The sequence below is a fragment of the Hyposmocoma kahamanoa genome, unplaced genomic scaffold (genome assembly GCF_003589595.1).
Source record: "Hyposmocoma kahamanoa isolate Upper Pololo Valley unplaced genomic scaffold, ASM358959v1 103, whole genome shotgun sequence".
Lineage (NCBI taxonomy): Eukaryota > Metazoa > Arthropoda > Insecta > Lepidoptera > Cosmopterigidae > Hyposmocoma > Hyposmocoma kahamanoa.
The window spans coordinates 5,603,251-5,717,392 of record NW_020653344.1 but is presented as its reverse complement, the minus strand read 5'-3'; the positions used below and the strand labels follow the sequence as shown (position 1 = coordinate 5,717,392).

The window sequence follows — 114,142 nt, the reverse complement described above, 5'->3', positions numbered from 1 at the left end:
TGCCTTCAGAGTTGAGTTACTTTTTGAAAAATCCAGTGTCTGATCTTGAACAAGATCCTCTCCAAGTTTGGAATAATGTAATCGGTTCCACTTACCCGAAATTAAAAAAAATAGCGGTAAAATATTTAAGTACTATCGCGACATCAACGCCATCCGAAAGACTGTTTTCAAAAGCTGGTTCTACTCTTTATCAACAAAGAAACCGATTAAAAGGTTCTTCTTTATCAAAATTACTTTTCCTTCAGTCAATTAATAAAAAATATTGGGATATGTAATAATTTGATCTGTTGCTTAATAAATTTCGAACTTATACATTGTGTTTTATTTCTTTGTCAATTATTAATGTAAAAATTATCGATGGATCCAACATCGATGTTCGGTTTTCGATAAATATCGAACATCGATGTTGAGCTTTCGATTATGACATCGATGTCATCATCGATGTTTTTTTAATATCGATCATCCCTATCAATGACTCGTTGCCGGTGATTTTTTTTTTTAATTTATTAAGGCTTTGGCAAAGCCATCAGCCTAAACATGAAGTTTAATTATGTTTCTGTAAATATGGCCGCCACAAAGAGGATAGGCAATTTGCGGCGCGGCGGCGTGCTTGGATTGACTCGGGATTTCTTAAAACAGGCCGATACGGGTATTTTAGTTCGAGATTCGTATAATTTTGCGTTTTAATCTTCGATTAAGGCACAATAGCACTATCCTATTCCACTTTAAACTAGACTTCACAAAATAATTGAAAGTCAAAATAAAAACGACACTTTTCCCTCCAAAAGTTCCAGAGCGAATCCGGTGTAGGGTGATAATTAACGTCACGATGAAAAAATCACGATGATCCGCCGGCGCCGTCAAACAGTATCACCGTGACTCGTTCCGAAGGAACGACGTTCCAGTCACAAAGGTGTTCCTCCGTTCCAATAGCTATCCCCGTCACTCACATCACTACATACGTATTTGATACAATGCGCGATCTCCGTTCCGTGGTGACTATGCGCGCCACTCGTTTTAGTTCCCTTCAAATCGGGCCATTTAGGCAATGGGAGTGAATGAAATAGGATGACTTTCTTTGCTCACTCACACTCGTAGGTGCTTATTACTACTAGAAAAGGCGGATGAAAAAAATCTGCAGCAGTTATTACAAACCTATTTATGAACAAAGTAAAATATTTTTGTATATTTGTTTTATTATAGGAAGAACTCTTACTATAATAAAAAAAAGTATTTTATATTTGTGTATAATCTACGTTGTGTATTCTACTAGAAAAATAATTACATTACACTTTATTGCTATTTTTAACAATCCATTAGATTCGCATTAAATAAGTAACAAACAAAATTACATTAAATACAACATCAACTTTTTGAATGGAATTGAAACTTATTACAAAGGGAGTAAAACTTAAATCATTCTATAAAAAACGGCTATAAGTATTAGAAAGAAGCCGCTGGCAAAAACCGTATATCGTGATGTAATAAGTTATAGGCGTGACAAGGTCACGGAAGTAACAGTCGTGACAAAATCACGATGATTTATTACTGTGATTTTTTTGGAACCGGAACGACAGTCACGGCGATAGAAATGTAACGCTATTCCCCATGTCTAATCCGGTGGTGATTTTAACACTTGAATGTTGCCAGATATGGAGAATGTCCATCCTAATTTCCAAAATTTTTAACGGAAGAAAATAATTTTTCATTTTTAACGAAATGAACGCTATTCCACCCAAAAACAGACTAACAAAGATAGAATGGAATGTATTCTAAGCCAGCCTCATAACGAAAAAGGCCCGCCAACGTCATAATAAATCTCGATCTATAAATGGAATAATACCAAGCACAGCACAGGCTGTCATTTTTTTTATTAATATTTTTATGGCTCTGGGTATTTTTATTGAACCATAAAGATTGCTATAATAAAGTAGATTAATATTATGACTACTGTTAAGTAATTGTCTCTATGAACTTCATTTCCGGTAATGTCAGTTTTAGCTCGAATTTCCCTTCTACATCCCCCACCATCTAGCTTCTGCTACTGTACACCTGGTGGCGCACACACACAACGGAATTGTGTTTTCGCGCCCTGACTCATTGGCGATTTGTTTTCCATAGTTGTCAGTTGTGTCCATAATTATATTAAAATTCTAAACGGTTTTATCGTTCGTTAATTTGTGAAATTATGAATGGTACGAGGTAAGTCAATGTATCGGATTCGTCCGATTCTTCCTCGTCGAGCTCGGATTCTCAGCAATATAGATCAGTAGAGACCACGGCCGAAGTTTACGAAGTGCCACCCCGTCTGCCTCCGCCGGAGATAAATAAGCAACGAAAAAGAAATCGTTCGCACTCAAAGGAACGTAGTAATAAACGCCGTCGCTACCAAATGGAGGATACTTTACGCTATTTGACGGAACAAGTAAGTGGTATACAAAATTATATTGCTGCATGTAGTGGTGCATTCCAACCTACATGTCATTCAAGCGTTTATGTGCCCAATCCAAATGAAAATGTAGACTTTGCACCCGATATCAGTGCAGATGTCAGTGGTGAACTATACAACAGTGAAAATTGTGTACAAGAACCGGCGCAAGTCTCCGATCCGGGTACTTTAAAATTTTCCTTAAACACTTTTATGAAAGAACCTTCTATTAAAAAATCTTCACAGATTCATATAGATTTGTTAAATTCCATACAACATTTTAATACTGAAGATTGGAATAATGTACGGTATGCTGAAGTACAGAAACAATACTGCTCCTATCCGTGTTTTACTTATTTAGAACCAACGATGAAATTAGACCTTACGATAAAAACAATTCTCTCGCACTTATCGAGCGTGGCTTCGCTGCTATTACGCAAGCCCTCATAAAGCAGAACGAAACCGCACAAGAATCTTTTAGAGGATTAATGGATTGGGCCACTTCCGCGGGTAATGTTTCTGCCAAGTCTTTGCACGAAAAAATTAATGAATTATTTGTGAAAAGTCATTTTCAAAAAATCAGTAGTGATGTTTTGCAGTTAGCATGTGGTTATAGGGCCGAATTAGTACAACAAAGACGTGATAACATTTTGCGCTCTGTAAAAGATACCTTTTTAAAGGCGGGTTTGCGTAAAATCCCGCCAACTAGCGAGAATTTATTTCATAAACAATCATTTTCTACGGCTATTGAAAAAGCTGGTGGTGTATAGAAAACATTTTGGCCGCTCCGAGCGCCTTCACAAACTAAAGCTGTTGCGCAAGCTCAGCCCCAACAGCAGGCTCAGGTCATGCCTAGTCATGCTTTGAATTATTCAACTAAAATGCCCAGTAATTTGAATTATACTACCTATCCTGACATGGATTTGTTCAACAGGCCGCCTTTACAAGGCACTTGGAATTCTTTTAATCAAGGGCGCGACTACCCTCGCCCCATTTTTAGACCATTTAATTAGCAAGTGAGACCTCGTCAGAGGCCCGCACAAACGTTTCAAAGCCATGATATGTATTCGAGCTCAGGCAGACGTCAAGGAAAGGTATTTGCTCAGTCAAATGTTCGTAGACAGTCAAAAAGAAAATATTGACTATGTCCAATTTGGAGCGGGCCGGTTGCCAGATTTTTTAGATCATTGGCAGGCATTGCAAGCACCTCCAACGGTAATGAAAATTGTACAGAACTATCGCATACCATTTATAGCCAAGCCCCCATTAGCGGTACCAGACCTATTCAATCATTTATCGCAAACACCAGTGTCGCAAGATATGGACGAAATTATAAACCAATTAGTGAAAATGGAAGTTTTAGAACCTGCAGTCCCCAGTTCCAGTTTCGTTTCAAAAATGTTTCTAACACCGAAAAGCGATGGCTCAATGCGTCCAATATTCAATTTAAAAAGATTAAACTATTATGTATTTGTGGACAAAATCAAGCGCATAAATGTGCACAGAGTCGTAACCTTCTTGCAACCACGAGATTGGTTGGTAAAAATAGATTTGTCCAATGCTTATTTCCATCTGCCGGTTTCGAAAACGCATCGGCGCTTCTTAAGAATAATTTACAAACATCAACTTTGGCAAATGACGTGCCTACCTTTTGGCCTAGCATGTGCTCCAAAAATTTTTGCGACCTTGACAAATTGGGTAGCACAGGTTCTACGACAGAAAGGTTTTCGTATAATTGTATACCTCGACGATTATTTACTTGCATGTCAAGACCCCCACCGCCTACAATTTCAAGCTCAGGAGACCATCCGTATTTTAGACCAGCTCGGTTGGAATGTCAACTACGAAAAGTCAGCGTTAATACCACAGATGACCATACAGTACTTAGGCATTAGTTTGGAATCCCCACTCTAACCAAAATAGTTTGCCAGTACAAAAATTTCCTCTCTATTGAGCCCAAAAATGCAAACTTAGAAGAAATTCAAAGCATTGTAGGGTCACTGAACTTTGCAAGTTTTCCCGTACCCAGGGGCCGCTTGAACCACCGAGCGCTTCTAAAACATTGCCAGGAATTACTTCTACAGAACACTCAGCACCGGTATCGGATTCCGGACGCTGCTTTGAAAGAGTTGCAATGGTGGCAAGTAAATTTAGCCCAGTTCTCGCCCATTCACTACCCTCCCGTAACAGAATACCTACTAACAGATGCATCTGCAGCAGGGTGGGGAGCTCAGTTGAACAATCTGAGACTGTCGGGCCTATGGTCCGTAAACGAGGCGAATTCACATTCCAACCAAAGGGAAATGAGGGCCATTTGGTACACATTGAAAGACCATTGTCGGCACCTGGTAGGCTCATCCCTATTAATTCAGAGCGACAATCGAACGGTGGTTTCGTATTTGAGAAACGAGGGTGGTACCAAGTCACACCCCTTAATGGAAATGACTTACAAAATTTTCAATATCTTAGACCTTTACAACATCCATATGGTGGCTCAGTACATTCCTGGCCGATACAACGGAGAAGCCGATCAGTTATCCCGCTTGACCTATCCTCCCGAATGGCATCTACTTCCTCAGATAACGTCCACAATTTTCTCCAAGTGGGGTCGTCCAGTAATAGACCTGTTCGCGTCATCAATAGCCCATGTAGTCCCAGTATACAGCGCACTCGATGTGAGGGATCAAAAAGCTCACTTCCACGATGCGTTCAGCCAGGAGTGGCACTATCCTCTGGCGTGGGTGTTCCCGCCGCCTTTTCTGATTCCACGCGTCCTTCAGCACCTCAACTCGGCAACTGGAATATACTTGATAGTAGTCCCCAGGTGGACGAAAGTGTTTTGGAGGCCAGACTTAAAGAACCGTGCGCTGAGTCCTCCATTCACAATTTGGAACTTGGAACAAGTCCTAGTCGACGCAACAACGAGTCGACCTCCTCCGCTAGTTTCGGAAATTACCCTGGAAGTGTGGAGATGTGGGGGTGGACCAAAAGTCTTGTAGGTTGGTCTCAGGAACAGAAGGAATTTTTGCAAAAAAGTTGGCGTGAAACTTCAATGAGAACGTACAAACCAGCCTGGCAAAAATGGTGCGTATGGGCCACCAGTAATTTTGTAAGTGCCTCAAATCCTAATTGATTGGAGCCGATTTAGCTAGGTTTCTTATAGATCTACATCAGACACAAGGTTTGGCCTACAATACCATATTAGTTTACAAATCTGCTATTTCTATGTTTTGTGACCCAGACGCTGAATCACGTTTAAGTTCACATTTATTAGTTAGACAGGCCTTAAAGGCCATAAGTAATAATCGAAATTCTATTTGTTTTAAAATAAAAACTCCAATATGGGATACTGATGTACTTACTCATTGGTTACAAAATAATATACCGGATACGCGTAGTTTATTCGAGTGTTGTACACGCGCCGCAGTATTGTTGTTGTTATGTTCTGGACGCCGAATACATGATCTGACTTTGCTAAATGTTGGCAACGAAGATTGTATATTTTCAGACGAATCTGTAGTTTTTTGGCCAAAATTTGGTTCTAAAACCGATACAGCAAACAATAGACAATCAGGTTGGCGTATTGTTAAAAATAAAGATTCTTTAGCGCTAGACCCTCTGTTTTGGATTAGAAAAGTCATTGAATTATCTCAACCGAGACGATCTATTTGTAAACTAGATAACTTATTTTTAACAATTTGCGGCCAGCCTAAGGCAGCTTCGCGCACAAATATCCGACCGGCTGTGGCATCTAAGGACTGGGTGCAAAACTGTCCGCTGGACGATATTCTTGCGCGCGGCAATTGGCGATCAGAAAACACGTTCCTTAAATACTATTGTCGTGAAATTCGTGCTCCTCTACCATCTTCTAACACCATGTCGCATCTATTTGTATCGGTCACTAATTGAAATGTCACAATATGGTAGTAAAGTCTTTACTTACTATTGCTACAATACCTATTACCCATTTGCAATGTATAAAAATAATTGCTAATTAGATACACACAATGTTTTTGCATAAAATACAACATCTACTTATATTAATTGTTTATGGATATTTTATTTTGATTTTAATCATCGTTTATGTTTACTTCCACCTAAGGATTTATACCTACTTAGTTATATTTCACAATGTATTTATATTGTGTTACATCGATTTCAGTGATTTATGATTTTGTGAAGGCCATGTTATAAGTTTGGTTCTTTTTGAATTGCAAAGTTACAAAATAGATTTAACTAGAACTTACTTAAAGGTTTTTATTTATTAATCTCCTTACCATCTATGATAACATATTTTTGTGTACCATTTCTTACTCACGTTAGTCAGCATATATGTACCTATACAAACGCATAATAGTTACATTACACATACAATTAAATATCACATTGGCGTTACTGTACACCAGGCGATAACAGACAGATCTCAAATATTTAGGCTTCAAATAACGGTTCAAAAGCTTAATAGCAGCGTTTTACCTAACATTGAAACGCTTATTAAGCGATAACCTTATTTGAAGCCTAACATTCCAATTCTGCCTGGCGAAATAACTTTTTAACACATTTGAGCTCCAATGAGCCAGGGCGCAAAAACACAATCCCGTTGTGAGTGTGCGCCACCTGGTGTACAGTAGCAGAAGCTAGATGGTGGGGGATGTAGAAGGGAAATTCGAGCTAAAACTGACACACTACCGGAAATCAAGTTCGCTACTCTCAAATATTTAGGCTTCAAATAAGGTTATCGCTTAATAAGCGTTTTAATGTTAGGTAAAACGCTGCTAATAAGCGTTTTAATATTAGGTAAAACGCTGCTATCTATTGTATTGTTCTTAGAATAATAACGCATAGAAACCTAGTCCGCACACGCTAAGTGAGGCAAATGAAGCGCGCCCAATGGGCCTACACGAGCGGGCGGGCCTTCAGTGCTCAAGGTCAACTTGCACTGCCAACAGATCAAGAATTTTAGCTAAAAATGACGAAATGTGCTGTAAATGAGTGTAAAAATACGCCAGACAAACATAAAATAGATACTAACATCATATTCCACACTTGTGACAGTTCGTTTGATACGAAACCATCATTCTATGCGTTATTATTCTAAGGTATTATTATTCCCATCGACGTAAATCCATTTTGGATGGCGAAAAAACTCAAAAATATATCGTTGTAGCAACACAATGTATACTAATGTATGTATGTCTGATAATTTAATTATTACGATCATTGTTAAATTTTATTGATTTAGTATATTTAATCGAAATAAAATTAGTAACAAACTTGTTCTACATCATGTCGCGGTTACAAGCATAGAAACAACCACAAATTACAAAGATGGAGACTATGTTAAATTTTATTTCGACTCCGATTAACCTATTTGCAGCTTTTGGGAGTGGAAACCCTTGGTCCATCGGGTGCCGGTGGCCCTCGTCAGTACAAAATTTTATGCAAAAAGACTGTCTGGGAAACCCAAGGGCCGGCTACATCCACCTGGTCCAACGCATTAGCATAGCTATACAAAGGGGAAAGTTGCCAGCATCGAGGCACCTTGCCACGGGGAGCTAGTTTTATTCATATAATTATATAAGCAAGTAATTTTAATTATATAAGAAAAATATTAATTTAGGAATACAATGTCAATGTTCGGGTTTTCTATTCCTAGAAAAATTACATTACCTACCATCAAGAATTCGCAGTTATGTTTAAATAAAAAAGTCACGAAAGTTCCGTTATAAAATTTTCTTTATTCAGCAGAATTCATTCACGAATATACATAATATATTGCAAAAGGACGGAAATTCCAAGAACTTTATATTGAAGTTTGAGATTCAGATATCACTGTTAACATTGTTGAATAAAAACCAGTTTTGTATATAAGAAAAGGAATGCTATAGACTTAGCAACAATAAACTTTCAGTTATGTTTACATTATAAAAATAAAACTTTTTGCAATAGGTTTTAAGCCAAAAAGTAAACATTGCTATGCAAGTACATTAAAATATTCAGTAGGTCCCAACTTTACAAAATTAACAATAATAAACACTCTGATTTTATGCATTTCATACTTAAAGTAATCTATATTATACATCAAAGTAATAATTTGAAAACTAAACTTAAGACCAGAGCTTGGACGGATAGTAAAAACGAAATACCCTTATTTAAAATTGTAGAACTACAAATAAAAGTTACGTGTTAAATAGGTACAATTAAACCTGGAAAGGATTAATATATTTTTCATTTTATTATTTGCTCATAGGTGAAACATCCCAAATTTCTCTTCCACAGTCATGGAACGCTGACGGGGAGCTAGGAAGAAATATATTACTTTTTACTTCAGTGAAAAAAAGTAGTAATACATATGTTTGTCCTACAGCTAGTCACTTTACAGCTGCTTAATTGTTGACCACCACTCGTCAGCTCTGAGCATCTACTACAAGTCTGTATACAGAGGGTCTAGAGTCTTTCAGGGCCGCGATCCTTGAATTTGAAGTGTGACTAAACCTCATATATTTTTTTACAATGGGGCTGCTGTAAGGTGGGATTCAACACTATCGGTAATTCAGTTGGAGGAGCCAGAAAAAAAATTACAAGGGAAATTGTGTGCCACCTGTGAAACATTTTTTCCAAACGTTGGGCAAATAACATAATGAAAATGTACATATAAAATAAGATAATATGTATTAAAACAACTGGTAAGTCTTTATTTTGTCAATATTTTTTTAAAAGGCGAAGGATAAGGCACTATTCAGATATTTAGTATTTTTGTTTGGAAAAGGCACGATTGTACTGGAAAAGTCAGTAAATAAACGTGGACAGTGGTGTCGCTTCTATGACTAACCCAAAAAATAATATTTAAAAGAGGGTTAGGGATGGCAACATTTTTACGTGTCTGTCAAATTGGTTTCAATTTAAAAAAAGTTGCGATTATAAAATAGACACTCTGGGTCTTATTTAGAGCATGGTGGGCTCATTACAATACATAATGTGTACATACAATACTTCTTAAGAAAGTTTTATAACCTTATTGTAACTAAATTTATTTAATAATTCTTACATTGTGATAGTTTGATTGAAATATGTATAGCAAGGTCGTTATAACAACTTCTTTAAAATAAAAGTACGGGGTTCATTTCAAATTCAGGCAAATAATTTAAAGGGCTGTTTGTTCCCTACTTATATAATTAAATTGGAAACATAACATTTTCATTTAACAACATTCTTGTACAGAAACGTAAAATACATAATATAATGTAAAGTAATATAAAAATATTTCCGAGTACATAGTGTTCAAATCGATTTTGATATATAGCAAACAATTTTTCCAAAAAAATTTGCTCAGATGTGCAAAAATCCCTGTATAGGAATAAGAGTGTCCAGGGAACGAGACAGGCGAACATTTTAATCGTTTCCAGACATGCAAAACTGAACACAAAAAGCATGCAGATTAAGAAGAATCAACAATGTTTTTCTTTTTCTTCTGTTACCAGAACCAAAATTGTAATGTTACATTGTAAATTCTACCGTGTCGAAATGTGTTTTGTGTTAAATTTTGCAGGTACTGAAATGTCTTTCGATCCCTGAGAATAACAATAAAAATTGCGTTTATACAACACTTGGTGCTGATTAAAAATACTTACACATAAAGTGTCGACTAAAGATATTACTAACAAAGAACTTTGTTCAAGCCAAATATACAGAAATTGGATGTAAATCTGCAATATCAAAATTGTAAATATATTGGTTTGCACTTAAAATTTAATTTTCTACTTACACTACACAAATTGGACTCGACAACATTGAAATACAAAATAATTTACAGTTAATGAGATATGTAGATTCTTTTTAGATCATAGTCAAAATCATCTGTACATTTCTCGTGGCCGTTAAAAACAAAACAGACAACACCCGAACTCCAAAAGAATTAGGTAAATGACAAAAAACCATTGCGGTTGCATTACGCCATTTAGGCCTTGTGCAATGTGCAGTGCGTAGCCAATCCAGGGTAATTTGTAAAATACTAACGACCTCACTGGACTACATTACAAACATCCGAAACAGCAACTTTTGTTCCATGACTTTTAATAATTCATGAAATTTACTTTCATAAAAAAAATAGATTGCTCTAAAGAATGATAACTATGCATCGTCGGATACAACGCTTGCACGATTGAACTTACTACAAGATACAAATCTAAAGTGTCAGATAGTGCAACAAACACTTATAAGTTCATTTTTGGTATAATTTATTATCTTTTATAAACGGTCATGGACATAGATATGGGACAAAAGTTGTTGCGTATGATGTTAGTATGAATGATAGTTGTTAGTATTTTACAAATAACCCTTTAAAACGCGGATAGCCGCTTTTTTAAATTTTTGCATGGCATGGATTCAAGTACTTCAGTCGAAATTTTTGATATAAACACAGGATAGTAGGTTAAAAATGTGATGTGGCAACTTGTGGTTTTGCCACTAAATATGGAAGTAATTATTTGGCCAGTTTTTTAAACGGACCAGCAATAAAAGTAACTCAGTAGCAACATTAATAGTGCTATGCAGCACCAACGTTGCACAAGGTCTTAATCACCTGAAGTTCACAGTTAATTATAACCTAATGGTTAAATTATTCTCTAAACGATTTTCTCAATCAATATTTACAGGAAAATATCATTGACAAGAGATTCCTTAGTTAGTTTATAACAAATAAAATTAATCTAAGAATTAAACTTCAGTGCTGTGCGTTTGTATCCGTACCTTCTTCTGGCTACCATTTCGATTAAGGGGAGGCGAATGACCGGAGTAGCCGGGATTCTGAATACCTAAACCTCCTGGTTCTCCTTCACGAGGTCTTGGCTTCTTGAGCGAGGATCTGAGCGGTGATCTGGTGATAGTGCTGACATCTGATAAGCCTGTCAGGGTTGTAGCTGTGGTATTCATCGAAGCGACGCTGCCGTGCCCGTTCGTGCTGTATGGCTTCCCTGATGCATCTGTCATTGATATCCCTGAAAATTAAAGCAAATTTTGTGTTGCAGAGCGTGTATATCACAGGTTCCTAAACTTATTGGCTCACCGCCCACTTAGGCAAGGTAAAAAATTTCAACGCCCACCACTATAAAAAATAATTGAAAACACATATTTTTTATATTAATTTAACACAAAAATTCATAAGGAAAAAAATTATATACATATATGTGTAGTGTAGTTTATATAGATAATTCAGGCAGTAGGGACCACTTTGAAAAACTATGGTGTATTCTCACTTATTTAAGGGAGTTAGAGTCCACTAATAATTATTTAAAAATAAAATCATTCCGTTCCATGTAAATATCATGAAATACAATAAAATTAATTTAATAGAGAATATTAATTAATACAGATGAGTATGTACATTACATTCACTTTTCATTTAGTTCAAGTTTTTTATAACATTATCGAGTTCTAAAAAACTAAAACTAAAACATAATAATTAGTACTGAAGTCTTATGTCTGTTTGGGATTTTTCATCAGAGGAAATATAAGTCCTGCATGCGAATAAGTTGAAGATTCATATACAACATACAACGGATACAGCTGTGTTAATGTAGTAATAAATAATTTAATAGTTAGACTGTAATAGTCTCACTGCAAGCCACAGGCCTCCTCTTACAGTGAGAGGGCTGCAGTTTAAGAAGCTCTGTTGCGGATTGAGAAATGCACACAAATTGTCTTGCACATGTGTGAAGGTGAAAACCTTCATGGAAAAGTTCATAGTTAATTTCAAATTAAATTTTGCACATAAATTCTGAAAAGCTCAGAATCAAACGCGACCTCTGCTAGACTGGAGAGGCTACCACGACTTTTTGTTATATTGTAATAATAAAGTGAAACAATTCCATGCGACGCTAAAGTTATAGTGATGTGTGTTGGCGCTTTGGGCGTCCCACAACATAACAAGACTTGTGTGCGTGCATATGAACGCTTCCATTTAGTAAACATAGTTTAATTTAAGTACAGAAGTCCTTTTGGGTGTAATAACGCCTAACGTTGACCCATACATTGCTGCTAACGATTCAACAGAAACAAAATTGCGTGATAATAAACGTTAGTTACTACGGAGTTGCGGTATGCCATCGTATATAGTCTACGATCTGAGCCATTCAATCTATTAGGTCAATATTCTTTTGTTTCTTACCATTCGTTTACTACGTTGACAAACGCTAGAGACCGCGTAAATATTTGTATTGAAACTTGTACTTTTTTTGTGGCTCTACCACAATTTTATATGAAAAATGTTTTAATATAGGTATAAACCATGTGCCATCTGGGTAATTTTCAGGGTTACTTTTCTCGTACTTAATTTCGGTGGCAATTTCTATATTTAACTATTTTAGAATATTATTATCGAGTATTATTTAATATTTGGTTGCAGTAACCTGAAATATTATTTAATATTTCATGATAATTTACTCGAATACTTTAATATTAAAAATTGCCACTGAAATTAGGTAGAAAAAACTAACCAGAAAGTTACCCATCGCTTTTAATGTGTTTTTGACAGCAGCGTGTACAAGCTTAACAAGTTTGTAGTTTGTCCGTAACAAGTTTAATTTCTGATTTTTATGCTGTGCGTGTAGGGTATGGTTGTCCACTTAAGCTCGCGGAGGAACACTGGCTCTCATGTCACAAGTTGCTCTACTGGACAGTCAGGGATCTCGTATTGTAATAACCTTACTTTATATGTTTGTTGTAAGCTAAAATTTAAAAAAAAAATATTAATATAACTTTATATAGTGAAAAACGTACTAAAAACACATGCACACCCCGGACACTCCATACAACGGTCGAAAATTATTTACCTACTACTACTACTGCATACAGCAAGGCGCTATCTGCACACGCGCAAATGTGTGCGTGAAGTGGCAGGGTTACCCATCACTTGCTCGTACTATTTACGTTACGTGGTCAGAGCGGCAACATAGCAAAAGTTGTAACGCGAATCTGTTATCTATAATTCTATTATAGAATCCTAATAATTATACATGTTCATTACGTATTTATATCGAAGTAATATTATAAAAAGTATATTTTTATTAATTCACTAAGTAGAATAATATTTAAGATTTATTTAAAAAATATATTTAAAGCACTTTGGACACGTACCTTTAAAAAAGGTAACCAAAGAATTAGAAATTGCGTGTCCAACTTTATCATTACCTAGTTAATAATTAGGTATATTCACTACGTAATATTTATCGGCAATAAAAATTGAAAATTCGAGAACCCTTGTCTAGCTCACGAAGTTATGGCGTCTTATTATATTGATACAATAAATCTGTATTATATATTACTCTGCACTAAAGAAAACAATAACTGAATGAGTCTCAAGACATAAGTTTATTTACGTACTACGTTTCATCTTTCAAAAAACGAAAGAAATTCCTCTCTTTATCCCGTTTAGATGGTTATACACAGCACAATTCACGGCCATTATAAATAGTAACTTAAAATGATGTTATATATTAACGTACAAATTTCGTAATGAATAAATGAAAACTATATTCAAATATCAAAGCCGTCTTAGCGCGAAAACGGCTCGCCGACAGCCTTGTTCTCGTTCAGTCAATGTGACCGTCAATGTGCGGGGCGTGGTGCGGTATCTAAAGCTAGGGAGGGGCGGAGAGTGTCCGTTCTCATTACTTATTTGTTCTCTGACACATGTTAAAGAACAATGGGAAAATCATAGTTAAAACGAATTCGTTAGCGTCTTCAAATGTCTTAATTACAAGTTGTCTGGAAATAAAATCATATTTAAAAGAAACTCTAATGACTAATTAGTATGTAACCGGACTGATATCTGCAACCATCAGTTTCTTATTTTCTTAACGTTGAGCGACATCTAGCCGCCAAAAAAGTAATTTCAGTATCTACGTATGGGTACGGTCCACATTTGTAATAAGCTAATAAAAGATTAACTACTTCATTACAAAAAATAAAGTCAATAACTTCTCCAAAATGGCACATTAGAAAATGGTAAAACTCACAAAAAAGTTCCCAAAATAAGGGATAGACAGCACGTTTCACAATAAACCATTTGTGTCCGAGTTACCATTGCAATAGTCTGTGGTATGTTATTAACTCAGTTTTTTGTCATGGCTTAACTTCATGCGTTTTGACTATACTATACTATACCAGTATACAAAATAATTTCTTTTGAACTTTCGTCACGTCTCAAACCCACGACATTATTCAGCTTCTATTAACTCTGTTAAAGGCTTCTTTAGTTTATTTTGATGTAATAATACACAAAATACGTAACACATAACCTCCAAAACTTCAAAACTAGAATATCTTTATCTGGACATCTCAGAATGATAAACACTAAACAAAATTTGTTCAGGTATTTCAACTGTATATTTTCACATATTTTTCATAAACAGACGCATACAAATTATGTCAACAAAAATTTATATGGGAGTTTGCCATTGTTCCTTTATACAATTATCTAACGGAACATTTGTTTACTGTGAAATGTTTACTTCATGGGTAATTAATATGTCTATTATAAGAAAGTATTATTTAGGTATGTACATAGATGTCATATACATATTCCATTAATTAAAAGCCAAAGTTTTGGTTACGATCTGCCTAAATGAGTTCCACTCTCGTGGTGGATTAACGTTTAATGCAACCTCTATTTGTTTTCGCTGACATGGAGGACCCCTTGTAGATTGAAGTGAACCTTGGTGGTAAATATAGGCCACATTGGGAATAATTGCTTTACACTCTCGAATAGCATACAGCAGCAGTAGCGCTCCTTGTGAAAGAGTTCGTCCAGAGAAGTACTCCCACCTTACCAATATCTGCCGCCAAGCAGTAATGTTAGCATTACTGCGTTTCGGTTTTCAAGGGTAAGGGTGCTGGCGACATTACAGGCACATGGGACTTGTCAACTTATATCTCAGGATGACGAGCGCAGTGGCAGTGCCCCTCAGGATCCTTGCGATTTAAAGCTCTGAGTGGCACTGCAACTGTTATGGACAGGCGTGTAGCTTACCATCAGGTGCACGACTTGTTCGTCCTGTCACTTGATATTATAAAAACGAAAAATACTGTTCTTTGACTTTTCTCCATTTTGTTCCTAACCCACAACGATTTGAACACCTGTCTTAGGCCTTATTCAGTGTGGCGGTCGAAATCGAATGTACGTAGATGCTCGTTGCATTCACAGTGGCCGCGCGCGCAGGTCTGTCACGAGGCGGACGCGGGCGCGGGTGCGCGCCCCGCGCGGGTTAGATCTATTGGCTGGGTCCGCCCGTATCTTTCCCAGTGCTTGGTCTAGCGTCTAGCATCTGTTTGTGATTTCGGCGTGTGAATCTACCCGCTCGAGCCGCTTCGGCGCTGTGAAAGGCAAGACGCCAAAAATCGCGCCCGCACCCGCGCCTCCACTCTGAATGAGCCCTTAGAATTGCAACTACAAATGATTAGATTTTAAGATTAGTGTGTTTATTCACTAAATAATTATGATTAATTAAAGTCAACCAATGGCTTGGAACTTAAAACCGTTCAGATGTATCGGGAAAATAAATAGAAGTGATGATAATCATTAATGATAAGTTACTTTCGGACCTTGAAACATTGACATAATATGAATCACTGTCCATGTTGTTAACAGAAAAATACGTTAATATTACTGTTTTCAGCCTTAATATGAAGTACCGTACCTCGACCTTCTTTAAAGCCAGGGTTATTAATAGTGGTCCCTTGAGGTTCCCCGAGTGGATTGGTCGGGTCGCCGCCGACTCGCCGCGAATACAGTGTGTCATACACCGACATTATAAAGAGAAGGGAGTTTATCACGATGCAGGTTATCTGAAATGTAAAAAAAAACCGTAAATTACAACATGCAGACCTCAGGCAGTTTGAAGATCTCTATAACTTTTATACTTTAAGATTGGGAATACACGTCAGATTTCGTGTCCTTAAACTCGGTTTCGATTATCTCGATACCTTCTATGAACACTTAGCCTACTTTATTTTTATCGCATACTTTACTAGCTGCCTCCGTGACCGAATGGTTATCATGCCGGACTGCCACGCAGAGGCCCCAGGTTCGATTCCCGGGCAGGGAGAAATATTTGTATGGTTTATATTTATTTCTCTCGTGAGTTTGGGTGTAATTTGTGGTTGTCTATATGTATGTGCATGGCACCCACGATACAGGGTTTCCCTAGTGCGGGGCTATGTTGAGTGCGTGCGCTATTATTATTTATTTTTTGGTCATTTTCTGTTATTTTTATAAACAGCTACATTTATTTACTCATATTATGCTCCCTGAACTTTGTGAAAGAAAAAGAAACAACTAACAAAATTCTAAAAAAACTAAAAAGCAAATTTTGTGTAAAAAAAAAGCAAAATAAAAACAGAACAGGTTCAAAAATTAAAGTTAGCGTAGCGTTAATTGAAGCTATCGATCTGATCGTATTCACTCGTATACACTTCAGGTTCTTTTGCCAGACTTTTTCTGAACTTAGTCGTTTCAGAGCTATCTTGTATTGATCTAGCTGGTATTGATCGATCACATAGGAGCAGAAAGAAAAGATGGATGACGAATTATTGTTACCTAATGCATATTTGCTCGTTTTGTCGCCAAAAGAATTCGAATAGCTGTCGAATTTACTGCTTGTGCCTTAATTGCTTCCAATTTTTGGTAGGAAACGAAACTATTTTTTTTTCGGATCTAAATCGCGTTATATGTTTTTCCAAACCAACGTTTCGGGCTCTTTACAGGTCCTATAGTCATGGCTGACATGCTTTAGTTTTAGACGACCTCCGCGGTCGAGTGGTGTGCACACCAGTTTTTTGGAGTCGATTTCTGAGGTGCCGGGTTCGATTTCCAGCCGGATCAACATAGAAAAACTAGCTTTTCTATATTGTCTTGTGTCTCGGTGTTTGTGGTACCGGCGTTGTTTCCGATTTCCATAACACAAGTGATTTAGTTACTTGCTTTGGGAACAAAGCAACACACATATTATGTAATGGTGTCTAATATTTATTTAAAGTTGTTTCTGACTGAGTGGCGGCGGTAAATTGTTGCTCTTGTATAGATTCCATATTTTACGCAAATTTCGTTAATAACAATGAAGAAAGAGTTGCATGTGAAAAGAAATACATTTTGGCTTGGTCTATGATACGAAAATTTTAGTAGCAGTAGAGCTCCTTGTGAAAGAGTTCGTCCAGAGAAGTACTACCATCTGACCTACTTCTGCCACCAAGCCGTAATGAGAGCATTACTGCATTCCGTTTTTGAAGGGTAAGGGTGCTGGTGAAATTACAGGCACACGGAACTTGTCAACTTATGTCTCAGGGTGTCGGGCGCAGTGGCAGTGCCCCTCAGATCTTTATGATTTAAAGCTCTACGTGGCACTGCAACTGTTATGGCCAGGCGTGTCACTTACCAACAGGTCCACGACTTGTCCGTGCCGTCACTTGATATTATAAAAAAAAGTAAAACATACCTGAACATAAAAAGCTTCTCCCCTTTCGACCCGGAACCCTCTGTCATCGCCTTGGACAGCGAACAGGCCTGCGGCAGCTATAGACAGCAACGCTGCAAAAACACATATTTCAGTTTTGGTACAAGTAATTCAGTACTACAGTAATATCCTGGGGCGCTCTAAAGGAGCCTCGCATGACGTATCCTTCTTTTCCTTTACGTTTGGCGCAATCTGGGCAATAATGGGCCAGTACCATACGCCGACTGGGAAGTCCTTTCACAACGATGGCAAGCATTACAACCAATAGTCGGAAAAAGATGTTCCATATATATATATTCTTATATAGATATAGCTCTACAAGGAGCGACAGAGTTGTTAATACCACCAAATATTAATTAATTACTTTTTCGAATTCCGGATTTCCGGAAATGGTTTTAAAGCATCGTAAGACAAAACTACTAACTTAGGAAGTCGAAGTTGGATTTTAAAGTAATTCTAATGGTGCCACGATACCTGGCGTCTCAAGCCGATTCCGATAGGTGTGGCTTAACCCTTAGAGAACGTTTTTTACTTACTTGTACCTATCTTTCTATATGTGTCTCCAGTCAATGAAAGAAGTTGAGTGATATTTTTAATCCACAAGATTATGGTTGAGCAACAAGTAAGTACATCAAAATGGAAAGAAACACAAAACTTCTCTCTGCTCCCCGTTTCCAAAATTTACGAAAGAAGGGATTCGTATTTGCTTGTACCAAATCATTCCTAAATTCACTAAGATCGTTTAATATCATTATAATTAAGCCGAGCATATCTGGAGATCTTGCATTAACGAGACATGTACGGACCTTGTGTCGTGGTCTTGATGGGCAGTGGATTGAAACCCAATCAACCCGCCCGGGTTTTAACCAAAAGTTTTTTAAGGTTTCAGCCCATTTCTGCTAAAATCTTGGGCGGAAAGGGCGAATACGGTACTTCATATAATTCTATGTTTATTACAAATTTTGATGTAAAAAAATCTTTTTAGACGAAAAAGAGGCAACTTCACCCACCTTGCAATCCTGTGGATTCCTCACTACTAAAGATGCACATGACCATTCGATTTTTATGAGAATCAATTCAAGTGCATACGATCTACGATTTTTTGCATCTATTTATTGCAATGCGATTTTTAAGCGAATCGATTCAATAGAAAAGCAAATCGATTCGACTAGAGCAGAAAGCCATAAACATTTTGTAATAATACCGTTACATTTGAACAAAACTCGATTTACAATAAATATTTAGTTGTAAATAGTTTTTGCCCTCGACTTCAGGTGTTAATGGGTTTTAACTCGATTTAAACACGGCGTTTTGATAACCTGGTTTAAATCGGCTTAAAAACCGGGCGCTTGCTCATCTCTGGTCATCGTCAATTGACTAACCTGCTAGTAACGCCAACGTCATCTTCAGCATTACCAAGTTGGTGTATTTGAGTCCAACGCGCTCTTTGGATGAGATCATGGCGAGTTGGAGCACCGACAGTATGCAGAAGACGCCTAAAAGCGAAACGCCAATCGCACCTATTACGCCCGCGAAGTATACCGCAGCTGGGAACAAATAATAAGAATTTCAGTAAAACAATGAAAGTAAAAAGTCTGAAATTAATTTAGTAGTACCTTTATGTCATTCGCTGCTTTACAATCCAAAATAATTCCTTTTTTGACCTATTGTGCCAAATTTTATTGTGAATCGAGCTTTTTGTTGGTTAAAATAATCACGTACCAAAGTTGGATAGTCTACAATATGTCAATTTTGCGCGGTAGACACGTCTCAGTTTTTTTATACCATCTTCCTGGTGAATTAGTTGCTTTTGAGACAGGTTCTAGAAAGTGGTTTATTTTGTGATCTTTTATAAATTGCACAATTAATTTAAATAGATCTGTAGATGAGAGGCAACGATCTATAGACAAGAACATTCATAGTACCTTGATGTTTCAAACAAAACACTATGTGATAGTATTTTGTTTTAGTGTTAAATTTTGTCAAAGAATATCGGTACCGTAGAACCGTGGACAGACGCGACAGTCTATACCTATTGGGAATGAGCAAGACAGACACATAATATTGAGTGTTTACTGATGATATTTATCCTTCGTTGGGGAATTAACGTAAAGCCCTTGGCAAAGTCGCTACTAGTTGCACAATACATTTCATTTTGATTTGAGCCTTTCACTGTCTAAAAAGAAAAAACTAACTAATTTTATAGAAAAAAAAATAAAGTGGTGTTGTTGAAATAAGTACATATGTTATGAACTTTTCCTTGCGGAAAGTCAAAGATCTTGCGACTTGTACATAGATATCGTTGAGCTTAATCTTTTTTATATATTATTTAAATTTATGTGGTAACCTTAGTAACTGGAACATTCATATTAGACATACTCTGTTATTGTGCACTCTGAATACTCTGTTGCTTATTAATCTATGATTTATGTTTTGTCTTGTTTTATTTAACACGCGTCATTAATGTTTGCAAATTGAGATGGATGTGTGAAATTTTGTATACTATTTCGCGGTTATCAAAATATTTTAATGTACAAATTAATTAAAACCACAACACTACTTACCGAATCAATGTGAATAATTTAAAACTTTAAATTTATGTTCACACAATTTTATCAATTAGCGAAATGTGAACAACATACCGATGTAAATTAATTTTTAAGAGAGAACTAGTACAATAGATATCGTTGGTGAGAGGTAAAGAACCTGAAGTGCCAAATAGTAACATTTAAAAGGCACCAGGACTTAATGCTTATTACCATAGCGCGATTTTTAGAATTCAAAAGCAATGTTTGTAAAAATATCACCTAAAAAAATAAAATCAATTAATAAAAAATAATGAGGCTTTTTCACAGACTATTTGGTTTGTACTTTTTTAAATCTTTTACTTATTTATTTAGGTAATGCACAGATTCTACAGCCTCTTCACGTAGACAACTTTCAAAAATCACATGAACCTCAAACAATTACAGTAAATAATAATATTTATAATAATAATGAATAATAACGAAAGAAATGAAATAAGGCATGTGGCTTTTCACATATCCTTTCCAGATCCTTTTATCTATGACTTAGCATCGGCTGTCATGTTGCAGTAGCGCGTATTGGAAAGAAGCATAATAAACTAAATTAATGCATTACAACAAATAATTTACAATTACATAAAAATAATAACAAAAAATATGCTTGTATAACAAAGTAATGTTTCTGGGTTAATAAGGATAAAGGGAAAATCGATTCTTAGGAAGAATAAGGGTGAATTATATTTGATACTTTTAAAATCAATGCTCTTGGGACTTATCAGTCCATGTCCAATAAGTCTACAGAGAAAATACAGTTAGGAATAAAAGTGAAAGCGGCTAAATCGCACTAACACGAGCTTCTAAATCTTTGGCTAAAGTTTTTTAGGTACAATTTCACTTTTGCAAAGGACGGTCACTCGGTAACTGGACACTTGGCTGACACAAAAGCTAGACTGAACTAACGCACGCAAGCATTCATTATGTTTTAAGCTCATGAATTTTGGATATGACAACGAAAACTGCGAACTCTCCCTATTAATATGTTTATTTGAAACTAGTTTGAACAAGTTTACTAAAAATAACGGATCACACAATCACATTTGGTCTCAAAGTTTTTCCAGTGTACTTTTTTTTAATAAATAATAGACACATTCTTGGCCACAATGATAAGCCTTAAGCCTTGAATAGCCCCTACTATTCGGGAAACACGGATAGAGCCGGTAGAGTAGAGCTACAGCCGGTAGAGTATTCCATTCCTTTGCCGTACGCATCAGAAAAGAGGAAGCAAAACGTTTAGTGCAAATGAATGGTATATCAACGGCATAAGGATGGAGTGTTCAGGACCTTCTAGTCGACAGAAGGAGAAACGGTGAGGTTGGAACGAAATTGAAAAGTACTATAGTAACAAAGCAATGTAATTAACTCTGCAGGCACAACCAGGTTAAGAATCTATTTAAATAACTTGGTTTTCGAACTGGTCCTACCGGGAATAGGTCCCGGTATCTTATCATTAAGCGCCCAGTGAGGTAACCAACCGCTGTGCCAACAACGTTATCTATAAAGCTTTAAGTGTCAAATTGGCGTACAAACAATACCATAACTTTCTTTGACGTTTTAGTAGCAGACAAGGGACTTGTCAATTTAGTTTCAGATGGGCGCAGTGGTAGGGCCACTCATGTCTGCAATTTAAAGCTCTGAGTGGCACCGCAACTGTTATAGGTAGGCATGTCGCTTCTGCATGACTTGTTCATCCAGACTCTTGATGTTATAAAATAGATATAGTACCTGGCTGAGTGAAGAAAAGCTTTCATAGATACTACGGCAAAAAAAATCGTTAAAAACTAAATATCTGCCACAAGCACATAAAAACATTCGTTAGGTCCGCTAGGTTGTTTCTTGGCTTAGTTGACATAGCGTCCGGCACAGTTTGCTGAAAGTCGTTGGTTCGAATTCAGCTGGTTCGAAGGAATTTTTTCTTAGTTTTCGATCTTTGTATTAATAATTATTACAAACTAGTGGAGTAACTTCACAAAAATAATGAAATATAATGGTGGTCAAACATTCAATAAACTTCAAAATTACAAGTAGATATAGTGTTAAAAAACTTTTTCACATTCACACTTGTTTACATTTTTTATAAATAAAATATGCGCATTTGACCTTTATCTCACCTGATGGAAACGATGTTGAGGTCGACGATGGAGCATGCACACCTATATAAAGCCTATTCAGTCTCGCCTTGAAAAAGTCGACGTTTGATGATTAACGTTCATACTGTTTGTAGAACAAATTAATTTGTAGGAAAACTGAGCAATATTTCAACTTACTAAATGATTTATAAATTAATTGATTTTTATTTCAACGCCTTCACGAGTATATTCTACTTCTCCATCTGCTCCTCGATTACATGTTCTGCATGATGGCACGCAGAACATATAATCACTTCTTTATGTTTCTGGATTATTGAGAAGGTTCAATACAAATTTGTTAGCCACAAAGAACGATTCGTCGTAAGTAAAATACGCACTGTGATTATTGAAAAATACTAGTACATTTTTTCTTACAAGTCTGCAATGGCAATTAAAAAAAACATTTTTTAAAACTGCTGTATGGTCAGAGATCGTAAACATAAAAATTGTATGTAAACACGTTACTGTACCACAAAACAAATATACGATAACAAATTAATGTACAAAGTCAAGCTTATACCGTAAACAAATTTCGTCCAGCTAACTTTTTCTGCACCTACTTGTTTTGTTTGTAGTTGTATTTTATACTTATTCTTATTGTACCTTTAATAAATGCTTATTAAGATATTTTGGTTATCTATCACTATTCAATTCGTGCTTGTTAGAAGAATTCAGTATATTTTGGAAAAAATGGTTAAGTCCTAACATTTGGTAAAGTCTGGTACGATGAGCCACACCTAAAGATAATGCGTGAAAATAAAAACAAAAATATTTGTTGAAATTACACCTTACAACATTCGCATAGTGTTCAAGTTGCAATTGGTATTGTTCTGCCTATGTCTCAGTGTAGGCACCTAATTAGTAGAAGAATGTAGTGCTTTACATACAATTTGGGTCGGATTTCAAGGCTGTTAAAAGTTTCAGGTCCATTCAATTAACCTAACTGTTTGTCGTTAACTAAAGTTGCGTCATGTTGCTCCAACCGGTTAGGTGTGTTACACAATTTAAAACCAATAGTACATTATCATAACAAATAAATTCTTTTCGTTTTAAAAGAGAAGCTTATCAGGGTGCCTTCACATTAGACGCTTATAGAAGCGCGACATGGGCGCCACTGTGGAGCTGCAGTCGCGCCACTACTCATTTTCATACAATATTTAGCAGCGCAGCTGCAGCGCTACAGTCGCGCCACTTTGCCAGACTAGATATTGTATGAATATTAGTAGTGGCCTCAGGTGCACCACTGTTGCGCTTCTATAAGCGTATATTTGAAGGCGGCCCTACAATTATAGAGCGATAGTGGCCTTACGGGAGAGTGTTGAGTGTTGCCTCTCAAATGGGATGTCGATGCTTTAAATCCCTATGATACATCATATTGACTATAATTTCCAAATCAGTTACAATGTTTTTTTATTAAATATCTACCTATCTACTCAAGGAATAATTCTTTGACCCGGCTGGATTCGAACCACTGACTGTTTGCCAGACCGGGGGGCTAACCGCTCTCTGAACTGACCTACGGAACGAACCAGCACACCTTACGAATCTAAACGTTTGTTTCGCCATAGCGCCACCTGTGAGAAAAGCTTTTTCTCCAATTAGCCACTCATAGTGATGAAAGAGATTCAGTCTTTTAAGGCGTTTTATAACGACTCGACTCCATTTTACAGGACTCGACTCTAAAATTACGACTGGGGGTTCGAGTTTTTATTAATAAGACTCAGTCGTTATATTAAGACTCAAAAGACTTAAACGACTTGAAAGACTTAAACCACTCGAGTTGTTTGCAAGGGACTTATACCTATTTTAAGTCTTATTAAACCCGAAGTTTATAAATCAAAATGACGTAAGTAGTATGCAGTAAATAATCACGTTTATTTACTCACAATAAAAATCGTAAAATAAATACCTTGTGGGTAGAAATAAAATCACGCCATACGGCTCATGACTTGCGACTCCCGAGGCTACGAGGCGCCAGTCGTTTTAGTCTTTTTAATCGTTTTAGTCCTATAAGTGTTAAGCTTCCCAGGGTTAAAAGACTTCGACTCGAATTAGTCTTCAGTTTTAGTCTTATGACTCAAGACTTGAGGGTTAAAAGACTAGACTAGTCGTGCGGCGTTGAAAATTAGTCGAGGTTTTTTAAAAGGCCTTAAAAGACGTCTTGAGAAGAGTCTCTTTCATCACTAGCCATTCAGTTACCTTTACACCTACCAGCGGCTGACAAGGGATGTCGTTTTGTTAATTGCAGTATAATGAAGAACATCATGTTTTTATTACCATTCTATTTTTGCGAAAACACTCCACTACTTTGTTATTATTATCTTTAGTTTTCTCAGCTTGTTAGCTGGTTTGAACCACATTTACGGACCTAAATCAAGTAAATGCAGTATGGCGTGTATCTACGAGTATGTGGTTGGTGTGTAATAAAATCCTACTTCGTCCTCTTCCATCTGCACGAACTTTCTGACGTTGCGACATGTATTTAAAATTACAGCTTATTATTATTATTATTGATGCGATAATGAAACAAACACAAAGAAAAAATCCTTCGATCCGACTGGACTGGCTGGTCTGTTGCCTCAACGTGGCTACAGTTACATTTGTAAATATATAGTTGCAATACTCTAAGGTTGGGTCGACCACCGCTGTGATCCATTCGAGTAAAGCATAAAACAATAAAAATGAAATAAAGTATAAAAATTAAAACCTTAGTTGAAAAAATTGTATATGCCTATCTCAGGCAAAGAAATTTTAAAATTCTTATTTTAAACTAAACTGTATTGTAATTATAATGTGTAAAACTACTCATTATACTAATGCACACTGCAAAGTTTATGCCTTTTTGATGGTCATTGGCTATAAAATTTCTTATTAACACCGTTAGAAAGTCAACAAAGTAGACAGACATAGGGTGTTTGGGATAGGAAAGTCAAATACTTTAAGTCCGGATTTAGGAGACCAAAACAAAGTTTAGCCCTGGGGTTAATTGTAAAATACTAACAACATAAACAATAACTTTTGCTCCATGTCTTTTTACAAAATAAAATAAATTTTCAAGTTTTTGGTGTATCGGACCCTATTTAGAGCAAGCTCCTCCCGAAGACCTCCGGTCCGGCAGGTCTTTATGCTAGCGCTTTCCTTTGCTATTGCGTAGCGTAGTATATAAATATTTTTCTCCATGTACGATAGTAAAATCTCATGAATTATTAAAAGTCTAGAAACAAAAGTTGTTGTTTATGATGTTAGTTATATAGTCCTGGTAGGTTGTTAATATTTTACAAATAGCCCTGTATGAGGTTTAATTGTTTTGGTCTCCAATCCAACTCTGAATGGATTTACATCGTTGTCTTGAACACCGTGTATATGTCCGCAATTTTCTCTAGAACAACAGAATCGTTAAAATAAATTTTCAAATATATTGCTAGTAAGTAATCCCGATAAAGATTCTTAACCAAAGCTGTCTAGTATGTAATACACATAGTGTATTTAATACCACCCTCTGAAATACCGGAATTATTGTACTGTACTTTTGGTGTGTAACTACAATTGTGCAAGAAAATATAAGCTTATTAAAGATATTAAAGAACTGAAGGGGAAAGATCGTCACGACAATCTTCTTAGAAATATCACAAAAGGGAAGATTGAATAAAATAGAGGCAAAGGACGACCGAGACCAAGTTGTTTATTGGGAAATTAAAGTTAGAGCGCTATAGAGTTACTCGGTGAATATTCCACCGACAATAGCCTAGCTCTTAAATAAGAACAAGAGAACTAGCAATCACTTTACGGTAGTGTATTTAGAAGAAAAATTTAGTAAGATTATTTTAATTAAATTTTTATTGAATTGATATACAATTATTTTTTGTGGAATTACACCACTAGTTTGTTATAATTATTAATACAAAGATCGAACACTCAGAAAAAATACTCAGAAAAAATTCCTTTCGACCGATTCCGATCCGGCCGGATCGAATCTTTGTATTAATAATTATAACAAACTAGAAGGTTATTTTATTTTGATAGTTTGTCTTTTTTATTTTTAATCATTCTGGTATTTCAGAGGGAGGTATTAACCACTCTATGTATATTTAATAATAACGCACACACTCAACATAGCCCCGCACTAGGGAAACCCTGTGTCGCGGGTGCCATGGACACACACATAGACAACCACAAATTACACCCAAACTCACGAGAGAAATAAATGTAGGCCATACAAATATTTCTCCCGGCCCGGGAATCGAACCCGAGGACCTCTGCGTGGCAGTCCGGTATGGTAACCGTTGGGCCACGGAGGCAGTTAAAAATATTACTTCCTTGATTTAGATAAATATATATACTAGATAAATATTAGATATACTCTGGCTGTTTCGAAGTGTGGGTATTGCCAAATAAAATACCTATGTGTCCAAGACCATGACAATTTCTTCGCTTATTCGATTTGTATGTGAAAGTACTTAAATTGTCAGGCAATAGCCTCGTCTAAACTGAATCACAATTTGTTCTGATGTCATGATGCACAATGAATACTTTGAAATGACATTGCGTCACCTGACCATCAACTCTTACATTGGGGTCAGCATTAAGGACACGGTATCGAATCAAGTGTCGATACACGCGAGTAAAATCGGATACAAAATATCGTACTCATAAAAGTGTCGATATCGCAAGTATCGACAATTTCGTCCGACAGATTTTTTTTGCCACTTTAAGACAGAATAAAAGACTTGTAATCTGATTGTCAAACTTTTGAATTCAATAACGGTTATTGTGGATTAGTCTGCACAATAATTTCTTACTGGCTTGGCGGAGTATGCGATTACTACCGTAGATGTCCCTTCGCGGAGTTATTTTAACGCATATTGTAACTATGTTATTGTCGCGGCACTTTTTGAGAAAAGTTAATGCAGTTAGGGCGCGCGCACGTTTGTTCTTGAGGTCTTCGAACCGCCGGATTTTATTTGCAATGTCCAGTCCATACTGGTGTACATATCGAGTTCTTAGGTTTTCGCTATTGTTACACATAGGAAATGAAACTATTTTTCCGGATTTAAATCACGTACATTTGTTTTTTTAAACAAAGGGCCCGAAACGTCGGTTTGTTTGAAAAAACAAATATACGCGATTTAAATCCGGAAAAATAGTTTCATTTCCTATGTGTAATAATCGCGAAAACATTTTTTTCTAGTCCTTATTTAAGTATTAATTTAATCGAAATAGGATACTTGTCAAAAAGTATCGAATAAAAAGTACCGGTTTCTTACGATAGTAAGGAAAGTAATCGATACCAAAAAGTATCGATACTTTTTCATCTCCCTGGTCAGCATACCGTTCTAGCGTTATGGTCTATAATAAAATAATATATCGATTCGACGAAGAAAAGGCATAAAAGTCAATTTTATCAATAATGAGCAAATACCGGAATATATACATAGAATGTTGGCCTAAATTCAAGAAAATAATACACATAGATTGGATGATACCTCTTTCTGAAATCCCGGAATGAACGCACTGTTGCGATGCGGGAAGAATAGCGTACGACGGGTCTTTGGATCGTCCTTGTCGTAAACGGGATAAAATTGAATTTAAATCTAAAAAAAATCTAAAGTCGCATGCTTGACGAACTCTTGACCTTGTACCTATACAATCAGTTCTGCTTACGTAACTAGTGGTGGGCCAGTGCACGGACTTTATACATATATAATATATTTAGACGCAGTAGAGCACTTTGCGAAAGAGTTCGTCTAAGGAAGCACTGCCACCACATCTACCTATTTCTGCCGCCAAGCAGTAATGTGAGTGTTACTGCGTTCCGGTTTAGAAGAGTGCATGGCACTTGTCATGTCTCAGGGTGAGGGGGAACTTTGCTATTTAAAGCTCTGAGTGGTAACTACAACTGTTACGGATAAGCGTGTCGCTTACAACCAGGTGTACGATTTGTTCGTTTCGTCACTTGATATCATGTGATGTTTGATGCTGTTGAGTCAGCGGCTTCATCAGAACTTAACTCATTGTCCTTTATCCGAAAAATATTCCGATCTAATTTTGAATTTTTAGCTGACTTAAAAAAACTGCGGTTCTCAATTCGACTGTTTTTTTTTGTATGTATGTTACGCGATAACTCCTAACATGTATGAACCGATTTTTAAGATTGTTTTTATTTTTGTTGGAAAGAGGTTACCTCAGTATTGGTCCCATTTAAATCTGAAGAAAATATTCCATCTCTAAGGGTCACAAACTAGGGGATGAATCCGGTTTCACACACTTTGCGGTAACAGATTTCAATAAAAATACTAATTTAAAAAATAATTAAAAATACATATAATTCCACGAACTTTTGAGGGCTTTTTAAATAAAAAAGTTACAATTATTGTAAATAGAGTCAGTTTGTTTTTGTGACCAGTCAGTCTGGTTTTCCGTAGAATCTGGATGCACCAGCAAGTAAAATTACATTTTTTTTAAATCACGTTACATTTTACTTCAAGGCTGTATTGATATGACAACGTGATCATAGCAAATACAAAGACAACAATCACAACTGCAATGTTCCAGTGATTTAACAAAGCACTAAAACTGTGCTATTATTCAATCATACAACATGGTTGAACGTCACTGTAATACCGTGATTGTATAACCTTTTTTTATATGTTCTACCTGTATTGTGAATGAGAAGTATACATGTACCAGATATGTACAATTATCATCAACCCATTTATACGTGTCACTGCTGGGCACGGGTCTCCTTTCAGGCGAATGGTTATGTGATGCGGGTTTTAATTTTTTTTGTAATTTATAATATCAAGAGACAGGACACCCGCACCCTCACCCTTCAAAACCGGAACACAATAATGATGACATTACTGCTTGGCAGCAGAAATAGGTACGGTGGCAGTACCACCCTGGACGAACTCTTTCACAAGGAGCTCAACTGCTACTAAAAATGAATTTCCTAAGTCATAGTTTCCCAAAGTGGTCCCTACCAGTGGGCGCTGGAGAGTCCTAGGGGCGGTAGAGGCCTCGGAAGCAATTGGAAGTTGATGCTGTCCAGGGGGTGCTACGGCATTTGAAAACAAAACCTACACTACAAATATAGAATTTCTTTTCCTTTTGATTTTTTATGTTAAGTTAATATAAAATATACCGTAAAGTTGCCTGCTTATCGGTATTCTCAGAATACATATATCACGGAGAGTGTGCAATGGAATTGCACGATTTAGTTCCGCTTTCACTTTTTCATCATCGGGGAACAAGTCACAGGCTAAGGTTCCCTATGATGTGGATATTCCAAAGATTCGCAGGAAGCGTTACGCTATATGGCGAACGGCTATGAAGTGGAATTCCTTCTCTGCAGACACATTCCCTGAACGCTATAACTTGGGCCTGTTCAAGGCGAGAGTGAATAAGTATTATTTAAATATGCATGCTTCATCGTCGACCTCATCGTCACTTTTCATCAGGTGAGTTGGAGGTCAAATGCGCAGTTGTTATAATATATAAAAGGAATTGAAACTTCGTATTCTCCGGTTCTCCTACCGAGTTCTTCAACAACCGCTCTTGACTTTAGAAAATAGTACTGTACCCATTTTCCTATCTAATTATCCTGCCGTTTACTGTCCACTAAAATCAGAATTTTAAAATTGCGTATAGTAACGCTGACTGGTATACAAGCGTCTCGCTGTTTAGTTGCCATTCTGTCAAGATAGTAATCATCTAATTATGACTTGCAGCAATTTACCAAACAATTCAACAATCATACTACGGCTCTCAATGTCAACTTATTGTTTCGCACCAGTGTTTTTACGTTGTTTATCAGATGGACTGATGTGACCATTATACGGCATAATTTTATATTGAGGCCAATACAACCTACAAAAAAATACATAGTGTCTAATTTATTTAAAATGTTTTTCTTCTCATTTAGAAAGGTATTGCTCCTAAACATTCACAAATACACATAACTATTAAATGAGCTATGAAATCAGCGTAAAAGTGGTACAAAACACGGAAATGAAACAAATTTTCCTGATTTAAATCGCGTATATTTGTTTTTTCAAGGAAACCAACGTTTCGGGCCATTTACAGGTCCCATGGCCGCGGTTGACTGTGACCATGGGACCTGTTAAGGGCCCGAAACGTTGGTTTGTTTGAAAAAACAAATATACGCGATTTAAATCAGGAAAATTTGTTTCATTTCCTATGAATATTATTATTTTTAAATACCAATTTGATTATTCTTATTTGTTAATTCATACCTACTAAGATGCAATCAAAATTTGCCTACCTGTATACAGATTATAGCCCGTACAGTATAGTTTATATCTTACAGACAACATCATTTACCTCAGGGATTCTAAAATGTCCGTGTAAGATTCCAAAATACTTAAGGATACGAACGGATACAAAAAAATTTAAATACATAGATAACAAAGATTACACAGCTTACCTCAGCTGGTTTAGTCTGACATCATCACAAACACAGTTAATATAAACATTGTCATAACTTTAACCATATTAATCATGTAAAGGTTACCGAATAACATAACTAAGAGCCTTTATGTATCTATACTGAAGTGGATAAATAATTAATCATATTTAAAGTGGGTAGAACTATAGACTGTTTAAAAACAAGTTTCAACAACATTCAATTAATATACTTAATTTAAAAATGTTTGCAAAAAAAAAATCAATAAATGTTTAATTGGAATTATAAACATTATTTTTATATATAAACAATGTTTACAAAACATTTTGCAAATGATAATTTATTCACTGTAGGTATATATTTATTTTGTATCCCAACAGAACGTATTATGCGATATCTAAAGTAATATAAATTTCAATGTCTATATTAACATACATATATCTAGATAGACGCCGCAAGTACAGCAATTTGTATGAAAACCAAGCGTGCCACATTTTATATATCCACCATGACGTCACAAGAACTATTTAGTGATGGGAAACCTCCTTACGCGCTAAATCGATTGATTGAACGGAATACACGTATTCCATTCAATTAATCGATTCAAGTATTCGTTGATTACAAGTAGTCGTGAAATATTAATACAGTAGAAAAATACCAAAACAAGATAGTTATGTCCTTTATTAAAAGTTGTTTTAAAAAAACTTGATTACTTAATGATTTAAACTTTAGTTTCTAATCAACTTCAAATATTAAAATTATTGTCCTTGAAATAATATAAGCTTATTATATAACTGTCTTTTTGTAATAGAAGATCTTATCGATTGACTTAAATAATGAAAACGCACGTCAATTATATGAACTTGCAACTGCATTAATTAAATTTACTAGATGGTTTTCCGTCGGTGATCGATCAAATTTTGTGAATGGCAAGACAACTAAAAATGTTACTGCTGACAAAATATCTACAATCTTACTAAAGTAACTTAAAGTTTACTTAATGTCGGCCTCCTGTAAAGTTTTGTGATTTGATCATGATTTCTCGGATTTCTAACTCTGCTACTCTGCATATTTGGATAGCATCTTTGGTGGGATAAACTAGACCACCTTCGTCCTTGTTCTGAAGCGTAGAAGCGCCAACTAAGCGTTTTTCGATCGATTGATTGAACGGAGTACGCGTAAACACTCGTATTCCATTCAATTCATATATAGGTATATCGACAGTTATTATTATTAGAGCTCCTCGTGAAAGAGTTCGTCCAGGGAAGTACTGTCACCTTACCTATTTCTGCCGCCAAGCAGTAATGTGAGCATTATACTACGTTCCGGTTTTTAAGAGTAAGGGTGAAGTTACAGGCACACGGGCCTTGACAACTTATGTCTCAGGGTGACGGGCGCAGTGGGAGTGCCCTGCAAATCTTTGCGGTCCTAGTGGTGCTGCAACTGTTTGGACATACTTAAATTTTACGACTTTATTTAGAGGAGTCCCGCAAAGTTTAACTTCTGGCGTCTGGATAGTACTTCATGCCTGACTTAAAAACAAGTAACTCGCTCTTCTTGACGTCGTATTTGAGCCCATGAGCTTCCGCATAATTTTCACATATGTGGAGCAGTTTTGACATCGCATTAATCGATGGACTCAGCAGCACCAATCATCAGCATAACTTACATTATTTACGCATATTCCATCAATATGACAGCTAGATAGGTGCTACAGCGTTCAACAATCCACCGATTTATGTACAAATTAAAAAGCCGAGGAGAGGTCGACCCAAGCATCACTCCGCACTATTTATTAGATTGGAATCTATACTCATGCAAAAGCGAATCTGCCGTAATTTCTTTTTTGCATTTCTGGATTTTCCCGCTCAAAATACGCCTCATCATTTTTTTCAGACTTACGAGTATTTACCAATTAATTTTATAATTATTCGGTACTCCCAATTTTATTCTACGAAAAAAAATCTCTTGCACGAATATTGTAAGTATATATTTTGCATACTATCTACTCTTGCGTGTTTATGACAAACTAATTTTGTAATATTATTTGTGGGAATCTTTAAAAAATCTGAACCAGAATATTTGTGATGAACTAAAGTCAAAGGTACAAACAGAGATTTAAATCACCAACCTCACATTTGAGTCATAAACCGACCACTAGTCTACCACCGCTCTTACTAAGTTACTGGATAATATTCATACTATTTACAAGACGGAATATAAACATACCAATATTCGTTCAAGTAGGAATTATAAACAAAATCACAAGCAGGTTAACGCACTAGTACAGCTAGACAGCATTTTGTCACGTCTAGGTTTGAATCTAGGCGTACGTGATCACGAATAATATTTTCTTTAATATGTTTAAAACTATTGTTTGATAAATGTGCATGAACTTTTTCTTTACTACTTTTTAAATATATTTTTGATACAAAATACTTTTCAGTAGTTTTGAGTGAATATATTATAATTTCTAATTTGACAAAAATGCATATTACTTTTGCGATTGTTCGCGATTTCCACCGTTCTTAGAATAAGTTGCATAAAATTGAGCTGAAGTGTAAAGCTGAACGTGCTGTTAACCATACATATGCCGTAATGAACACATTTTGTTAGCTTTGTTTCATATGTGATTATTGCGGACATTGAAACTGGTTATAAGTGAGTCATATGGGAGTAGTCAATTTTTTTGCATACTCCATCGTCGTCCAGGAGGATGAGAACTCCTTAAAAAAATCCTTATCATAACTAACGCAATCGACATTTTTATCGAATTTGAGTTATTAACATATCTGGGATCACCGAAACGAGATCTACAATTTTCGCCAAAACTCACACATTCTTAATTTGAAACACTACAAAATCTTGATACTGATTGGTCGTAGTTTCAAATTTAAAAAGAAATAGCAAATTCTGGATTGTTAATATAATTTAAACTTTACCCTGTTGGCATATCGTTGAAAGTTCAATACTATCAATAACCTATTATTGCAAGTTACGACGTTTGGATATTATATTGAAATTTTAATCACCCCCGTCTAGTGGTTATTGCTGAACGATCACGATTTGTAGTTATTAATTTAGTTTTACAATAAAAAAGCGACCATATTGCAGGAGTATAAGCTTTACTTTCGTTCCTTGTAACAAAAAAAAAATATTTCAATAAACAGAAAATTGAAAATTGATTAAAATAAGACTTTCCAATAATATGAAATACCACCACGGGTAGTATTTTTGGTGCGACTATCATTTTTGCACTCCAAAACAGCACAATAACGCATTTTTGTAGGATTTTAGAGAATTTGCACGAATGAATGACACAACCATATCATTCAAAGCGAAAACGGAGGACTGAGCTCAGACAGGTTTTTCAAGACCTTTTTCAAAACCACTTCTACTGTATTTATTGTTCTGTGGGCCGGCACAACATGTATTTTTCTTCCACTCCCCCCTTCCATTCTATCAGCTGTCATTTCCATACTCACACCTTTCTTATCCATGTCTTTGACACAGTCCATCCATCTTTTCTTTGGTATTCCTTTCCTCTTATATACCTAACACTCTTCTCGTCATATAACATTCTTCCATCCGCATGACATGTCCATACCACGCTAACCTATTACTCCTCATCTTTTCCGTCTCTGGTGCCACTTCCTATGATGTACTCAATCCTTATCTTATGCTTTCTCGTCACTTCACACATCCATCTCAACATTCGCATTTCCGCTGCATGCCCAGTTTGCACAGTTCGTTCATTCTCCCTTTATAAGATCCCTTTATAGACGTAGATCTCCAACTCCTTGTTAGCGGTTTTTTAACACCTTATTTAGTTTCACTTTTACTGTTAAGCAAAATCAGCGTAATTGATATTAAAAAAAAGAATAGGTACCAATATATCGAAAGTTACCAAAATGCAAATGCGTTGTGTATGAAGGGGACGGCAGAAATTTAACTGCCTCCGTGGCCGAACGGTTGCCATGCCGGACTGCCACGCAGAGGTCCCAGGTTCGATTCCCGGGCCGGGAGAAATGTTTGTATGGCTTACATTTATTTCTCTCGTGAGTTTGGGTGTAATTTGTGGTTGTCTATGTGTGTGTCCATGGCACCCGCGACACAGGGTTTCCCTAGTGCGGGGCTATGTTGAGTGTGTGCGTTATTATTATTATTATTATAGAAATGAGTACTTATTCCTACAATAAAAACATTAAAAAAAAAAAAAAGAAATAGGTGTCGTGACTTCTCTGGATGGACTCTTTCACAAGCAATTCTACAGTAAATTAACTACAATTAGTAAATTAATGACGCAACGCCTAATTAAAAAGTAGAGCAGACATGTTCTTGGAACTGATAAAATATTATTACCTCTTTCTGTATTTTCTAAGTACATACCACCACCTTATGACCGCAAATGTAAACCATTTGGACTTCATTCCTGCCAATTTGAAAATCGCTAACCACATATATGTTACTAAGAATACGATAAAACTATACTCTTTTAGAATAATAACGTATAATACTTTTCCGTTTATGCGTCATTGAGGTACAAAGGTACCTAGACCTATACATGTAAGGAAAAACATCAAATGTGCACCGTTCATACAATCGTCCGCCTTTATAAGGGTAACGGTGCATGGTGAATCCTAAGTGTGAACACCTGTGCTAGTTATGTACGAAAACAGGAAACGTAGAGCCAATAAATTGAAGTCTTTCTGTCAGGTGTGACGTGAGATATTTAGGCTGCTACCAGAAAGTCAATAATATGTATCCGACTGCATGCAATCGAAACCGAAGACACTAATTGCGTATAATAAGACAAGTATGGTAACCCCATATAAACGTAGCACCGCGGCTTGTATGTGTGTACGCACATTGCGCGCCGTATGCAGGCGCACACATTCGCATAACAATGAAAGGCGCGTGAGACGACCAGCGTTATGCCAGAGAATAAAGAATAGAGAACGGACACTCTCCGCCCCTCCCTAGTTTTAGATACCGCACCACGCCCCGCACATTGCCGGTCACATTGACTGAACGACAACAAGGCTGCCGGCGAGCCGTTTTCGCGCGAAGACGGCTTTGATATTTGAATATAGTTTTCATTTATTTATTACAAAACTTGTACGTTAATATAAAACATCATTTTACGTTACTATTTATAATGGTCGTGAATTGTGTTGTGTATGGTTGTTTATCATCATTTTCCGAAAGATGAAACGAAGTGAGTAAAAAAACTTATGTCTGAGACTCATTCAGTTATTGTTTTCTTCTTATTGTTTTCTGTGCAGCTAGATATGACACATATCGTTTGCTATTTCTTGAACCTGAGTCTCCGACTCTGGCCGACTGTGCCATTACATGGTAGTACCGGCTCTCCCATTAAACAAATTTAAATTAATTTGAATATATAGATGCTATACACAGTACGGCAATTAGTAAAAGTTTATCGATACAGTTACTTGTTTTGGAGGTGTCGACAGTATCGATAGACTATCGGTGGTTTGATTATCAGTTTTCAACATCTCTACGTTGATAATTAAAATAATATTGATTTGGTTGCCAGTCTGGTTAATACATCGGTTTCAAAAAGTAGTTAATTTTGAAAAATCTTCTTGTTATTACAAAAATAAACATTATCAGTTGATATTGTACTTTAATAAGTAATACCAATTGCCAATTATTTTAACGTATAAAATACTACTAATATTGTAATGAAGTAAAAGTTTTGTTATATATTAGGGTAAAGTTTACAGTAAGTAAGTATAGTATATTTGCATCTGCATTAACAATTTAATCATAAACTAATGGGGAAAACATGATAATCGCCGTGACTTAAATTCTACTGGGCTAGTCAAATAATTTTATGAAATTTTACATCCCTGTCGCATTTCGATTTCTCATTATAGTTGAAGAAATTTGCACCGACTAAAGTTACCTCTTGCAACATCTTATTTTTTCTATTACAATGGATAATAATAAAATAATAAAGTAATAAAACCATTAACACTCCTTATATTTCTTAGTTAAAAACGTACATGGACTTAATTATCTTGGTCTATCGTACGAGCCACGGGTGTGTTACATTTAACACACCCGTGACTTCATTCTAATTTTGAAATCTAGCTTTCAATTATTTATTTACACATTAGGTCCTTTCTTTAACTAAAATTTATATATATATAATTATAATCTCATTAGCACTTACTGCTAAGTAAGTGCTAATGAGTAAAATTGTTAAGTAGTTGTTTGCACTATACAGATGGCACGTGCGTCACCGAGACGGCTCACTCTTTTGTCCTATTGTACACTAAAGATGAAGCGATACGACGAAACGGTGCAAATAATATACAAAACTCGCTGACGTATTCAAAAATATTTTAAACACACACAACCTTCAGCGTTCGATCCGGCAAACATAGCGTATTTGCAGGACGCGGCTCACGCCGCCGCCGTCTGACGCACCTCGAGCAGGGGTACTCATGTGGAGTTGCTAATAACTATCTGTGCATCTACATTCGTTGCGCAACTGTAAAACTGTGCACTGTGCTAAGACAAGGTGCGGGAGACGAGTTCAAGACGACCCCAGACGCGAATGCGATCCGAATCGCAAGCGAGCAAGCTAACACTTATTTCATTATACAATATTACAAAGCTGTTCTGAGAGGTTTTGAAGGACATAATATATGTGTTTAAACATAAAATAATACATGTCTATGGCGATTTACATCTTTAAGACACCTAATGAAAGTTGTTGTTACGTATTATTCGAAATATTCGAATCATCCGTTTCATAACGACTGCTAAACCCGAATATTAAATTTAACAGATTTTAATAATAAATAAATAATAAGTAACGCACACACTCAACATAGCCCCGCACTAGGGAAACCCTGTGTCGCGGGTGCTATGGACACACACATAGACAACCACAAATTACACCCAAACCCACGAGAGAAATAAATGTAAGCCATACAAACATTTCTCCCGGTCCGGGAATCGAACCTGGGACCTCTGCGTGGCAGTCCGGCATGGTAACCGTTCGGCCACGGAGGCAGTTAACAGATATTCGAATAAAGCGAATATTCGGATACCCGACTTGCAAGCCTTACCTTGGTACGTAAGTAAAGCCCGTAATTACGTAGCACGTAAATAAACTTACACTCGCCATATGCAGAAGATGGCGCACGAGCAATGAAATGTGAAATTGTGATCGCTAATTGCATATGATTGCACATCGTTTAGTGTAGTGAATTCATAATGAACTGATTCATATTAAGAAGTGTATAAGTCTTTATTAGTTTAACTGGTATTTAAGGCTTCGATCCGGACACGTGACATTAAACAAATTTTTCTAATTGTTATTGCAAAGTGGAATTCCTGAAGTACATATACATCATTTGCTCGTGGAGTGTGTTCGGAATCCAACAGGTACCTCCTTTCCAATACAAAAATGTCGAAATCGGTTTGCAAATTTTGGAATAATCGCGTAATAATATACACACAAAAAATTCATTACAGCATTGTAAAAAATTGTGTAGTTTAAATTTTCTTGTTTCTGAAGGATGTTTTAACATAACTACAGCAACATGTGATGTCGAATACATGTATCATGACAACAATGACATTGTTTTTGCACTATGCGGACGTCGCCGTTAGTCATATTGGTGGATGGGTATCGTTCGAAAATCTTACAAATACTAAGGAAAACCGCTAGGTGAATAATAACGAGGAAAGGGAATTAAAAAAAATAATTTTGAATTCAAATAATCGGGTGGGTCCCGATTATTTGAATAGAATAGGACTTATTACTACTTTCGTAAGTTCTATTATTCTATATTAAAGAGAATGATAATTAGGAGCTTAGCGCGGCCGCGTTAGGCATTTCATAGTTTGTGGTTCACAATAGAAGAAATTGTCTGAAAAATTTGCATAAAATTTGACTCTTTTGGTTTGAGACTGTAAGAAGCGAAAGTATATTGCGTAAAAAGGAATATTTTGCGAAAAGAATATTTTACGAAATAACCCGTGTCATTGTATCTTTTTTATTTATTATATATGTACTCGTATATACTTTTAATATAACTAATTTATCTGTGTAATTATTGCGTATGTAGCCTTTAAATTTTTTTTTATTGCCAATCCAGGAACCAACTTTCCTCGCAGCTATTCAAAGGCCAGTTGAAAGAAATTCGTTTATGCCATAATAAGCTCGCATTTGTACATTATCATACTAAATTGTTGTTAACAGATATCATTTGATTTTGTGGTACAATAAAGTGTGTACATATAAGAATAATTTTAAGGAAGAGAAATTATGAAAAATTTACTTTTTGCCTCAGTAGACGTTTGGTGAAGTGGTCGTTCAGCGACAGAGCCGAATCTTGTGCGAAATGAACAAATTACGTCTCTATGATACTGTAATTAGTTCTTAGATCGTACATACTCGAGTGTTATTTGAGTTTGTTTAGTTAATATTCATTCGTATAGGGCGCTCTTAAGGGTCTATGAACACGGCGTATTTTCATGCCTACAAGACGCGCAGATAACGCGATTCAAACGAGGGAGGTTCAGTGACAGCCACCAAACCTTTGCATAAATTCGCAAATTCAGTTGTGCGTTCTTTGCGCGTAATAAATACGCTGTGTGCACAGTAAGTGACACAGCGGCCTGAAATTCCCTCGTTAGAAGGTGAGTGAGTCGACTCAGTGCAAATAAAAAAAAATACGACACATCTTTCTTTTAAAATAGTCATCATCGTTAAGTCATTATATGTTGCACTGCTGGGCACGGATAGGAATTCTATGGACAGGGTTTAGGCATAGCGGTGTGAACCTGCAACGTATAGATTTCATCACGTTTTTCTTCACGATTAAAGCGGCTCCCCACGGCCTGTGATATCATGGGCCGCGCCTCGTCGAGGCTATTTGTTCGAGCGAGCTAGCGCAACAGGCCCATACATAAGAGCCCGCACCGGCACGGGCGGCACTTTTCCCGTGAAACAACAGGCCGTGGAAAACCGCCATTAACCAGACAAGTTAAGTTAAGGATGTAAGTACGTGCCGCCACAGGGATTTCAACCGTCGACCTCTACATTGAGAAGCGACCGCTCTCCCACTAGGCTACTGCCGCTTTTAAATTATTGTGTGAATGTAATTATGTATGTAAGTGGTACGTGTGATAAGTAACAAAATAAGAGTCATTGTGAAGAACGCTTTCAGATCGCACGCTTTTTTACAAACGAACAATTTATTGCTGGACAATGTGTGAACAACTATGTCGAGATAACGACATTTGAATATTTTAATTAACGCTATCAGAAACAAAGCCGTTTTTTTGTCAGATACTATTGTCTTATTTGTATTATTTAGATAGACAGGTACGTGTATATTACCTTACGTCCTATCCTCTAGCGGCACATCCTTCCACTTCCGTATAATAATGACTTAAATCTTTGTAGACTCGGGCGTTACTTTGCAGAAATCCATATTAATAAAAATAGAACTGGCAGTACAGCTCCTAGTGAAAGAATTCGGTCAGATAAGTGCTGTCACATTACCTATTTTAGCCGCCAAGCAATAATGTGAGCGTTTCTGTTTTGATGTGTAAGGACCATAGGTGTTGATCAACTTATGTCTCTGGGTGACGGACACAGTGGCAGTGCCCTTCAGATCTTTGCGGCATTTGGTATCATAAAAAAAATTCTGGACCTAATCATCGAGCATCCACAACCGTTAGGCAACAGTCGTCATCAAAAATGTACATGAAACTTTGTAGAATCACCAACTCGCATGGATCAGCATGATGGCGCAAACTGTCCCCATCGAGATGACTCGTAACCTAGCTAAGCTGTGATTAAAACTGTAGTATTCTACGCCTCGTTTACACTTTAACATTCCAACTAAATGACGCGGGAAATCTAGAGACAAATAATTAGTCAACACATTTAGCTGTCAGTCGAGAAAACTGATAGTATGCAAGTTAATGGGCTAGACTGTCGTTAAGAGAAAGTTATTTATCTTGTAATTGGGATAGCAAAAAAGACATTAAAGCATTCCTTGAAAGAACATAACTACTGTATTGATATCGAGTTCTTAGGTTTTCGCGATTGTTACACATAGGAAATGAAACCATTTTTCCGGATTTTCCGGTTTGTTTGAAAAAACAAATATACGCGATTTAAATCCGGAAAAATAGTTTCATTTCCTACTGTATTGATTTTTATAAACGAAACGTTTATAAATTTATTCTGAAGCAATGGGAAATTTTAAGTTTTCGCGATTGTTACATATACGAAATTAAACTAACTTTTGGAGTTTATTTTTCAAACTAACTAACGTTTTGGGCACTTTACAGGTCTCACTGTCACGGTAGAGATGGTCAAGTCGTCAACCAGTTATTTATTTATTTATTAAATGTGGTACAATTACAGATACACAAGCCATATTTACTTAAAATAACATTATCAGTACAACTCTTTGCGAGAGCTTATGCAAAGAAAAAAAAATACACACAGTTGATTAAAATAATATGAAATAAGGGAATTAACGGATGAATTAAAAAATAATCAAAATAATATGAAAAAATATGAAAATATTAAAAATTTCAGTAAATTTATTACAATAATTATGTCTACAATTAATGCAAACCATTATATTTTTCTAGTAGTTGTATTAAGTAGCAGTATTTTCAGGAACAGCTTTGTCGCTGGTTCGCGTCCAGCAGGATCGAAGGAATTTTTCTTTGCGTTCGGGCTTTGTGACAAACTTGTGGGGCGAAACATTGTGATTTTCAATAAACTTAATAACAATTACAAATATACGCAATTTCGATCCGAAAAAATATTTTTATTTTCAATTGGAAATCGTTTAAGGCGTGGTATTTTAACGCAAGCCTTCATTTTAGGATATTTTTAGGTGAGGTGTGGGGGACCGGACCCCGCGTCCCGCAACCACTGAGCTCAAAATTAATATGAATAAAATAAGAACAGGCGGAAAAAATTTAACACAGGTCCCACATCGACAAGCGCCCGATGGTGACTGACGGGGTAACGGGCAGCGCGAAGCGTCGTTAAACCGCTGGGCAATTTTAAAATTTTGGGATAAACAGGGCTTCAGTTGAAAACTAAAATTTAATAGGTTCGCTGTAGTACTCAAAGAGAAAATTCTTCATATAAAAATTATGTGCAAAGATAGATAATATATTCTTAAATAATTCGTTTTATTGATTTTATATGATGTACATTCTATCGTGTAACAAATTAGCAAATTGTTTAGACAATATCCTTAGGTGTATCGTATATTTTTTGTAAGACCGTTATTTAACAGTAAACACCTAAACCATTTGATCTATCAAAACAATTTTTACCGCTTCTACTCCGGTGACTCCGTCTTAAAATTTAGCCTACGTTCAAGAAGACAGAGAAAGCAGCAAGTTCTGTATTATTCGAGAATACTTCAACCATCTTTATTTATAATTACCGTATAGAAGAAAAACAGAAGTATGTGCAAAATGTATTGCAATAAAAATAAATTTACTAAGAAACATTCTTGTCAATAACACAACCAAGAGTCCTCACGATGACTACTACATGCCCTCGCAGGATTAAGCAACAACGCTAAACCTGTTTCGTGTATGCTAATCGCTATCAGATTGCAGAGTTCAAAATCTCGATTAAGATTCTCGAGTGACGTCACCTTTTCGAATAAGGCACAAAGCTCGAGAAGACACAGTCACTTGTTTTCGTTGATCGTTATTTTGGAGGTCTTCAATTTGTACTAATTATACACTATTAACTTCTAGTAACAATACGTACTCTTAAATCAGTCGATACTAGCATCAGCATTACAGTGTCTACATAGTAACTTGTTATCCGTAGCACTAAGTTAGGTACAGCTCCCATGTCTTTTCTACATAAGTTTTGATTATAGTGACCCTCCCTATTAACCTCTTAGTTATGCGGGAAGGCTACCATAACCTGTGCGCGCACAAGAGCCTTATAAGTTCAGTTTTTGGCCCCAGCTCAGCCAGTGTAAAGGGTTGTCACAGACCGTTGTCATTGACTTTATCCGGTTCTCAAGAGGTTAGAGCCTCGGGTGAGCCGTCCCGGGTGTACACCCGGTACGGTACCCTCCCTATTTTCCAGATAGGTACCGGAGCTGTAGGCACTCTCACTTCCCGTTGCGCATTGCACAACTAGCGGTTGCCACCGCTAAGCCGTCGACTCTAAAGTCCACTACCAAATTTCCTCATTGGTGGCGGAGCTGTAAGCCACGCGCACTTCCAGACGCCGAAAAACGGAGTCTCTCCAGTTCCCAATAACCTAAGCGGCTGGTGAGGTTCGGATATCTAGGTTATCCTCCACAAGCTCTCCAGGCTAAGTGCCGGAGATGCCAGTCGCAGAGTCCAGCGACAATGTCCGGTCGTATTAGGTAAGTTAGGTACCAGCCGCGAGGAGGACGACGGGGCGGTGTGGCCCGTTTCGTCGTGAGGAGAGGAGGGGAGGACGTAGCTCCTCCTAGGTGCTGGGGGGGTTCCGGTGCGCAAAGTCGATCCCGGATCCTTCCCACTAGAGCACCCAAGAAGGCCACCGTGGGGTTTTAGCCGGTAGAAGTCCGGCTTAACCTCCCGCTGCCCCTGCGGCGGAGAGGTATCCTCGGAGGATTTCCCCACGCCAAAAAACAAAAACAAAAAAAAAAAAAAGGTAAGTTAGGTACAATTACCTTTGAGAACATTTCATTCAATTTTCAGGTAATGCCCATTACGTTTGTGAAATTACTTAGTTAATATCGAGTTCTTAGGTTTGAAATGAGGTACGAAATGAAAATATTTTTTCTGATCTAAATCGCGTACCTATATTGACCCCTCCTACGTAGAGTATCGTATGTCGAAATTGCCAAGTTTACAGGGGAGGGTTTTAAAGTTCTGAATTCACTGATTCTCAGTTTTATTCGGCAAAGCTCGTTACTCACATAGATCACTCTAAGTTCGTTACTCGCATGTTCGTTCCAAAGTGTCGCTTGGCAAAATATAGGCTGTTGTGTAAGCAATTTACTCGAATTTGTCTGATAACACGTGTTATCAAATATGATGTAAAAAATCGAGCAAATCGGCACATTTAGTTAAATTTCAAAAAGCAAGATTTTCGTATAGTGACGCTATTGATTTCAACTTGTGATATAAACATTTCGTTTAACTTATTCCATGAATTCCTTTAAAGGGTCAGTGAAATGTTCTTTGGGATCTCCAGATGTTTAGATCCTATTTGGTATCAAATTGTTTCCATAAACTCATCATAATACAATGCGATGTATATCGAAAACTAAAACCGATGAAATAGTCACTACATATCAGCCGTTACAATTTTGTACACTGGCTTTGAATCAATTGTAAAAAAAATCGGTAGAGATTCGTTTTCTTTCGTCGCGACTTTTTGTTGTCGTATTTTGGATGGAGTCACCATATTCGGTATAAATATTCAAAAATCAGTAAGGATAGCAAGGTTCGAGATCATTTGTATGTGATTTACGTCATCATCCACAACGCCACATCGCGCCGGTCCATAACAGTTGCATTTGAGGGGCACTACCCCTCACTTTAAGACATAAGTTGAAAAGGGCTGTGTGCCTGTAATTTTATCAGCACCCTTAACCTTAAAACCGGAACGCAGTGCTACTAAATCTATAGAAACTTCTTCATCGCGATGTTTTCCTTCACTGTTAGCGATAAGTTTTACTACTTCATTCATTCTTTACTGTTAACAAGCCACGCCTTTTTTCTGTAATCTACTTGCTTCCTCGACATTTTTAATTACATGTCCTAGATAAACAGTTACTTTACTTTTGATGGTCAATAGGAGTTCTCTGTTTTTACCTATGCGTCTCTTGACTTTGCTACTTAACAAATGTACGCCAGTTAAAAAAATTGAAGTCATAAATGTTACCTACTACAACATAAACTCTCACAACTCTGAGAATTACACGGGAATATATCAGTGGCGAGGCGTTCATATAACTCGATTTTCATCGGCTTGCCTAAAATTTTCCACGTATTATCAAATACTACATTTTGTGCTAAATTTTGAGTATAGAATAAGTTAACCAATGAAATGAACTACACTAGTACCTGTGTGTTAATAAGTTGTGTATAAGTGCCGCCAAGGCGCCACTATTTCTTAAGGTAAGTATTTTTTATTTTGCTCCGGCTTTACTAACCACAATTTTTACGCCTCGCTACTGGAAGATATATTATTATTATCTTCTTTACTATCAAATAACATTCAGTTAATGGTAGGAATAATGTTTTAAACACTGTCCTTCAACAAATAAACACTCCTTAACATGATTACGTGACAAGCGAATAATGCGAATATTACACGTGAAATGACAAATAAGCCGTGAAAGTGCTAATGAAAAACGCCCGGCTTACGCTTGTTAGAATGTTTGTCAAGCCCAACCTGTTGATTTGATATGCAAACGTAATTAATTTCAGCTTTTTATCAATTTTGCTTACTTTTTTTGCCGACCTAGAATCACCCATACCCAGAGATGAGCAGTGGGTCAAAACCCAATCAATCCGCACGGTTTTCACCCAAAGCGGCGGGTTTTAATCCATTTCTGCCTATTACCGTGGGGGTCAGTAACGGTGAATATGGAATACGGAATAATTCCATACTTATTACAAATTGCGATGTAAAAATCTTTTTAGACTAAAAAAAGGCAACTCCGCAGAATTTCACCTTGCAATCTTATTCCACTATGTTGCAATTTTGTGGATTCTCACTACTAAGAATGTACATTAAGATTAGATTTTTATGAAAATCGATTCAAGTGCATACGACCAAACGATTTTTTGGATCGAATTACTTCAATGCGATTTTCAAGCGAACCGATGCAATAGAAAAGCAAATGTTGATCTTATAGATCAGAAAGCAATAACCATTTTGTAATAATATCATTAAATTAATTAATAACAAAACTAAAATACTTTTGCATAATTCCCTAATGCGAAGTATTTTGGAATATTGCTCAGTTGTATAGAGACCTTCAGACCAGAAGTTGGTAAATGAATATAGTGACCGATTGGATATTCACACTGACTCACCTAACAGGATTCGCTCTGTTATTATAATTTCGAATTAATTACCTAATTATTTTATTTCTCTTTTTACAGCGACTTTTTTTTTAATTCAAAAATATTTGTTACACTTGTGATTGTTTTTGTAGTAAACCAAATGTTTTATTAAGTATACTTTGTTTATTTTGATGTTAATTCAAGTTGTTTTTGCATTGTCTAGTAACTAATTGCAAGAGGTATTTACCTGTAGTTGTTTGATGCATTTAGTTTTAACTTGTTTCTAGCATAAGTTTCTATGTTTGTAACAATGTACTCAAACGTTGGTAAATCTTAATAAATAAATAATTAAATTTGAACAAAACTCAAACAAATATTTAGTTTAAATCGTTTTTACCTTCGATTTTGGGCATTTATTGGATTTTAACCCGATTTTAATCCGGTAAATACAAAGTGCCGGTTAATCTCTGCCAACACCTAATTTAGAAATGCTAATATAACATCCTGTGTGGATAGGCAGTAGGTATGGCGCAATCCTATACTGCCCTCCTTGTTTTAACTGACGTATTTGCACTTTGGAGATAGTGGCGCCTAAAGTGTCTTTTTCTTTGAAAAATCAGATTCCACTGTTTTTGCTTAACAATAAAACTGAAACTAAATAAGATATAAAAAAACCGATTAGAGGGGGTTGTAGATCTCGTTTTGCCGATTCCTTATATTTTAATAACTCAATTTCGTTAAAAATGTCGATTACGTTAGTTACGACGAGGAGGGCTGTGTAGGTTTGCGCCATACTAACTGGCTATTCACACAGGATGTTATATTATCTTTTCTAAATTAGGTATAGGTAATTCTAGATCAGTAAAAAAGCAGTTAGTATTAGTAGAGCTCATTGTGAAAGAGTTCGTCCGGGGAAGTAATGCCACCTTATCAATTTCTGCCGCCAAGCAGTAATGTCAGTATTACTGTGTTCCGGTTTTGAAGGGTAAGGGTGCTGGTGAAATTACAGGTACATGGGACTTGTCAACTTATGTCTCAGGGTGACGGACGCAGTGGCAGGGCGCCTCAGATCTTTGCGATTTAACGAGCTAGTCGTCCCGTCACTTGACATAATAAAAAAAACAAGTATTCTAACAATTCTTGTATTGTTATACTGGCATACCTATTATTCTATTTTAATAAAATTACTAAAATGAGTGACGGGAACGTGCCTAATGTCTTTTTGATCATATTATTCGTTTAGCTATTTGTTAATTTAAATCGAAATAGGTAAGTTTTGTTTATAATGCTTCAAGAGCTTAATGCATTTTCTGGTCGATAAGAAAATCATTGAGTAGAAAACATTCACGATAACCTAATTAAAATTCTAAAAAATTAGACCAATGGTAATAAAATTTTTGTTGTTAAATGATTATACTTTCAGTTACAATATACCTATATAACTCACGTTAACTGTGCACAAGACGCGTTAGGCACATCATTTAATATAGGAATTTTGAATGAATGATAGAATGAAATATTCTTCATTGCACATAAAATTAAAGTATATAATTAATTATAAATATATTATTATATAATTAATTATAGTATAGTAACTTAGGTACAACAGTAGTAAGTTAATGTACAACAGGCGGCCTTATCGCTATGTAGCAATTTCTTGAAAGAAATTGTTTGCGTCATTTATATAGTATCTGGTTTATTAAATAATAACACGTAGTTTTTAAATATTTTTATTACACATGTATGTATGTACACTACGTATTTTTATTTAATAAACTACATGCTATATAAATGACGCAAACAATTTCCTTCTTCACCTATGAAGCACAAATTAGAAAGATCTGTAAAGTTGTCAAAATTGAGATAGTACTGGTTGCCAATTCACAGTCGATATGCCAAAGGGGTGCAACCGAAGAATGTCATTATAAGCGCACTACATAATAATCATTAATAAACTCATATACGTAGAAGTAGTATAATAATTTTGGTGATGGGCACATCACCTGTGATAAGAATTTTGGTGTTGGGCACATCACATGTTATAGGAATTTTGATGTTGGGCACTTGACATGTCAGACTCATAAGACTCTTAAGTATAGGGTGCCAAAAATTTTTATAAATAAAATTACTTCGTATACTTAAATATTTTATTGAAGTTTCAATTTTTTTGTGAAATTACTCCAATAATAATAATAATAATAATAATAATAAAGCACACACCCGACAAGCCCCGCACTAGGGAAACCCTGTGACGCGGGTGCCATGGACACACACATAGACAACCACAAATTACACCCAAACTCACGAAAGATATACATGTAGGCCATACAAATATTTCTCCCGGCCCGGGAATCGAACCTGGGACCTCTGTGTGGCAGTCCGGCATGGTAACCGTTCGGCCACGGAGGCAGTTATAGTTTAAATTTTTTTGTTTTATTAAATAGTTTTGTTAATTAACAAAAAAAAGTCCTCAGGTCGTATCCGGCCGGATTCGACCTGACGTCTTCTAGCAAACCGTGCCAGCTCTGCCAATTAAGCCACGGAACGAATCAGCGGACCTCACGAATTTCTCTAGGCGTTTATTTGGCGGATCTTTATATTTGGTTTTCAACGACTTTTTAACCTTACTTTTACTTCGTATACTATTTTTATAATATACATCCAATAAAATTTACCTACATACATGTTAATAAACACAATGTTCCACTAACATTCTAAACTAGTATTATAAATTATGTTTTTGTAAAAGCGAGGTGTGGTCACAGACAGACACACGGACATAGTTTTTACTATGTTAACGATTTCCTTCCCTCTAAAGGTATGTATTAGAAAATATCAATGAATAGTTAATTGGTGTAGGAAAAAGTGATGTGAAAACAAGGTAATAGGCGGTTAAGAACGTGTATAATTTTTCTACTTTCAAAGTAGATAGTACTTTGTTGTTGTAGGTACTAATCCCAGATGCCTATTGTCCTAGATTAGGGTACAAATCACTGCCTAAAGGAATAAGAAATAAATATACTTTCTTACAAATTAATTACTTCGCAACCTTGGTTTAATAAGGTCACATCTGCAAAATTAAAACTTTTCAGGAGAGAGGTTTAAAGATTCTACGAATGAAATTAATCGGTAACTTTTGTATGCTTAAATAGAAGAGCTATAACATTTCACATATACATAATTTGTTTCACGTAAATAGTTTGTATTATTTTGATGACGTGACTTTATTAGAAAAACAGAAAAGGTTTTGCTATTCGACGTAAAGAACACGTGCTCTTAGAAGTTTAGCAATGATTCGTACATACTGTCAGCAAAGTCAACGTGTTACCACGTTAAGAATTCTTGTGTGAAGAAGTGTGTGCGTTATTATTATTAATTAATGTCATTTAAGAGCAGACACTACCTCAGCTGGAATTCAAATTTTTCCCGTACTACTACGGTTCATTTTGATTGGATCGAGCGATCGAGCTTTATTTCAGACTATATTCTTTTACTAATGAAATTACAGCCATTTGAGAAATGTATCGTATACTGTACGTGTTATAATTAGTTCAGTTTATATAAAAAAAAACATTGGCATATGTTAAGTACCTATTGAATACAGCGGTGTGTTTTTTCCATCGTAAACATGTTTAGGAATCGTGTTTTCACACCTTATAGTAATCAGTGTACATCACAAATTGACTATATATTTTTTCCAACGTGATTGATTCAACACCTTCACTGTAATGCGGAACCAACTAAAGCCATTTGAGGTTGTACAGACTCACTTAAAGGTTACTTCATATTTTTACTGAATATAGAAAAGGTTTAACAAAAAAGAACAATGAAATAAGGGACGGCACTAGATACAATCTCCGCATGCAAAGAAAACTTAGGTCTGGGAAGGCTTCAACTTTGCTGACAGTACATGTCTTCCATATAGGTAGTAACTGGGTTTTTTCATAGGTGCCAGTTTTTCTTCCTATTTTTAACATGGCATACTTTAAAGATATAGTCATTTTGCTTGAGAGGCTCGGGCTTTCATTCTCGAAGCATTTCCGCGTTTTGAATCAATGATTTTGAATAAAATCGAGACCGTGCGGTCTCGAAAATTCCAAGAGAAACGGGACTATAGAGACTATTTCACAAGTAGGTTTCCATATTTGTAAGCTAGGTATTTAGGCAGTCAAAACATGACTGTTTAATCACGTTTTAACTGAAAGTTTTTTTTTTATGTCTAGGGATAGGACGAACAAGTCGTGCGCCTGGTGGTAAGCCACACGCCTGTCCATAACAGTTGCAATGTCTCTCAGAGCTTTAAATCGCAAAGATCTTAGGAGCACTGCCATTGCGCCCATCACATTGAGACATATGTTGACGAGTCCCATGTGCCTGTAATTTCACCAGCACCCTTATCCTTCAAAAGCAGAGCACAGTAATGATCAGTTTACCGCTTGGCGGCTGAAATAGGTAAGGTACTGCCTAGTACGTCCCTGGACGAACTCTTTCACAAGGAGTTGTAATGCTACTCACTTTTTTTCATAGGCGTCTGTCATCAATTTTATTTCTGTCCTGACCTTTAATGATATCCTCATCCTGGGTGAGATACTCTAGTTCATCTTTCAACACTCTTCTGCCAACGTTCGCTCTATAAATTTCAGTCGTTAGGTACTCTATTAACGTTCAATTACACTAATGTATCACTAAAATCGATTTGGTTTTATGAGCCATTATTAGCGGGCTTCATTCGCCGAAATGACATGGACCCTAATGCGAATTACGAAGGGCATACCCATCAGTCTGCATCGTATCAAATTACAACAGGTCAATCCATTTATTCCAAAGTCTTCGCTATCCACGTATAGTTGACGAAATATTATTTGTACTGATGAATGTCATCGCTTGGAACAGCTGATATTTTATATTACACTAGTGTAATAAAACCATTAACACTTCTTTTACTTAAGGCGTACACGGATTTAATGTTCTTGGTCCATCGTACAAGTCACGGGCCCACTAAGGCTTTTTCTGAATTCTAGTTTTGAATTATTTCTTAGAATAAAATGACATTTGTAGGATTGCCAGTTTTCATAAAAATTTAAATAGTCATGTAGTTGTTATCGATAGTCTTATCGATAGATTGATCGATATCTTTTTCATTCTTATTTTGATAGCTGGCTTACTAGTATCAAATGCAAATTTTATTCATATACATTTTAACAAGAACATGCTGACTTTAAAATATGTCTCCTCTTTATATATTTAATAGACATGGTTTTAAATGCAGTGTATGTAAATATGAGTTTACAAAAATTGACAATTTAAATGAACCTACGCCCAACAGTTGGACGAATAATGGGCCGATGATCATTGAAATGAAACAAATTCGGCTATTTATTACCTGTGTAACCAACATTAAGTCGATAGTGAATAGAATATTTATCCACTGGAAACACTAGCTGCTTGTAAGCGGACAACACTTTTGCGCAATGAACTGTCATTTAACTCCATCTTCCAAAAAGACAGACTTTAAACATAAGGTCATTTATTTACCGAAATAATAATAATAATTACCGACTACCGACTATTTTCTTAATAATTCAGCAAAGCCAGTCCCGCGTGAAGATTATCAGGTTAAGACTTAAGTGCCAATGCGTACAAGTGTTTAGACTAGTTGTTTGCACTATACAGATGGCACGTGCGTTACCGACGGCTCACTCTTTTGTCATATTGTACTCGAAAGACAAAGAGATAAAACGAATCGGTGCAAATAATATACCGTCAACTATACATTTTCATGGTAAGTAGCATCGTTGTTCGAAAAAGCTCCATTTTCAGAATAACTGCTTATTATTATGATTCTTACAACGTGACCGGTTCGTACTTCGTGCAGGAAAGCTAAGCTTCTAGGTATGTATTAAAGTAATATTTATTTTATTTTCATAATATAAGGTAAAATAAAAGCTTAAATATTAGAAAGTAAAACTTGGATTAAATTATATGAATAAAATTGGGTTCCCGCGGCAAAATGCCCAAGATGCTGGCAGCGTTCCCCCTTTGTATGGCTATGCTAATGCGTTGGGCAAGGTAGCTGCCGGCCCTTGGGTTTACCAGACTGTCTATTAATTTTTTGGATAAAATTTGGACAGATGAAACGACCCCACGGATCAAGGGTTTCGACTCCAAAGGCTGTAAATAGGTAGTCGGTGCCGAGATCCTTGTACTTATTACTTTTTATTCTGCATTCTTTCCGCCAGCTCAGCTGCGGAGGCAGCCCTAGGAATGTATTTAATATATTAACTATTCATAGTTAACTGTCACAGCTGTTTCCATAAACGTTACTTCCCGAACTCAACATTTACTTCCTTCCAAGCAGGGCAAGGAAAAAATCAATACATTTATTGGAAGTTTATGGTAATGTAGTTTCCTTGGTTCTGCTTGGTGTGGTTGGTAACGAAGACGCATAAGAAATAATATTAAGAGTCACTAAGTTCTTTTTTATTTAATGGCAGGATCTTACACCACCATGAGATTCAATTATTTTTTGTGAAATTACTTCACTAGTTTGTTATAATAATTATTAATACAAAGATCGAACACTTAGAAAAGATCCTTCGATCCGGCTGGATTCGAACCAACGTCTTTTAGCAAACCGTGCCAGACGTTATGCAAACTAAGCCACGAAAGGAACCAGCGGACCTTACGAATTTTTCTATGGGCAAATTGTTCAGAGGAATTGAAATGTTGTTGCCTAGTAAATAGAATTCAATTTCGTCATTAATGTTCATGAAGGCGTGGTAACTGGGTGGTCGCCGCGCGGCGGCCGCGCGAAAACTTTCGCCTCGTGTAACTGGGCGCTTACGTAGCGGGAGTAAAGTGCTTCCTTTAATCCCTAGGGAGTAAAAAGTACCTAATTTTTAATTTACTTCGAGTGAACAAACAGCCAGTAAGTAGTACGCTCGGTTTTAGTTACGTACGTTTTCCGCATAGACGGTGACGGCATATTATTTTCCCGCGTTAGTGCGTTTGTTGTATCTGTGTATGGTTGTAAAAAAATACCGCGAAAACTTCAGAACTTTGGTTCGTAATTTTGATGTAGAGCGAAAATGATATTTTTTTCTCGCAATCGAAGTGAAAAGTAAAGTTTTCACCTCGAGACTAAAAGCTAATACCTCGCTAAAGCTCGGGTGTCTAACCACCTCGGATATATATTGGCTCATTTTAGTCCCTCGATTAAAAATATACTATAAACGCATCTTGTTATATTATTAACCTCGAAAATTAGAAAAAAAAACTGTAAAATCCGATTAGTAGTTTTAGCTCAAAAGACTCTTTTTCATACTACAGTATTTTGCTTTGACACGGTAGTACAGTATAACGACCTCGATGGCCCAGCAGTTTGCACCGTAGGTTTAATTGCCGGTAGAACTAATTTGGGAAACGTGCTGAATTACTTCTGGTCTGAAGTTAATCTAGTTTCATATCAGTATATAAGCATAAATGCTGTGATGTCAGGCGCATTATTGTTACATAGCTCGCCACCACGTTCAGGTTGACGACAACATTTCATTAAGATAATAATAACAAAAATAACGCATAAACTCATAGCCCCGCACTAGAGAAACCCTGTATCGCGGTTGCGATGGACATACACATAGACAACCACGAACAACACCCAAACTCACGAGAGAAATAAATGTAGGCCATACAAATACTTTTCCCGGCCAAATTACAGGCACGTGGGACTTGTCACATTATCGATGCCTTACTTTCTCAAGCTCGTATCTTAAAAAGAGTGATTATACAGGAGATGGCAAAACTTTGCATTTATTTTAAATTTCTTATCAAGGGTGTTAATTTGGATGCATTATTTTAAGTATAGATAAAAGCCAGTGTGTGAATATGAATGAAATATTAAGTGAAAAAAAAGTAAGACGACGTTATGTCTTAATGGCCATTGCGCCCGTCACCCTCCGTCTGATCCTTGCGGGTTTAAAGCTCTGAGTGACGCTGCAACTGTTATGGACATGCGTGTCGCTTACCACTAAGCCCACGAATTGTTCGCCCCGTTACTTGGTATTGTAGAAAAAAACTCAGCATCAATTTAAATGTGGCTTGGCTCCTTTTACCTTTCAACGGTTACATGTTGACACTCGTTACCTTAGTTCCCGTCGTTCCAGGTTCCGGAAGTTACCGACTACTGATACCCTCCTTCGTAAACGGCACGATAACACACAACTTTTTAGGAGTGACTTTATATTGCGCCGTATGTCAAATATCTTTTGAATATTTAAAAAAGTAAAGATATTAAACTAAACTAAACTCTAGTTTGACTTATAGACGCAAGTTCGAGTCCTATCAGATTCAGATATCAGAGATCGAAGGAATTTCATCATAAATAATTATAACAAACTAGTAGAGTAATTTCAATTCAAAATTAATAATATATGATATTATCATCGGAGCAAGACATCGCGATATTCAATAAACTCAATATTGCAATTAGTACAGCGACATCTCATGTCAGTCTCTGGTAACACGCCCGACTGTTCCACAAAACAGTATTTACACCCAAGTCTAATGGAAAAGTTTGTTAAACTCTGCGAAGCGTTTAGTTAAATTAAAACCGTGAAAGGTGAACGCTCTATCTATCCAAACACCATTATCGTCGACGTTAACAACGGGCTAAAGTTAGGGCGCGTCCCCTTAAATAGGTCACTGGTAACATTTAGTTAAGATTAATGTACCTGGAACATGGCAGGAAACTTTCTGGAAGCAACAAAATGTACAGCACCAAAATTGTATACGACATTCCACTTGCCTTTTTTTTATGAACTTTTGACATGAATTTAAACAAATACATAGGTACGTTTAGTTTCGTTAAGGAGTTTTCCGACTTTTAAGAACAAATAATATTTTTTTCACCTCACTAGCTCGGAAAGTCTTTCTTTCTCATTAGAAGTCGGCGCGTAAAAGCATTTTTTCCACGTTAGCGTGGAAATGGTTTTTGGAATTCGAACGTGACGATGGACTGTGGTGCACGTAACTTTTTTTTTCGATGAAAAAAAATATAATGACACGTTAAACCACGCGATTTGTCGGATATTATTTATGTAATATAAATCCGTTGGTACATTTTATTGTTATTATTGTTGACATTAAATTGACAACGATAAACAATTATTTAATTATTTTAATTCTTCGAAGAACTAACCTGATTTGTTATATATATAGTTCAACTGTTTTTCTTTCATCTGCCATTTTCCTCTCAATAGTGAGATGAAAAGTTGTGTGTTTCGCTCGGCAGAAAAAATTGTTTTGCGTTTTGTGCCTTGAAACCCTCGCTGTATTCAGGATTCAATACAAGCACTCGCGTCATGCAACTTTGTAACATTGCATAACAAATAACTATTTTATAATACCAAGTGAAGGGACAGAAACAAACCAACGTTTCGGGCCCTTTACAGGTCTCATGGTCACGGTTGACTGAGGTGGTACAGTCTTCAACCAGTTATGTCTAATATTGATGCAAACCACCCTTTTTTTTTCACTACAGTTACAATAGTTATTAATTAAATACCTTATTTTTAATTTTACAAAGAAAACATTCCAATTTACGCAACATTAAGTTTTACAAATTATTTTATTGAATGAATTTTTATTAAGTTCAATTTATTATTAATTAACAATAGAAATTAGAATAAACTAAAACATATTAATATTAAGTCTTATGTCTGTTTGGGATTTTTCGTTAGAGGAAATACTGGATCCCAAACTGATGGTACTGAGAAACCATGTTCCCTGTTGAAATTAGGATGTTTTTTAATTTCAATGGCCTCTCGCATCATCCTGGGTAGATAACGGATCTTTTGCAAGGACCTGGGGTTTGACAAACCCCAGGACCTTAAGAAGTTTGTTTGAAAAAACAAATATACGCGATTTAAATCCGGAAAAATAGTTTCATTTCATAAGTACATTTTTACTAACATTGCATTTTGTGTATACTTTACACATAAAAATATAGAACAAAATGCAATTCAAAGATTTCAGAGGTAGGTATTTGTGTGTTCTTTGAAGTTTAGATAAATATACTTTGCCTATTGCGATATCGAATTATAAGAAATGTAACGTAAAGCATATTATGTAAACAATCAGATCCACTCAGTAACTGCCAGGATGTAAATAGGGATCATACGAAAAACGAATGAAATTGTAGCGAACTAAGGCTAATTATAATACTAAATTCTGCGTTAAAATGAGTTACTAAAAAATAAACAGATTTTTTTTACAATAGCAAGTGACGGAGCGAGCAACTCGCACGCCTGGTGGTAAGCGATATGCCTGTCCATAACTACTGTAGTGCCCCGCAGTGCTTTACATCACAAAGATCTGACGGGCACTGCCACTGTGCCCGTCACCCTGAGACAAGTTGACAAATCTCATAAGTCTGGGTGAGATTAGATAACGGGATCGTGGGGAGTGGCACAGAAACTTGGAGGCCTATACCCAGCAGTGGGTGAAGTCAGGCTGTATATGATGATGATGATGAATATATGATAAAGTTAATAGAGTAGTTTTACGCCAGCAAGACTTTTTGGAATTTCAGTATTTCATTGGGTTGTTTCTGTTTTCTTATTATTTTTATAGAGTATACATTACAAAAAGCAAGAGTTTTGTCCCCATTTGGACAAGACCAATAGCTCAGTTAATAACACAGTACTTTTCATATTTTGAATAAGCACATTTATAATTTACTTGTTGGAGTTTTTATTACTACCCGATGGAAACGCCGTGATAGCCTAATCGTTTGACCTACTGCCTCGGAAGCAGAGGCCGTGGGCTCGATCGAATCCGGCCTAGCACCTCTGAGCTTTTCGGAATTTATGAGCGAACTTTGCCATGGTTAGCATTAAATTACCAATTCGGTTAAAGAAAACATCTTGATGAAACCTGCACGTCGATGATTGTTCACAAACCTCGGAAAACGTGTGAACTCCTCAACTCGCATTGGACCAGGGAGGCCTAAAACCCTCACTTGAGAAAAGACCCGTGCCCAGCAGTGGACAGTGGGAGCAATGGTTGATGAATTTGATACCTGTCGTGATTTCAATTACCTCAAACCATTTAATTCATTGAAAAATTTCTCTCATTCAATTTTTTACATACCGCATTGGTAGGTCAATGCGTACAGCTTACATAGGTGGCACAATAAATTATATATGTAATGTGAAATAAATGAAAATATTTTGTAACTTTGTAAAATAATGCATTACACAGTTATGAAATACCAGTTTCAGATTTTCAAAGAGAAACATTCTTAAAAACTAAAGATACAACGCTCATTAATCAATGTGCAGTTTTGAAGAAAACCAGACTACATTGATGTTTTTGATCGGAATTTAGACCAAGGGCGTATTAATAATGCTTTTAATAATAGATAAGTTGTTTGAAAAGCTTTCACAATGAGTGAAGCTTGAACATAACTTTAAAGAAATAATTGGGAAAGACGAATTGAGGACAAACAAAAGAAAATTGTTGCATAGGAAAAGCGATGCATTTAACTATATAGCGTTTTAACAATTTGAGACTACAACTTTAGAATATTGCTTAAAAAATAAGACGTTTTCAGAGTCGAATTCAAATAGTTTCTTTAGCGTGCACCCACCCATTTCCTTACTTAATTTTTTTTAACGGACGAAGATGGGAGCTTTAGTCGCTGTATGCTTAGATCAAAATCGTAGTATTCTGGAATACTGCGTTATTGTATAAAAGCAGCGAAATGCGAATTATATTTGCATTATACTGACGAAATATCTTAAATATAAATGAGGCAACTAAGAACACAGAGTTCCCATCGTCCCTTTATCAAAAGACTTTTAAACTACGTCTTTCATTCTGTTTTATGAATTCTAGTACTATTAATTACGAGAAAACTCCCACACGGGACAGAAAAAAAGAAATAGTATCTATCTCTTTCTTCCATATAATCAACCCATTTATACGTCCCACTTTAGCTTTAGGCCTTAGTCCGTCACGTGGGCCCTATGCCGGTTGGGTTACCCACACGTTTTCCAAAGACTGTGACCTTCGACGTGCAGGTTTCATTATAATGTCTTCCTTCACTAAAAAAACTCATGGTATATTTAACATTAAATTTTGCAGATATTCCGAGAAACTCAGAGGTTCGCTCGACCCTACGGCCACTGCTTGAGAAACCATTAGGTTAACTCGGCTTTGTCTCTCATAAGCTGTAAAATATAAAAACTTAATAACGAGATCCTTATTGGTCTCCACCCAGCAATCAGTTTTAAAAATACCAGAAGCAAGTGAAACTTTGTGTATTATACAATTACATCGCCAAAAACTGGTTCCATCACGAAAACATACAATTTTAATCATAGAAATTACATCTACTCGAGGTCAACATGGAAATACGGAGGATACTCGTGAAAACAACCAAAATATACTCACAAAGCGGCTGGAACTTTGAGACGTCTGATCCACATTTTTCCCTGTTGTAAAGAAGTTTCTTGCAAACTCTCCATGGTCCAAAGTAGCCCTGGTCGTAGTGTGGATTCTCCACTGCAGACAAAAAACACCACAAATGAAATACCATAAAGTCAAAGTCCTGTGAATTATTGCTAAATCGTGACCTGGTCTGTACGTTATGGGATTCAGAATTCTGAAGCTAAGAAGCCGTACACTTGTACCATGTTTTAATGGTGATATGAAAATAACATGCCAATCTTATAACTTTGCCGTTAACGGTAAGGACCAACGATGCGTATGAAATGCAGAAGCAAATCAATTACGGAATCAAAATAGGAAAGCATTCCTTTCAGATTCGATTTTGGTGCGTTAAATTTAAAAGTACCCAATACCAAAGCCAGCAAACCAATGATCATATTAAAAACATGCTGATAATCTAGAGGTTTCCATGTAGCATTATGTCATCTATTACCGTAGCGAGGCACATGCCTGTCAATATTTATTCTGTTATCCATTGAAGCGTATGAATTCAAGTATGACCTTCAAACGCCTACTAACGTATACGTTACGGCACGTCTTTAAGAACACGTTAGTTTCATATGACTGGTAGTTACGTCATTGTATTATCAACCAGCTACTGGAAGGCATTATTAAACACCACAGTAGGTTATACTGGATTGTCTTAGACGATTAGAAGAAACCTTCTAACACGACGTAAATAAAAAATGAATGAAAAGGCTTTTTTATATTCTTTATTTAATTTCAGGATTTTTGTTCCAGGGGTTAGGTACATAGGTATTAAAAGAACGAAGTCAACTAACGCTGATTTACCACGTCGGGGTTCGGACAGAACCCCTTGAAAGAAATTAAAGTCGTAGTGATTCAATTTTAATTAGTCAATAGTTGTTGCTGGCACTCGTTCTCGGTACTTTCCGGAATTGGGTCTTGTGATTTGAAACGTGGCCTCTCAGAGCTATAACATTTTTGTTTAAAAACCAAATCGACTTATGCGTGCTAAATGCCATAATCCATCACGGCAATGAAATTTTTTAAACTGCCCGTCCTCGAGACATGAATTTCGATACAACGCTATAAATGCGATTACAATTTATTGGTGTCAACGGTTGGTGTACTGCCAAGAAATTGCTAAAACCATTGGGTTTAACAGCTCAACGAAAACAATAAGTTAATGTGTTTGTCTTCCATTTTGCCAATGACTGTTAACCATACTTAGGTATAAGACAAACTAAGGATGAGAAATTAAATAGCGTCTGAGTCATTGTTTTAATATTATCGATAGAGCTACAGCAATTAATGCTGTTAATTATTTTATCAAAGCAATAACTAATCTCTTCGCTTGGTATTTTTCTAAAGGAAAAGTTGAAAGCGTTCTACGGTTTAACATATTGTCGAGTGTTAAGAGAACAGACACTTCATCACGACTTCCTGGCTACACGCTAATTTAATTCGTACAGTGTTGCAAATTTGTGTGTTGCTAATCGTGTTACGAGGCTTAACTCTCTCGGCGTCGTAGAGTAAATTTTCACTAAACACAATTGTAATGATGCTTTATAGACAACAGATGTCTGTAAATACTCATAGCATCATATAAATCTATCATACCACAGACTGATCCGAAACATATCCAACAAAATTCGACTCAAATACGTGGTTATCCGATAGTTTAGTTAAAGTAGTCTATTTAAAATCATATTACATCGCAATAAACCAGTCGTCCACTTCGAAATAAATACTAGGATTTGGTTCTTGTTTCCTTTATTTACATTTCATATAACGTTTCCAGTACTGATCTCTTCAAAAACAATGCCTATATTTACCACTAGAGCCCGACCAAGGGGCGCATCATTTCATAAGACGCTCAATGTCAGGAGACGCATGCTAAATAAAAAAAAATCTTGTGTATAGGTGAGTTCTAAAACTTCTAACTTCAAATCCGGTCCTGTTTAAAACGTGACTTTTCGTTCAGAAAATCCCCAAGCGATATTCATGGCTGCAAACATTGTCATCGTCGACATTAGATCGAGATATCCGACGGCCATTAAAGTAGAAATCTAAAACCTGAGCCGTGCTCTTACCACAAGTCTCTTTTGCACAAAGGTGTTTTCTTCGACTGCACTAAAGTTCATTCCGTTAATGTCGGCCGTCTTAAAGCCAATTGACACGTGACTTGTGACTCATATCACAGCATATGCAACTGAGCAATAAACCGTCTTTGCTATATGCACGTGTAAAGTTTTTAAACAAAGCCATATTTTGAATATCACGCAGCGGAGAAGCAAATGTTATGTCATACATAACATACCAGACAACGTCTTGCTATTGATTGTTTGGACTTCTAGCGGGTAAAGACTAAATCTTAAGGAGATACATCATATTATATACATAGTATTATGATTACAGGTCCTAAAATGCATTGACATCTAAATGATTGCGCCTCTGAAGAAGTCTTACTGACGGAGCAAATGTAGATGACGGGCAATTAATTTAATGAGGTACAAACTGTGGACTGTTGTGCAAGATTAAGCGTCATTTAATTCAGTTAACAATAGACAGTCCTATTAGAGCGGCAGTCATTTGCAAAGATCTGACATGTTAATAGAGTCAGCGAGTTAGCGAACGAGGTATCAAGCTCGATTTCATACTTTAACGCCAAAACTTTCTCGTGGTAAATCTCACACGACGGTAGAACTAACTCAGATCACGACTTCTACAGCACGAACTGTTCAGCTCTGCTAACAATGAAAACGTATATCGTATACGTTCATAATACTGAAAACACAATTACGTAAACATTAGAGAAGACAGTGACTAACAATATCAGGAATTGTACGCCACTCGTGACTGCGGTTGCAATTTCTATTCGAGTATAACTGTTAAATCATTAAGAGTACTGCACAGAACAATAAGTCATAAATTGTACCGATAAGTTTTATGATCTTAAGCAGCCCTGGTAAACCGATAGCCTAGATACGAGACGGCGTTAAGAACAGAGCCCAGAAGGGTTCATGGAATCGTTGCATGCACGATGCAATTTAATACTGTTATCGATTTGATTTGTTCCTTTATTCAGTCGTTGCTTTGTCTATTTGGCCTGTATTCAGCGAGCTTTGTGTAGCATAATTGAATAGATACGGCAGGTCATATCCATCCATAAAGTGACGAAATAGACTGACAAAGTGAATAAAAAAACGTGCGAAGTAAAACTAAAGTATCGCATTTCATATCGAATAGAATTTTGTTATAGGTGACACCAGACAATGGTATAATAGTACCATATACTTTATTTATTGTTTATAAATTGCATTTTGTCACAAAAATTATTTTTCGATTTTCCATAGACAATTTAAAGACAAAAATTCTGTTATTTATTTTGTTTCAAAGTGATTTCCTCCAAAAAATCTGCGTTTCGAAACCTCTCATCGAATTCGAGTTTTGCGACCATTGACCTGACACTTCTCGAAAATTTACATAATTCTAGATTACGAGTAACACTTGTCATTTATTAGTGATAATAGCATACATAAGCTTTTTGAAATTTCACATTGCTACTATACTGTACATAGTATCTCTTAATTTATATGAATTATACAAACGGAGAAAATTCTTTGTTGAAAGTGTATATATCGTCATTTACGTAGTCTTCACTGTTTAAAAAAAGGCCAGTCTGTGCAGTTTATTACCTTTCTAACCATCCTGCGTTCAGAGCAAAAAGTAAATCTACACGTGTATTGTCTGCAAAAGTCTCATAGCCGCATTCCACATACCAATCTGTGTGCGATCGTAGTGAATACCGTAATGAAATGTTATTATAGTAACAGAGGTAATTGGGCATGTCCAAAGTCATAATAATTGTTGTCAGCATTGGAATTTGGCCAACAAAAACAGTAATACATAATTAGCATTTAGGTAACTGTCCAAAACCTCCAGACTCAACACTTCATTTAGCATCAATGTCATGGACAATGAATACACTGCAGATTGATCGTAAAACAAAAACACGGAAGAAAAAAGTTCCTAGGACCTTCGTGTTCCGATCATCCGCCGAGGTCGTTGGCTGTCAGTCGAAAAAATAGCATTGTCATGGTGACCATTGATTGAACACGATACGAGTTGGCAGACCTCAACAACAGTTACAATACGGCTATTGGAATTTGTATACAAAAGTTTTATAGAGGAATTTTAGACCAATTGGCTCTAGAAGATCCAAGTGCGATAGGCATACTTCACGAGAATCTTTGCGGCTATAAATTACAACAAATAAAAAAAAAACTAAAAGCAAAAAGGTACTTTGACCTCCTTCGACGTGAACAGTTGAATAACTTTTTGCTGGTATTGATTTGGTATGAAATTAAAGAGCAGTCCATCATTTGTTTCTTTCTATTTGAATGATCCCGTTATTACAGTGCGTAGGAGTGAAATGAATAGCTATTAGAAAAACCAAAACGCGGTAATTATACGGAAGTTGTTGAAATGTCGTTACGATTGTTATTTTGTTAGATTTCGTATGTTTTATTTTTAGAACACGACGTGATATGATGCTCATCATCATTTTAATTTGTTTACTTGCGAATTGTATTAAAATAGTAGTTTTAGCTAAACAGATCGTTTGATTATAACCGGCGTAATAAAATTAAGATATATTATAATTTTAAACTGGACATGTGTTGTATTAGTAAGATCTTTAATATAATTTGGTTTTTATTTTAACAAAGTTGAATGCACCATGGCAGTAACACGTAAAAGCAGCTCCATAACAGCGGGCACTCTGGCACATCTCCCACAAGTTTTGTCACAAAGGTCTTAGGGGGCAATGACCCGATTGGCGGGCGTGCCACCTTTTAAAATGCGTTACGAGTCCAGGCACAAGTAAACATCTTTACAGCCTAAAATGTTCTGTTTTTTTTTTACAAATGTTATTCAACTAAACAACATACTTTATAGGTTTTTCGTAAAATATTTTTACAGTAAAACGTTAAAATTTCATTAGTGAATGAATTCCAGAAATCATGACTTCTAGTCAAATACCAGGAATGCTGGAAAAGCTTACTGATTATAATATAACGTAACCGTGAGCCGAAAACCGCGTTAGAAAGTTTTTTATTCTTATGAGTACGTTACAATTGTTCTCTACACATCTATACAAATAGTATATATATGAGTACCTATTGGCCTTTTACATAATGTTTGTTCTTTGTTTTATAAAACGTATTTCGAAGTAACTTGAACATCCGACGACATGCAGAATAAGTACACACTTGTGTAGGTACGTGTGTACGTGCTTCTTTGCTAAACTTTAAGTAAAAAAAAAAAAATTATCTTACACTATCTTATCGTCTAATTATTCATTTCTCATGTTTTAACTGTTTTTAATACTGTGTTTCTTTATTTTCGTCCGCGGCTGTTGTTTATGTAAATATATTTTTAACGGATTTAAAAAATGAAGGAGGTTCTCAATTTTACTGTATTTTTTTGTGTGTAGATGTTACACGATTACTTCGGCATTTGTAAACCTTTCTTTTCTTTCTCTTTTTTCTTCTTTTTTTTTCTTCTCTTTTTTCTTTTTTTTTTGTTGGAAAGAAGGTTAATCAGACTTTAATTTATGAAAAAGAATGATTAATCAATCAGTTAATAAGTCAGTATTGGTCCCATTTAAATTTGAAGAAAATATTCCACCTACAAGCGTGGCAAACTAGGGGATGAATCCGGTTCCGCCCTCTTTCCGATTTCAATAAAACTGGGCAAATTGTAATTCCACGAAGTTTTGAGGTCGATTTTTTCAATAAAAAAGTTATAATTATCATGTATAATATTTTTTATGATAAAATAAAAGCGCATTTGACCCCCTCCTCACATGATGGAAAGTGACGATGACACAACTAAGTAAACCTTGAAAAGGTTCAAGTTTTAGCGTTCAGGGAATAAGTTTGCAGGCAAGGAATTCACTCAATAGCCGTTTAAATATTTCATTTTTATGTAGGTGTAGTATTAGTATTAAGTTCGTATATGATGGTATTTATTGCAAATGCATATTATTATTTTTATGTACATCATGTCTTCAAGCAATCTTCTATCTAGCACATATACATATGGTTTTTTTTCCCAAGCGTCAATATTTTATTGTATTTAAAAGTAAATCTCCAATATTAATAAAATAAGTAAAATTAATTAATGAATTTGTTCTAGAATATTTAAAATTTGCATCGCTTCATAAAGCGTACAATTTTTCTACAACATATTTTATGATTCATAATCTCACCGCAAAAACATTTTCACCGATGCCTTAGCTAAGTAAGTGGGTAATCAACCGAGGTAATGACTGTAAGATGAGGTAGAGTGAGCATTTAAATAATTAGGTAACAAGGAACCAGGAATACAACCTCAGATTTACGAATCTGCTTCTATGGTTCTACGTTATGGAAGTCGTCATTTCCTAAGGACTGAGTTCAATTACTGTATGCCAAAGGCTGACACAATGAGTCAAGGTTGTGATTACAACATGTGACTGCATATTGTTAATCAATAGTAATAATAATAATGTTCTAGATCATAGGTTCCCAAACTTGAAAACACGTATTTTTTATATTAAACCTAACACGAAAAAATCACAAAAAATAAATACATATAATATACGTAGTATAGTTTACATAGATAATTCATGTTTTTTTTATTCTATATTTTTTTAAAGAATATTTATTATTCATTTTATATAAGGTAGTATTCCCTGGACAGTTTCAACGATCCCAATTGCTTCAGAAGTCCCGACCGCCCCCCGAGGACTCTTCGGGAACCTACGGTATGGACTACTTTGGGAAAATACGTTCTATATAAACACATCAATTACCTTGTCTCAAACTTATTTTATGAAACCAAGTGACGGGGCGAGCAAGTCGTGCCGCATTATAGTAAGCGACACGCCTGTCTGCACCACTGCACTCGTCACCCTGAGACCTACATTGACAAGTCCCATGTGCCTGTAATTTCACCACCACCCTTACCCTTCAAAACCGGAACGCACTACCTAATGCACACATTACTGCTTGGCGGCAAAAATAAGTAAAATACTTCCCTGGACAAATTCATTCACAAGGAGCTCTACTTAACTGCTACTAAACTCGGGCAGTTCCTGTACTTACTATGCGTACCAGTGCACCGGGATTCATTCCTAGGCGCTATCCAGGACACCCAGACCAGAACTTGTTTCGGTACTCTGGTACTAATAGTATAGCGAATTTCCTAGTTTGAGATTTGGTAATGGTATAGTTGAAATAGTCTGGGACAAAAAAAATTTGAAAAGTTGTATTTCTAAAACTGGTTCTAGCAGGAATGCTTCTCACCCAGCGCCCACAATGTAAACCACTGAGCCGTAGAGGTCGTCAAAACTTGGTTTAAACATAAAACGCGTGGTCAGATGTTGAACCGTATCATAATATATATATATATATACTGTATTATAAAATTGCTATTACAAATATACTCCCGGACACATAATCCGAGCCAAATGCTTAGCTTAAACAATGCTTGATTGCTCAAAAATGTTATTATCCAACTTTGAAACTGGTACCTATACTAAACGTCATTCCCGTAAAAATGCAAGGTGGGTCGAATTATGTGTCCGGGAGTGTATCTCTGAGAGTTTCCTCTCTTTGAGAAATAATTCACTTTTGGTTCTACCCCCTGTACTAATTACAGGCAAAACGAGTTTATATGGCGTGCAAGCAATAATTTTAACATTCTATTTTATACTTTTGATCTTTAAGTGATCTGGATCTTCTCAATACGAGTGTGACTTCGGCAAGGAGAGCACTTGTTTGACTCATAGTGAGGCGTACAACTGCGGTCGTGTTTTTATGTAATAAGTTAGTTAAATTGTGCATACTTATTAACTGACTTCAAGAAAAGGAGGAAGTTCTCAATTCGATTGTTTCTTTTTTTGTATGTATGTTACGCGATAACTCCAGTATTTGTGAACCGACTTTGATTATTCTTTTTTTTGCTGGAAAGAGGGTACCTCTGTATTAGTCCCTTTTAAATTTGAAGAAGATATTCCACTTCTAAAGGTGATAAACAAGGGGATGAATCTGGTTTCGCGTACTTTCCGGAAACCGATTTCAATAAAACTTGGCAAATAGATGTAATTCCACGAACTTTTGAGGTCGGTTTTCATTTTTTGTTTAAAGTTATTACACTTATATTTGTGGATCCTTATTACGTTTCTATTTGTGAGGACCTCTAATTGGATCTCAGTTGTTATTAGTAAAATTCAATTTAGTTTTAAGCTGTTGAATTTCCTTTTATGTAAATAAATAAATGAAAATAATTAAACAGATATATAGTCTAAACGTACATTTTACTCGTTATTTAATTGCATAAACCATTGATTTACAATTATATGGACGTCGGGTCCGCGCTAAAAAGTGTCCGAACTTATAGGGCGTTAAAATCGTATACAGAGCGTCAGTCACGCTCTAGTCTTCGTTTGTTCGACTGACAGCGAAGCAAGCAAAATTAGACAGTACTGCGATGACATTACAATTTAAATTCAACGTATCAGCTTTTTCATATTCCTTGACATGTCACTACGTTTAAATAGGTTGACTTGGGACATTTTTTTCGTGGTTTTTGTATTAGACCCGTCGTCCATTTATTTGTAAGTCAATGGTATAAACACTAATTTCATAATTTTGATATTTCACCTTTGGCTGACTATAGCGACATTTTAAGATAACGTTATAAACGAGTTTTTAACCGACTTCAAAAAAGGAGGAGGTTCTTAATTCGACTATACGTTTTTTGTATGTATGTTACGCGATAACTTGTGAACCTATTTTGAAAAAGAGGGTACCTCAGTAGCGGTATTTGAAGAAAATATTCCATCTCTAAGGGTGGCAAAGTACGGGGATGAATGACTTTTGAGGTCGGTTTTTTTAGTAATCTGTACTGATTAAAAACAATGCACGTGTATTTCGCTAAGGTTGCTTTGATTCTTTGATGCTTTTCGATTTTTTCTACGATAGCGGAGTCTTTTGATTGACCTTACCTAAACGTTATATAAAAAGGTCTGATAAAAAAAAATTATGTTTCATTCGTATATCTACGATAATAGGCACAAAGAGAAACGAATTATCTGTTTTGGCATGGACGCAGTAGCGTAGAAACGCGTAGGCCAAACGGTTTTTTTCTCATTTTGCTCATCAAATAAGTATTGTTCAGTCAAAGACCTTCAGATAAGTAAAGTAACTGTATTCATTAATCTTGGTAGGGACTTAGAAAGGCAGGTAACAGTATACTACATATGCTATTGCGCGGTTTGTTCTACTTTACCAGGGCAGGGAGCGCAACATCCGACACGACAAGGCCCGGTTTTTATGGTAAACTTTTTGTTAATAATGATGTTGTTCTTTGATAATGTTCATTGGATAGTATTGAACAGGAACCAAAGTACAAATATACTTGCTGATCTTTTTACATTTCGCCGACCTCTGTTGTCGAGGTCTATGTAGAAATCCATCGAGTATATCCAGACCAGAAATAGAGACGAAATAAGGGCCATCCATTCCTGGCAACTTATCAGGCAAATTAACCTTATATAACCTTGTATCTCGTTTGCGTTGAGATCACAAACTAGAAAACTGAAATAGTACAGCGCCAACAACTAACCTGTGTATACTGTGTCTCCGAATATTCCAAAAATATTCCGTACTTATTGTAATAAAGATAATATCTCTAACTATGAGGTCTGTTTCATTGGGTGGTGTGGGAAAAACAGCAAAACATCTAATTACAGAACAAACGGAATCACATTTCATCGGTAATTAAATAGGCCCTTTACAGGTCCCATGGTCACGGTTGACTGACGTCGGTTTGTTTGAAAAAACAAATATACGCGATTTAAATCCGGAAAATTAGTTTCATTCCTATGTGTAACAATCGCGAAAACCTAAGAACTCGATATTAAATATGTAATTTTGTAATCTTCGTCCATTATAGCAAAGCTCAAGTTAAACTGGTCGATTTGAAGTGAAACAAATGACAACACCCGTCAATTGTTTCGAATTCGGGCTAGCCAATCGGAGCGCAGTTGTTCGAGTTGGGTGTTTGTGGTGCCGTCGTTGTTTCCGATTTAACACAAATACTTTAGTTACTTACTTTGGGATCAGAGCAACGTGTGTGTTGTCTAATACGTCTTTATTTCTACTATTTACAAGCACATTTTATTGTATCAAATTTTAAATAGTTATAATGTTAGTTAATAATTAATTTTTAATGCGCTGTTCTATTCGGCATGTTGTGTTCACGTCTACTAGGACGGGGATCTACTCCCGTTTTTCGTTGGAAACAATTACTGTTAAATAAGTAATACCCGACCAAGTCAAAACACAATGTCAAGTATGAAGCTAATTTATACTTTTAAGGTAAAATAAAAGCTTAAATACTAGAAAGTAAAACTACGATTTTTAAATTATATGAATAAAATTCGGTCCCCGCGGCAAGGTGCTCAAGATGCTGGCAGCGGTACCCCTTTGTATGGCTATGCTAATGAGTTGGGCAAGGTAGCTGCCGACCCTTGGGTTTCCCAGATAGACTTTTAATTTTAGTATGAATTTCATTAGCGTCATGCGTCTTTTAATTTAACGGAGCATTACTTATTTGACTGTAATTGTTTCATGTGAGAAATTGAGTAAAGTCCCAGTATCCAAGTCTTCAGTAATAAAAAAGTAACATAATGTTCCAGACAACTACTGCCCTTATTATAATAACTAACGTAATCGACATTTAAGTGAAATTGAGCTATTAACACGTCTGGAATCAGCGATTCGAGATCTAAAACCCCCTTTAAGCGGTTTTATTTATGTCTTATTTAGTTTCATGTATTTTTGTTCAGCAAAATCAGCGTAATCGACATTTTTTGAAGAAAAAACTAGGTATTTGGTACCTATATCTTGACTTCTAACTATGACTTATGATCAATGGTGGGTAAAAAGATGTTTCACATATTATATAGATACATGTATAGACATAGCTACAAGGAGCGACATAGAGTTGTTAAAACCACCAAATATTAATTAATTACTTTTTCGAATTCCGTATTTCCGCGATTTGTTTCACTGCATACAAACTACTGACTTAGGAAGACGAAGTTGAATTGTAAAGTAATTCTAACCATGCCATGTAAAATAATGCAGTAGTAGTTTTGTCTTACGATGCAGTTTAAAACCATTTCCGGAAATCCGGAATTCGAAAAAGTAATTTATTAATATTTGGTGGTTTTAACAACTCTACGTCGCTCCTTGTAGCAATATCTATGCATGTATTTATATATGTGGAACATCTTTTTCCGACCATTGCTTATGTATGACAAAGTGGGCAAACCATTGGATAGCCTAATCTACTAGCAAATAAAATAATTAATTTCAAAAAAAAAAAGGTTGCCTATTACATCCTTGGCTTACACAAAATCATCATTCAACATTTATAAAGTATCTAATGACAATTTAAGTGGAATATTTATGAGACATGATGATTGTATGATTACCTGTTAATAGGCATTATGTTCTGCTTGTTAAAGGTGTAAGATTACGATTATGTGATTATGAAATGAAATGCCAATGGAATGATGATAGGAGTTAATTAGATACGCAATGGTATTTAATTTAGCTTTGTGTGTACCAGAAAGCACGTGGATGTATTAAAATAACCTCTCATTTTATTAGTTCATGAAGATACAATAGCTAAATATAAATTAAAAATAGTTAAATACTTAATTTATTTGACATGAAATTCAATAAAAAAAAAGAAAATATTAATTAAAAACAAATTTGTTCGATATTTGAAATAAAGTTAAACTATCTATTTTGTCGTGTCATTTAAATCTAGGCTTTAATATTCTACCCGCCAAAATATGGCAAAAGCCAAAAAAATAAATCTTATAGACCTAAAACCTTAAAGCTCTACGGTGCACGATGACCCGTAAACAGTGTTATTTTTAAATCACCTGAAACCTCATGACCTTTGAAAAAAATAATACTCACTTTTTTTCACATTACATACCAACCGAAGACGATTCCTCGCTTCGATCGATCGTAACGATAATTGTACCAATCCGTTGCTACCCCCTTGGCGTTAAAGTTAATCGTTGACATAAATCGATTAGTCGTTTCGATCAGTCGGAAAGTACGGATTGTGAATCGTCTCGTGTATAGGGGCCACAAGGAGATGGTTCGTAGTCCCAATGCGGGTTGGAGGGAGACTTCACGCGATTTCCAAGTTGTCAACTTTCTTCGACATACAGGCTTTATTAGCACCATATTATTAATAAACATTCACAATGTTACGTTACAGGAATTTGAACTATAGAGAATCAACCGCTTTCCCAGTGGGTTAACACCGCTTACGTGACTTCTGCGACCGCCCGTCACCACATTATTAATTTTATGTAATGAAGATATTTCAGTCAGGGTGGTTCCCTTATGTCTTTTAGAACATGACGTAATCGAATAAAATGAGACAATTTTTGGCTTATTTGTTTCATAGTACTGTGATACATTTTTTCTCAAGTAAGTCTGTAAAACTAGTTTTTAATATGAAACTTTTCAATGCAACTTCGATATGACAGTGAAATTGTCAGGAACTCCATTAAGAGCCGACATGCAGCGTAATTAAAAAACTGTTCCAACTCATCTGATCATACTTTGGTCGATTGCAGGAAGGCAAATAACCAATATCAGATTTTTCAAACTTAGAACAATTTTGGGAAAAATAAGATTCCCACTTTGTTCCAAGACGTCAGTGAGAAATGCTAAAATTGTTCTATTGATATTTCAATAGAACAATCTATAAATCAGTGAGAAATGCTAAAATTGTTCTATTGATATTTCAAAAGACAATTTTTTGTCTGTAATAACAGAGAAAAAATTATCTAACTCTGTCTGATGATGTCATATTCTATAGAACAAATGAGAACTACTCCTCAATTTAAAGACGAATAGCGGTTTCCTTTTGCAGAAACCGTGCCTTTTCAAAAATGTTAGTCCAGCCACCCAATTAATTGCTTTATGCATTATATAGAGCAAAATACTTACAATAAACAGACAGCGACGTGTACTGAATATCAGTATCATCTGAAAGAATTGATTTTGCTTCATACATAGTCCTGTGCAAAATTAACTTAACAGTGACTACAATTTACTAAGAAAATTTAAGACAAATTGTATATATTGGTTATTTAAAAAAGATTGCATTACACAGAATTTTAAAATAAACCATTTTAACAAAAAGCAAAAGTAATACAAGTGGGTTTTTCGTTTTGAAAAATAAAATTAAGTTTTGTGAAAAGAAATAAAAAACTTTCCAAACAACCTTTAAAAAAACTAAAGCTGTGTATAGGGATACTACAGGACATTGCTACATTAAACAACGTGTCTAGGTTAGGTTTGCAAGTGTAAAGGTACCTTAACTTTTATCATAACAGATTTTTACATGTTACTGTATTTCTAAACTTTTCCAGTCTCATATCAATGTTATGGCAAATATTTAAAATACATCTGTGAACACAACATCATCATAATCGTCAATTTATCGCAAGTCCCATTCCTGGATATGGCTAACCCTCCACCACCATTGTTGGGTCAGGATCCAATGGAAACTTCATGTTTTCCAAAGGATATGTAGTTTTTTCAGATAGGTGTCACTATGTTTTCCTTCAATCTTAAAGAGAGGTATTGGATATAAATATTCACAAACATACATGACTCAGAAATTAAAGGCGGTAGATACACGCCATCAAAAGGGCAAGGGTAATTAACTGGTTAGTATTCTTTATCTAATTTGAGTGGCATATTTTATAATATAAATTTTTGAGAATATTATCGTGAAATATTAAATAATAGTTCAGGATACTACACTCGAATATTAAGTCATAATTAATGATAAATTGTAGAATATTTATATAATAAAAATTGCCACCAAAATTAGGTACAGAAAACTAACTTGAAAATTACCTATAAAAAAAATCAACCTCCCAAATAAGACGCATTCCCCCAATAGGCTTACATACTTTCAATTATATTTGAACTGCATTCTTAAGATTATTTTTATGGTTGAGAAAGCTGTTTCTATCTGTGTACTTACTCTAGGCTGTGTACTTACTTAGAGATTGTACAATTTATCAAAGTAATTTGTGAGCTTAAGTAGCAGTACTTACAACTATAAAAGAGTCCCCACTTAGGTAACCCAACGGCAATGGCTCCAACTATGAAGCAGATAAAGCCAACGACGACTACAGCTATAGAATACAGAGCCTTGCCGTTGGCCATGGCTGCATGACTCTGCCAAGCTTCTGGAACCTTCTGCACATCAGGATCGGTGTGTCCGGTGAGGATTGGGTAGCACCATCTGTTAATAAATTTGACTTTAAAATTTTTTTTCAATAACAATTATTCATTCTATAAGTTTAAAAATTGAATTACGCTGTAAATATTACTGCTGACAATAAGTCACAAAACAGCAGAAATAGCTCAATTGAAGCGGAGAAATTGTTTTCTTCAAATGGAGGTGAAATAAAAAAGATCCATCCTGTCTAATTAGAGGGCAGCTTTTATCGTATTTTGGTCACATCACAATATGAGTGTTAAATAGAGTCAGAACCCACATCTTTGATACATTATCTTAATGTATATATAAGCGGGAGGGATATAACCCATTGTTTTAGTGATTAGTTCTACTACAATCAAAGATAACAATCACCTGTTAAGTAGTACTAAGCCACTCTACTAAAACACTAAGATAATGCAGACAGGGCATTATGAATCCTACTAAGTTTTCAGAATTTGTAACATAGGACATTTTTTATAATATAAAATGACGGGATGAACAAGTTGTGAATGAAACAAAACTAGACCAGCTGTCAGCCGTGACCAGCAGAGCTGCTTGTGAAAGATTTCGTTCAGGGAAGTATGGCCACCAACCTATTTCAGTAGAAATGTTTGGCAGTAGCCAAACAGTCAAGTGAACATTGCTGCGTTCCGGATTTGAAAGGTAAGGGTGCTGGTGAAATCACAAGCACATGGGATTTGAAACAGTACCTCTCAGATCTTTGCGAAAGCTCTCTGTGACACAGCGACTGCTACAGACAGGTGCGTTTTGTGTGCTTACCATCAAGCACAGGACTTATTTGTCCTGTCCTATCACTTGGTATAATAAAAAAAAATATATATGATCATGTTTGAAAAAATTTATATTTGAGAAAATTGTCTCCTTTCCAATAATAAATATTCTTAAGTTGGATTAAAAGGCTCATTGTTAAGTTGGAACTTGGCTTTAGCTTAACTTAGCGTAGTTAGTGAGGGCGGGCATGAAACCTTTGCAGTATCATTTGTTCACAGCTTGTGACATGTATGTTTACACTTGAGTACACAATTCGACAGGAAATTTGTGTCGTAAAGAATAGCAGCCGGTTGTGGGCTAAGTTACCGATGCCATACAAAGAATCCCAAACCAAAACAATACCACAGACTATGTTGTCAAAATATTCCTATTGGAAACAACACATACAGCCCAATTCGAATCTCATCAGAAACCAATCGGATTATTTCTACGTTGAATACAAGTTTTAATGCCAGCTACTAAGACTAGAAATACAGTTATCCACGTTTTTACTCACGTTTGCAAACTTCTGTAAAGAATTCGCCACACAAAATTCACCAATATTCAACTGACAATGGATTTTATAAAGACACCGTTAAATATCATTTACACATAACATTTGCGTACAACACTTGTTTTCACCTGAATGCACAAAAGTTCACTTCACGATTCAAATTTCGAATCCGCGACACACCTATCGAACAAAAGGCACTACATTAAAGCTCTACTAGGGACACTGCCACTTTGTTCATTACACTGAATGATACAGAATAAAATAATCAAATGTAACTGTACTGAAAAGTTATTACTGATTTAATCTTCGTGAGAAAACACGGACAATGAGTTCCAGGGCAGAGAGCAGCTTGCTTACACTATCACTACGCGCGACGTGAGAGAAGAATGTGGTCGGTACACAAACTGGTTTTTTGATTTCTTACATGTTGAGTGATGTACGCTACGTTGCCAGACAGAACTATCTATTGTCATTTAATAATGTTGATGTTGCCGTCCCTTTTAGGCAGATAGTAAATTCTTCGTGTTAAACAAAGATACAGCAACATTTTCAATACTATGGATAAAGCTGTCAAAGTTTAAGCGCGTTCCATTCAAAAGTAAAGAGCGTTAAAACCCGGCAAAACTTTAAGCTAATTAAAAGTATTTTTAGTTTTATTGATCAGGTATTAAGTTGGAAAGATACCCGTAACATAGATCAAATAAAACCGAAGTTTCACCAAGTATCCAAAAGAAACCACTTTCAGGAAAGAAATAGGTACAACATATAAACTACTTTATTTGTCCAATTCAACACACGAACGAATTTTAAAAATATATATTTAGTAAATTGTGATAAACTTCATTTAATCATATTAGACTGAGCAATATTCGAATTAGTAGATCACACAACAACGTCATGCCAGCGCGAGGCCAATCTATTTTTGTGTTCGCCAGCGTTAATAGAACAGAGAAAACTTATATTACGAACATGTAATAAATATCTACTGTTCCCAATTGTGTTCATACTTGCTTTCGTTTTATTTATAGTATTCAGTTCGGATTCAGTGTTATAGCCTTTTTTTCAATATTCTCAATTAAATTCATTTTCTTTTCCAGAGTTATAGCAGTTATTTGTTATAATGATTTATATGTGTATTATTGCATTTTTGTGTTCTTCTGTTCGTAAGTAGTGCCTATTCGTTGGTATTTCCCGTTTATGTTTTGAAATAGAAAATAATTCGAAATGCAATTTTTGGTTAGGTAATTTGAAAAGGGAAGCGTCCTACACGATTTAGATGCGAAACTTAAGTAAACTAACTCGTGTTTCGTTACAGTTGGAGTTATAACAGAAGCACGACCCAAACTTGGCTGTGATGAACAAGGAGACTGCTTGTCAACCCCTGCCGATTGCAAAGAAATATGTGGCTGTGACAAGTAAGTAATACCTAGAATTATAAAAAAAAACACTTGATTTTTTAATAACTTATGTATTCGGTTTTTGTTCCAGGATATATATTTACAACAAGACAACAGACGAATGTGTACTAAACGTGCAATATTTTACATCAGTTACTGAGAAATATCACACTGAAGGTAACATAATGTGAAATTTACCAAAACGTTTGAGAATAATTTTAATTTATTATTATTATTATTAATTTGCGTTTTATTGAAAAAATAACCATTGCGAAAACCTAAAAAATCGATTTGTATTGTATTTTCCAGAGAAAATCCGAAAAGAATCTGAAAAAGTTTTTGGTGGGATTTTAATGTCCGCAATATTGTTTGTTTCTTGTGCTTCCTTGTGTGCTGTGACTGCCTGCATTTATTGTTGCCGCATACATTACATGTAAGCATTTAACTCGTATACATTGTACTAATGAACAAGGGAAAGATACCAGAAATTTGAAGAGTATTATGCGAAATAGGAAAACACTTATCATCATGGAATCGAATCAATCTGGTCAGTAAAATATTTATGTTTTTGTAGTAAGAGCGAAACAAGATATCTTTTTCACTCTTACATGATGGAGGTAAAGCTTTTGCTCACCGGCTCATGCCATTCCGCATTAATAAGTGTGATGTTTCTTATATTTAACTATTACCGCGCTTTATTTTATAATTATGTAATATATAATTATATATAAAATGTAAGATTTGTCAGTATGGTTTAGACGCCTTATCTTACTAAATACGAACAATTTTACTATACTACTTATTACGCATTTACACCGAGTCATCAGGCGACTTTCGCTTGCCCGCCAAAGGCGGCAAGCTACCCAGTGTAAATAGTGAGCCGTCTGACGACGGTAGTTTGCAGCCGAAGTCGACCGAAGAGACTGGGTGTGTCGCCTTCGGCAGGCGAAGTTATCTGCCGAAGGTCAGCAGACTATCCGATGTACATGCGCCATTACATAATGTGTTCATTTTCAGGGATGTCAGACTGCATAATGACGTTAAGGCTTTGGCACGTAAACTTGACAGAGATGGCAAGCTGAAAAAGTCTCAGAAGAAGCCCCTACCACCCGTGGCTGAAAGCTGCAACGTTATTGTAGAAGACGCTGGTGTCTTTGTTTGTTAAAAATTGATAAACTGAAGAAAGTATTTGATAAACAGTCTAATACTATTTCTAAAAGTTACTTGTACTTAAAAGACAGGCTCAATTTACATTGCCGCGAATCGGAATGGAAGCGAATTTCTATACAGCTTAATGATCTTTATGTCAATTAAGAATTCCCTAGATTGCGCGAGACTTCGCCAAAAGACGTACGACCGGTTTTTGGCTCATAATATCTATTTTGTCCGTTACTCAATTGACAAAAAGTGCATTATGCTATGGTTACAAAAATTTGCTGCCATTGTATTCCGTGGGAATATAAAGTGAGCCTTAGAAGGAAAATTATATTGATTGTTATTATTATTACAGTCATGTTCAATGATGGCAAAATGCTGTGACACATTTTTTCTTTTTTTAATGTTTGCAAACAAAACAGATAAACTAGCTAACGTAAAATATTTTACGTTCTCCTTTAGACTCTCTGCAACTGAAATCTTGGATTTATTTCAGTATGAATAAAACTAATATTTAACCTATTTATACTATCTTATATTTATTGTGTATTGATAATTATGTAGGTATATTATGTTTCAATATATTATAATATTTAATTTGCATTTTTCTTCTAGGTACCTAATCCATATTTGCAAATTTCATATACATACCTACATCATACATGCTATAAAGGTAAACCTAATTTTATTTTCTTGTTGTTCATATTCATATATTATCATCAACACATTTATACATCCCAATGCTGGGCATGGGTTTCCTCATAGGCGAGGGTTTTTTATTAATATGACATGTATACCTACTATACATTTTTCAAGGCGAAAGTGATTAGGCATTATTTAGATGTGCATGTTCCATTTTCGGCCTCATCGTTACTTTCCATCGTGTGTGAAGGAGGTCAAATGCGTACTTCCTTTATCATGAAAAAAGTTTGATTTTCGAATAGTAGATACAGTATTAAATGCTTGGGGCTTTTATCATGGCTTTTAGAGAAAAGTCTCTTACGCCGTCTATTTTCCTATATACACAATGAAAATGCTTTTGGCGGATTTTGTTGTGTGTATGCACACAAAACTGAAAAACTGGCAGTAACCAAAAAATATAAGTGAATTATTAATAATAAATATTAATTTTGTCAAAAATAAATAGTCTATTTAATTCGTTTATCTTACTAGAGAGATAAAACTAGAATCAATCCGTATAATCCAGGCAGCCTGATAAAGCCTGCCTTTTAATAAGCCTTATAATAAGCTCTAATTTATTCTATTTAATTTTGATTTCGATGTATAGCCATTGGAATAAGTGATTATAAGCTTATTAGTTTATAAGCTTTTATGGTTATTTCATTGGAATTTAAGAAGATTTTTTGGTAAATAATCAGAAAAGTCTGAGTTGAAGTGAAAAAATTGTTGTATTAAAGTTACGACATAAAATTTTTGAATCCTTGTCCGGCCGGATTTTAAGAAGTGGCAATCATGGGATTGCATGTATAAGCAGTTATGACTGCATATAAAAAATAGATGTCTTTTCCACAAACAACGACGAAAAACCTAAAACATAAATACTCAACCAAATGATTTAACGGTTATTAAAACAATATATTGTGCACCTAAAGCGCAGGCCACACTGCGAACGAAGCTAGCTATCTAGCAACTATGTCAGATAATGTAAGAGTCGTATTCCAGAACTCTACTCAATGCTCAAGTCAAGACTTGAGTATGATTTAAAGCACTAGAAATCATACTCAAATCCTTGCTATTAGGGTCGTATTTTCAGTACTTGAAATCATACTCAAGTACTGACTAGAGCATTGAGTAGAGTTCTGAAATACGACCCTAACTTAGCTAAGCTCACGTAGTTAGTTGCATGAATAGCTAAGCTACGAAAATACGTAGTAAGTAGTGACAATTGATATGTCGTTGGGTTAATTTAGTTAGTCCGGTTAGCTTAGTTCGCGATGTGACCCGAAGTATGAAAAAATGCTCCGGCTATGTGAGTTAAGCTAAGTTAGCTTAGCTTCGTTCGCGGTGTGGCCTGGGCAGAAATCTTTTCAATAGCTGAAATGCCAACTACGAAATGATAATGGAAAACAAAATGAAACAGCTAAGTGTTTTTCCTATTTTTCATCAAAACTCAGAAAAAAATACTAATATAATATGAAGAGGTTCTATGATAGAACCTTTGCCTCACAGAACACTACACTCCCAACTTTGCCTGCCGAAATAAAAGGCTACAAGCTTGAAAAATATGCCTTTTCTGTCATTTCTCGCGTGTCAACGGCTGAAAAGTAACGTTTCCCAAGTCCTTATAGGATGGAAAAAAAAGTCTTCCCTAAATTCATTGAATGGAACGCGCCTCGATCGATTTTTCTACAGATTTATTTACAAATTTTAGTGCGTTGAAAATGACTGTTTATTTTCAATAAATTGAAGCGAAATGTGAAAAAGTTGTGAAACTTTTCGCGTTTAACTATTTCGTTCACACAGTAAGTATAAAAGGGTTTTAGTACGCGTAATTTTCACATTAGCCCTATCGCAATTGCGACGTTCATTTGTTTCTTACAAATCACCTGAAAATGAAGTTATTCGAAAACAAAAGCATTTTCATAACCATAGATAGGTAAATAATGAACAACGATTATGTTTTACAGGTCGCTCTGTGAGAAAATGTTTGATATGAGTTTGTTTGAACTAATGCTTGCCACTGTTGGTGTTCTGGTGGCATTGGCGTTATTGAGCTGCATTTGCTGTTTATCCATGAGATTAAGGTGCGTATAGAGCCTAATTAGCTATTAACTTGAATGAGTATTATGTTACAGAGCTTATCCATTCGTAATATTCTTTTAAATTTCCTATTCAATTGTCTATAGACCATAGTGAAATGACGTTGGTTTGTAAGAGTCCAGGAAATCCATTAGTGTCTTGAAATGCTAACTATCAATAGGAGATACTGAAAAAAAAAGTATAAGTCAATGGTTTTCTAGAATAGCGGTTTATATCAAAAGCATCTAAATACCTGATGGTTTAAAAAATCTGATACGTGTCTTCTGGATCGAATTGACAAATCATAGACCATACCAATGTTGCTGTAATTATTTTAATAAATGAAAAGCTTGGTACCCTGTTCATAATAAAATTTAGAATTTTCAGTAAAAAAAGGAACTATTTTGTATTAGGCCACTATTCTTGAAAAGCAGCTAAGTCATGGCTAAATGTTTGGTTGACAAAAAGTGTTTGGGTAGTCTGAGAAAGTCAAGAATACTAGACACAATCAGTCGAGTAATTACGTGTGATTGGATTTTTTTAGTATGGAATTACCCATTTTGTCATCAATGCATTTAAAAATTTATTTTTTACCGTGTATTTTCTAAACATTCCAAGATTTCCTTATGTTGTCAAGGTCGTCTCATGTTTATTTTTTGAAAGAAACTCAATTACAATAGTTTTTGAAACAAAAATTATAATAGTAATAATTTGTCGCTAATGTACTCAAATTTAAAATAATAATATGTAAACTTGTATATATAATCAGTTCCAAGAAGTCCCAGAATTTGCAGAACGGAATGTTGACATTATTCTTTAGTTTAGCTAAATTAACTCCCTTATTTCCGATCCCTGGAAATGACTGTGGAAGAAAAGCGTTACAGGAATCTTTATTTCAAACTACATTAAAACTATAGCACGGATCTGTACATGGTTCAAGGACTAATTAATTTGTAATGTGCAACAGACAGATGTTGCTCTGAGTTTAATTAGTTTCGAATATATTTTGTTTTTTTTTTCTTTTAACATTTTAACATTTATAGATAGATATACAATTTATTACTCACATACAAGAACAAAAGATTCGCTTATGGCCTGGGGGCCAATTGCAAATAAAATAATAATACAAAAAAAAACTTACATGAACAAAAACATAAAGAGTAATTTTCACAAGAAAAATTGTATGGAACAAAAAAGTTAAAATATATTAATAGCATTAGCAATAGTCCCTATGAAGATTCAACAGATATTCATCGATTCCATAATGAATTGTTCCCCCGGTTGTGTTAATTTTTGTATGGAACTCTAAAAAGTGTAATTTGATAATCACTGTTCATTCTTGATCGTATTTTTGACTGAACAGTGGGTTATTTAACTACCATTCTATTTGCTTTTTTTGTATTAATATAGATTCAGGATTGACTTCATGTATTACCTCAAATCTAAGTTGTATTTAAACTAAAAGTTTTATTTTTTGGAGTTTTTTTATCAGGCTCAGAAGCATATTCATTAATTCTTGTGTTAAACACACAGTTAGCTTAGACATTGCATTGAAGGATATTGTTTAGCGAGTTCATAGCTTAACATGTTTTTGTTCCTAAATTTTCAGTGACCTCAAATTGAAGAGCTACATCCTAGAACTGGCAAATAAGAAAGGCATAAAAGTGGATCCGGATAAATTGGATGGAAAATGCGTCCAATCACCTCTGGCAAATCAAAATTGTGCAATTTATGTACCTGACGTTGGTATAATACTTTAGTTTATAAAAATGTCAAATTTCAATTTGCTTCTTTGTATTAGTAACATTTTTCTTATACTCGTTATTGAGTAATTGTAATAATTTCCTATACAGTTACATGCCCCGACTAGATGAGGTGCAATCATTCAGAGCTTGGACTTGACTCAGAACTCTGTTTGGTGGTCTGCTGCTTAGTAACAATGCTGCTCATGTGCAAATCTGTAAAAAATTATGAATGTAAAAACTGAGCATAAACCTGATCATCAAATGTGTCCAATGTTGATAAAAATCAACCTTATTTGAATGAATTTAAGGTAGACTTTAGTTTCATGCTATAGTGTGCCTTAATTATTTTGAATAAGACATTTTTTTGTGAAATATATACATATTGTGGTTAGTTTGAATGCTTAGGGTCGTATTCCAGAACTCTACTCAATGCTCAAGTCAGGATTTGAGCAGACTTGAGTATGATTTCACGCCCTGGAAATACGACCCTAATGGCCAAGGACTTGGGTATGATTTTCAGTGCTCACTGCAATACTCAAGTCCTGACTTGGGTACTAGAACTCTACTCAATGCTCAATTCATGATTTGAGTATGGTTTAAAGCACTCTCACAAGAAATCATACTCAAGTCCCTGCCATTAGGGTCGTATTTCCAGTGCTTGTGTTGCCAGTGCAATCCTGACTTGAGCATTGAATAGAGTTCTAGAATACGACTCTCAAGAGTCATAGTTTTTATGACATTAACGCTATTATCTATTCAGAAAAGATCTGTGCTCAGTGGAAAAGGGTTTTATGAACATTTTTAAAACCATAATGTATTAAATTTACCAAATTCGAGTTGGGGATACTATTTTAATTAAATTTTATAAAAATCCGCAATTTATATGTTCAACAACAAAAAAAAATACTCACAATTAATTTTTTGTTGGCCATGAAACATCAAAGTTCTGCCAATTTATTATTTTATATATTTTTTTATGTCTTCAAGTAAAATTTTATGATACAAGTATTTCTAAGCTCAAATATAAGGATCAAGTATGCTATGAAAAGCAATTATAAAATATTCTAACTTAGACTTATACTACATGGAATGAAATGGTGTCTTAACTTTTACATTATAGTAATTGTAATTGTAGTAGAACAACTTCTTTCTAAAATAAATTATAGGAAATTCATTCTTATGATTTGTATATGTATATGTTTGAAAGGGAAGTGTTTTTTCTACGGTAACAAGTTAGGTTGGAGCCTCGCCATGACGCTTAATTTTAATAATCTAATTTCTACTGAAAATGAGAACATTAATGCCAAAAGTCAATGTAGCGCCATCCCTTCAGGGTCCACTAGTAACTTGTTATTTTTTACATAGTGCTAAGTACTAACACTATTAGGGAATTTTCACCAAATGTTGTACAGATTTTCTGTATTTTTGTTAACGTCTGAAGCGCTGCACAATTTGCCATATGAAATTGACAAATATTTGTTGCTCGCGACTGTCCACATTATGAACTCTCTGCTATGGAGATACAGTACGTCCACCATTAATTTATGGTGACAGTTGTAAGTAGCAACCACATAAACCGACAACAGTAATGGTATGTAACCACAGAACAATAAATACAGTAGAAGTGCTTAGTAAGCGTGGCATGTGTGCTAACAGAACGCGAAGTTCCACATACTTTCAGCTCTGTCCGCCATTTTAGCTTTGTACGTTACTGTCGTGTCAATTATCTCGCGCAAAACCCCGAAAATCGTAAAAAAATACCTATGTTGCTACTATGGAGTGTAAAAAATATAGTCACTGCACTACACAGGTGACTGTAATTATATCCGTGCTGGTGTTTCATGTCATCGTTAAATCTTATTTTATTTAATTTCAAACAATTTTCGATTTATCGTAATAATTTTTTTGTTATAAGAAACGAAACGAAACCTTATACCGCTGCAATATGGTCGCTTCTTTTTTGGAGAACTAAGTAAACGTCTCGAATTCATCATCGTTCTGTTATTGACCGCAAGATAGCAGCACATTGATTGCAATTTCAATATAAAATCAAAACGTCGTAACTTGCTATATATAATAGTAATTGAACTTTTAACGATATGCCAACAGTTTACATTATATTAAGTCCAGAATTTGTAATTTCTTTTTAAATTACAAAGTGCGACGAAACATTATCAATTTCATAGATTTTCAAATTATCGAAAATCGAGGCTTGAGACACTTCCATTGTTTTTTTTCTTCCGTGTAGGTACGTAACCCTGGACTGTATGGTACTGTAACTTCATGTGTAAGTTACTTAATTGTTCCCAAATATAATATTGATCTCTAGTTGCATCTAAATACTGAAAGCAGGTTATATAATAGTTCCTATATAGCTAGTCAAAGTCGCATAGAAATAATATTCTAAAATTGTAGTTTTATGTAGTTTCACATTATGCAAAACTGTAGTTGCTGGATACAAATGTAGTTATGAAATTTTAGGGGTAGACTGAATAGAACAATATGTAGTTATTTTTAGAATTTTCTACATAATGATACTCAAAATAGGTTTAACTCTATTTACATACTTTAGATATTTGAACCTTATTTTAGGTTATGTTAAACACCATGTACAAACCTTTGTACAATATTTTTATTACATTGTAGTAAAGTTATATGCACATTGTATTTTTAGCAAAATGCCTAAACTGTATATTTAGATAAACGTATATTTAGTTGAAATGTATATGTATGATAATTATTGTATTACGTGATAGAATACAAGGTTATTTGGTTATTTGGGTTATACGGGTATTAACAACCTAGCAGAACTATATTACAAACATTATAAATAACAACTATTGAGTTCTGAGGTTTTCGCGATTGTTACACATAGGAAATGAAACTGTTTTTCCGGATTTAAATCGCGTATATTTGTTTTTTCAAATTTTTGTTGTTTAGGGCCTTTTACAGGTCCCATGGTCACGGTTGACCCGGTAGTCAACCGTGACCATGGGACCTGTAAAGGGCCTGAAACGTCGGTTTGTTTGAAAAAACAAATATACGCGTTTTATATCCGGAAAAACAGTTTCATTTACTATGAATAACAACGATTGTTTCATGGTTTTTAATAAATTCATCAGATCGTTCTCAATGGTGATAACTCTGCGGTAGCAAAAGAAAGCCCACCACCAAAATTATTTTTATGAATGACAGCATGCGGGAGAGGTCGTTAAAATGACAGATCTAAAAAGTATAACAAAAAGTAAAAGTTTATTTTTGGTAAACTTATGTTTTGTGAAGAGCCATTGAACAATAGTTGTTCTTTATGATGTTAATAATAATATGGTCCTGTTTGTCAGTTTTTTACAAATAACCTTGTGTAATATAGAAAAAAAATGTAAAAATTGTACCACAAGATGCCAAATATGTTATTTACTCAATGTGTCAAATTCGACTTCGACCATCAGGCATGCAGGCATATTATTGTACTCTGCACATTTTACAAATGGGTAGTGATAGTTAGTGTTTTCTATACATAAGCAGATAGCCTTATTATGCAATCTTCCGAATTCTGAAATTCGGTTATTTTAAACAATCTGTACTGGATGAAATTTTGGTTTAGTACTTAAACAATATGACAGTGAAAATAAACTACTAAATTACTTAAGTTAGTGTGATATGACTAAGTTTTATTATGCTAAGGGACAGGACGAACAAGTCGTGCGCCTGGTGGTAAGCGACATTCCTGTCTATAACAGTTGCAGTGCCACTCAGAAAAATCGTAAAGATCTGAGGGGCACTGCCACTGCCACCCTGAGACATAAGTTGAGAAGTCCCTTGTGCCTGTAATTTCACCAGCATTTCCCCTTCAAAATCGGAACGCAGTAACGCTCACATTTCTGCGTGGCGGCAGAAATAGGTAAGATAATTTATTAAGTGACTGAAATTTCGTACAGTACTCTTATGTAGTGTTATAAGAGTATTAGTAAATAACGTATAATGTGGGTGATATAGCTGCCTGCTTCTGGAGAGTTCGTGTTGCAGCAACCAAACAGGAATGATAATCGTGTGATGTCAACGAAATGACATTGTTTACTTGAAACACAGATTGCCCAGCTACACTTTTAGAGGATATGCTTAAACATTGTATTTTGGGGTTTTATAATAGTGTTCAATTTTCTATCTAAGAAATGTGCAATTTTTTGGCAGGTGTCTGCTGTAAATTAATTATATAAATATTGTTTATGAATATTGTTTCTGAGATGCAAAATAACTGCAAGTGCGTTGACTTTTATTATACAGGCATAGAGGGTTTTGTGTCCAATTTGGTGGTGTTCGTGATTATAAAATCATGTTTCAATTCATCTTTTTCGCCCACTGTTGAGCATCTCGCTGCTTTTTTTTGCAAGAATAATGGCATACACCAAAATCGTTAATTTTCTTACTTATTTATTCACCTATATTAAGAGTATGCCATATTTTATTGTAAATAAGACTCCCAAGGTTTCCATTGGTTAAAATAATCAAGAGACACCATTGGGCCGATGTACGACTTGTTGTTAAAGGTTAGTTGGAAAAAAATCCCTTTATGGGACAAGCTCGCCTTTGTACGCTAAAGTTAATGTTTATTTTTAAACGACTTCAAAAAATAAGAAGGTTATATTTTCAGCTATGCATGTTTTTCGATTTCTCCGTCAATTGTGGACCGATTTTGAAAATTATTCTTTTGTTTGTAAGGGTGCACTCTCGTGCTGGTCCCATTGTCACCAAGTCAGAATCTGATGAGGGGATCCATGGAAATCGAGGAAAATCAAATTATAGATGCTCAAATTTTATAGACATGTCAGTGTACTTGCCGATTTCTCCATCACTTTGTAGACCGAGGAAGAGAGAGGTGCCTATAGTAAAAGCTCACATGGTGCAATTTGCACCAAATTCCAATGTCACGTTTCTGAGTTATTGGCGCGGTTCATAGTGTACACTTGGTGCACTGTCGAACATCCTACCCTAATCAACAAACCACCGTCACCATGACAAATAGAAAAAAAGTATAAAATGTATAAAGAAGTCGGTAACAGTCCCATTGTCACCAAGAAATCAGAATCTGATGAGGGGGTCCCATGAAAATCGAAAACAGCCAATAAGCAAACTTTGAGGTCGGGCTTTTAATTTTCAATGAAAAAGTTACAATTATTATTGTGACTTGTTTTGTGGTACAATAAAATGTTTACATACACAGATACATTTGTGGGCTTTGAGATACTGTTAAGTTTTTTGTAACTGTCTTCCTGATGAAACAAGTGCTTTCCAGATTAGCCGCTATTCTAGAAAGTTATCAATATGCCTCTACAATTTTCGACCACCAATTTTGACATCTTCTAATTACAATGCCAGTGTGTCAAGGTAGTTGCAGGTGTTTACTTCTCACACTCGAATTGACATTTTTAGATTGTAAGCTACTTTAAACACTAGGAGAATTTTTCATTATGTGTACAAAAACTATACGAATATTATTTAACAGGTGTATAACCCACCGTAGAACTAGAGTTAGTTAACTAATTAACTGCCTACTGTGAGACATTTTCTTGCCAATAATGTACAAGTTAGATACGTTCATAAACCTACGGTTCTGTATGAAGGAGAAAAGTTTGATTTTGCTTTGACCTTAGCGCGTTGAATATTCAAGGATCTGTTTCAAAGCGAATTGATTATGCTTGCAAAACTCTTACGAAGTTTGAGCTTCGTTGAACAATGCTTTCAAACTTCAATATGTTCCAGTGGAAGCTTATAATTTATAGTACATGAATACAGCTTTAGATCTGAAAATTTTATATATAAGTTACAATTTATCTCGCTGTTTTACGTTGAGTAGCTTGCATACCAAATGTATGTGCAATCAACGAAATCCATATTGAAATCGAATATTTTTGTGACTAATTACTAAATTATTGGTTCATTTCTATCGAGTCTAAGAATTTTTTTTTAATTCTAAATCCTTCAAAAGGGTTGAAGTTAATTGTAAAAAAACCTGTGTTCATTTTAATTTTAATTTTTGTAGTCACTTTTTAAAATAAAATTACTATGTGTACAATATAATAAGTTATCGTTCGTTCGAACACGAGGTGTATTTTGAGAGATGTATTTGGTATAGAGTGTAGTTTTTATTCTTAGCTTACGAATAGATACATTAATTAACTATCTACCTTACGACGTAGCGCACAAATTACTATGACCAACGTCATCTTCGTTTCGGCCGAAAGACATCCACCAATGAACATAGGCATACCCCAAAAGGTCGCTACAGCTACGTGTCTTGCTACTGTACCTCATTGTAATGGAGAGAATAGATGGTCCAAGAGGATAGTCATCCTTCTGCTAACTCCATTGATTTACCAACAACTAGGATAAAAGATAACTTAATCACATTTTGTCAACTAATAACTAATATCAACGACATAAAAATATATCTATACTATAGCCACTTTGTTCTAAGGAACTGTGAAATATTAAAATTAAGTGCGCGTTACTAATTAAAAATTAAAAAAAAAATTAATTAAAAACGCTATCATGCCCAAGCAAAATAGGTATAGATGCAACAACAACAATCTCAAATACGTAACGCGTCCGCACGGGGTGTAGGATGACTATCCTCTTAACTAAAGTGGTTATTCTTACCGATGTTTCTACCAAAAGGTTCGTAGTACATTCAGTGATGTAATAACAACAGTAGCAAATTGTCTCCCAGCTAACTACGGCGTCCGAACCTGTCTTTAGAGAGGTTAGAGGTGTCCTATTTAAAGCAAGAAGCTTTTGCCTAGAGTGCCACAATGTGTTATGAATGTAAATTTCAGTGGAGAGTTGTTAAAAAAATGCACAATGAATCGACATGCAAATTTTCGAGCAAGTATAATTCCCACTTCTGATTCTGAAGTGTTAGTTCCACTTTATTGAATATCAGAAGTGGGATTATACATTTATGTGTAAAATACGGTGAAACTGGTGGATATACTGCCATAATGCCAACTGTGTGACTGAAGTATTGTCTAGTCTATTTTATAGTCTACTTGTGAATGTATATCTAGTAAAATTATTAAAGAATTTTAAAAACATTTTTGTGAGTTTTACTAAAACGTGTTAAGATTTTAGTGGCGTTGCTATCCTAAGAAACTGAGGCGCACGCCTTGGCTTGCTAAGGTTACACAGTATTTGTATTTTTTTTTTGACGGGGGGAAATTTTTATAGATGGGCTCTGAGCCCAGGGAGACTCAGGGGTTGTGTGGGGACTCTCCCTCCAGACTGGAGGGCCTACCGCACTAAATCCCCCCCGGGTTTACCACTCGCCGGTTGAGTCGGCGCCGTGGGATTGGTGAACATTCACTACGACGAAGGGTACACAGGCCTAGGCCTGTGCACCTACTAACGTTTACGTGTAGTAAGTTAAGTAAGTACAAATTGGAAATATATTTGCTTAACAGGACAATTTAGCGAATGCCCTGCATGCAATAGTTATTTGTTATGCAAGGCTGCAAAGTGATTGTTTGACGCGAGTGCTTGCATTGAATTCTGAGCGTAATGAGGGTTTCAAGACACGAGACGTAAAGCAACTTTCCTGACACACAACTTTTCACCTCACTATAGCGAGGAAAATGGTTGAGAAAAACTTTTGAACTATAACAAATGAATCAGTATTATTCATTCATACATTAAAAATGATGAATGAACGAATGTTGATAAAATTAAAGTAATGGTTTTTGAAAGAAATGATAGTAAGTATGTCAGAACGCGTAACTGAAATCGGTGAAAATAAAAGTTGAACAAGTAAAAGAGTTTTGTATATCTGGGATGCTTGTTGATGCACATGACATGCAGCCAGTCTATATCTGAGAAAGCACGAATGGTGGTATATAATGCCGTGTTTGTTCCAACGCTAATGTATGGGAGTGAGTGTTGGTTGTGGCAGAAGAAGCGTGAAAGTAGAGTGAATGCAGTTGAAATGACATCCCTCAGATGAATATGAGGTGTGCGGCTGTGTGACAGAGTAAAATATGCTGAAATCCGTGACAAATGCGGTTTGAAAGAGGATGTAGTGACAAAAATTTGTATTGTCATTATTTTGAATGGTATGCTGAGGTGGTTTGGGCACACGGAGCGGTTGAATCAATGTAGATTAATGAAAGAATGGCTTTTTGTAGGTAATATAAATCCGTTGGTATATTTTATTCTTATTATTGTTGACATTAAATTAATGATGATAACAAAACTAATTGTGTTTATTAAATTATTTTAATTCGTCCAAGAACTAAAATAATTTCAATAATCACTTAATCACACAAAATAAAAGTACAAGCAAAATGAAAATTTATGAGGTGTAAATTCAGAACGCATCCGAAGATAAACTTTTTCTTTTATATGAAAAACTGATGTTTTATAGTTCAACTGTTTTCCTTTCATCTACCATTTTCCTCGCTATAGTGAGGTGAAAAGTTATATGTTTCGCTCGGCAGCAAAGTTGTTTTGCGTCTCGTGCCTTGAAACCCTCGCTACGCCCAGGAATCTATTTTAGCTCGAGACAAACAGCTTTGCAGCCTTGCATAACAAATAACTATTTCTTTTGTTTTACCTTCTTACAAATGTAACATTGGTTTTACAATTGTATTAGAGCTTTTAGTAAATGACTAACATTTTATAAACTTTCTTCAAAACTTAATGCACATACAGAAACTAATATCAAGTTTCGTCAATGAATTATATTTATGCCAAATTTTCAAGACCACAAAACATTTTTTATATATTTCTTATTTTTTGGAAAACTATGACTAGGAAAAATAATGGCTGTTCTATAATAGTTACATTAAATAGAAATCTATTACATAGTAATGATTAACACTTTCATGGATAGTAACGGCGTTTACGGTAAAATAAAATATTAGAACGATAGTACAGGGTACGCCGTTTCGCTCCTTCGTTGCCACTAGCTCTATTGAGTAGTTCTATTAAATTATATTTCAATAATACTAGACGTAGTGGGAAAAAATAATTCTAAGTAGTTATATTGGCCTCGTTCCATTTTTATCCGTAATATGAAAATAATAAATATATCAGGTAAACTCTTTTTAAATGATATTGTAGTTCATTTAGTTACTTTTATCTATATTTTAAAGGATTTTTATCTTTTAAAATATTTTTGTATTTAGAAAAATAATAGTACCTATCTACACAATTAATCATTGAGTTTTTTTTTGTAAAATAACTCCACTACTTTTGTAATGATTATTATGATAGAACGGGGTACTCTGTCTCGTATATGGATCTCAAATAAACCAATTACGGGCTCTAAAGGCGATTTCCAAGTAAGTGCTTTTTGTGCAGTTGCCGTTGTGCAATTGCCTAATGCTTTTCAGTATGTACTGACAAAATTTAATGATTTACATATTACAAGTACTGCTATTTTTGTAACTCCATTCAAACATCTAACTTCAAAAGCTCTCTACAAGACCTCAAGATGTTATAAAAGCTTTAAAAATATACGATATATCATCTAAAGCGTTTTAAAGGAAGCTAATAACTCCATTCAAACACTTCTAACTTTAAAAGCCCTCTACAAGACCTCACGGTGTTATAAAAGGTATTTATAACTCAGCTTTACTATAGTAAGTCTCTTAAACAGCTAAACTTTTACGTTATACAGAAGTCATATAAGCAGCTTATGTGCTTGTTGGGTAGTAAACATGTGCGTTTGTGTGTTCAAATAGCACTTGGTACGACAGACTCTTCTCTTATGCATTATTTAGGTACTTAGGCCATCTCTGTTAATTGATTTATTCTAATTTGAACAGATAGTTGTAAATGGTAAGAGCGCTACTTCAACAAGACATTATGATTGTGATAAAGCTATCTTTCGCGTGACGGGAATGTAATCCGCTATCCGTCGAGATTCAGTACGGACGTGATAACAATGGCAAATACCACGTCCTATTTCATTACAACGCGTTGGGTTGGGGTGTGGGAATGCGCGAGTTTAAATTGCTACAATTGTTGGGATCTAGTGAGAGGCGTAAGGGTAGTGTAACATTACACCAGTTATTAGGTAAAAATTTGATGCTTAAGCTGATTTTGCATATTTGAGTATGTTATAGCTAATAAAGAGAAATGTACCTACTAAGAAATGTGCTCTAAATACTTGTACGGGTACAAGTATTTAGAGCAGTAAACAATCAATGCAGTAGAAGTGGTTAGTTAGCGTCTGACGCGTGCCAACCACAGGTCTCGAAAAACCTATCTGACCTCAGTCCGCCATTTTCGCTTTGTATGGTATGGTTGTGTCATTCTTTCGTGCAAATTCTCTAAAATCGTAGAAAAATATTATTGTGCTGTTTTGGAGTGCAAAATGATAGCCGCTCCAAAAATATTATCCGTGTTGGTATTTCATATCATCGGAGTCTTTTTTTAATAACTTTTAAATTTTTTTTATCGAATTATTTTTTTTTGTTACAAGAAACGAAAGTAAAGCTTATAATCCAGTAATATGGTCGCTCCTTGTTTGGGGAACTAAATTAATAACTCCAATTCGTCGACTTTCAGCAATGCAAGGCTAGATGGCAGCACTTTGATTGAAATTTCAATATAATATCAAAACGTCGTAACTTGTAACAATAGGTATTGATGGTATTGAACTTAACTTTCAACGATATGCCAACAGGGTAAAGTTTAAATTATATTAACAATCCAGAATTTGGTATTTCTTTTTAAATTTGAAACTACGACCAAAGAATATAAAGATTTTGTAGTGTTTCGTTTTGTAGTGATGTAGATTTTCGGTTCACTCGATCTAGTTACTACGTTTCTAAATATTTTAAGTCACGGCTTTTTCTATTACACACTAAATTTGGAACATCACATGGAAAGCGAGAGGACAATGGCTCAGAGAGGCAAAGAACAATTGGTTGCCTTTGAAATGCGGTGCTGGAGAAGAATGGAGCGAATTAATTGGACTGAAAGAAAAGCCAATGAGACGTTAATCTGTTCAATAGCCAGTAACGACGGCTACTAAAAAATTTAATCTCAGATTATGATAAGTATGGGGTACCCCGTTTCACTATGGATCTCAAATAATTAAAATTTTTTGATGAAAAGAAAACCAACCTCAAAAGTTCATGGTATTACATTTATTTGACAAGTTTTATTGAAATCGATTACCGGCATGAGCGCGAAACCGGATTGATCCCCTAGTTTGTCACTTAGAGGTGGAATATTTTCTTTAAATTTAAATGGGACCAAAACCGAGGTGCCCTCTTTTCAACAAAAGAATTATCAAAATCGGTTCACAAAGGAGTAATCGGATAACATACATACAAAAAATACAATAGAATTGAGAATTTTCTCCTTTTTAGAAATCGGGTAAAAACCAACTACGAGCTTTACAGTGCGATTTGCTTTCTGTTTACTGCTTCTTCACAGAGAAGTATCAACAACGTACCTACTGACAAAATTCAATTATTTATATTGAACATTTTATCTCTAATTAATATACGCACAACTAGCTATAGTAAGGTTCGTTGTGAAAGTGTTCGTCCGGGGAAGTACTGTCATTTTATCTGTTTCTGCCGCCAAGTTGCAATGTGTGTATTACTAGGTTTCGGTTTTGCAGAGCAAGGGTGCCGGTGAATTTACAGGCACATGGGACTTGTCTACTTATGCCTCAGGGTGACGGGCGCAGTCAGATCAGACAGGCGTATCGCTTATCACCAAGCTCACTTGTTCGTCTTTTTTTTCGTCCCGTCACTTGATATCACAAGAAAAACGGCATAAAGAAAAGTAAGAGACATTGTGTGTAGTAGGTACTATTCAACGGGCTCAGAATAGTGAAGGAAAAGAAAAGCTTATTAAAAGCCATAGAGAACCGCAGGAGAATGATGTTTGGGCATCTGATACGTTAGGAAATATTTTTAAGCATTTTTTTAAGGGAAGAGGGAAGGAAAGGGAGGCAGGAGCAGAACTAAACGAAGTTACATATTATTGTTTCGATTAAATAAAGAGACGAAATTTATGTCGTGTCGTATCTGGCACTCAAAGTTAGGGTGCTGAAAAGAGATGGGCTATTATTCCACCAACAAGAGCCTAGCTCTTAAATAAAAAGAAGAAAAGGCCTCTTAACGTAACTATCAATGTCATAAAATTACCATAAAAATCGATTCACGGTCTCGTTTCAAAGTTATTACGCAATAAACTCTCTTTGTGAAAATATATCTATATATTTAAGGCGAGATGCTATGTGTGTGTAAATGCACCTTACAGTGCTGTACGTAAGTCTGCCGTCCACTAACTAAAATGCAGTTAAGTGACAAATGGTCAAATATCCGTTTTAAATAGCAAAAGATAGAGCACAAAATTCTCTTTTGAAACTAGTTAAAATTAGTTAACATGTTCGGCTTATTAGAAGTTACCCTAAGGTTCAACTCGCACTGGCGCAGAGTCGAAGCGTCGCGACGCGTCATGTTTTTCGCCTATAGCATATTCATCTATATTTTCCAATTATTAATGCACAAATTTGTGTTTTGCAAATATGGAATCGAGTGGCGACACTTGATAGCATTCGAGCGGCGAGGCGTCAGACGCCGACCAAACTGTGATCCCGGCGCACTAATGAGAGCGTCGTTACGCGTCGTCGCGTCGCCTGGCGTTGGAGTTGAAAAACAGGACGCGACGCGACGCTTCCACTATGCGCCAGTGTGAGTTGAGCCTAACGATGCGTAGCTGAAATACCGTTAAACAATTTTAATATTCTAAAACTGGATTATGTTTTTTTCTGATATCTCAAAAAAATATTTTGTCACAGCCATGTTTTAGTTAGCGGGCGGCAGAAGTGTGAAAATAAGATAATAATATGTAAGTATTGAACTTACATATTATTATCTTATATTATATCTTATATTCGATAGAACTAGTTAGTTATCTAATAGGTTGCCCAGACCAGAAATGTGACTTAAAAGGGGCTAATTTCAGAATATATTGGACTCGCGACTAAGATAAAAGAATGGGACTTATACGGCACCCACACTTCAATTGAAGTTGGAACTTACCTGCGGAAATTTAAATCAACAAATTTATAATATTGCTTACTAACTCCGCTGGCTCAGCGACCCGAAGTGGGCCTTAGCATGCGATACCGGTAGGGGCTAGCGCGCCCTGTCTTGTGCTATCTCCTCCCAGCTCTCTGCGTGCAAGGCGTCTTTCTCTACTTCGTACCTCTGTCGGTATTTGGGCTTACCAGTCGGTCGTCGACCACTAGGACGTCCCATGTAGGCCCTTATTTACATGTGGCATCCTTTCGAGATGTCCGAGCCAAAAACAAGCGTTTTGTCGCCGTAAAAATTTCCCATAAGATTTAGGAGCAGCACTGAGGCAAGATAGTAGCTGGAGGATCCATAAGAACCAGGAGCTGAACAATGAGAAGGCATCGTGTTTGATACCCAAACCTAAAATTAGATATTGCGTTCAATAGCTTTTTTTAGAAAATTCTACAAAATGGCGACGCAACAAAAACCTAACTTACTCAGGTTTTTGTTGCGTTGATATTGATGCGAGCCCGTAACGAAGCTGCCAAATTCTTTTGCTTACTTGTAACGTGGCTTTTTTATAACATCAAGTGACGGGACGAACAAGTTGTGCACCTGATGGTAAGCTGCACATCTGTCCATAATAATAGGGGTTAAAGTATGAAATTGCCGATTTGTACTGAAAATCTAAATTGTTTATTTTTTAAATTTTTAACAAATTTATTTAATCAAAATAGTTGCCATTATTATCTATACATTGCTGCCATCTAATGGGAAGGTTATTAATGCCTTTGCGATAGAACTCCGACGATCTAGACTGCACAAACTGTGTGAAAGCATTTTGTACTGCCTCCTGGGAAGAAAACTTCTTGTCACGTAGATAATTGTCCAAATCACGAAAAAAATGGTAGTCCGTTGGAGCAAGGTCTGGTGAATACGGAGGATGACGAATGGTTTCTAACTGCAGTTCCTGAAGGGTCAAAATGGTTTCTCGTGCTGTGTGAAGTCTCGCGTTGTCGTGGAGCAATAATGGTGAAGATCGATTCATGAGTCGGGGCTGTTTTACTGCTAGTTTTGTCAACATGGTTCGGAGTTCGGCACAATAGACATCTGCCGTTATTGCTTGACCAGATCGGAGAAAACTATAGTGAATAACACCATGCTGAGACCACCAAACAGTTACCATTACCTTTTTATTGGTAAGTTTTGCTTTAGGACACTGTTGTGGCATTTGACCTGGGGTCAGCCATTGCATTTTTCTTTTCCGGTTATCATAAAGAATCCACTTTTCATCACATGTTACAATTCGATCCAATATTCCTTCATTTCTGTACCGGTTCAACAAGGCAACACAAGTTTCAACACGCGTTTCTTTCTGCAAATCAGTCAAATCATGAGGCACCCATTTTTCGTATTTTTTTATTTTATTGATTTGACGCAAGTGAGTCAATATTGTGGGTAAGGTAACGTTAAACCATGCCGCTAATTCCTGGGTAGTTTGACTAGGATCGGCTTCCACTATCTCTCTTAATTCATCGTTATTCACCTGTGTGGGCGGTCTTCCTCGTGACTCGTTCTTTAAGTCGAAATTTCCATCACGAAAGCGTTTAAACCAAAATCGCACGGTGCGTTCATTAGTAGACCCCTCTCCAAACGCAGCATTGATATTGCGGGCTGTTTCTGCCGCGTTAGTTCCGCGTCGGAACTCGTATTCAAAAATCACTCGAATTTTCGCAGTATCCATCTTTCTTGTCTAAATTGAATAACAAAAACAATTGAAAGTCGATATTCAAATGTTTCAAATTAAAAAAAGAAAAATATCACAGAAACCATTTGAAAAAAGTTTCATTCGAAAACCTCAAACCATGAAGATTCTATGAAAATTCAAAGAACCTATTGCAATAAAACGGCAATTTCATACTTTAACCCCTAATATTTTTGAAAACGATACAATTATGAGAAAAATTTAACAAATTCCGTAGTTTTATTAAGAAAACATTTTAACACTGCACTGTCTTCTTCACTTCACTTGTTATTGAGTGCAGCCGTACCGAACAACTAGCATCTCTGAGCGCCCATTAACACGTTTTGGGTCTTCAGCGAGCTTTGAATTAATTATTTGTTTTGATTTTTTGCGTTTTAGTTTTATCACTCCGGGACTTCAGAGAGAGGTATTACCCACTCTATGTATATTACTTGAATTTTAGGTAAATATACTCAACCTATTCCGATCTCTAAAAAGGTATTAATTTTTGCCACTCTTAAAGACTGTTAATTGTAACGTTTAAATGTTACGTGATAAATTAAATGTTACTTCCATTTCCATTACACAAACCCGTTCCTCGCCCCAGTGTAAAGTAAACAGATTTTCTAAGCAAAATGTAAACATTAGAAGGTCGTTTTGAGATGATTCAAAGGTTTTGTGGTCGGATATCTGCCTCCCACTACAGTGGTAAATAATTGTTAGACTAAATGCAGATGAGGGTAACCACAATTTTACGTAAATAAAAGAACTAAATTTATTAGCAGGTACACCTTTTCCCACGAAATTATATTAAATCTGTCATAGTTCGAATGTTGTTTACTCGTTTGCTTCAGAAATAAATAACCTAAAAACTAAAACTAACTAAAACTCTTTTGATCGATTGTGCACCCAGTCAGTTATGAAACACACTGAGATTAAAAAAAGAACTTTGTCTCGGACTTAGCGAAAACGACGAACTAAACAAGTTTTTCGTAATTACAAAACATACTTTGGGTAAGTTTAAGCAAGAAGAAGAAAATTTTATAGATTTCTTACAGATGGCGCTACGGTGAAATAGTCGTTAAAAGCCAGAAACAAAGATCTGTAATAAGCACATATAAAAATTTGTAAGATCTGCTATTTCGTTCCGTAGTTCAATTAGGAGAGCGTCAGCCACGGTATGTTGAAGGCGCTGGTTCGAATCCAGCCGGATAGAAGGAATTTTCTTTATGTTCGATGTTTGTATCAATAAATAAAACAAACTAGTAAAGTAATTTCACAAAAATTACTAAACTTAATATTACAGTTATTACGTGGCTCAACTACGGTGTCATGCTGTGGGGAAACAGTACTGAAAGTCCTTCAATTTTGAACTTACAGAAAAACTTAATAAGAATTCTAGCTAACATTGATATAACCGAAAGTTGCAAAATCTACTTCCGAAAATACAATATTTTGACTTTACCATGCATTAACATTTTTGAATCCTGTAAGTTTGTCAGAAAATATCCTAATCTCTATAAAAAACGGCAAGACGTACTTACAAACTATTGTCTTCGACACCAAAACAGACTTATGTTACCAAATTCAACTCTTTCTCTCCATTCATCAAGTCCATTTGTAACGTCTATAAAAATTTATAATAAGTTACCAAACTCCATAAAAGAAATACCTAGCGACAAAAGTTTTACATCATATTTGAAAAAAATTTAATTTTTTTTAAAGTAAAAGTTAGTACAATGTAAGCGAATATTTAAACGATAAAGAAATATGTTCCTATTAAAATAATTAATGTACACAGTGTATTTAGTTAACATACGTGTACAAATACTACCGTAATATTTTGTTATTAATTTTATTGTCTTTGTTAATAACATATATAGATATTTATTAATCTTTCAAAATAATAATATAGTATTGCAATAGTTTTTATTTGAGTTTTAAGAGTTGTCTTTTTGTATAAATTGTATTTTGTTGCTTGTAAAGTTTTTTGAAGATTTATTTGTTAAATGTTGCCCTCTCTGTGTGTTTTTGCTGTGCCCACCAGAATCGCAAAGCTCTTATTTAAGCGTGTCCACCGACTACATTGTAAACTATTGGGAATGCAATAAAGTATTGAGTATTAAAACGACATCTCTAGTCAGCCGCTGGTAGCTATATAGGTAATTGGCTTAGTGAAGAAAAACTTTCATAGATTTCTCACAGATGGCGGCAAAAAGTCGTTTAAAACCAGAAACATAGCTCATCATCTGCAACAATAACTCAGTTGGGAGAGCGTCAGTCACGGTATCCTGAAGGCGCTGGTTCGAATCCAGTCAGACCGAAATAATTTTTCTTAGCGTTCGATGTTACTTTTGTTAACTGCCTCTGTGGCGGAACGGTTACAATGCCGGATTGCCACGCAGAGGTCCCAGGGCGACAGACGCAGTGACGCTATGCGATTTAAAGCTCTGAGTGGCACTGAACTGTTATGGATAGGCGTGTCGCTTACCAACAGGCACACAACTTCTTTCTCCAGTCACTTGGTATATTAAAAAAAAACAAAAATATTGTTCAAAATGCCGATGATGAATGAATTTGATAAAAAAAATTATTTCCCCAACATTTTCGGTGCTCGTAAATCTCATTAAAATGACTATAATTTTGAATTAGGTAAATCCATTTTAAAAGTCGACCCTGCTTTAATAAATGGTTAATATCATTAATACTTTGCACTTATTACTCTTTATTTCACGATGGAGGGTACCCCGTAACAGTAATTTTATTGGGAGCAATTTTGACATTATGAGGGTCATTTGCCGTGGTCTCTAGGTTAACCTGTTTTTCAGGGCAACCCAAATGTTTTATTAACGAATTCGGAACAGACTGTGGAAATTTAAAGGACCTTTTGTGTTTGGATTGCCACATTAAGGATTTCTGTAATGGTCAATTTATAAAAGATTTCTGGCAATTGTCAACAGTGACGTTGTCCGGCTTGGCTTGTAAAAATTGGTTTTTATACGCATTGTCGATATTTTGTTGAAAGGACGCAATTTAAGTGCCATTTCGAAAAATTTTTTAGGGGTTCAAGCATTATGTTTTTACATGTGTTTTGAAATATTTACGTCGTGTTTTAAAGTAAAAGACTTGTATCGAATTAATATGGAGATTGGTACTTTATTCCTCAACTTTTTTGCTAGATGCTTGAAATAAAGAGCTTAGCAGGATGATATTGTGTGTGACCTGCATATTTTTTAATGGATTTAAAACAAAAGTGTGGTAGACATGTTTAAATAATTATCAGCATCACTGCGATACTAAAAAAAGTCCAAAAAGCAGCAACACTTAAATGCTAAAATAACCAAAAACTTGATTACAATTGGTTAATTGTATTGTAACAATAATGATATTGACATCTCTGATCTGACAATATATTTTTTATGGCATTGGCCACTGGCCATTAGCCAAAAAAATACATAAAAATCTGTTACGTTTCGTGGGATTGCGATCCGTTTTACTTTACATAGTATTAAAAATCCCTTACGATTTTCTGGAAATTGCAGGTCAAAAATAATTTGTTATTAATTCAGACAAAAAAAAAACAACTAATAGCCTGGTTAAATTTCCCATTTATTTTAACACCACTAAAGGAACAACTCCTTTTCTATTTTTTTTAATACCAATAACGAAATAACTCTTTTTGGTTTCAATTAGGTTAGTTATGTCTTAAACTAATGATTGCAATGAAAAATAAACTTATACAGTGTGTTAAGGAGTATCTTATCAATTTATGCATTGATTCAAGAACAAGATACTAGTCGCGGGTTGCCAGTTGCCGAAGCGCCTAAGTGCAGATCCCTGATTGTCAAAAACAATGTTCCAAACCAAAATAATTCATTTTTGTCTTATTACAATTTTTTTGTCTTATTACAATTTTTTTGTCTTATTAGATATATGTTTTCAAAATGTGCTTCACTTTAATTGCAAAACGAACACCGTGTATTTTCGTGGCTAAAATTATCGTGTGACAACATGAACCGATATACGATTCGTCGGCTTTGTATTTTAGATATGCTTGCTGACATTACTGCTTGGCGGTAGAAATAGGTACTAAGGTGGCAGTACTACCCTGGAGGATCTCTTTCACAAGAAGCTCTACTGCTACTGAATTTTCTTTATGTTTCTGTCATCGCTGTACCAATAATATTAATAATAAACTATAATATTTTCGCAAAAAGTAGATGGATATCATGGTATATAAGAGTCATGATATTCAATAAAAATAAATATCTAAATTGATATCAATGTAATACACATTCGTATACTTCGTGGACAATATACGCACATTCGAGCTAGTATTCCAACATCCAAGCAATATCCATTACATTTATCAAACAAATCGAAAGACAAATCCTAGCAATTATTCAAAGAGGCAATCTGATGTCGACAGTCCCGTACGTACTCGTCAACGAGGCACCTACGTAATAATTTGATTAATAGTGCTGTTTTTATTATATTTTCGACTACTATTTGCAGAGGAAAACTCCTGTTTATGGTTGTTTTTTAGATATCTCAAAAGCTTTTGATCTTGTTTCTTATCGGACACTGTGGGATAAGTTACGGGCCAGTGGCATGGGGCGAGAGCTAGTGGATTTGTTTATGCATTGGTATGCGCACCAGAAGAATTATGTAAGATGGGCGGGTGAGTTCTCGGACATGTACAGGCTGGAGTGCGGGGTGAGGCAGGGGAGGCTAACGCCACCAAAGCTCTTCAGCTTGTACATGAACGATTTAATCATTGAGCTCAGCAGCATGCATGCGGGTTGTTCTATAAACGGACAAATGATCAACAACGTTAGTTATGCAGACCATATGGTGCTGCTGAGCCCTTCGGTTGGTGCATTGCGGAGGCTGCTGTGTGCCTGTGAAACCTATGCCGTGTCTCACGGATTAAAATATAATATATTATTAAAAAAAGTGAGTACATGGTATTGGCGTCACATGGTAGGTCTCCCAGCTATATACCCCCCATCAAATTGTATGATTGTGATTTGTCTAGGGTAACACAGTTCAGGTACCAGGGTCACATAGTAAATTCGGAGCTAAAAGATGATCGTGACATGCAAAGGGAGCGTAGGGCGTTGGCGGCCCGAGGGAATATGCTGGCTCGCAAGTTTGCTCATTGTACAGATGACGTAAAAGTTACCTTGTTTAAATCATACTGTCAATCGTTTTACTGTAGCGGCCTGTGGGCTAGGTATACTCGAAAGACCTTCAGCGAGCTACGCGTCCTTTATAACGACATGTTTAGGATGCTGTTGGGGTTGCCTAGGTACTACAGTGCATGTGGTATGTTTGCGGATGTTCACACTGACTGTTTTTATGCAGTAATGCGCAAAAAAATAGTTTCAGTGAGACGCAGAATGTTGGAGAGCCCCAACAGTATACGTAGGATATTAGCCGATAGACCGGACAGTGCCTTACAGAGACATCGGAAGTCGGCTGTTATAAACCCTAAACTTATATATTTTAGTAATTAATTTTGATTGTATGTATTATTTAATTATTTTATTTTATTATTATATTATTATTATTATCATATTTATTTTAAACTCTCGCCTCTCCCAAGGCCTAAAAAATTAATTTTGAATTTTTAAATGGGAGAGGCGGTATTTTATTATTATTATTATGTATAATTATTACTAACATAGTTTTAGGGTTTTCTTGTAATGTATTAACACCATGGACCCGTGTAGTATTTAATAAACAATTTTGAATTTGTTGATCGCCCTAACAGCCGTGTTATCGGATATTGCCGCATAACTCACAGGTAGTTAGGGCGGTGGTACCATTTGCCCATTATACCATACCTGATTTTTTTTTTGTCCGAAAATAAACAACTGTATTATACAGATACTTTATTTGAAAATATTAAATCTACGACAACGACACAAAAGTATCAATGGCTTGAATATCGACTTATCCAAAAGTCGCCTAATTCAGATAGTTTAAAAATAACTGTAGCATATCTGTAATGAAAAGCCAGCGAACCGTACACCGGTTCATGTTGTCACACGATAATTTTAGGTAATAAAAAGCTGCGTGTAAATTTTGCAATAAACTTTAGTACATTCTGACTACAGCTATGTAATAAGACATAAAATGTATTTCGGCAACTGGCAAACCTCTCCTCCTTGTCAAAGAGTTCGTTCAGAGAAGAACTGCTACCTTCCCTATTTCTTCACCCAAGCAGTAAGTAATGTGATAGTTAGTGGGTTTTAGTTTTGAAGGATAAGTGTGCTGATGAAATTACAGAGAATTTTCAACTTATTCGCAGGGTGACGGGCGCAGTGGCAGTGCCCCTAAGATCATTGCGATTTAAAGCTCTGAGTGGCACTGCAACTGTTATAGATAGGCGTGTCGCTTACCACCAGGTGCCCGACTTATTTGTCCCGTCACTTAGTATTATAAGTAAAAAGGTTGCGCTACAGATGATACTACTGGCACAAAATAGCAAAAATTCATAAGATGACCACCCTTAATTATACAGCATTACGCCTGTATCACTTAGTCTTTAGCCTCCTCCTCTCCACTTCCACCTGACGAATACATAATATTAACATTATTATATCGTTCCTGTGATATAAATAAAGCCACAAACATGTGATCATACGTCTGAAGTGCTTTTATCACATGAAGTACACAAAAATAGGTGTCACCCACAGAATAATAAAAACAGTAGAAGTGGTTAGTTAGCGTAGCGCGCGTGCCAATTGTAGGCGTAGTTCTGCCTACTTGAGCTCAATCGACTATTTTCGCTTTATACGTTAGGGTTGTAGAAAAATGCTTGATGATGCTGTTTTCAAGTGCAAAAATGATAACCGCTCCAAAAATGTTACCCGTGGTGGTATTACATGCCACCGATACATTTTATTTTAATGAATTTTCCATTTATTGATTTTTTTTGGTACTGATAAACGTTAACCTAATGAATATGGTCGAATTTTAGCATTTGTAGAACTAAATAAACATATCAAATTTTCAAGAAAAAGTTCAAAAACATTTGTCAACTAATATCATTCCTAGAACCTTTGAAGTTTTCGTCTGAAAAGTTTTCATTTGGTAGACGTGACCTTCACAGCATGGGTATCGCACCCATTCACTCGACTTTGCACACCTAACAAAGCTCAAAAATGAGTTCGCACGGAAATAAGACCATATTTACAAATAAACATTACCCGACTCATTTAAAAAATAAAACCTCCTTCCATTCCTTTGACGTCATTCGCCAGAGCTATGTAGACTACCACAAGCCGCAACAATAAAAGAATTACAAAACAACCACAAGCCTGAAGAATGGAAGTATAACAAAAGTGTTATAAATGGTGCTAAAAGCAGAATTTTAAATTTGAATAGAGATTAAAAAGGTTATTTGATGAAAGAACATTGTAACAACGTGCATTTTTACCTGCAAAATATTTTACATGTGCAATAATATATTTTGCACACCTAATTGTATTTTCGAGTACCGTATACTAGGTAGTAGGTACGAGATTTTAAGACCTAATTATGTAATGATTGCATACAACACTTTTTCTACGAGTAAACAATATAAAGAAACACAACCAATATTTAATGTATATTTTGTTATAAATTTTCACCCATTTATTTGGGTAGGCAAAGGTCCCAACATATACCTTCTTCATATATTGAGACGAAAGCCTACAAACCCTATAAAAGAAAAAACCAAGGAGATAGCAGTAGCCAAGAGCCACTTATATTTCAATTACCCATTATTTATAAAGGTTTATGACACGGTTGCAAGACCTTTAGAATATAGGACATATAAGAATTTAATCAATCAGGAGACAGTACAGTTTGTACTCCTGTACTTTAAATCTAATCTAATCTGTCTATTATAATTTCATAAACCATATCACAAAGGCCATTGACTTACAATTATATGGACGTCGGGTCCGCGCTAAAAAGTGTCCGCACTTGTAAGGCGCTAAAATCGTATACAGAGCGCGACACTCCGCTTTAGTCTTCATTTGTTCTACGGACAGCGCGATACTGCGATGACATAACAATTTAAATTTCGAATAGGTTGACTTGGGACATTTTTTTCGTGGTTTTGGTATTAGACCCGTCGTCCATTTATTTGTAAGTCAATGATAAAGGCGCTCTTTTTAGTTCTGAATCAAAATTCTATTGTCTGTGGTACTCACCACTGACCTGAAAAAAGTAAAGTTCTGTACACAGAACTACAATGAGTTTCAAAAATCGAACGAAAAGAACGTCGTATTTTTGCTTTTTAAAATACACCGGAGCAATCGCGTAATGTACACACACACTAAAATACCGACCGTCTTCACCTACTTGGTACGGACCTGTCGTCCAATCTGAACTTCAGCAGATACATTGAATTCATGGCCAAAAATGCAGCCAAGAAGCTTGGCATCCTTTCGAAGGTGAGGCGTTACTTCACACCGGTACAATTGCTTCAGCTGTAACAAGCACAAGTCCGGTCGTGTACGGAGTACCGCTGCCACTTATGGTGGCTCCGCTAAATACCAACTGGTCACCTTGGATTCAATAGACAAGCATGCTAAGAGGCTTATAGAGTTGCCAGCTTATCGGTATTCTACAGGATATATCACGGAGAGTGTGCGATGGAATTGCATAATTTGATTCCGCCTTCCCCTTTCCAAAATCGGGAGACTAGACTTCTCTTCCACATTTGTATGGCGAGCGGCTCGGGAGTGGAATTCCCAGCCTGCAGACTTGTTCCCCGAAACGCTATAACTTGGACCTTTTCAAGGCCAGAGTGAATAGGCATTATTTAGATGTGCATGCTACATCCTCGACCTCAACGTCACTTTCCATCAGGTGAGATTATTTTTTTATAAAAAAAAAATGCAGTCGAATTGTGAACCTCCTCCTTTTTTGAAATCGGTTAACAAAAGGGAGTACGAACGCGCGCGCGCAAGCAAGCACGCACGTATACACGCGCACGCATTCGCTCACACAACACTTACAAAAACACTATCCCAAGTCCAAAGTGAAACTTTCGATTCTAAACAGTATGTAAATACAGAACATAAAACTGTAAGTTAGATTACACGGTACATTAATGTTTATAGTCTCAAGAGTGTAGAGACCTTGATATCGTGTGATATATTTACGCTCGTATGATGACTACGAAATAGTTTTACCCTTAATAGGTTGTAAATTCCTAAATCCTCACGAGAGTCACAGAAGTAATTGCTTGGAGAGTATGATGCGCAATGTAAGTACTTTAACGTAGCAACAAAAAAAACTTCGTGAAGGAGCGAAAATGAAAAGTGAGCACAAAGCGCAAGACGACGATTTTTCGTGTACAACCATATAATTATACATCATCAGAATGTTAATGGATTATTAAATAAATCAGACAAGTTGCTAGTAGGATTAAACGAACTGAAACAAAATGATAAACGGATAGATGTGTTATACGTTACAGAACATAATATGATCGAAATATTTCACTGTTCAGAATTATAAACTACTGACCTGCCTGCCTGAAACTGCCTGCCTGTGTAATTTGTGGTTGTCTATATGTGTGTCCATGGCACCCGCGACACAGGGTTTCCCTAGTGTGGGGCTATGTTGAGTGTGTGCGTTATTTATTTATTTATTTATTTATTTATTTAAAATTCAAGCGTTAGCTTGGAGTTTAACATTTTTATAAAAAAAGACCTTAAAACATGGTTTCTTAAGCGTTTTCTAGTCATGGTCCCCACTTAAAATGTCATAGAGCCCACGGACACTTTTCGAAAAGATAAAAAACTAGATTTAGCTTTTGCTAGCCTGTATCGCTTGCGATTAAAGTATACTTAATTACATATGAATAGCTAGTGTGATGGTTGCTATTCCATTATGTTAGGTAGGCTCGCCACGGACCCCCGACGTTCGTTACACGGACCCGTTAAGCGTTCATGGGCCACAGGTTTACCACGTTTTATAATTTTTGTTTGTTTATTTTTAATCAGATTATATTATAACTTATTTGGTTATTATATATTCCAAAGGTTATATTGACTCATAAATACATACCTTAATTAGACAAACATACATAATAATGTAATAAAACACCATTTATTTATTGACACGTATGGACTACGACGTGTGACGCAACGTGGGTGTCCGGTAACTGACCTCAGAAACGTTGATGCATGACACCCTTCGGCCAAAATTCCTACTTCATGAAGGTCGCCACGAAGGTTTATCTGAAATTGGTTAACGGAAAGTGGGTGAAATCCTAAATAAGCCGGATTCATTCCTTAATTTGTCACACACAGAGGTGGAATATTTTCTTCGAATTTGAATGGACCATTACTGAGGCAACCCCTTTCCAACAAAAAATAATCATCGGTCGACAAATCGGTTCACAAATGTCGAAGTAAGGGCGCGTTTATTCGACACGAATATAATCGTGTGGCCGTAACTTTTTGAGATATTATTTGATAATACAATTTGAAGTTCAAATCATTAGATTTGACAAATATAGTGAAGTTATTCTGTTCAGGAACGTACTGACGCGTATAAGGTTTAGAGCATAGTTTCCCAAAGTTGTCCCTACCCCACCCCCCCCGTGGGCGCTGAAGAGTCCTAGGGGGGCAATTGGGGGTAGTGGTCTCGGAAGCAATTGGGGGACGTCGATGCTGTGCAGAAGTTGCTACCGCATTTAAGAAAAAAATCTGAATCATCTATATAAACTGTCTAACAAATATATTGTGTAGTTTTTTCCTTGTGAATTTTTTATGTTAAGTTAATAAAAAAATACATGTTTTCAATTACTTTTTGTGGTGGTGGGCGTTGAAATTTTTTTATCTTGTCCAATTGGGCGGTGAGCCTATGAACCTATGGCTTAGACGATTGAAATAGTCTAAGGTAGGATACTCTTTTAATTAGCAAAAATACGACGTTACGTTACGTTCTTTTTTGAAACTCAATAATATAAAAAATTTCAGTTCAAAATGTCTACTCCCGACAAGTAACGTGTGAAATTTGTCAAAAGTGTTTGCTATTGACGTTTCACTTCGAATAAAACTTCATCTCGACTGATATTAGAATTGAGGTCGATTTAAATGGTTTTGTTTTTCAGAGATGTTCGAAATTTGAATGTAATAATAAAATCGAATTTGACGTTATTATTATGCAATAATAACATTTACATAGATAAGAAATTTGTTCTAACAAAACAGTTTATATCGAGTTCTTAGGTTTTCGCGATTGTTACACATAGGAAATGAAACTATTTTTCCGGATTTAAATCGCGTATATTTGTTTTTTCAAACAAACCGACGTTTCGGGCCCTTTACAGGTCTCATGGTCACGGTTGACTGAGGTGGTACAGTCTTCAACCAGTTATGTCTAATATTGATGCAAACCACCCTATTTTCACTATAGTTACAATAGTTATTAATTAAATACCTTGTTTTTAATTTACAAAGAAAACGTTCCAATTTACGCTACATTAAGTTTTACAAATTATTTTATTGAATGAATTTTTATTAAGTTCAATTTATTATTAATTAATAATAGAAATTAGAATAAACTAAAACTTATTAATGGCTGTTTGGGATTTTTCATTAGAGGAAATACTGGATCACAAACTGGTGTTACTGAGAAACCATCTTCCCTGTTGAAATTAGGATGTTTTTTAATTTCAATGGCCTCTCGCAGCATCCTGGGTAGATAACGGACTTCTTTTACAATGACCTACAGTAAAACAGTTTATCTTTATGCTGGTCATAATTTGCAGTTTTTGAACACATCATAGTGGGTTTATGATATGTGTGTATAAAAATAAAAACGTGAAAACCCACTACGCTCCAAGCGAAGTGTAGTTAGTCATACGTACATCATATCATACATAGAAGCGCCGAACAGGCGGAAGTTCCGCTAGTTGTCGTATTATACTATGATAGAATCACAGATGTATGTTTGTAGGTAAAACCAACCAGATATAAAGGAACGCCTTTAAATGTGACTAAATATTCGAGGGTAAAAATCATGGTACCACATCATTTGTTACGTTTCCACTTTCATTTGAGTGTTTTCGAAATGTGAGCGTGAATTCTAGTTTTACTGGGTTTCCCTTTTCCAGCGATTTCCGTGTCGATATTTTGTTATACAAAGTGATAATGTCAGGATTGAAAGTGAAGGTGTTCTCTTTAGATGTATCCTTATAGCCTTAGCATTCTTAAATTACACGTTTTTGTTATTCGTGTAGTATCTTTCCAGCGCTGCATGGTAAAAAGACAAGAGCACTGAGCAAAAGACGTTTCACGGTTACGTTTACGTTTTAACACGTACAAATTTGAACACAACGGCATGCTGATAGGGTAAAATTTACAATGTACAAGTAAAAAGTTTAGATATTGATAACCAGAAATAACAATTTGGAAATGTTATCGTATCGGCAAGCAATTTGTTGACAATTTAGTACGGGCTAAAGGTCTTCAGCATTTACTACTTCCAGAGTACCGTAGTTATACCTACGTTTGTTAAAATCGATAGAAAGGAAGAAACAAATGATTAGGGACGTACTTCCTTTCTACCTTACAGCCACACAAACAAACTTCCGAATTCAATATAGAATGTTTAGTAACAAAACGTTGCTAGGTAACCAATGATGGCAGTGGCTGTGCCCACGGCCTGCTCGCGTAATTAGAATTTGAATAGGTAATTGTATTATGTAGAATTAATGATTGCCTGGCCAATTATCATAAATTTTGCAAAGTACCTATTGATTTATGTTTTCTTTATATGTTGCATATGTTTATACGGGTGCAGATCTCGCGAATGGTTCGCGAGCTACACATGTGTATCGTAAAGTGGTCTGTTCGTTAGTGATTTACGTGAGATATGATTACAGAGAAGTATATTTATAGCACGCGTGCACTCGCCAGATCTTTACGCACTGCTACACACCCTACGATAAAAGGAAATGCGTTATGTGGCCAACTCGTATAAGAGGAAAAAAAAAATGAAATCATAATGACATGGTTCCGAATAGCCGACCTTTCAATTGAGAAGCAATCGATCTTTCACAAGCTGCCTCTTATACTTAAAAAAACATGTTGCACAAATTAAACCTATGCTTCGTTTCCACCTAGAACGTCTCAGAATCCTTGAATAGGCTGTTACACAAATTGGCCATTACGAACAACGAATTAGTAGGCAACGAGTTTGGGCAACGATTTTTATGAAGAAAAATAATCATTTTCTCCAACAACTTAAATGATTCCTTGACATGAACCGTTAACAGTGCGTATCTTGTTTATATTTAGGTTTTTTCGTGTTTGAACAATGTGGTATGTCCGTGTAGATATAGAGCTTGAACAAACAAACAAAATCGGGCTGATGCAGCCGCCGCAATCAGCATAGCGTCAGAACGTCAGCAATGTCAGCGTCGTTACGCTCGAATAGTATGCAATACCATACATGACAATGCCATATCATAATACATAACAACTCTATTTAAATTTCGTGTTTGAACAATCTGGATTTCTATTTAGATTCAGTGTCTTAAAAATCTGGTATCTTTATTAAGTTTTATTGTTTGAACAATCTGGTATCTGTACTTAGATTTAGAGTTTAAGCAAACTGGTATCTCTACTTAGATATATTGTGTGAATAATCTGGTATCTCTGATTAAATATCTGTGTAACGTCACAAAGTTGTTATAAATCGCATTTGAGAAAGGGTAAAAACAACTATGTGTAGCTTTAAGAATCTCTCTATCCATGGAATTAACGGGAATATAGATAAAAACTATAAAATTCCCACTAGTTTAATGTATGGAACTTTTGGGTTACAATTGTTCCACGAGTAGGTACATGGAACTACTGGAAATGAACGATCTATACTAATAGAGTATTATTATGGATAGATAGATAGATAGATAGAAAATTCTTTATTTGTAACACCACATACGTAGAGAGATTACAGGACAATAATTAAACACATTAGCAGGGAACAATTGGCGGTCTTATCGCTTACAGCGATTTTTTTCGGACAACCTTAGGATGGATAGAGACTAAACATGAATAAAAGCGGGGGTGCTAGATTTAAACATTTACACATACGTATAGAAATTATTAAACAACACATTATACTTACGATATAATATAATAACATACAACTACGTAATATATTCCTATATACACTATACTTAAATAGGTACATGTTTTAAAAGCAGGATAAGCAGCCTAGCAACAGTATATTGCTAATGTGAAAGGTCGAATTTCTTTACTTGGTTTTTAAGTAACTGGGAGAGAATTCCAAGGACGAACAGCGTGCACAGAGAATATTTTATTATATTATCTGTGTCATTTATGATTAGTAGAAGAGTATTAAAATTTCACATAGGCATATAGGTAAGTTTGTTTTATGTATTTTTATGACTAGCACGTGAAAAGCATATAATATACACTTTTAAACCTACGCGTTCCATGGAAACGTCTGTCGGGATAATGGGTAGGTGCGAAACCTATTAAATCGTCAATGGCGTTTGCTCCCATTTTCAAATATTAGTATGTAATAGGCACACTTGTATGCAGTGATATTATTGTTTATATGCATTAATCCCCGATAGCTCTATATCCGTATATGGGAGTTTCCAGAACAATAGAGTTTCGTTGTCGTGTAATAGGATACGTAAATAAAACCTGTTTGCTCGTATGAAATCTCGAGCACAACCAGTTAATAAATAAAATAATAGTTAGTAGTCATCATTCACTGCTGAACATAGGCCGCCCCTAAAGATTGCCAGAGGAGCCGGTCGAACACGACGTACGTCCATCGGTTACACGCCGCCCTTACCAACTCATCCGTCCATCTAGTAGAGGGTCGTCCCAATGAACACCTTCCGGTTCGTGGTCTCCATTCAAGAACCTTTCCGCCTCAACGCCCGTCAGCTCTACGAGCTATGTGCCCTGCCCACTGCCAATTCAACTTGCTAGCCCTTTGAGCTATGTCGATGACTTTCGTTCTTCTACAGATCTTCTCATTTCTTTAATAGTAGCAGTAGCTGGTAGTAGTTGGTAGTAGCTGGTACTTAAGTACCATTTGTTTAAACAAATGTTACGTAATACCATATTTTATAGAGGGAAGTACTGCCAAACTGCCACCTTATCAATTGCTGCCGCCAAGCAGCAATGTGAGCATTACTACGTTTCGGTTTTGAAGGGTGCTGGTGAAATTACAGGCACAAGAGACTTGTCAACTCATGTCTCAGGGTGACGGGAGCAGTGCCTCAGTGTTTTTATTCTTTTATCCTTGTGATTTAAAGTCCTGAGTGTCACAGCACTTGCTCGTCCCGTCAATGGGTATCATAAAAAAAAATAGAGGCTCTAATTCTATTATGAAGTAGCCATTATGGGTTCCGAACGTATCATAATAATGTCACTTCAAACCATGATATATAATGCCGCGGTCCTTCCCCTGACAATGGCAATTTCCCGATGCAATGCCACCCTCCGGAAACAGCTTTCTTGCCCTCATCCGTTAATACTCATTTTTCCATTTTATAGCTTTCCGAAATAATTTTTTGTTTGATTCTACGTAGCGAATTGCCTTTTTTATTTTAATAGATTACGAACTGTATTTTACGGCTTCTTTATTTTATTGTCTAGATCACAGCTGCAGAAACCCAGCGTGTTGATTGTGTTCAAATTAGGCGCTAATACAAAATAATGGCGATTTTCATACAATATTTAGAAGCGCATTTTCAGCGTCATATGTCCCACTTCGAACTACTTAAAAGTTAATTTATTAAAATGCAAGAAAATTATAATTTGTAAATGTATACTTTAGATAACAATTTCGAATAATCTGTAAAAAGTTGTAATTCGCATTTAGTAATTCAACCCTTCGTGTACTTCACGTTAGAGTCGTTATTAATATCAGTTTTCATGGTTATCTTTAATTGTAAGGTCCAATATTTATAGAAGAGATTTTATCCTTATTATTGATCCTATCCATTAGTACAATAAATCATTTCTAGATGGTTCGACTTCAGATTTAGGCAAGCTTTTCTAAAGTTCTGTGAAATACTGTGAATGCAATATGAAAGTTATTACTACTATTTCTATATAAAAACATCTTGCAAAATAAAATACAAGGTTGACATTTCACCAAAACATTTCCTTCGTATTTCTCTCTGCCAAGTTGTAAGCGAGTGACATGTCCTCGTAGACTGTTTAGATTTTATAGAACAACGTGAGTGTAGACGGGTTTTCTTTGTGCACTGCTGCCCTGGGGATAGCCAAGTTTTGAAAAGATTCTTAGATCATTAGAGAAAAAAGTAGTTCCTCTGTCGTCGTAAAAACTTAGAGACATATTTCAACATGTTTTTGTTGTTTTAAAATATTTAACACTTTTACAAGGAAGATTTGTTTTTGTACTTAAATGATCAGAAAGTAGAACTTATTTGTCAACAGTGACCTATTTAATTAGCTCTTCCATGTTGTTTCTATCTACGATATTTGAAATGAACTCCAAGAGTTCTTGCTCATTCTCTTCAGGACAATCTGCCTTAGGAATGAGCAGAGTAGAATTTACTCAATTTGAAGAGCATTTTGCTTACCTATAAAATAAATACCTATTATTTGATTTTGACATTGAACAACAATAAAATAAAATTATCCATGTAACAACATGTTTCTAAATTTCTATATACATAATTGCTTTATTGGTGTATTGATTCAAAGGAAAAGAATCTATTTTTACCTCTAATTTTAATTTTGTTCTAATGACATTATGTTCTTCTGATAATAACAAAGACAATTTGCCGTCGCCTATCAGTCTGGTGATATTACAGGCACTTGAGACTTGTCATCTTATGTTTCAGTGCGACGAGCGCAGTGGCAGTGCCCTTCGGATCTTTGCTATTTAGTGTGAGGCCATACGAACGTAATTTTGTGAGTTGCGTTTTTTGAGTTGTGCAGTTTGCGCTGCATTCGGTTTCATATAAAAGTACAGTTTGTTTCACACAACGACGCAAAATGAGTTCTCTACCGACACACGGGCGTAATGACGACTAACTTTCAGTCGCATCGTGCGTCGGGCTGGCGCGGGTGGAGGTAGGGGTGAGGGAAGAGGTCACTTTGGTATGTTGGCGCATCCTGCGCGTGAATATAGACGTTTCTTGCGAAAATGTTCGATACGGAAAAAATTATCACCGAGGTTGAACATAATTCTTGAAAAACATTTATAGGCACCTACTTAACAAATTGATCTGGATGCTCACATAAAGTTGTATATAATATATGAAACTGCCCACATTTTAATCCTTTCATACTGAGTGGATGTACCCAGCTTCTTTTTCTTTTTTTTTTTTTTTTTTTTTTTATTTATTTATTTTAAACACTAAGAATATTACAAAAATATATATACATCACACCCTTAAACCGAACGTCGTCTTCTAATGCTTCATAAATGGATACTATTTTTCCGGATCCATTACACTATTACGACACAAACACCCCGTATAAACATTTAAAAGCAACTGAATAAAATACGTTCGTCTGGCGCTCCAACCGAATTGCGGTCGAGCGCAAAAAAAACACAACTCACAACTCACAAAATTACGCTCGTCTGGCCTCACACTTAGGGTCGTATTCCAAAACTCTACTCAATGCTCAAGTCATGACTTGGGTATGATTTCAAGCACTGTCCTGGAAATACGACCATTAGGGTCGTATTAGGGTTGAGTATGATTTCTGGTGCTTTAAATCATACTCAAGTCCTGACTTGAGCATTGAGTAGAGTTCTGGAATACGACCCTTAAAGCTCTAAGCGGCACAGCAACTGTTATGCACAGGCGTGGCGCACGACTTGTTCGTCACTTCGTATCATAAAAAAATTGTTTTACATAGTTCATATTATTTTCATCAGTTTCATGTAATAGAAGCACTTTTGACGTAATGACTTGTGGCTTTATTGGGTGTGGAATTTAGTTTAAAATACTATATATACTGCGACTAAACTGCTATT

The 114,142-nt window shown here is 35.6% G+C and overlaps 3 protein-coding genes across 5 annotated transcripts; 2 read left to right on the top strand and 1 right to left on the bottom strand.

Moving 5' to 3' along the window:
• The first annotated feature begins 2,188 nt into the window (after positions 1 to 2,188).
• LOC113238110 lies at positions 2,189 to 5,427 on the top strand. Its single transcript, XM_026474835.1, has 4 exons — positions 2,189 to 2,202; positions 2,790 to 2,938; positions 3,363 to 3,444; positions 4,458 to 5,427. The coding sequence occupies exons 1-4, from the start codon at positions 2,189 to 2,191 to the stop codon at positions 5,425 to 5,427; spliced, it is 1,215 nt and encodes a 404-aa protein (XP_026330620.1).
• Positions 5,428 to 8,145: 2,718 nt separating this feature from the next.
• LOC113238212 lies at positions 8,146 to 74,655 on the bottom strand. Of its 3 annotated transcripts, XM_026475000.1 has the most exons (8): positions 74,284 to 74,655; positions 72,826 to 73,016; positions 71,705 to 71,743; positions 58,587 to 58,697; positions 19,317 to 19,481; positions 17,917 to 18,008; positions 16,123 to 16,270; positions 11,144 to 11,424 (listed from the first exon to the last, which is right to left on the bottom strand). In XM_026475000.1, the coding sequence occupies exons 2-8, from the start codon at positions 72,935 to 72,937 to the stop codon at positions 11,144 to 11,146; spliced, it is 948 nt and encodes a 315-aa protein (XP_026330785.1). In that variant the 5' UTR covers positions 72,938 to 73,016; positions 74,284 to 74,655. The 3 variants fall into 3 exon arrangements, with proteins under 3 accessions (XP_026330793.1, XP_026330785.1, XP_026330801.1); XM_026475008.1 differs by lacking the exon at positions 74,284 to 74,655 and having other exon boundaries at positions 8,146 to 11,424; positions 72,826 to 72,937; XM_026475016.1 differs by lacking the exon at positions 71,705 to 71,743.
• Positions 74,656 to 75,214: 559 nt separating this feature from the next.
• On the top strand, positions 75,215 to 77,327 carry LOC113238233. Its single transcript, XM_026475031.1, has 5 exons — positions 75,215 to 75,443; positions 75,596 to 75,695; positions 75,769 to 75,854; positions 75,987 to 76,110; positions 76,695 to 77,327. The coding sequence occupies exons 1-5, from the start codon at positions 75,401 to 75,403 to the stop codon at positions 76,840 to 76,842; spliced, it is 501 nt and encodes a 166-aa protein (XP_026330816.1). The 5' UTR covers positions 75,215 to 75,400; the 3' UTR covers positions 76,843 to 77,327.
• Positions 77,328 to 114,142: the final 36,815 nt, after the last annotated feature.

Coding starts and splice junctions, on each gene's coding strand:
- LOC113238110 (XM_026474835.1), top strand. Junction 2,939..3,362: donor GGATTGGGCCACTTCCGCGG/GTAATGTTTCTG, acceptor TTTGTTCAACAG/GCCGCCTTTACAAGGCACTT. Junction 3,445..4,457: donor TTAGACCATTTAATTAGCAA/GTGAGACCTCGT, acceptor TCCCGTACCCAG/GGGCCGCTTGAACCACCGAG.
- LOC113238212 (XM_026475000.1), bottom strand. CDS start 72,937: ATGGCCAACGGCAAGGCTCTGTATTCTATAGCTGTAGTCGTCGTTGGC. Junction 58,698..71,704: donor CACGTCGCTGTCTGTTTATT/GTAAGTATTTTG, acceptor TTTTGTCTGCAG/TGGAGAATCCACACTACGAC. Junction 16,271..17,916: donor GAGAAGCTTTTTATGTTCAG/GTATGTTTTACT, acceptor TTTACATTTCAG/ATAACCTGCATCGTGATAAA.
- LOC113238233 (XM_026475031.1), top strand. CDS start 75,401: ATGATTTATATGTGTATTATTGCATTTTTGTGTTCTTCTGTTC. Junction 75,855..75,986: donor TGAGAAATATCACACTGAAG/GTAACATAATGT, acceptor TGTATTTTCCAG/AGAAAATCCGAAAAGAATCT. Junction 76,111..76,694: donor TGTTGCCGCATACATTACAT/GTAAGCATTTAA, acceptor GTTCATTTTCAG/GGATGTCAGACTGCATAATG.